This window comes from Barbatula barbatula (assembly GCF_947034865.1).
Source record: "Barbatula barbatula genome assembly, chromosome: 18".
In the NCBI taxonomy this organism is placed as follows: Eukaryota; Metazoa; Chordata; class Actinopteri; order Cypriniformes; family Nemacheilidae; genus Barbatula; species Barbatula barbatula.
The window spans coordinates 9,300,238-9,414,427 of NC_136781.1; the positions used below are offsets into that span (position 1 = coordinate 9,300,238).

General features: G+C 37.9%; 10 protein-coding genes across 16 annotated transcripts; 5 read left to right on the forward strand and 5 right to left on the reverse strand.

The window, feature by feature from the left end:
* Positions 1-2,221: 2,221 nt before the first annotated feature.
* On the forward strand, positions 2,222-46,479 carry pdgfc (platelet derived growth factor c; the record flags this gene model as incomplete). 2 transcript variants are annotated; one of them, XM_079480016.1, is made up of 8 exons in its annotated part: positions 2,222-2,423; positions 2,571-2,864; positions 2,968-3,034; positions 24,849-25,044; positions 35,681-35,861; positions 41,672-41,879; positions 42,230-42,450; positions 42,568-46,479. In XM_079480016.1, the coding sequence occupies 7 exons, from the start codon at positions 2,862-2,864 to the stop codon at positions 42,679-42,681; spliced, it is 990 nt and encodes a 329-aa protein (XP_079336142.1). In that variant the 3' UTR covers positions 42,682-46,479. The 2 variants fall into 2 exon arrangements, with proteins under 2 accessions (XP_079336142.1, XP_079336141.1); XM_079480015.1 differs by lacking the exons at positions 2,222-2,423; positions 2,571-2,864 and having other exon boundaries at positions 2,923-3,034.
* A 14,613-nt stretch (positions 46,480-61,092) lies between these two features.
* mrpl18 (mitochondrial ribosomal protein L18) lies at positions 61,093-64,221 on the forward strand. The gene is made up of 4 exons (XM_079480352.1): positions 61,093-61,497; positions 62,080-62,248; positions 62,354-62,588; positions 62,683-64,221. Exons 1-4 carry the CDS (start codon positions 61,404-61,406, stop codon positions 62,752-62,754), a joined length of 570 nt encoding a protein of 189 aa, XP_079336478.1. The 5' UTR covers positions 61,093-61,403; the 3' UTR covers positions 62,755-64,221.
* Positions 64,148-74,415, reverse strand: LOC306907867 (protein phosphatase Slingshot homolog 3). 4 transcript variants are annotated; one of them, XM_079480348.1, is made up of 16 exons: positions 74,201-74,415; positions 73,460-73,586; positions 72,507-72,544; positions 72,242-72,425; positions 71,458-71,573; positions 71,047-71,115; positions 70,516-70,581; positions 69,965-70,241; positions 69,336-69,464; positions 69,202-69,248; positions 68,962-69,108; positions 68,125-68,325; positions 67,800-67,959; positions 66,787-66,882; positions 66,452-66,547; positions 64,148-66,317 (listed from the first exon to the last, which is right to left on the reverse strand). In XM_079480348.1, exons 2-16 carry the CDS (start codon positions 73,505-73,507, stop codon positions 66,168-66,170), a joined length of 1,824 nt encoding a protein of 607 aa, XP_079336474.1. In that variant the 5' UTR covers positions 73,508-73,586; positions 74,201-74,415; the 3' UTR covers positions 64,148-66,167. The 4 variants fall into 4 exon arrangements, with proteins under 4 accessions (XP_079336474.1, XP_079336477.1, XP_079336476.1 ...); XM_079480351.1 differs by having other exon boundaries at positions 73,460-73,583; positions 74,201-74,386; XM_079480350.1 differs by having other exon boundaries at positions 74,036-74,217.
* A 1,078-nt stretch (positions 74,416-75,493) lies between these two features.
* On the forward strand, positions 75,494-80,852 carry srpx2 (sushi-repeat containing protein X-linked 2). Its single transcript, XM_079479985.1, has 10 exons — positions 75,494-76,001; positions 77,793-77,870; positions 77,952-78,143; positions 78,299-78,475; positions 78,627-78,750; positions 78,835-78,956; positions 79,199-79,378; positions 79,531-79,664; positions 79,761-79,882; positions 80,121-80,852. The coding sequence occupies exons 1-10, from the start codon at positions 75,932-75,934 to the stop codon at positions 80,299-80,301; spliced, it is 1,380 nt and encodes a 459-aa protein (XP_079336111.1). The 5' UTR covers positions 75,494-75,931; the 3' UTR covers positions 80,302-80,852.
* sytl4 (synaptotagmin-like 4) lies at positions 80,574-88,463 on the reverse strand. Its single transcript, XM_079479984.1, has 18 exons — positions 88,285-88,463; positions 86,692-86,756; positions 86,184-86,321; positions 85,508-85,723; positions 85,243-85,352; positions 84,870-84,978; positions 84,187-84,321; positions 84,003-84,111; positions 83,801-83,897; positions 83,262-83,362; positions 83,093-83,185; positions 82,845-83,023; positions 82,559-82,652; positions 82,057-82,218; positions 81,856-81,961; positions 81,662-81,773; positions 81,371-81,582; positions 80,574-81,196 (listed from the first exon to the last, which is right to left on the reverse strand). Exons 3-18 carry the CDS (start codon positions 86,297-86,299, stop codon positions 81,054-81,056), a joined length of 2,094 nt encoding a protein of 697 aa, XP_079336110.1. The 5' UTR covers positions 86,300-86,321; positions 86,692-86,756; positions 88,285-88,463; the 3' UTR covers positions 80,574-81,053.
* Positions 88,464-88,674: 211 nt separating this feature from the next.
* On the reverse strand, positions 88,675-91,294 carry trmt12 (tRNA methyltransferase 12 homolog). 2 transcript variants are annotated; one of them, XM_079479718.1, is made up of 8 exons: positions 91,046-91,294; positions 90,882-90,937; positions 90,617-90,788; positions 90,344-90,542; positions 90,045-90,195; positions 89,854-89,963; positions 89,609-89,766; positions 88,675-89,357 (listed from the first exon to the last, which is right to left on the reverse strand). In XM_079479718.1, the coding sequence occupies exons 2-8, from the start codon at positions 90,932-90,934 to the stop codon at positions 88,977-88,979; spliced, it is 1,224 nt and encodes a 407-aa protein (XP_079335844.1). In that variant the 5' UTR covers positions 90,935-90,937; positions 91,046-91,294; the 3' UTR covers positions 88,675-88,976. The 2 variants fall into 2 exon arrangements, with proteins under 2 accessions (XP_079335844.1, XP_079335843.1); XM_079479717.1 differs by lacking the exon at positions 91,046-91,294 and having other exon boundaries at positions 88,909-89,357; positions 90,882-91,038.
* A 10-nt stretch (positions 91,295-91,304) lies between these two features.
* On the forward strand, positions 91,305-92,779 carry rnaseh2c (ribonuclease H2, subunit C). The gene is made up of 5 exons (XM_079479721.1): positions 91,305-91,393; positions 91,570-91,723; positions 91,799-91,911; positions 92,012-92,131; positions 92,243-92,779. The coding sequence occupies exons 2-5, from the start codon at positions 91,570-91,572 to the stop codon at positions 92,264-92,266; spliced, it is 411 nt and encodes a 136-aa protein (XP_079335847.1). The 5' UTR covers positions 91,305-91,393; the 3' UTR covers positions 92,267-92,779.
* zbtb3 (zinc finger and BTB domain containing 3) lies at positions 92,490-95,465 on the reverse strand. Of its 2 annotated transcripts, XM_079479720.1 has the most exons (3): positions 95,250-95,402; positions 94,971-95,026; positions 92,643-94,842 (listed from the first exon to the last, which is right to left on the reverse strand). In XM_079479720.1, the coding sequence occupies exon 3, from the start codon at positions 94,821-94,823 to the stop codon at positions 93,042-93,044; it is 1,782 nt and encodes a 593-aa protein (XP_079335846.1). In that variant the 5' UTR covers positions 94,824-94,842; positions 94,971-95,026; positions 95,250-95,402; the 3' UTR covers positions 92,643-93,041. The 2 variants fall into 2 exon arrangements, with proteins under 2 accessions (XP_079335845.1, XP_079335846.1); XM_079479719.1 differs by having other exon boundaries at positions 92,490-94,842; positions 94,971-95,465.
* A 450-nt stretch (positions 95,466-95,915) lies between these two features.
* Positions 95,916-99,057, forward strand: lsm11 (LSM11, U7 small nuclear RNA associated). The gene is made up of 4 exons (XM_079480077.1): positions 95,916-96,456; positions 96,603-96,742; positions 96,841-96,924; positions 97,035-99,057. The coding sequence occupies exons 1-4, from the start codon at positions 95,964-95,966 to the stop codon at positions 97,353-97,355; spliced, it is 1,038 nt and encodes a 345-aa protein (XP_079336203.1). The 5' UTR covers positions 95,916-95,963; the 3' UTR covers positions 97,356-99,057.
* clint1a (clathrin interactor 1a) lies at positions 98,285-110,485 on the reverse strand. Its single transcript, XM_079480076.1, has 12 exons — positions 110,254-110,485; positions 106,849-106,953; positions 106,646-106,742; positions 106,441-106,549; positions 106,184-106,348; positions 104,117-104,294; positions 103,679-103,904; positions 103,425-103,509; positions 102,895-102,975; positions 101,484-101,761; positions 100,101-100,281; positions 98,285-99,984 (listed from the first exon to the last, which is right to left on the reverse strand). Exons 1-12 carry the CDS (start codon positions 110,292-110,294, stop codon positions 99,641-99,643), a joined length of 1,890 nt encoding a protein of 629 aa, XP_079336202.1. The 5' UTR covers positions 110,295-110,485; the 3' UTR covers positions 98,285-99,640.
* Positions 110,486-114,190: the final 3,705 nt, after the last annotated feature.

Consider the following 114,190-nt stretch of genomic DNA (forward strand, 5'->3'; position numbering starts at 1 on the left):
TGTCACAGTGTTTTCTTTTTTTGTCAGGAAGTAAGGAAGTTACTTAGTGTAAAATACCTAAATCTAAATTATGAAAGGAGCTTTTTTCAAGATTTAATGCATAGAAAAGCACAGGACATGGTTGGAAGTTTCTTAATAAATCTTTGATGCACAAATAAGTATACCTGTGATACACAGATTTATCCGTCTCACTTGCCTATCTCAAAGATTCACGTTGCAGTCTTTGCCAAGAAAGCTGTGCTCAGAGTGTGACTCATCCCATATACTTCAACTCCTTATCTTTAAAACATCGTTATCATAAAAATCAATCTAATCTCCCTACAGAAGTATGGAGTAAAAATAAATCATATATTGCATCTTACTATTTGGATTTTCTTTTTCGGAATAGATCCAAATGAAACGAAGTAAGGTCAATTGCCAGTTTTACACATTGGAAAAACGCCAAATCACAAACTAGAAGCAAAAAGGATTTACTTACCTGACAAACTGTGAAAATTACAATCGTTTATTAAATCATAACTAATCTTTGCATGACAACCAATCGTAACATGTCTTTATATCATAATTTAATGAATCTTTCAATCCACTCTGCAAACTAAAGTATAGGTTACACAGATTATCTGATGATGTATGTCATATCCTGCATGATGTATGCTGCACTGTATAGTAGGTGACACAATGTTTGTTTAGTTTCCTCTATGACCTCATTGCAAACAAACACAGATTGTGTTCATGTCGGATGCTAACTTAGTGTTTACAGACCAGACAGACAGTGATCGCTTCCTCCAATCCTCCAATATCCGGCTTGTTTGTATTGTCACTGTTTATATAGATTCTACATCAAAGTGATTCACAGGACCACCATGGAAGCATAAAACACTGTAGTGTCTTGAACAAGACAAAATACCAGACTACTGAAACCCCTCCCCCTAATACCCAAAGGGGAGAGAAAGAAAGAGAGATTCTTTCTGGCAGAGGTGCTGACATCTGCTGTAGGTTTTGGGATGGAATATGATACTCTCCCATAGTCTGCACATGACCTCCAGTCTGGCTGCGCTGCATACTATACCTTTCCACATTATTTCTGAAGAATCCAAGTTTTTCTGTATTGCACATTTTTGCCAAAATACCTGGAATTTTTAAAACAATGTATTAAATATTTATGAAAATAGATTCTGACTCCATCAATTGCTGTCTATTAAGGCTAGAATTATTCTGCCTAGAATCTTTTTTTAAACATAGGGATAGCGTTTCACTTCTGTTTTTCTTACACAATGTTAAATTTGAGTATATTTTATCCGTACAAAAAATGTCTAGAAATCTGATAGTGTCAACTCGATAAAGATCCTCTCTCCTCTCTCTGTTGTGGTCAGAGGCTGAAAGTGAATTGCTTTGGCATTGCATCACTTTTCTGGTAGAATCATTCCAATGTGTGCCTTTCTCTGATTATTTAGTCTGCCATAGGAACCTACACGGGTAACAGGCACGTAAGGAACCCATTGGCAACAGGGAGATGAGATTTACCACATGAAAAGACTTATGAGTTGATGCACTGAGCAGGGAGAAGGAAATTACTTACACCGGGGGAGTGAACGCATCTGCTGCTTTGATATGACAAATTGACAGAGTCTTTAACATTTCCTTTAAGAAACATCAGGCATTGTTCTGACTTCATAATGATGAAATGCCAAACAGAATGATGAAAAGATTAAGACGTAAGGCCAAAAGTGTGATAATAATAGGGCCGAGCGACTTTCCAAATGGTCACACCCGTTCAGGAAGCCTTTCCATAAACACGTACAGCAGTCATGAACTAATGATTAAAGTTTCCCTGTGGCCATTTGTCAGGCATTATACTACTAAGCCAATTTTAAATAATAAAAAAATACAGCTTGTTAACTTTCTCTTTTTGTTCATAGCACAAATTGTTACACTTAAAACAATGTTTACTGTCACTAGTTTATACACATTTCAAATGAGATCCTAAATTAATCTACCATGATTTTTCAGAGGCATTAACAACAACAAAAGGTAATCTGGTAGAAAAGTGAGTGAAAGGAAAGGGGCTTTGAAATCATTTGAACGAACTCAGACGCACCCAACACACATGCTCCCTCTATTCCCCCCTCCCCAAACACACACACACACACACACACATGCACACACTTGTGTGGTGGTGGAAATGGGAGAAATATAATCTTTCACTCTTTGCGACCGCAGCGGCAGCAACAGCATCGAGCGCGGAATGGTCCCCGCCTCTCCGGGGAGTTTCCTCCACGGGGAAGTTTGACTTTATGTGTAGCACCTGTTGTGTCGCCAGTCAGCCGTCTGCACTCGCCAAACAATACCGTCGCGGACACCTAAAGCAAGACATTCTTCAGAAAGTTGTTGGACGGACACCGGCACCGGCAGCCTTTTACCTAGTCAGTCGCAAGTTACATCATTTGAACATTTTAAAGGGAACTGTTTCAACAACTGTGTGTCGCGTACGCGTTACGCATTTAATGGACTGTGTTTGCAGGGGACAGTCGAACTTTCTGCCTATTTACGTGTGTTTCTCGTTTCAACAGATCTTAGTTTTAAGACCGAAGACGTGCGCACTTTTGGCAGTGCCTTCAACTGTTATTTTTCTAGAATATCTGGGGCATTTAACTGACAGGTGCGCGCTCAGTTACACCAATAAGCGTCCGGCAGCGTTCAACTGTGAGCAGATGCATCTCGGGTAACTTTCCACCAATAACTTTTTGCTGTCAGAAAGCAAGAAACAACTGGCCGATCGGGATTATGTGGACTTTACCTTGCGCATACTTCTTACAGATGTGTCCAAAGTTGGATACCCATCTCACAAGCAGTATACCTGCATGGTGATTGAAACAACACATACAAAGTGCCTATAAGCACCGAAAGACACCATTTATCCAAATGATTCCATTGCTCCTCTTGATTCTTATATCGTCTCTTCATCAGCATGAGTCGGTGGCGGAATCGAGTCACATCAGTAAGATTCAGCACCCCGCTACGAAAGAGCAAAATGGTAAGTTTAAAGTGCCGTTGCTTGACTTTCTTTTCTATATTGTGGTTGTGTTATACCTGCAAACTTCATAGAGCGTCTTTAAACTGTTACGCACTCGTAGACGGCTGCGCAATCTCAAGGGACGCATTTCGTTTACCTTGAAATGAATGGCCACGTTTTATTAGGTTCGAGCAGCATTATGCTTAGTAGGACGTTGAAGTTACCTTTGGCTTTCATGTGCATGAAACACATCTGTATGTATATTTAGGGGGGGGGGGACTCCGTGTAACAGGGTCCCCTGAGGAGAGATTTCTCTGATCGCAGAAAGACTCCATTCATGAAGCGTGGGGAGCCCCAGGGTCATGTAATTTGCTTTCCCCTGAATCCCAATAATACTCACACAGGTGAACTGTAAAAATAATAGTAATAAAATTGACTCAAAGTTTCCATTTAACTGTGTCTCTGCTTTGAACGCTCGAAAGTTAGAGGGGACGAGCAAACTGTCGCCCATTGAGCACCATTAACAAAATGTAAACTACTCCTTATGTTGACTTAGGCGAGGGAGCGCCCCTAACTGTGTCAGAGGGTGAACCAAAGTGGAACCATCCTGCATTCATAAAGCTTAGAATCAGAGATTTCATTGCAAGACTATTTCTTTACTCTAGCAAATGTAGAACACGTGATGCAGTGTGAAATGTTTTATGTTACTTTTTGTTAGAAAGGCTGTAGAACAACTGTCTTGTCCAAAATGAACACTTCTTCTCGTCTTAGTTTCCAGTAAATCCACCCATGTTTTCCCAATAATGCTGTTGTTCCCTTCTGTCTCACAAATTGACCCTAAAATTGTTCAATCTTAACATTTTTGTCCTAAAAAAAGCAGATGTAATTGAGTTGGCACATCCAGCGCATATTTAGCCCGCTTGGGTCCGAGTTGCTTGCCAGGGAAGACCCTTGTGATTGCCATTTGATAGGGGTCCTTGGCTTTAACTGCACCTTTATTCCCCAATGGCTTAAGAATAGAGGTGAATTGGTAGTGTGCTCTGCCAAGGGTCTCTGAAGGGAGAGGTTTGTTCTTGAGCTCTCTTTAATTGCCATAACAGTAGATGCTCTGTCACAGTCATCTTTGTTGGTGTTGATGGAGGCAGTTCTTCAGCGCTGATCTGGGGGCCGGTTTTATTTCACAGCTGCAATGTGAGGTTGAGGTCAGGTTGAAAAGCTACTCAACTTTTTTAAGGTTAACCTCAAATGAGGGTTTGCCACCTCTTTTGAAGACATCAGAGTTTTTTACAGGGATTGTTCTTATACAAAACCTTGCTGTTTTGTTTAAAAGGCAGAGACAGATACAGAGATTATTTTCTTATGAAAAGCATTAAAGGAATAGTGCACATAAGAATTGAGAGCGGTCATTTATGTTGTTCCAACCTTTTTTTTCCCTAAAATTAAGTTGAATTTAGAATGTACCGATGAACATTTAGCAATTACAAAGAATTTGGGACATGATCTTCACAAGGAGTCATAAGAAGCGCCCTCTGGGCAAGTTTAATTTTGACTATTTTTAAGTTTGCATGAACTGTTCCATTTATATACTGACCTGACTTTCAAAAGCTGTTTCATTTAATCATTTCAACTGACCATGCTGAAGTTTAGACTTTACAGCACAGGCGTGTCCAACCAAGTTCTCACAGCCGTGCAAGCAACAAAGCTCTGAATAGAAGAGCAAACACAAATTAGCTATTTGCTTTCCTTAAAACCCCATTTTATATACATGTTAAATGGAGTTTATACAAGATATGTAACCATCTGAGCTAATTGGACCATTGTTTGAAATTATTAATATCTAGTGATATTGAAATGGGAAGTAACTGTTGCTGGCACTTAATACTACAAAAATATTACCATAGGTGGCATGTAAGCAAAAAAATAGTCTTAACTCAGATGACTGACTGGTGAGAAGTTGCTCATTAACCCTGGGTGCAACAGTGTTCTTTACTCTGTGACCTGCCCTGTTAATGAAGGAACTACAAATAGTTGCACCAAACTCGGTTAGCAAATCACAACTTTGGCTGTGTTCATAAATCAGTCTGCGTATGTTCAGCAGGCAGCTGCAGTGTTCTCTTGGTGCCAGATTATCCTCCATTAATCTGCTCTTTAACCTTTCTGACATCCGAAGCGGAGACGTGTGAGAATTAGGCTCTGTAACAACTGAGGGCCCCGCGAGGTGGTGGGTTACTCTGTTTGGAATGGGGTTAATGTGGTGAAGCCACATGCATGGTCCCTTACATAAGAGACAGATAATTGGTGGAGGAATCACAGAAATATGTGTGTATAATGATTCAAGCAGAGATCTGCTTCAATGCTTACAAACAATAGTTATTGAGGATAAAGGATAGATAAGAACCTACATTGAGAATCAATTTAACAATTTAACTTATCTTAATAAGACTTGTGGATTTGAATCCTACTTGGATCTACATGGTAACATAGTGTTGGTATTACCTTTGTTGCGAAGGCTTCTAATGCAAGTGGTTCCCAGCACTTGGAGACTGTGTGTCAGCTGGCAGTGTTCTTGCTTGGCAGATCCCTTTTACATTACCAGCCTGTTGTGATAAATAGTTTCCATAGCACTTTAGGTTTATACTGCAATTGTGAATTGTGCGCATACTGTGGGCAAACGTAAACCAAAGGATTTTAAATACCCAGTAGTCTAGTAAAAGGAAGAAAGGTCTCTGGTAACTCAAAGACAGAGGCACACACACACACACACACACCTGAGACAAATGACTCCCTGTTAAAGTCCACATTTAACCCAGCCTTTTTTCACCAAGTCCTTCTGGCTGTAATACTGTAGGCATTGAGGTTTGCTGTCAATCGACACACTGTACCCTGCCAATGCCCGAGTTTCAAAAGCTCAGTGGGACCAAGCTTTTTTTATTGAGACCCTACTGACTTAAAAAGAAAAGCTCCGGGAGGTTTCACACATAAGAGATGCAACATAACTCAGTCAGGGAACTATCTATTCAGTAACGCATAATAAAAGATTGCATGGTTGTAATGTTTGTGTTTGCATGCTTGAAAAGCAACGAGACAGAATTGGCGAGGAAGCAAGTCAGTGCCTGTCTGATGTTTGTTGTGACGGACAGTGAGTGTACATTCCTATCCTGAACAGGACTCCAATTTAAAGAAGTAGGGCTGTCGAGTTTGAGAAATGATCATGGATATTTTAAAGACCTCCTGTTTACCTCGATGAGGTTATTTCAGAAAACTGAAAATTGTGCTACATATCTGCTTCCTACTTTCTGCTACTTTCTGGTTTATCATGATAAATGCAGTGATAAGAAATGCGTCTAAGAGTTCTTAATGCCTTCTTGGCCCCAGGCAGGTACACTTGTAATGTCGATCCGACAGTTGACTTTCAAAGGCAGTAAATCTCATATTCCACTGACAACAAAAATAATATGATAGAGTTTTGGCTGCAGTCATACGTGCATAACCACAAATAAGTTTTTCTTTCTTTTTCTAGTCCTAATGTGCTCGGTTGTATCCAGGCAGGAAATTTACACCTCATTAAACATCCAAAACTCATATATTTATCTGACAGTGCATTGAAAGCGTTTCCTAGCACTGGAACCACAACCTTGGCACAACACTGTACTCTTTAAACTGCTTTAAGGAGCAGATGTATAAAAAACAATGCTTTAACTTCATTTCAGCGATGATACTGACCATGAGATCTTTAGATATCTGCTGTCGTCTAGACTGGAGTGGCACGACATCTACGCCTCAGGTTCAGCTATACCTTGTGCCATCAATTCCTGTCAGTCACTCCCCGACAACAGCACTTCCTCAAGCTTTAACTCATCCTTCACCTTGACTTTCTTTCTTCATCCCATCTGTAGTCCCGGGACAGTTTAAAGACAGATGACATTGTTTTTATTAAGCAGTCATGAACTAAGCCAGCCTACAACCTGTTCAGTTTCAGAGAATAGCCACATAGCATTTATGTAGGAAATGTTGCAATGAAAACGTTGATTTGCTAATATTATAATACAATATTCTGAAGATTAAGGAGTGATTTGCAAATAATGCAGAGAGGTGCTGGCACAGTTGAAGTGGGCTTAGTAAACCCCACAAAAGCACAGTCTACCGCATTTTATCCTCCGTGCTGGAACCAAGGGCGTAAATTTGATTTTGGCATTGGTGGGGACATTAAATTGGTCTGCAGAACCGTTTGCCGTTTACTTGACTTATTTATACAATAGAATAATTTAATAATGCTTAAAATAGTTTTATTTGAAATGGTTTTCTACACTGTTTTTCATTGTCGTCACTCTCTTTGTTACACGGTATATTGCTGTCAACAGCAGGATCAGTTTCATTAGAAATGCACCAGAATATACAACCAGCTACTTTTTATATACATGCGTATTAATGCTTAAATTCTTTAAACTACTATATGCATGACTGAGTGCTTAATCGACCTCTATAACAGTGCAATCTTAATATAACGCACAACTAATAACTTAATCATGATTTAAAAGCCTTTCCACCTGGGCAACGCTGTTTCTGACACCTATTAAAATGACACAATTGGTGGTGCTTGGCACCAAAGCTCACCTTTACTAATCACTAACAGTTTGAGAAAAATGCTTATTGAAAATAATAAATGTAGCTAATAAAGCCATATGAAACAGTCGATTGTCATGATATTCAACTACATTTAGTTATCCCTATAGATGTATATAAGGACAGACACACACTTAACGTTTAAATTTGCAACTCATCCGATTAATAGCGGATTGTCATGCAATGGGAAAAACAGTGTTCCTGAATCAATATGTGACTCAACTTGCTGTATTTTTGTCAATACGCACTTGAAAATGTTTCGTGACTTGACAGAGCTTTGGAGCTTATAACCGAACTGAATCAGCTGCAGCCTACGTCACACGTTAGCGAGAGAAGGCAAAACCCATCACAAAGCGACGTGGGTACGAGAGGTGGGACTCATTGTAGAGAACTTAACCATTTGTTTATCACAAAACTGTGCTAACGCGGTTGTAAAAGATATTTTTAATTTCAATTAAATGATTACTGGATACATAAATGTTGAATAAAATAAGTAATAAGTACAAAATACAAGGCACAGACGGACATCAGTGGTTTGGTCGAAATTATTGGTAGGGACATTTAAGGGGCGGTTTCACGGAGGGGGCTTAAACCTAGTCCCAGACTAATTAAAATCTAAGTACCGTCTTGATCAAAATATTTTAATCAAATCTTAAAATATATCCGTGGGATTGTTTTGTCTCAAGAAGCACACAGAAATGTTTGTTTGTAAAGTATTTTTTTTAAATGCTTTAAATATCCTCATTAAGCTAAAGCCTAGTCCTGGTTTAGGCTAATCCCTGTCCGGGGAAACCGCCCCTTAGTGTTCCCCCAAATCGACGCCCTTGGCTGAAACATGCGGATAACCTGTAACTATTTGTGAGGACTAGTGCTCTGTTGGAACAGATAATACTGTGCTCTTAGGTGTAAGCTGTCCGTAGATATTGCCTATTTACAGAGCACACCAAATTCCAAAGGCCTTAGAATTTTGGCAGCAGGTAAATGCGATGACTTGACCTTGGTTCCTATCTCTTCAAGGCATGTCTACATACCTTGGCAGATGTCAGAGAGGTATTTTAAGGTGCCCCCACCCTTTTGGAGTCTCATTCTACAGTATCTTGCTTGGTCTCTCTCTTTCTCTGTTGTGATACTATATTTTGCTCTTTAAATTTTGTGTAAAATGTTTTACCTATTCTGACCCAGTAGGATATACGTTATAACAAATAATTTTACTCTATTTTTTATTTTATTTTAGTAAATATTATCCCATATTTTGCGTCAAGTATTTTAGTTTTGAGTACACAGGGTTTACCTAGTTTCTGTACCAAGTTAATTTATTTTGCTGACCCTCTGGAGTGATATATTTTAAGGGCCCAGGGACTACACACATGGACTAACTCACTTATTTAAACCTTTTTTGCTTTTAGGTGCAGTCAGACGTCATAAGAAATCTGTAATCTTTCTCAAAAGCAACGAGTGAAGCTTATTTGGACATCATCAATGAAAAACCTGCTCGTAACCGAAAGCTAAAACTGACCCTTAATGTCAGTAATATCCTGGCATTGTTGCAGACAACATACGTAGCCTGCATCTGGAGAATTAATTACTGTATACTGGGCGATTTCTTGGCTTTGATGGTGAACGCTTCTGAATCGGTAGGCTTTCAGTTCAAAAACGTTTTGAAAGTTTACCAATATTTAGGCGTTGTTAGGTTGGCAATATGTTTGGGTGTTTTGAGACATTCATTTTCAATATGCTTAGCACTCAATACAGCATGTCTTCTCAGAAAGTGGGAGGATTACCAAATGAGTGTATTAACCCACACAGAAACATTCGCTATTAGCAAAATAAAAAAAGATGTGTCTGTGCTATGCTTCTGAAATGAGGAAATATTTCGCTGTGTATCACCTTCAGCCGTCTGAGAAGTTCTGCTTTTGTGCAGCAGAAATTTACCAAAATGTTTGTTCTTGCTTTTTATATGTCCACTAGCTACTGGGAATTTTCTAAAGCCCCATCATTGTTCAAATGACTATTCCCATGTTACTATATGATCTGTTGTAGAGGAACGAGACAATGAATGGCATAAATTGTGGAGAACTGACAGGATCTTCACCTTTCAAAACAATACTGTAGTGATTGAAATGTGGCCTGGTGGGTAGTGCAGTTGTGTGCAGGGGACCAAAGTTCAAATCTAGCTTTAGTCATTTCCCGGTCCCACCCTTCCTCTTATCGTAACTCAGGTGGTCAAGCTCCAAAAAGTCACCCCGCTCTTCATTTCACTTGACTTTATTTGTGCAGAAAATGAAGTTTTGTGTTCCATGGATAAAAACAGCACAGCATATTTGATTAGTAATTGTTCATGCAGAACTTTAGATTTCTACAAAACTGTAACTGAATGCCAAGATGTTTTGGAATGCGGCACCCAACAGCTTCATCATTATTCTGTCAGCAGTACAATGTTAGCTGGTGAAATATGGTTACGTTATTTAAAAAACGTGGTGGCACACCTGTCGTTGGACTCACTAGCCGAGCACCACTGTACCCATGCCAGGCAGATTGCATTATCGCACATGACGCAATTTGATCTACGACAGCGTGCCAGTCGCACACCCAGCGTGTGTAACTCAATCACACGCGGTATTCAAAGAACGCCTGGCTTTTTGCCTGAGCGCAAATAGGTTTTCCGCACACACCACACAGATGCTGGTGTCAGGCGTGGCACTTGGGATCTCCCTGGAGACCGGAGATTCATTTCTCAGCCTGCAGATGGAGGTGCAGCTGCAGCAGCCTTGCTGTCAGCTAAGATGGACACCGGTTGTGATTTATAGCCGCATGCAGGCCAGGCCAGATTTGAGATGATTAACTTGGACTGCCACCGAATTATGACTTCTAATGTATTGACACTGAAGTGCAGTGTTGTAAGGATTTTTCACTCATGGATGAGGGAATCTTCTTGCTGTCATGTAGTCGTAGAGCTCCTGCTGTATTCGCTGTCTCCTAGTTTGATTTTGGATAAGGGATGAAGATTATGCATTTGGAAGGCCATTCAATTTAGTGTCCGATATATGTATATATTTTTATATTTACAGGTAGGTGGAATAGTTACGTTTTGTGCATTGGTTAATTAATTGGAATGCATTTCACTTTTAAGTTGCGATGAGCCATTGATGTAATGGCTCATCCCAACTTAAAAGTGAAATGCATTCCAATTAATTAACCAATGCACAAAACGTAACTATTCCACCTACCTGTAAATAAAACGAAAGGGTTAATAAATTTAGATCATACTGTGCTTTCTCCACCTGTCTATCTTGTCATAGCATATTTTATGACTAACAGGGTGATGGGTGATCAGCAAAGTGCATCACGTGTTAGAACAACTGGGGTGAGAGAAGGTGAGATAAATCAGGCTTAAAGCACTGAAGGTGAAATTGTTCACCCCCCCACATCGGACATCTGTTCAGAAGCCTCCCATTAGCTCTATAAAATGACAGCACTAATTCAGGCCGGAAGCCCTACTGGCTAATGAGATGCCAGGAACAGCACTCATTTATTTCTTTGGGACTACTGAGTGTGTGTGCAGTTTTCACATTGCATTACTCAACAATTTAAGGGACCATCTCAGTCCAAATACCTGTGACAGTAATGATGGAGTTTAACTAGATCAACTATATAAAGTGACTTATTTTTAAAGTTTTTCCACTTTTCTGTGTTGAAATCAGGGCCCATGGAGTCTAGTGTTCGGGGAAAAAGTTTATAGACATGAGGGGGGGTTTAAATGTACAGTGTATGAAATGTAGTGGCATCTAGTGGTGAGGTTATGAAATGCAACCAACGGCTGACTCCACCCATCCCATTCGAAGCGCTACGGTGTCTGACACAAGACTAAGATGTCTTCACGTTTTCAATTCTTCTCCGAAAGAGATAATGTATTTTTATGAAACATGCTCCGTAAAGCAGTCTGTCCTTTTAGGGCTACTGTAAAAAAAGCATGGTGAATTCCAAGTAAGGGGACCCGTGGTGTATGTTAATAGAAATAGCTCATTCTACACCATTCTACAGAATAGCTTCTTTATACACCTTTAGAAGACATAATTATGTTGCATTGCATTTCTGCCAATAGATCCTCAACAAGTAACACAATTGGCCTTTAAATGCAAATTATATATGAAAGGTTTAACTCATTATGAGATTAATTTCAGACATACAAATAGCTCGGAAGTAAAAAATCTGCTTTGTTTCAACATCGGATGGAGTGCATGCCGCCTCAGTTTGAACAGGCATGACTCTTTTACTTCTGCCAAAAACTCTTGTGCTCACCTCATAGCTAAACCACCTGGTTTATATGCCCATACTTGCAGAAACCAGGTGCAGTTATGTTTATTTAATCATGAATAGTTTAGTATTTATGTTTTGCATATTAAAAAATGCTTTCTGGTAATCTGGTTTTCATTTTGAAGAGTTTAACATTTTGAGTGTGTCTTAAACATGAACACAGATGAAGTCAAATCATCCACCATCAAAATTTGGTGGATTTAGTTATTTTATGCATAAGTGTTATGAAAAGTCCGGTGTTTTGAGATCTTTGAGAGCGTGATGGATTGTAGTGTGATCGAAGCTCTGTTATGTAGGTTGGTGCTAAACCGTTTAATGCTTTAGAAGTAATAAAAATAACTTTAAAGTCAATATGATACTTGATGGGTAGCCAGTAGGGCTGCTCGATTATGACAAACATCACGGTCATTTAACACGATTACTCACAGACATTTGAAACAACATAGAAAAATAAAAAAGCTTTTAAATTGAGTCAGCTGAAAAATGTATGTAAAGGAAAGGGGTGCTTAAAGCACAGCTGTAAAGGAAAGGGGTGCTTTCTAACCCAGAGAAAGCAAAGGATAGAGTTGTCTGAGGAGCTCAGACAGATGATAATAGACAAGCATGGTAAAGGTAAAGGCTACAAGACCATCTCCAAGCTTTTTTTAGTTTAAGGTCCATGGAATTGTTGCCAACTCCTTGGGCGTGGCCGTGAGAGGAAAATCGACCCCAGATTGAACAGAAGGATGGTGCGAATGGTAGAAAAAGAACCAAGGATAACTGCCAAACAGATACAAGCTGAATTCTAAGGTGTAGGTAAGTCAGTGTGTGATCACACCATCCGTCACTTTTTGAGCAAAAGTGGGCTCCATGGAAGAAGACACAGGAGGACTCCACAATCCTTCCGGGAGAATGTCCTTTGAACAGATGAGTAAAAACTGGAGCTTTTTGGCAAGTCACATCAGCTCTATGTTCACAGGGGGAAAGAAGCTTTTCAAAGAAATGAACACCATACCTACAGTGAAACATGGAGGAGGCTCGGTCATGCTTTGGGGCTGCTTTGCAGCATCTGGCAAAGGGTGCCTTGAATCTGTGCATGGCACAATGAAATCTCAAGACTATCAAGGCGTTCTGGAGCGAAACGTACTGCCCAGTGTCAGAAAGCTCTGTCTCAGTCGCAGGTCACGGATCCTCCAACAGGATAATGACCCAAAACACACAGCTAAAATCACCCAACAATGGATGAGAGCAAAACATTGGGCAATTCTGAAGTGGCCTTCAATGCGTCCTTATCTGATTCCTATCGAACATCTATGGAAAGAACTGAAACTTGCAGTCTGGAGAAGTTTCAAGTTATTTCAGAGAAAATTGCACTTTCTTCGTTTTTTGTGGTGGAGTACCAACCAATTTGAGCACGTCTGTATAAGCAGGTCGTTTGTAATTTTAACAAGTGCAGTTTCAGAGCTATGATGTGGTCTAAAGCCTAAATTCTTCGTGCATGTCATTTTGAAAGAAAGAGCACAACTGAGTGGACACTACTTTTCCCAGTATTTTAGAGAGATTTGTAATCGATCTAAGGCTTCCTAGTTCATTGGGGTCTAAATTTTGTTTCTTGATAGGAGGTTTAATGATGGCCAGTTTAAAGGGTCCTGGGAGATGGCCTAGATGAATTGACGAGTTGATAATGTTATAAATGGGCTCAGTTACAACAGGTAGTAACTCATTTAATAATTTAGTTGGTATGGGGTCTAAAAAGCATGTTGTAGGTTTAGATGTTGCAATAAATGTAATTAAATCTTCCTGTTTTATTGGTAAGAAACACTGTAGCTTTTCCTTTGGGATGATGGTTGATACTAATTCATAGGACTGACTTGGAGGTTGGGTTTTTACTATTCTGTCTCGTATGTTTTCGATTTTCTCTGTAAAAATCGAATGGATGAAGATAAACAAAATCAAAGACCTAATGCAAAAGATTAGAAAGAGATTAAAACCAATCACTGATAATCTGAAGCTCTTCTTAGTACCCAAACAATTCCAAGGGTTATTCTAAGCAGCTATCATTACAGTATGAGATTATATGAGGTCAGCAGGACTATGTTCTTGTAAAAAAAGGGCTATTTAAAAGATGGTTTTATTGCAATACTTAGAGCTGATTGCAACTAATGTTGTGGTCTTGTTTTCCCAGGGAGAACACATCCTGTACTAATGAAAAAACTTTTTTATGAGAACATACACAAAGTTTCCATCAATAGTCAGAAACCAATTTAGTTTTTCATTTGTTTAATGTTTCCTATTATTCTGTTGTTTTATGCTGTGATTGGGTGTTTTTGGAACCTATTAGTCACGCGTGGTTGTGCAGTTGTTTTGTTATTAGTCAACGCTAACAAAAAGCGTCTGACAGATGAAATCTCTCTGATGCTTAATGATGTGTGTAGGCTGTTAAAAGGCAATCAGAGACAACGTGATCCGACTTTTTATTTTAAGATTTAAACAGCTTTCTTATTCTGAATAAGCACTTTACAATTCCTAAAATTCTTAATTCTAAAATTCTGTACAATTCTTTGTTATAAATAATTTATCATGAGCTGCATTTCATTCATTTGTTTATGCTGCAGGTTAGAAATTCACATTCAAGTTGTATTGCAACAGTTCAGTTTTATTTAAAAAGCTGTAGTTCTTCTTGACACAAATACAATTACCTGTTCTTGGAACTAAAACCACAGCCTTTGATTTAGCCATAAAGAGACACTTCACCCAAAAATGAAAATGTTTATTATTTACTCTGCCTCCATTTCAAAGTTATTTCTTCTGCACAACACAAGATATTTGAAGAATGTTGGTAGCCAAACAACTTTGGCGCCCTTTAGACTTCCATTATATGGAGAGAAATGTACTGGTTCGTTGTAAATGTCTGGACCATATTCCAATGGTATGTGTGCATGCTTGAGCAAGCAGCAGTCGGTAAATGCAAATTCTATAGACTACCTGTATGTGTTTGTGTGTATGTTTAGGTTGAGTTAGTCTTTGGGTCAGACTGTTAAATTATATTGTCCGTCCTGATCCTCTTTCATGACCGGAGGTGAACATTAGTAAAAGACTTGAGTACTGTAGCGCTATTACATATTTGCACCAGTTTATTTGCTTACCAATTTTTGGCTTGGCATTTGACATGTTAACGTGTTAGTAGCTTACCAGTAACAGCTGGTCATTGCATGTCTCAACGTGTGGCAATATTGAGTGCGGTTTAAAAATACTCAGTCTGTATCTGGGCATTTAGCTGTTAAATCTCCTCTGCTGCTTAGACCAAGTGTTGTTCCGTTACTGTTACAATTTTTGCAAGATTTCTTATATAAGAGCTGCTGAATAAATGCAGTCAATTCTTAACCACTAGCTGTCCATAAAAATAAATCTGGACTCTTTACAAAAGTGATGTATGATGTTTAATGATCGTATGCATACAAAATAAACCGCATGATGTTTAAATATCTTTTCTTGTCGCAACTTTTTATTGATATAAATGTTTTTAGGAAAAGTTGCATTAGATGCTGGAAAGCTCAAGCAAGCATGTTAATAGGGCTGGGACGATATACTGTATATCGCTATTCACACTAATAATTATACCTTTCTTAGGCGATTCTTAAATTAGCAAAGGCTTCGATTCTGTGTTCTATGCACAGCTCTTCTGTGAATCACAGCTCTTTGATCAGTAGGAAGTACTGCTCAATCTAAAATCACTACGACATTGAGTTGTTTATAACGTGCATTTGAAAAAGCAACAGTCGTCAAACATCGCCATTATAAATATACTTTATTATCATGAAAATACCTGAAATGGTTTGAAAAACAGCTATAGAATACGACCATTAGCATTTCCTGGAACTACGTGTATAAATCGTTCTTCTGTGCCCCATGTTCAGAGTTTCTTTGCGAGAGTGCCATCTGGTTTCGGATGTGGTGGCATTTAACCGTAATTCATCGAGAAACTGAGCATACGAATTAAACCATATATCGTCCCAGCCCTGGTTAGTACACACGTGTGCATAGACAAATGCATCACACATAGTCACAGATGGGATTACAAAGAACCCCGCAGCCATTCCCCAGGAGGACCAGCACAGCTGTGCTACAAAACAAGCTTTAAGAGATGATGTCTTCTGTGTCAATCTGGTGTTGGGTCTGATACAGATGTGCATCTGTGTGTTTCTGGACGGACCGCATCAAAGATTTAAAATGATCATATGCTCTTAGTACATGCAAACATTAAAAGTGTTATTTCTGAAGGCTGGTGTGTCTCTGCCAGCCAGCGATTCTGCCGTATTTTTTGCAAGGTTATCCTCAGTCAAGATTTTTTTGGGGCAGGTTAATGAGATTGGAGGGTTTGAGTAAGGGCCACCCACCCTGATGAGACTGAAATCTAGTCTTCTTTTTTCTGAGGTTAAAATTGAAAAAGGCTCTTATTTAGTGTAGTCTCTTATGTTGATTTTAATATTAATATCAACCACGGCGTGTGAGACTTAATGGTTGGAGGTCATTAAAAGGGTTATTTGTCTGATTGCTGCTCATTTTGTGGTATTTCAAAGATGATGTCATGTCAAATTCATGTGTCTGGTCATAGGTATGTTAAAGGGAACCAAAGCTATGTGTAACTGTGTAAACATTGCTCTGCGGTGAAAGTACTGTAAGCATCAGGCAGGCAGGATAGCAGACATCCATTAGAGGATAAAACACACACACACATTTGTTTTACTTAATTGAAGACCTCCAGATTGTTAAAGGATGTGGTCTACATGCAACATGAGTAAGACGTGTGTGTGTGGCCAGAACCACGAACACAAGAATGCAAGCAGCTTACGTGTCGGAAGAGTTTATTTTAATTCAGTTTCACACTGAGTAACAGACACATGCTTTTTGTATGGGAAAAGCCACAAAGACGCTTTATTCCCAATATTTGTAGCTAGATGAATGGTTTGGACTGGTGTGGTATCCAAATTAGCGATGAGGAGACCACATTGTAGCCTGCCTCTCACTGAATTGAATGTGTGTCAATTCATTTCCGTGTTTAAATTCCCTGTTACAGTGTGCAGTTATATGAAGTGACAGCTATTTGAGCAAGCTTTAAATTAGACTATTTTTAAGTGTAAAGATATTGTGGCTCTTTGGTGACTGACTGAGCAGCCCAACTGGTCAACTTTTGTCTCAAACAAACACATAAACAATAGAGTGCAGAAGAAATGTCACTAATGTGTCCAAACAAACAGAATAGTTAAAATGTATGACTAGTGGTGCATAATTCGACATCTATAACAAATGTGCGTTTTTTATAGTTGTTGACAAAATGGAAATATCTGTGTTCTATTCTACAAGCTGATTTTATATTACCCCATCAGAAATAATTGGTCTTTGCTTTCCCTACAAAAACGAATCTTTAAAGAATAAACAGTGAATGTAACACTAGATCATCATAATGGCTATGGGGATCTGCAAGACTTTCAAAATCGTCCCGGCTCCACATGCTTTTGTTTTTCCAGTTGTCGCTGTTAACTTTAGAACCGGCCTAGAGCCTAATTTAAGTCGACTCTGAGAAATAATGTACTGCCCAGATGATACTTGAGCTGATGATCAGTTTAACAGTTATGAGCTCAAGTTTATAAATTTAGTGGCATGAACCACAGAAAGTGCGATGTTAGAAAATGCAGACAGAGAGTGATCAGTCGTGGTAACTTCAGAATCAAATTTCCTGTTGGACAAGTGTCTTCAATGCATTTATACGCACACACACTCTTACATCAACTCACCGACAGAGTGGGTTAGGGCACTGTCGCTCTGGCCATACGATAGCGTACACGGATGTTGTGGAGCTCTCTGAGAGGATGTGTTAATGGACAAGCCTCATTCTGTGAGCTGTGAAGAGAATGTTTTGGTGGCCTGTTAGGATCTTAATCAACTCTTGGTGAAGTGCCTGCAGGATTTCATTACACTGCATGTGATGACATAACAGCAACCTTATGGTCACACAGCTTCGCTTGAACTTGCACTTGGTTTATTTTGTGTTGTAACATGATTAGGATGAATGGGTAGGGTTAGTTGTGTTGTACAGTATTGAGTCCTGGAGTAACATCTGATTTTAGCATTATTTATATTATATACGGTATATATTTGTTAAAGTTCACCCAAAATTAACATTGAGTCGTTCTTTGCCTGCCTTCTTTGTCATTACAAACCTATATGTCCTTCTGATACTTTGAAAAATGTGGGGAACCGAACAACTGTGGTTCCCATGGACTTGAATTGGTTTTATGTCTATACAATTGAAGTAAATTGGTGCCCTCGTTTGTTTTGTTACCAACAATAGTCAAAATCTCTTTTGTGTTCTGCATAAGAAAGTAAGTCACAAGTTTGAGATGAAAAGAGGGCAAGTAAATGATGACAACAATTTCATTTTTGGAGGAACTGTCCCTTTAATTTTCTTGGTAATTTTCTTAGTTTGCTCATCATTCCCTTCAGTGTGATCTATGATGATAATACAATGTGCACAATTTGCATTCAAAAACACATTAAATGAGACAAAAAGAAGACCTTATCAGTACATGTTTCCCAGACATTCAGATCTTTCTGTAAGAGTGTGACCTTCAGTGACATTGGGTTAAGTCATGCGATAAATCAGTTGTTTATTTATTTTGGTCTTGACCTTAACCTTTGTATTCTGCTGTTGGTTGTTGGAGGTCTGTAAAGCGGCAACACTGTAGAATAAGACATGATAAAATTAGAGTATGGGTGCCCAAAATTAAATTGAAGACCTGATAGATGTCAATCCACAGCGTAACCTTTACTTACATGCACACAAAACCTTCCTCAGTCTATTGAAGAAAAGGTTTGCCAGTTAAGTGACGTTAAATGGCCAATAAGAACTGAGCATTTCTAGGCATCAAACTCCTGTGGTGAGTCTCCATACGGACCATCTGCGCAGCAGATTGTTACATTCCAAATAAGTCAATGCTTTTGAAGCCAAATTATTTTTTAATGGTATGATAAATTCCCATGCTGAGTTACCCCCACTTATCCTCTCAGCCCTAGTCTCATTCCCATACTCTCTGGCTCTTCCATCTCCGTGCTGCCCAACTGTAAACCTTAAAGCAATATATATGAGAAGGCCAGAAGTGGAATTTACAGCACCTGTAGTTACCGCTACAAACCCTTAATCATAAGCAGATGTAAAGGAGCAACTTAAAAGCGGGGGTGGGGAATATAAGGATGTACGGGAGGGAAACGGTAAGCATGGGGTACAGTTTCACCAGCCGGCTGCAGTCTACTTCTAGCATATGGTGGATTAAAACACAGACAGCCTCTGAATAAGTCCCCTGGAATCAGAAACATTAGCACATTATGCTGTTAAATGCTGTTACGGGTGGTAATATACATCTCCTCAGGAATGAACCTTCTTGAGCGAAATAAATAGGGACATCAAGGCCTTCTGCCGGACGACTGGGAAATGTGGTATTATTACGCCAAATTTCCAATGGGAGGGCTAGAATGGAGGTGATTCTGTGTTAATGTTTGTTCCTTTGCTTGGAGTTTATTGCAGTCATCCAACCCCAGTCTTATTAAAACCTGATCAAAATGGACTTTGACGAATAGTTAGCCTTGATATTTGTATGAATACAGTGGGATTAATGCAGTAAAAACCATGCTGTGTTTAACAAAATAAGTGCATTAATAAAGTCCCAAATCCCTTAATGGTTAGTATTTTTTTATAAAGTATATTTATGCCGATATGTTTCATGTTAAGCATCCGTCACTTAGCGTTGACTTTTTATAAAGAGTGACGTGTTCCTGTTTTTCCCACTGTGTGTTTTTGTTTATATTTGCACCATCGCCCACATCCCGACACGTTCGCTTACGTGTGTGCCGTCTTTGTTTCCGCTGCCTCCAGGTTAATATTTAAACTCCAGACTCAGTCGGAGGTCTAACATGCGAACAAGGCACAATGGTAGCACTGTGAGCCCTTATTTATTCATGCTCAGCTTCCTACCTTAATCAGTGTAGCATTCTCCTCAGGAGAGAGGGAAAAAAGAGAGGTGGGTCAAGGAAAAGTCATGTTTGAGGTAATGTGCCCAGGAGGCCAGCCTCTGATCATTATATGACATTATTTAACCCAGTGAGATGAGGTCATCTCACAATACAGACACAGAGAACCTCTCTCAATCCTGACCAAACCGAAGTTTTAAAAATCAAACAAGGACGTTTGCTAGCTAACTTTGTTAGTTATACAGCTTGCAGTTAACTATCGGCCAGAAACTAAACATAAAGGAAACATGTTTGCCACTGTTAGTAGTACACGCAAGCATTTACAGATGTATAAACACTCTGTTTATCTTCACTATACACGCTTTGTTTCTCTGTCTGGTAGGTGTACTGTAGAAGTCAGGCCACTTAACTGGAGGTAATCCTGTCAGTTCGTCCCTGGATCCATTGAGTGAGCATGTACAGGTCGGCCAGGTTCCTTGCGTTAAAGTTAACTTATTAAAAAAAAAACTGCGGTCCTAGACCCTGAGTGACTTTACATGTTAACATTTTTATCAGATTTTTCTCTAGTCATTGTCAAAAAGCAAACAAAACAGAACGTGCAGGATCTTTCTGCCTCCCACAAAAATGCATCACAATGTTTACTAACAGTAAAGGCATCTATAATTGCCCTGTTTCGTTTTAAGAGCTCATTTATTTCAGGTTTAAAACTGTGTGTAAAACTCACTGTTCCTTGGCTAAGTACATCACTCATAATAATGTGTGCTACAAGTAATGTTGTCTATGCTTTCTATGTAAATGTAAATGAATAACAGGCTTTTGTTATTCTTTGTTCATTAGGTCCAACAGCTTTACTAAAATTGTGCTGAAGAGATTAGGGATTAAGATTTAAAGGTCCAGTCAGTAATATCTAGTGCCAAGGTTGCGAATTGCAACCCAACCGCTCATAAAACCCCTCCCTCCTTTCGGAACACTAGGACGGCTGACAGAACATGGCAAACTATCAATGGGAACTGTAGTGTATGTATGTAGATGTATATATATATATATTATATTGCATTTCTATCAATAGATCTTCCCAAAAATTACACACTGGACCTTTAAATAAGAGCAATTTCAATTGAATTGCTCACAGGAAGTTGAACTGAAGATGCTCAAATTATAAAAGGGATTTACTGGATTTACAGTGATTGTACCATCAAAACAACTTCCAAAATATTTGTTTTGTATTACAATATCACCAAATGTCCAAAATATTGTTTTCGCGTCATTTTATTTGCCATCAGAATTTGAACTGTCTGAGTAAGGGCCACAAAGTCACATTTCGTGTCCAAAACTGTGCGGAAATCTCGAGCCGCACTGTTTTCTCGTGCACGTACGCCATTCTGATCTATGGATCGGGCTTATTGGTGTTATTTTATAAAAGTATATTTTGTAAATATACGTCCTTAAAGGGATACTCCACCCAAACATGAACATTGTCATGTATTACTCACCCTCAAAGTTGTTCCAAAGCTTTTTGTTTTGTTGAACACAAAGATTGTTCCTACCATAGTAGGGGGGAAAAAGGTTGTCACAGGTGTCCCAGAACTGTTTGCTTTTCTAAATTCTTCAGAATATCTTTTGTGTTCAACAGAACAAATACATTTATACAGGCTTGGAACATCTTGAGGGTGAAAATGATGACAGCATTTTCATTTTTGGGTGTTGTATCCCTTTACACAATTTTTTGTTGCATTTCTGATATTACAGTTTTTCATCAATTTGGGATATAAATCCCTATAAATTGTCAACCTGACTGAACAACCTGCTTTTTTAATAACATACCCACTTCACCATCTCCTCCATGGTATTGAGAACCAGAATGCACCATAACCCTTCCAAAAACTATGAACGACTTTTGCAGTCATTGGCGTCAAAAAGAAAAGGCTTGTCTTAACACTCAGACATCTCAACATTAATCCAGAGCTTGACAAGAAGCTGCCAGCCAGCTCGGTAAATGCTGTAACATGCTGGGGAAATGCTGAAAAAGGCTGGCTCGCTCTTGTTTCATGAAACATCAAAGACTGCCAGCTGCCGCCAACTCCTGATTTGTTTATATAACGTCCATAAAGGGTTTAGGGATTGTGCTGCAAACAGATCTGAGGTGTTCGACACTTCTCCGCAGGCTCTCTTGTTTGGATTTGACACAAAATGCTCTAGAAAGCAAGAGCCGTCTTGTTTAAGGTTGCTAGCACTGACAAGGAGTCTGTTCTTAAAGCAGGCTATAGTTTGCAGGGCATGTTAGGTTTCTGCATGTCAAGCACCATTATTATTTTATTAGTATTTTTGGATGTGTAAAAGGTTTGTATTTCAAAAGTGGTTCATGTATTGTCTTTCACATCTCTTTCCATGAGTTCAATTAATAATAAAACAGAAAGGCACATCAAAGTAGCCGCTGTCATATTTATACTGGGAAATTTTATCAGGCTTTGTTTGTTTCCTTCCTTCTGTTATAAACAAGTCATACGGAGTCTTAGTCAAACATATTGAGTTTTGATGATCTAATTGGTTCCCTTTTTATCATTTTTTAAGGATGTCAGAGATCCGATTTCTGTTTCTTGTGGAGGTCAAGGTCGAAGCTGTTCCCCCAAAAAACGGGTTCACTTCACAATCCTTTCTCTTCCACTGACTCACTGAAACGTCACTAAGCATTAAATGAAAAGTTCTCCTAAAATGAATTTGTCAACATTTAGTCACACACAAGTTCCAAATCTGTGACTGGCTATTTTAAAGAACAGTCACAGTCACGCTCTCCTTGACAGAATGGTGCACAGATGACATATTTTTGAAGCTCGGAAATTAGCACGGCACTGGTTCTCTCGACTGAAAGAATCTTTCCCACAGACTGCTGGAAAATCGCACAAATAAGCGCTGTGATTTAACAAGGGTAAACGATAGACATTTTGCCTATCAAGATAATATTTACAAATTAACAAAATATTTGCTATTTTTGAAGCCTAAATACAATCGCCAGAAGTATAAGCTAACATAATGTTATAAACAGATGGTCTCTCGACATCAACATCACCACCACCAAGCCTCTGTTAACTTTATGAAAAACGTGTTCCCTGGTAAGTCATTAATATTCATCCACGTTTTTAGAGGTCTGTGGCCATGTTACTTTTGTGAGACTTCTATTCGTGACGACGTTTAACCGATATGACAGATTTAATTTTTTTAATTTATCGTTTGGAATAACAAAAACTAAATGTCGCTGGTACATGTTTACCAACACAAGGATAAAAAAGTTTGCCAATCCTAACCTGACGATAAGCAAACACAGCATTTGTAGTGAATGTTTACATTGCTATCTTTCAAGTCTGAAACGGCAAACAAGTCAATTATCTTTTGCTCTGGATAAGAAGCAATGGCTGTCATTTGTTGATAGCTTATCATCCTCTGGGCGTTGATGCCTACTAAAAATCTTGTAAAACGTTTTAAGGTGAATAAGGTCTGGCATTATTTAATTCAGGTAGACGGGGAAGGGCATTAGAGATTTTGGATCACTGTGACGGATGCGAATATCTATTGACACTGCCTTTGCCACACAGCTTGACAGATCCGTGCGCGTGTTCGGGGAGAGGAGCGTGAAAGAAAATTTGTGTGTGCGTCCCCCGGGTGGGCTCTGAATGTGACAGGCCTGTAAAAATCAGCACTGGTGTTGCATTTCAACAGCTGTCTGTTTACATCCGACATGTTTTCTGAGCGTTAGACAAGAGGATAGGTGGAACCCAATCCCTTTTGGAATTCAATAACAGTTTTATTGAACAGGAAAGAAGCATCCGTTTCTGCGAATTGTATCTTCCTTTTCAAAGCAAGTATTTTCAGGCTGGTTTTTATTAGATCTTTTGTATTGCTGTGAGGTAACTATTGTGAAATGTTGGCCGAGGTGCATATGAGCATGAAAAGAGACTTGGAAATGGAAACGGTTAAGGGGCTAATTTTGTTTTCTCTCTGGCAGAGCTGCAGGTACAGGTGTGCCGCTATTCAGAAAGTCATTACTAATTCTTCCCTTAGGGAGCAACAAGTCTTTATGCTTGTCATAACGGAGTACAGAGTAAATCAGTGTGTAATCATTTCTAATGTTTTAACACGGCCTTGCTAAATCAGAAGCACAGGGCTTAAAATGCCATTGACGGTACTCAGACCCTTCCCTAACTGTTAAACTATCAGACCTCGAAAAAGTGAAATCAATTGTTCCAGAAGCCTTCACGGGTTTTCACCAGCCAAACAATGATTTAGTTGCAGTTAGAAATGTCAATGGCGCTTGTGGTGTCCCTGTAAATAACGCTTTATGGCTACTTGTTGCCAATCTTTTTTATGACGGCAAACTATTATGGTGAAGCAACATCAAAGCAAAATATTGAGTCTAATCAACTTTTGTGTATGAAAGTTTGCTGTGTTGGCAAACTGTAGAACAACACTCTGTCAATTTTATGGTATTGACATTACAAAATCAATCAGATATTTCTATATCTTTTGTCTCTACTTTAATGAGATTGTCAGGTTTTCAGTTGATTCATGCTCCATTAAAAGCAGGGACCTTTTGGTTCATCCTCACTTTTGCGTGGTCAATTATTTTGCATCGTTCAATCAAATCACATTGTGCTATGCTTGTGTAATCCATTTTATTTGCATCTGATGTGATACTGTTATGCTGCGTCCACACCAAGTGCGAATTAAGCCAATTAGATACAAAGTCGATGCACAAACTCTCGGCAGGTGGCGCGATTGCTGCGTCTCTGCGCAGGTTCAACACGAGCGAGAAAATACATTCATTTTGATAATGCAGACCTGCTTTTTGCTCACCTCTGGTGCTTTAGAAACAATTAACTTTTTATTTTCTCTTCCGTAGGTGTTCAAGAGTCTCAACATGAGAAGGTTCTCACAGTCTCTGGGGATGGAGTTATTCACAGTCCTGACTTCCCCAACACATATCCTCGCAATACAGTTATAGTCTGGAGGCTGGTGGCAGTCACAGAGGGTTCCAGGATTCAGCTGACCTTTGATCAGCGCTTTGGCCTGGAGGACCCAGAGGATGGCATTTGCAAGTAAGATGCACTGACCCTTCGGTCACTGGACTGACCTTACGTGCACTGCTTAAAGCTGCAATCCACAATCTCTTTTTGAAACACAAATTTGCATACTTATCTTTATGTGGGTTGAACTCAAATAATATCAAACTGACATTTCCTGCAAAATTACGTCAGACAGTTCAGCCTTTAAATCATTATAACAATATTAGCTTACTGTTGTGAATTGAATGTTTTGAATTTTACTTATTGCAGCTTTGCCATAGTTTCATTAATAATTCCATAATAATTGAATCCATGAAAATAACGTCTGGTATTTAATCAAAGCAATCCACTTTCACTACATTGTTCCTCCCTTATTTCACACATACTGAATTTTACATTTTTTACATTCACATTTGAGATATCAAATTCTTTAGGTACCTGACAAAATTAAGCAGATGCTAAAAATGTTTTCAGCAGTTCCAAACCATGACCATCTGGTAGAAGCTGTAAATGGCAGTTGATTTATACAGACGTTTTTTTCAATATAGCACCAAGGCTGGAGCATAACTGTAAAAAAGAGGGGATCTCAAAGATTTGAGAGCTTGAGAAATGTTTCCTTTCAGGCGCTCGGATATTTGCACGGTGTTATGCGACAAATCAGCACTGCTAAACAACTTGCATCAGGCGGCAATTGGGCTCTCTTGACAGGGTCATAAGGCACATGATGAAGCACCCATGAAGCGGTATAGTATATGTGGGTAGGGAGGGGGATTACAGTAGAGATGTATGTGCTTGTTGTGACCGTATCCATTTTTAAAGATTGAGAGTCGAGGGCAGGCCATTTGGGAGATTGGCTCTGGTGCATGAAGGATGATGAATAATGAAAAGCCCACCCTTAAAGTCATTACGTTCGCTTATATATTTATTTTTTACATGACTGATATGGTGACACGGAGAACGGGCCTTGCTGCTTTATCTTGAGTCTCCAGTGTAACTTCATAGCATCTGTTTGAGATTCCAGGGAGATCTTTTACACATACGCAGACGTGCACTCGCGCACACATTCCACGTCACACACAATCCACATTAAAGACCCTTTCAATTACAGGCTAGCTTTTCCTTCCAGGCTACTATCTGTGCCATGCTTTGCTGTCTGGGACAATCGATTGTAGCACATCTGCTCTTTTCACGTCGCAAGAATCTAAATCATGACCTTGCCTTACATATCAGTGTCATATGGAAAAAGGTTTCCAGGCCAATTATTGATAGATAATATGTTAATAATGCCATATTCTGTCTTCCTTCATTTCTTATTGACTTGCGGACATCACCTGTGAAGCATTCCTTATGAGGATTCAGTTAAACGAGGTTTGGGTTGATTTCTCTCGTGATGAATGTGACACGCTGTGTTCTTGTGCTTAACAAGTAAATCAATATGGTGTATAAATTCTTAAGTGTCAATAATTAATTAGATAATACACTTAAGTCACATGCATATTAGTCCTTGAAGTCTTGCCAGTGACATATTGGGCGCCTTCTAGTGGCTACATGTTAACCAACACTAATTTTTGACATATTAAAGATTTGAAAGGTTTACACACAGTATGTACATTATAGAAGCTTATACAGTGAGGAAAATAATTATTTAATCCCCTCCTGATTTTGTAAGTTTGCCTTCTTACAATTAAAATTAAGGGTCTATAATTTTGATGGTAGGTTTATTTTAACTGAGAGAGAGAAGGAATATAAAAACAAAATCAGGGGGAAATTTGTTATATAAAGTTTATAAATTGATTTGCATTCAAATAAGTATTTGATCCAAGAGCAAAACATAATTTTGTACTTACTGGAGAAACCCTTGTTGGCAAGCACAGAGGTCAGACATTTCTGATAGTTGGTCAACAGGTTTGCACATGGGTCAGGATACATTTTAGTCCAGTCCTCTGTAAATTTTTAAGGTTTCTTGGCTGTCGCTCCGCAAATTAGTTTTAGCCTCCTTCACTATAGGATTAAGGGTTAGAGACTGGCTAGGACGTTTCACAGACACGGTTTAGCTTAAGCCAGGACTATGCTTATGTTAAATTAAGATATTTATGTTGCTTTTATAAAAATGCCTTAGAATAATACATTACTGGTGTGTATCTTGAGACAAAACAATGGCACTGGTATATGTTAAGATATTTCAGGGCAAGTTATATTCAGTTAGGACAGGTCAAACATTAATTTTAGTCTGGGACTAGTCTTAAACCTTATTTGTGAAACCGGGCCTTAATGTGCTTCTCCTTAAGGCACTAGTCTTGGCAATATGTTTTGGATCTTTGTCATGTTAAAGGCACATCCATGACCCATCCTCAATGATCTAGTTAAGGTGAAGTAATACTGTACCCGTAGCAGAGGAAATGCCCTAAAGCATAATGTTTCCAACACTGTGCTCCTCTGTAGGGATGGTGGTGTTAGGGTCATAGTCAGCATTTCTCTCCCTCTAAAAACAGGATTTAATTTTGGTCTCTCAGCACTTTCTCCAAAGCCTTTTCTGAATCATTTTTATGTTCATTGTCAAACTCCAGACGAGCCAGACGGGCCTTCTTGGACAGGAGGACCTTGCGGGTGCTTCAGAAATGTAAATCCATTGTCACCAATGGTTTGCTTGCTAACTGTGGTACGACTGTCTTGAAATCATTAACAAGCTTCTTCCGTGAAGTTCTGGGCTGATCTTTAACCTATCTCATAATCATATTTACCCCATTGGGAAAATCTTGCAGGGAGCTCCAGACCCTGGGCAATTGATAGTTATTTTGTATTTATTCTATATCAAAATAATCTGTCATGAACATGTCCTTCCTGTCAGTAGCTTTATATTTCTGTGGACAGGGTCATGACATTACCATGTCTTTTGTGCTTGTTATATTATATGTGGAGATATGTGGCCTTTGTTGTGACTTTGCCATGTATCTTCCTGTCGCGTCTCTTGGCCCCGCCCCCTTGTTTTTCATAATCTTGCCTTTTGTGTTTGATTCCCCTCACCTGCCCATTGTTAACAGCCCTCGTGTTCTCTGTCCCTTGCTAGTTTGTTATTGTTTGTCCTCAGTCCGTGTTATGGATTCCCCTTGAGACCTTGTTTCCAGTCTTGCCTTGACGTGATTTTGTGGACTTATTATTTTGTTACATGGACATTCTTTTGTTTTGCCCCCTCGTGGGAAGTGTTTCTTTTAAATCCTGTTTGAGTTGCTGTTTGCCCCATCGAGGGTTTATTATTTATTATTGTCTCTTTTCCCTACCTTACTGTCTGCGAGTGGGTTCTCTGTCTCAAAATGCATGACATAATCGCACCAACAGTTGTCTCCTTCTTACCAAGCTTCTGTCTTTATCGTATTCAAGGTTTGTGCAGGTCTACAATCTGGTCCCTGACATCCTTTGAAACCTATTTGGTCTTGGACCATGGTGGTGGAGAGGTTGAAATGGAAGATACAGATTCCGTTGGCAGGCATATTTTATATACAATACAATCTGTGATTGCTGGTCTTGCTAGGGGATCAAATACTTCATTTCAATGACTGAAATGCAAATTATTTTAGAACCTTTATATACATTTTTACCAGATTTCTTGGTTGATATTCGGTTACTATCAGTTAAAATAAACTTACCATAAACATTTTAGACCCTTAATTTCTTTGTAAGCAGACAAACTTACAAAATCAGCAGGGGATCAAACTATCATTTCCCTCACTGTATGTGTAGGGAGGCCAACCAGTTGGAGTGGAAAAGGGAAATGACGTGCTGTACAAAAAGTTGATGCAAAATCCAGAAATGGTGTTTTATTGGAAGGTGATAAATATTTACAGTGCAGGAGAAAACAAAATATAAATAACAACTGTACAAAAGGAAAAGAAAACCGCAACAAAGTGCTAATTTTGGCTAAACCAAATGGCCCAAGTTTGCAACACTGCTCAGTCTTAGAGTCCACCATTAGAACTGCCAGCCTTTCGGCCAACAAGCCTATTTATAGGCTGAAGCCCCTCCTATAGAGCAAACCAAATCAATCTACAAACAATTAAGTTTGAAATCATCAAATTAAATAATATAGATACTCAAAACAACACTTAAACCTTTCAAACAAGTTAAACAGCAACCATTAACAGAGGAAGAGTTTAACAATAAATGAAATAGCAAAAGCAACTGTTTCTAAATCCCCTCCCCCTCTGACATCACACCAAAATGGTATCCTCCACAGGAAGTGATGTGGCGGTTTCTATAAAAAACTGATTAACCTGGATTATGAGTTTGGTTGTACAGAGTGTGAACCGGGAAGTTAAACTGCAATAAGGTTTGTGGAAATTATGTGGAGAAATAAAGGTAATTCCCATACGAGTTAATATGTGTTCTGGCATTGTTATTTTTAGAAAAATAATTACATGTTTAAAGAAAATGTATTAAGACTTGAAAACTATAACAAAACACAGCAGCAACAAACTTTAGACTAAATAAAACTAAAACCCCATAACACTTTCCTTATGTGTACACAGATGTAACTATTGCCGGCAATGCGAAGTATTCGTGAAATGGGTGTGTTTGTAAGTCCAAGTCTATAGTCACCAGGTTAACCTGTGACAGTATGTATGTTACTTGCTTCTACACATCCACTTAGTTTAGATCAAATTATGCAGCCCTGGGGAAGGAGTGTAAAGTTGGTGGAAAATGTTGCAATGAGGATATATTTGACATGTACGGATGATAGTCACTTCAGTGGCCATCTTGGAATTGTTAATGGGCAACTGTTTTCTATGTGTGCTATAGGCATAACATCACAACTTCTATCTGCTTAAAGTCAACATCTGTCAAGGATGTAGAAGTAAAATCTCACGATTATATAGATGTACAGACTTTGGCTAATGATCTGACAACGTAATCTCTTTCACATTTTTTCTTGGCTGTTATAATTTCTTATACGTTATAAGTGATTTTATTTTCCTTAGTTGATACAGTATCTGGTTTGTGTGTTTGTCATTATAACAGTTTAACACAGCACAATGTAGACAGTACAAAGTCAGGAACATCCACACAGTTCTTCTTACTTTTTAGTGCTTCCAAACTGTCATCCCTTTTATTAAATATTCATAACTACCATACACTAAAAACACATTCTGTGCTTGATTAAAAGTATTAATACACTTTGCTTTGATGATCTTATGGCTGTTAAAAAATACCTTTTTGTTTGTATGTTATCAAAGAGGTTGCACTGTAGAGATTAAAGCCGCACGCTAAAACCTAACACACTGCCACCAGCAAAGCTGAGCCTGAGAACAGTCGGGCCACTACAGACAAGTGTTCTCATCATCCTTTCTGTTTGTTCAGACCGATTAGAAAGCTGGGCTGGATTTTCTGTATGTCTTGGGAAATGTTAACAAGTTGTAACTGATAAATCTGCAGTTTGAGAAGTTTATAAAGGGAAAACAAGAAAAATATGATTAGGGGTAATTACTAGGAACTATGATCAAATTTTGTTTATGGAAAGGTAATATTTAATCAGGCCTATTGACCACTATAAACCTATTTCTTTTATTTCTACAGATACAGTTGCAATAGAATAAAGAAAAGGTTTCAAATTTATTATTGACCTTATAAAGGTTGTTGCTTGATACATCTGCATATACAAAAATTATGATGATCCATCTGCCTGAAGTGTAAATGTAATCAAAACAAAACCCTGACTGTGAAAGAGTAGTTTGTTTATCATAAATATTCTTGAATTACAGTAGAATCACAATAGCCTTTTCCGCTATGTTTTGGGGAAGTGAAAATCAAAGGTATGTGTGTCAAAAAGTCAGAGCTTCAGCATCAGTTTAACACACCAGTAAGTTAGTGTGGTGCGTGTTGTTTTCATTGAATGTGGTTTAAAGCGTGTTAGTGTCAGTCTGGGCAGAAAAGAAACAGTGTCTTTAGAAAGTTAAAGGACTTTGTTTTGCGAACGGGAATGTATGCTTGTCCGATCACATGATTCGTAACCGGCATCTGCCACTAAAACCAGACTTTATTGAACACTGCAGGACCATTGAGGCCATTCTGGCAGGAATAACCCAACCACAACTAGGCTGTTCTTTTTCTCTCCTTAAAATAAGACACTCGACTTGGTTTAGACCAAGTTACATCAAAAGGCAGTAATTTAGAATTTAGATAATTAAAAAGAAGGTCATGTGATAGATATAGAAGGACTGTTGAGTGAATTTGCGCGCAGAACTTCGAAGCAAAACCCTGCATTATATTTGCATGCCACCTGCAAACCAGTTAATCTGCATGCAAAGTGGAGTATAGAAATTTGAAATAGCCTTTTTATCAAAAAAGATGTCCTTTTTTACAAAATTGTGTTTGTTAGAATGTATCATTGTTTTGCTTGGTAGTGATAATGCGGTAAAATTACTAATACTAAACACAAATAATATGGCGTTAATGGAACATTTATTTTGTTGTATATATTTGTTAATTCATGTATTATTTTTTATTTATTCAGTACTTTTGTCAACTATTATGTTTAATTAATTTTGCTTGTGTAACAACAAATGTGCATTTATTTTAACAAGCATGCTCATGAAACTCAAATGTTGGAAATCAATTAGACAAGCAAACATTGTCAAATTACAGCATGAAGAAATTCAAGTTGCATGTTTTCAAATTGAAAGTCAAATTAAGCTGCATCACATATTTTTGCTCATTGGAGACGTGTAAAAGAAGCGAATAAAATGCTGTAAAGCGGAATCCTCTCTGGATATATCATGGGGCTGATGAAAGTGTACTTTAGAAGGTGTAATCATTTGATTAGTTGTGATTTCCCTGAAGTAAATATAGTATAAAAGAGTCCTTCATTGCTGACGTGTGATTTGGGATACCTGAAATGTGCAGCAACAGATCCATTAAGCTTCATGATTTCCTCTCTGTGGTCTGAAGCGCCATTGGGATGATTGAGATAATACATTTAGCTGTGCTGCGGTTCATAGCTCATTCGGTTCATTAAACGCTTGTGAGAATGTATTTCTAGGCCAAAGCTATTGTAGCTTATGAAAAGCCTAATGGGTTACCATATTAGCTTGAGATCAAATAAAGATAAATAACATTGCCCTCTTTTAATCTCATTTGTTCCTCACCAAGCTTGTTTCTGCTTGGGTTTCCTAATAGTTACCTCTCTACACGCTAGGAAGTAAAGATTCAAAAATGAACCTTTTGAGATTGCTGGAGATTGCAACTGTGGAGGAACCGTAAAGGTTCATTTATGAACCCTCTCTTAAAGATTTAAAACTATAACATCCTTTTGGAACCCTTGTCTAGTCACCATTTCAGTAGTATTATATTACTATTGTTATTATTATTATATAACACATTATATACAATTTCATAACACAGACACAAACACAATGATTCTCCATTAAACATTTATTGCGTACATGCAAAGATTTCAGACAAAACACAAAATTACAACTGTAAAAATGTTGTGTTATGTCTGAAATCTTTGCATGTACGCAATAAATATTTAATAGAGAATCATTGTGTTTGTGTCTGTGTTATGTAATTTTGTGTTTTAACATCTGATTGTAAACAAAGAAAATAGTATGAAATGAAGCATCCCCACCTCACTGCACATAGGCCTATACATTTATTTAAACAAACAAAGTGTCTATTTTAATCTGTTATATGTGATAATTTACTCACCATCATATTCCAAACCCTCCTGACTTTCTTTCTTTAGCAGAGCACAAAAGAGAAAATGTTGCTTTTTGACTAGTGTTTTTGTGTGTAAGTGAATTGTGACTTTGTCAGTCGGCCTGCTAAATAAAAAAATGTTCATTTAAATATACCTTTATACTAATACAGAATAGCAAACCACTTTACTCACACTTTAGGTAAACAATGGAAGCAATTGGAACAACATAAGGACAACAAAAAGCATAAGTGCAATCAAAAACAGCTCTCCTTTAGCCTACCACAGTATACAGAGCTAAGATATAAAACATTTTATAAAGAGTAGAAAAGAGATCAGAAGTCAGAACTGATCGGTCCGGAAGACATGTGTTGTCAGCCGATTCTTAAAGAATCTGCTGATCATGTAGCAGCGGTCAGATCATTCCACAAATGTGGAAATGATACAGAGAAGGTGCGTGAGAGAGATTTTTTACCTTTTTGGGATGGCACCACAAGACGTCGTTCTTTTGCAGAGTGTAGGGATATGGTGGGTACATAAATCTGTATTAGCGAGTGATCTCTACATAAGGTCACTATTGTGGACATGATGTTTACATACCATACAGTGGGCTTTAAAAGTGCAGAGCAGGAAAAGGCACACATGCATAACGTGTGGACACAGCTCTGGAAACAGAACACCACAGATCAGTGAAACTCATTTGTGTTATGTCCTCTGCAGTACTCCTTCAGGCCATGAAACTGTCTATCATGTAATCAAATGTATTATTCACAGATTATGGATTTATCAATTACCTGTAAAACATTACCTGTAGCATGTTCCTTCCTTGTGGTAAATGGAGATCAAGGATTTTTCTATCATTAAAATTATGTAGGCTTTTGACTCACTTTCTTTGTACAGGTTGTGGGTTCCACATTAATGGCAACCTGACAGTGGAGAGACACATCTGGAAAACGCTATATATATAAAAGCTATACAGTAATATACCAAAGTCAATTTGAACAGGAAATCAATAGATTGGTTTCAGTTAAATATTCAGTCTTCATGTAAATAATCTTAATTAAGATAAAACAAACTTTCACACTTAAAGGGATACAGTACCGCACCCAACATTTTCAATTCTGTCATAATTTCCTGTTCCAAACCTGTATGAATGTATAAAAAATGTGTTATGCTGGAAGGTATTTGGATGAATGTCAAATCTCATCTCCTACTGACTTCCATAATATTTATTCTCCCTACTATGGCACTAAATTTGGAATGAGATCTTACATTCTTCCAAATATCTTCCTGTGTGTTCAGCAAAACAAAGAAATGTATACATATTTGGAACAATCTAAGGGGAATTAAATGATGACAGAATTTTCAGTCAAGTATCCCTTTAAGACAATAGACTGCAGCTGACAGACACAGAATGTATTAACATGTTAATATGTTATGAAGTTTAGTAAAATATAGAATAAGTACAGAATAAATTATAATAGTCACTAAATCAGCATAAAGTTTACCTAAATAAACAGACTGCTTTTATGAGCTTGAACAGAAGTATGTTTGTTGTGCCTTTGAAAGCGATATAGTTCAATAAGAAAGTACAATGTGTTTAAGGTTAAACACGTATATCTTCATTTAAATTCAGTACTTACTATTTGATTGTTGTCCATAAATGCAGTTCATCCATTTTACAGGTGCGTTGTCACTTGCGTCTTTTAGCATATTTCAGTGATATATGTTTATTGTTGTCTCTACTTAAACGAAAGTGAGGGGTGAAATAATTAACACAAAGGTTGCCTTTGTAGCCCTGTACATCTCTCTTAATAACTATTCCATAATAGAAAAACGTTACCTTGACGTCGGTAACAGAGGTTTTTAATTAACAGTAACTTTTAACCTTACATGTCATTTGTTTCATTTTCATAATTTCATAAAGGTCTTAGTAGTTGTTTTAAGTCTTACCTCAGATATTCAAGCATTTTCCCTCAGTTCCTGTGCTCGCACAGCAGAGTTTGTTATGGTTTTGAGCTGCAACATGGGCACGCTTTCCTAGCTGCCTTTATTTAGGAATGTTTTGTCTAATGCTGTTTCTGTAAGTGACCCCATTGCCTCAAAGCGTTAGACTTGTCATTAAATGTCTCATAGCTATTAGACAGAGTCTTTTTACACTGAATAATGGTGGGCAGAGATGAATATACAGCATAGTTATACCAGAAGATAAACCTCCCCTGAAATCATCATCACACCATCTTAATGCTCATGACGGGAGATAGTAGCCCTCAGGAAGGACATGGCACTGAAATTTATGGCAGCGGTGATGATGCACAGCAAGCATCAGGTGCATCATCACACACTGCGAGCAGGACTTCATTATCATGTCCCAACAATCGACCACCTGCCCCGTCATGAGGCTGTGATGGAGCTGATAAGTGGGAAGGTCTTCTGGTTAAAAAGTAATTATTGTGCCAGTTTCTACAAACGGTTGTACTAAAAGAATTAAAACATTGCATATAGAACAATTGATTTGACTTTTTAAGGGGCAGAAATTCTAATCACCAACGTCTGATTTGTAGAGACAGACCTGACAACAAAATAAACTGCTTGTGGGTTTGACTTTTGACCTTTTTTGCACATTGAATCATCCTTGTTTATCTTTGTTTTATATAAATTGTAAATTGTATCTACAGTAGGCCTACATTTAATCAATTCAATAACAGTTTAATTACAATTCTGGACAATAAGACCAATTTCACAATTAGTATAACTTGTAAAAACATAACAAATTTGCATATTCTTTTTTCATACTAATTTTCCCTATGTCTCTACTGTCTGCACTAATGCTGTATATACAATATTTTTGTAAAGCTGCTTTGCAATAATACAAAACTGTGAAAAGCGCTGTAGAAAAGAAGGGAAATGAGCTGATTCGAATTTTACTTAATTGAACTCTTTTGAACTAATTCATGAACCTCTTGTACCCTGTTATTTTAGGTATGATTATGTGGAAGTGGAGGAGGCTGTTGGAGGGATGGTGCTGGGTCGGTGGTGTGGTTCACAGGTGGTCCCAGGGCCCCAGGTATCCAAAGGTAACCAGATCCTGATCCGCTTCGTCTCTGATGAATACTTTCCAGCAGACCCAGGGTTCTGCATCCATTATTCTTTGCTTCAACAGGTTAGTAGCAACTTACTCACCACTGTGTGTAATTAAATGGAAGCTTATGTAATGTTTACTGAGTGGGTTGACTGTTTTAAATGTTTTATTAGTAATAGCCCTCTGCTGAATTCAATTACGTCTAAATGTAATCTCCAAATTATCCCTGAAGTGAAATACACAGAGAAGAGGTCAACAATTGCTGTATCAGTTTACTTAAGAATGTGCTGAAGATAAGAGATTTTTAATAATAATAATAATAATACATTTTATTTATAGGCGCCTTTCTCAACACTCAAGGTCACCTTACAAAAGCAACAATAACACACTCAATCCATTAAACATTGAATCAATAATAATAATCATAATAATAATAACTCGCGAAAGAGTAGGGTCCTTACAATCAAAACAAATAAAAAATTAAAGCGAGTGAATATTATGCCATTATGAGAAAATGGCTCATGGTGTGTTTGAAATAAAACAAATTCCACTAACAAAAAGAGTTGAGGACGGACGTTATCTGAAAGAACATTGTGCTTTCCAGATCAGATTGATAGGACATACTCTGGGTTACAGCGAACGGTGCACTTATTTGCCCTTTATAAACTTGTATAAAATGTGATAAATGCATTTAACAGTGAACTTTGTTGTAGAAAGATAAGCTTTAAAAATGAATAAATGGAAATTTATTGAGAGATCGAAAGAAAGCTGGTGTTGTAATCACTGTTACTTTACTGAGATGACCTGGCAACCTCAAATGACACAGAAAATGTAAGGTTACAATCATATTCAACCTTTCTTCTCAATGTTTCACTTCATGTGGCGGTAAAAACCACAAAGGGGCGGGTGACAGTGTTTTCCACCTTGGCTATGGTTCAGTTTCCTCCCATTAATTTATTCCCTGACAGGCGTCACATGGCACATTTGAAAAGGATTATTCCCCTGAAATGATTTAATAGTCATGCTTGGCTTTGATGTGTGATGCCTGTCAAACTTTTATGACTCCACTTTCCCCTGCGTTTGTTTATTGAGCCCCCGGAGCGTGTCTGAACACTTTGCTACGGTGTTGAAAATTGGTCTCATTGTTTTCCATTGAACAAAGGTTGCTTTATCTGTCTCTGTAAGATCAAGCCTGCATGTGCACCGCTCCCAATTTATTTAAGAGATGATTGTGGTTAGATATAGTATCAAGATTACACAGGACAAGTATGACCAGAGATTACTAAAAAAACGCATTAGACACTTCCATGTACAGTTTCCATTTGACTATGGTACAACCTTACAAATTATCACATTATCTTTAAAGAAATAATAATAATTTAAAAGTAATTATTATAAATAATAATAATAAACAAATTGTAAAAAGAGAACGTAAAAAGAGAGAATAATATGAAAATAAATCGAGATGAACTGATAGCTGATTATTCATAGTGATCTCTGCTGATGCGATACTGATTCTGAAGATTACATTAATATTTCTTAACTTTCTCAATGTAAATAATTCATATAATGACGAATATTAAACTGGTGATATTTGTCTATATACATAGCACAAATTCATTCCATTTCACTGTCCTCTTTTGAATCAGAGCATATAGCCGATAGTATACATTTGTTCTTATTATTGGCCGATATATCGGTGCACATCTAAAAATAAATGTTTTTTCCGCTTTATATAACGTTAATGTCAAAGAGAATTTTCGGTGATCATGGTGTCCATAAACTGAACGATAGCCCATTGCCTGTATAAGCAACTTTATTGTAGTGTTAGTGGTCTAGTTTTATATCGGTTTTTCTTTTGTATTGTTCCAGTTGTGTCATCACAGAATCACCTTTGTGAAAATCGAAGGGTTCCACAATCATCACCAACACCTTCGGTGTCTTAAGTACCTAAACACTGGCATTAAATATAGGACTGGTATAGAGGGTAAGCACGTGTCGTCACTTCCCCACGTGAAGACAAACGCAATTGCATGCAACATTTGAGTGTTGCCTGATTCCTTTGTAAGTCGTAAGGTAGTCGCAAGGATCACCATCGAGTCCAGCTGCTTGTAATTTCAGCAAATAAGCATGCAGCCATTTTGTGTTTTACCACTCAGGGGAACGTTTCCTGGGGCGTGTCCCGCCGCGTTCTTCCAACATTTCACGTTTGATTTGCAATATAAAATTAATAATGCTAATATGTGGGATGATGTGTACATGAGGGCATTCGGAGTTGTGTTATTGCAAGAGTAGGTGTGTTTTGGCTGGCTCTGGGCACAGCTCACATCAGAGAAGGTGTGGCTGAATGGAGCTCTATTTATAGTGTTTGTGGAGGAGGATGTTGAGCTGGAACCTACAATTGCAGCACTGCTGCCCTAGCCTCCTCCAGTCCTGACTCATAGAGAGAGCTTGGGCTTTATTTTCTTGCACACCAGGCATCCGAATTAAGAAGGCTAATTATGGCTTCAGTGGACATGAACAACACAAACTAAATCACCACCTTTGTTATCAACAGTGCTGCATGCTCGCAATGCTGTCAGCATTGGTTTTAAATGAAAGCGGTACCGTTTTGTTGTGCAGACTGGATTCTAGGCACCAGGTATCACATTTTGCAATGATATAAACAAGTTTCCTCCTGACTGGGTAGGCAGCGGTGGAAACTATTACCTTTCGATATATCATCCGTCATGCTTGTACAAACAACTTAACAGCTCTGCTTTGTTTGCTTGTTTATAGATAATAATTCAGTCTTGTTCATTTTGATGTAACCAACAGAACATATTTCGTAAAGCTTAAACCTGCATGAAATATTTATCAAGAACAACACAAACCGATTAAGTTGATTGGATTGTGTAACATTACTGAGGGAGTCTTCATTCTCTTCACTTTTAACAAATCCAGTAAAACCCTTGAAGCTTTAAGGTTACTGGTATTACACCCAAGTTTATAGTCAACCTTTTTTATCATCATCTTTGTGCTCTGTTGATGCCAAGCAAAATGTTGTGTGCTTCAGATCCTCTGGTTGAAGGTTTACCATCTATTCCATCTGATGATGAAACATTGGGAAATTAGTGGCCTGGCCCTTTAAGCTTTGGCTGACTCTTGGCTTCGCATTCCATGGCGATGGACCATGTTGAAAGAGCAGAATTCAGTTCCTCTGTGGTCAACCTCAGCTACTGGAAACCCAGGAGCACAGGGGCAGCCCTGCTCTTTCTGTTTAAACAAGCAATCACTCCCCTTCACCACTTCCACCAAAAGAAGGGGAAAATAAGCCCCAGCTGCGAATTTCAGGAAGAGATTTTGGAAACCAGTAAGAGTTTGAGGCAAAAGGTCATTAAAACAGCACCCAGCTCTGGAAATAAGAAAGCTTGATTTGTGAGAGATTCAAAGGAACCCGACTGCTTCTTTTAGCTCCCGGGAGGATTTCCTAGACATTTTCCAACCTGAAAGGACTCGAAGGTGCTTCTTTCCATCGGCTTACCGTTTTTGACCGGCCATTTAGAATGACACTGAACATGCGCAAATGATGATGCTTGCCAGATTTGACACGTTTCGTAGGAACCAAGAGCGAGGCCAAACGAAGTTCATGTTTTTCTTAAACCATCTGAAGTCGCTTTCCCTCTTCAAAAGAAAGCGGTTTACATGCAGTGTGAACACAGTGTGCACATGCCTCTACATTCTTCTCAGTGTGAAAAGCTTTTGTAGCGTAGTTGCACTTGTTTTTAAAGTAATTGTAGATGGCAGTTTTGTTAGACAGAAATGATATACTCTGAACGAATGCGGTTCTTTTCATTCACACAGAGTACCACAAAGATAATTGAATTACACAAGACGTCTTTTCAAACACAATGTCTATTCAAGATTCGGAGAAAAATGTTTGGAAATCACTTAATTTCTCTCCTGCTCCTTTTACAACCGCCGTGTATGAATGGCATGCCACTAGGCTTGGCCTAAACCAAGTTCACAGTGAATCACACATTTTTGAGCAAGATCTCTGCACTTTTATTTGGCTTTACAGAACTGACAGGCTACTGGCAGACTTCGAGTCTGAGAGCTCATGTCCATCTGATTAGCTATTTTTCTTGTTTAACTGAAACATAGAGCCTGCAAACCATTTAAATCACCCTGTTATCAGGGATAAGAACACAAAGGAGGCCATTCTTTTTCAGAGATCATTTCATATTACAACATCTGGAAGATGCAGAAAAAATGAAGAAGTTTCATTTTCTGAATGCAAACCTTCCGAAACCTCGTTTTAGAAAATATATGGATCGGCTGTGCTCATAAAAACCGCAAGGGTGGCGGTTTCAGATTAATCCACTCTGTGACCCGCTTTCAAAAAAAAAGCGGTTTCAGGCTCCCAAATGCAAGATCTGTGTGGACGAAATGCCTATACGATACAAAATCTTTACGTATACAGCTAAACGAGTCTCCGTCTGGATGGTCTTTTAGGCATTGTGAGCAAAATGTACAAGTGCTATTGTCTCCACTACAGTTGCTGTACTTGGCTGTGGTTTCATAGACCAGGACTCTGAGGATTTTTAATTGACAGATTGAAAGAGTGCCTCACATTCACAAGCTGCTAATGGTTTCCATTCCACACTGCTGGTCAAAGCCAAAACTGGAAGCCAGGTTTTTTGCAATGTAGGACAGCTGAATGTACAGGTTTTTCAGAAGCAGTTGTAATGGTGTTTGTTTTTAATTGGATTTTATTGGATTCTCAAAATTTAAAAATGTAAACTGAAAACAAAAGCAAAATATAAACACTCAGACCCTTGGACCCCACTGTGTATTGTTTTACATGCAGACAGGTTGCCCCTGCCTTTTGTCCGAGGCTTCGCACAAATGGCCTCATTCATAGTGACCTCATTTTCAGCTTTCCTCACGGAGCAAATACATTTTTATCATTGCAAAAATCTCAGACCTTCCTTTGACACCATGTCCTTTACACAGAGGTTGCCATACCAACTCACTCCCCACCTGTTACCTGGTTTGTAGTGCAGCATTAGACATGTCACTCATAGGGGGATTATGTTAGTGTTCCTGCGTTAAGCTGCTGGAAAAAGGACATGTTGACAGATCCCACAGGACCCGAGGCATTGGAGCGGAGTTGAACCTAGTGTAGATTTTGCTTTCCTGCATATTGCCCAACACCACGGGTATCACTGTTGCTGTCCCGGAACACGAGTTCACATGGGGTTTTTTGGGGGGCTGGTAAATTGATCCTGGGGAGAAAGGATGTATCAGAGATAACATTTCCCAAACTTTGTTACTACCTGTTAATTTAATATAATTTTTAATTTGGCAATTCCGTACTTTGAGAAAAATAGTGGTCGTGGCTTTCGTCTTCTGCAATTTGATTGGATGTTTAAAAACAGCCGTTGCATTTTGATATGGAACAGGCAGCAGAATTACAGTTGAAGGGGAGGAGTTAACGGAAGCTCCACCCAAGCCGTCTAACATGCATCATTTAAGATGGATAATCATTACAGGAAGGAAGTACATTTTCCGATTTTAACTGAAGGTTATTAGGGCACACTCAGTCAGTCTGCTGCCAGTTCCATTTCTAAATGCAATTTAAACATCCAATCAAATTGCAGACGAAAGTTGAAAGATTTGTTGGCCCTGATCTGGCAACATGCTAAAAACCTGTGCACACTGAGTGCCCGAACTAAAACCAGCCAATCAGAGTAGATCTTGAAGTTTGCAGAAAGTGAGTCAGTTGGTCAGTAAAGGGACTGTGCAGTCTGCAGTCATCCCAGAGGCAGACACTTGTTATCTTAAAAATAAACCCCTCCTGTGGTGGTGTCTTATCCCTGATTTCTTGCTTTGTTTGTGTGTGTGTTCAGAGGCAGCAGGAGCCTGAGGCCCCTGCGGTGGTGCCGTCATGGATGCAGAGTGTGGATGCTCTAAATGAGGCTGTAACTGCTTTCAGCACAATGGAGCAAGTGATGAAATACCTGGAGCCAGACCGCTGGCAGGTGGACATGGAGGACCTTTACAAGCCTTCCTGGCAGGTGGTGGGCAAGTCTTTTTTCCCCCAGAAGAAATCCAGAGGTAAAGATCATGTATGCTGAATCAGGCTCCCTTTTCCTTAGTTTTAGTTCTTTTTCAAAATTATACATTTATTCAATATTTATTTCAGATTAATTAATTAAATTTAATGGGAATAATTATAATATACCTTCTTAATACTAGAAGTTTAATGATAATCTCAGTTTACAATTCAATACATACAATCGTAATTGAGAACCCAGTATATTGTGTATATAATACTTCACTTTCAGCCATACATTTGATAAAAAAATCTTATTTAAAAAAAAATCCTTATTTGTTTTAAAATGATGAGATTATCACTGTTTTTGGAATGCTTTTCAAAAAGTCACGCTATATTTGTGCTTGTGTAGGAGTGGTAGATCTGAACCTGCTTCGAGAGGAAGTACAGATGTACAGTTGCACTCCACGGAATTTTTCTGTCTCACTGCGCGAGGAACTGAAAAGGACAGACGCAATCTTCTGGCCGAGCTGCCTGCTGGTAAAGCGCTGTGGGGGAAACTGCGCCTGCTGCTCTCATCGCTGTTATGATTGCCAGTGCTCGCCCACCAAGGTGGCCAAAAAATACCATGAGGTATAACTTGAACCAGTTCCAAGCCTTCCATTCCATTTTACATTTCAGATATTTGCTGTATGTGCCGAATGTATGATGTGTTTGAGAGCTTTAATAATCTCCTCTCTTCTTATGCAGGTTTTGATGCTGAAACACAGAGCAGGGGTCCGTGGGCTGCAGAAATCTCTGACAGATGTCCCCCTGGAACACCATGAGGAGTGTAGCTGTGTGTGTAAAAATGACTCGGACTAAACCAGTCCCATGAAAAACACTACCCCCCCCATAGACATCGCTTCACCCAGGGAAATATTTCACGCTTGGTGCAGACTGAGCTGAAGACTTTTTTTACCCTGATGTTGCAAACTAATGAAACCCAGGTTTGGATGTCTTATTATCTTGACTCATCTAAGCCTATGGTTCCATTCTCTTTGGCCTCCAAATCCTTAAAGAATTAACCCATGAAGAAGTTTCCATTGGCCACATATAGCATGGAATGTTTGGAGTATAATTGGACACAGTCTGTGTCTGGAGGTTTTCGTATAATGTGCGTATGTACTGTAGGGGTTCTGTGTGTGTGTTCACGAGCACATGTACAGAGTTCTGCAGGTTCAGGAAATGAGAATGCTTAAAAGATGTGCTTAAAATTAGATCTTGGATTCCAGGGTAACAAGATGGCCTGAAGTGAGCCAGGCATTCTGGTGAGTATGAGTAAGTAACCAGCTAAGAAAAAAGCTGAAAAGTGCTATGAATTATTGTCACTCCGATGAGACTCCTGTGCTTCTTCATGATAGAAGCTGTTACTTGGGAAACAAGCAGGTTTGGCAACAGGCTTTCTGTCCCATAATATTTTTATCGTAACTTTTTCACAACTTAAAATATTAAAGGACCATAGCTGCAAGATTGACAATCGAGGTTGTATGGACACTGCCTTCTGAATAACCCAGAGACATGAATTACATTATTCCCACAATCCAGCGCTCCAATTTCTTCTCATCGCTGCATTGCAATACCCATTAATAATTCATCAAGATAAAGATTTTTCTACTGTTCAAAAGAAGAGCTGAGCTGAACTGGAAAATCTTTTGCTCATTGGCCATGGATTTACTGTTTAAAATGAACAATAGACTCATTTAAACTGTAACACGAAAAAGGCAAAGGTGACTTTTTTATAAATACATTTAAAGTTCTGTTTTGTGGACTTTCCTTCATTTTTACATTCTTTTTGTACCAACATTTTGGACATGTTTATTCTTTTTCCACTTTCCTAACTATGATATTATATTGTGCAGTATTAGTCACTGTTGTAGAGACATTTATCTTTTTTTCTAATTCTGTTTGATATATGTAAGAAGTGCATCATTTTGGATTAGGGCTAAATATTCTGGAAACAAAGTTAGATGTTAATGTAAATATACTTTTTTTAGAAGTTAAAGGGACAGAGAACTGCCAGTACCCTGTTGCTCTTACCATTAAACGATTATCAAAATTGTTGTGTTTTTTCCAAGCGGCACTTAAAGCATTAGTTTGCTTGAGTAAGCTGCAATTGTCAAAGAATCACTTAGGACTGCCAGAGGGAACTCTAACCAGGAATTATAAACTGCAACCTGACATCAGCCTTTAAGATTGCAATTAGATAAGAAAAAGTATCCCGGCATTTAAAAAAAATAAGACTGCTGCACTATAAATTTCACAAACTTATGTTAACCTTCTATAATCTCTTCATCATTTAAAGTGGTTCATCTCTTTTGTATTAGTTTACCGGTTAGTAAAATGATGTCTTATATTGTTGCTCAGGTTAAGGTAGTACCCCTGTTTTGTTGCTGTACAAACTTGTAGTGTTCCTTGGACAAAGACATGCATAATACATTTTCTTTTTATTTGTTCCTGTGAAGAACTTAATCCTTCAGATTTTAATTTATTCCTGCAAGGCATATGTTGTCCTCAATTGGCAAATGTCCTCAACTGGCAAAGGTTACACATATTAGTGTGTTAGTAATATTGTGTGTAAAAAATTAAAAAACATCACATATGACAAAACTTTCTTTTTATGCACGGCAGGTATAGGAGTTATTCTGTGGTAGATTATGGACATCATTTTGCATAATGACAACGTCCTGTAACAGAACAAAACAAATTTCACACGTAATCCCAATAATGCTTCGAGAGATCAGCCGATAAGGCTCATTTCGTGAAGTTTGATAGGGATGGGGATCTGAATTGATTTGCTTTGTTGAAATGTCTTGATGTTGTGAATTGGCGATTCCTTTGAGTCTCGAAATGTCTCAGATTGGATCATCATCAGAATCGTGTTAAATTTTACATAAACAGGTTACAAAATAGACCAATTTTTCAAGAAAGGGCCAATATAAATATACAAAGTATGGGCTAGCTACTCTAATCATTTTCATCATAAAACAAAACGTTTCATCCTTTCTTCATCCAATAACTTGAATAGAGTGCAATGATTGAGCCTAATGAATGCTGTAAATACAGTTTGGGTAAAAAAAAGAAATAGATCGATATTATTTGCTCATCTTTCGTCGAAAGGGTCTAATTTGTGTCATTTCTCCAGAAAAAGGATGTTGCATTTCATGTTTTCTAGCTACTTTGGACCTTTCATGATTTTTTGTTGGATAGGTTTTCGGGAGTAAAATGTGATGTGTTCTTTTAATAATAAAAAAAAAGATACCCAAGTGTGCCCTGTTCATGGAAATGGATATTTAATAGAGAATCTTAAAAGGCTGTGCAAGGTCGCCATTAGAAAAAGTGTAAAATCGATGTCATTTATTAGCATAATGACAAGAGGTTCACAATTTTAAAATGCCTTTTATGTTTCACGGAGGCTATCACAAAGTATTTTAATAAAATCATGTCTGCATCTGAGATCACATGCACTATAATGCAAGTGGTTTGAAGCGGTTGTGCGTATGAATGTTGGACTGGGCTTGGTCTCATTTAGTTAATTACAGGCCTCTGTGCTTTGTGCTTTTCCAGGGACTGGCTGTGGTTCCTGGCTAAAGTAATGATCTGACATCTGAGTGGCATTAATCATGAGGATGTGGACAGTTTGCCTTTCCACTAAAGACGTCATGTGATATCTTTTGCAAACCTTCTATTTCCAATGACTTTGCAAACCTTTGTTAGAACAGTAAATATTGCAGTCAGATATAGTGCTCCTTTTGTACTGCACAGGTCACTAGTTTTTGAATGATGTGTATGTGCTTTAGAAGCATATTCTGTGTATTTATAAAGAGCTAGAGAACTTGAAGGTTAACATTTTAAGGTTTACATTTGACAAGGTGTTGCCACATACAAGGTCGCAGCCATAATCTACAATCCATTTCTACACGACTTAATTGCTGCAAAGCATCTTCTTTCCGGTCGCCTGTGTATGAAAATCAGTATACGGTGTGCATCATTTTTGTAGTTTAACAGTAAACAGATGCAAGGAAGACAAGACCAGTCCAAATTTCATATTAAACAAATTTTACTCTGATATTCTCAATTTCAGTTCCATTAAAAATGTATATAATGTCAGTAGAAGTGAATGTTTAAAACACAACACACATACAATATGGCTGTTTAGATGGACAGGGGGTTCATTATAAATCACAAACCGTATCCCCTATAGCATCTTGCTTTGTGTTAGCTGTTGTAAATCAATCAGGTGAGCTTGAGGTGATTATAACCTGGTGTTGATGGATCTGGGCCCGTAATGTAATGGTCTAATGTGAAGTACAAATGAAATTTTCTCTACAATCTGTTATGGACAGCTAAAAGGGAAAAGTCTCATTTCATAGCAATTACAACTGATAAAGTAACTGAACAGAACTTTACATGCATTCCAGGGTTGTTAGGATTGCATCGTTACGAAATAGCCGCTATAATACTGTGAACTCAGTTGCACTGTGGCCTGAATCAATACACAAATAAAACCTGTTGAAATGAAATCAATAAACCTTAGAGCAAGTAATGTGTCACTACTGATGTTGTATAGGTGTTTGTAAATGCATGCATATTTTAATAAAAGTCATGCACATCTTAAAATTGTCCATTTGTAGTTTTAATTTTTTTGTATTAAAGGAAAACTCCTGTTGCAGCTGCACATTAGATTACATTTATACTTTACAATTTTACTTTCTGCACCCAAATGCTGATAAGGCATCTGTTTCATGGCTGGTGGTTTGTTTTCACATCTGACTTCTGCACAGACCTTCAATACTCTTTTGCAATCTGCTGATGCAGGTTCAATCTCATCCACGCTCATAAAAACCGACCTATGTAGTGTATAGAGGACCGTGAGAGACCCATTGGGAATATCCGTGCCCAATACTAGGTGTGAACATTCAGCATTCTCCTTGACCTCTAACAGGATCATTCTCAGGACACATGGACATTTGTGTCCAATTTATGTCCACGTGTCTGACCACTGATACATCACTGTCATTTCAATTGAGAATTATAGGTGTATATATATAAATATACAGTCGATGCGCTATACCTACATTTAGAATTTTGAATTGATTTTAAATAGCTTCATTTCTTTCTTCTATCCTGTTATTATTTGACATTTCACTTTTACAATATAGTTTTTTATATACTATTACTGAAGTCTGAAGGTGAAGATCAGTCTAGGGGAAATAACTGTTGATCTGAGCCTACCTCGACGCTTCAGCCCTTTGACAGTGACAGATGCACACACACAATGTACATATTGCTGACCAGAACGCTTACCTTGCTACTCTCAAATAAAAGTAACTTTCGCAAATGAAGTGAAGGACAGCTGCAGCACTGCAAAAAATTATGTTTAGGCCCCAAATAGACTTTGGGCTCAAATATTGAATAGCAGTGTATCTTAAAGGTGCTTTGTGTCATTTTTGGGAGGATCAATTGACAGAAATGGAATATAATATACATAACTATGTCTTGACAGGTGTATTAAGACCTTACATAGTGAAGCGTTATGTTTTTATTACCTTAGAATGAGCTATTTCTTTCCACATACCAGGGGCGGCGCTAGGGGTGGGCTGCAGCCACGGAAGTCTTCAGAAAAGCCCAGAATGTTTTATTAGAATGCCATGTACAAATCACTTAGAGGCTGTTTGTGTCTTTTGCATGTCTACCCCTGGAAAAATGTGAACTGGGCCTTGATTCGCCGTAAAATCAATTTGACCTTCAAAACAACACCACTTCCAAAGCAATTCCTGTGGCGTAGTGAGTAAGACGCATGAGTAGTACTGACACTACATATGAGTGCAAGATCGACTCCAACTTTGCCGAACTACATTCACATCACATATCGGATCATACAGGCATTCATTTTCAACAAAATTAGGAAAATTGATTTACGCACCTCAACATTTATATGACAAACCTGAGTAAACAACCGATGTCCAGTTATGCGCAACACATTCGCAACCACACCATTAGATGCCACTAAATTATATACACTGTACTTTTAATTGATATACTGTGTGTCCTTTGTTGAAAATTTCTCTATTGATGGATTAAAATGTAATAATAGACTACATCCAATTCTGTGACTAAGAGGCTATTAGACTTCAGATAAAACACAATTCAATGAAAACACAGGGGTTCTATGTAAATGTATTAGCCTGAGATGAATGAGATCTAATTCCTAAGAGGAACCTCCACTTACTGTACCCACAAACTACACTTAATGACTTTTTCCCGTGAAACTCCTTTCACTGACAGGATTGGCAAGGATTTGATATTTTTTTCAGTTCGTAACTATTTTACACGGTGGCTGATTCGTATTAAATTGTTGGATCTAAGTTGTACGTTTTAGTTCAACCTGCTTTCATGGCAGTGATGCTTAGGGTTAGGCACGCTTTTATCCAAAGCAACTTACAAAGAGTTCGGGGAGCAATAAGCGATGTGTCATAAAAGAGCAATAGTACAATAGGTGCTAACACAAAGTTACTAGTTTCAACAAAAGCTAGACCACTACCTGTTGAGAGAGTTTTTATTTTTTTCATTTGTCTGTCAAGTATTCATCGCAGATATGGTTTTTCAGTAGTTTTTTAAAGGTTGTGAGAGATGTGGTTGACCGGACTGTGTTAGGAAGAATGTTCCACAAGGAAGGAGTTGTGAAGGAGAATGAGCGAGAAAGGGACTTAATTGTGAAGTTGTGAAGGAGCAGCAATTCAAATCAGAATTTTGCCCAGGAAAGAATAAAAACACGTGTCCAAGTTAGAAAATATAATGGCAATGCCATTGTTGGTGTAAAGACAAATGTAAAATGGAAAAATTTGCTAAATGTTCCTGTTTCTCAATTGGTTGAACATTGTGCTAGCATTTAAATGCATAATACGTCGCTTTGGTCATTAAATATGTAAGATGAAATTTCTATCAAATCTTGCAGGGAATGGGTTAAGAAGATTCAGGGGCAGGTTTCCCGGACAGGATTTAAAACTAGTCCCAGATTAACTCAAATGTTAGAGGTGACTTGATCGAAAACAACTCTGTCTCTGAATATTTTAGTGCGTTTGTTTTGTCTCAAGATGCGCACCAGTAATGTTATAAGGTATGTTCTTAAAAAACAATTTAAATATCCTAATTTAACTAAAGCCTAATCCTGGTTTAAACTAATCCCTGGGCGGGAAACCTCCCCATGAAGTCCAATTGACCTTTTTTCATAATATTAAGTCTAAATGGGGCAATGATGTGAGATCTTTTATTGATCTTGCACTGTGCTGTGAATTAGGTCTTTGTAACAGCTGAGAAGCATAGACACAGTGTATCTTAAGTAATCATGAGAAGGTGGAGCTGTAATGGTACGTGCATGGAAAATGTTCACTTCTTCATTAAAAAGAAAATGCTGCACATATTTGAAGATCACTCCCAACATATGAGTCACTTCTGCAATTACTAATGCTTTTATATGAACAATGTTTTCGACAGACCACCCAAATCCACAGCGGTCATTTCAGAAACAGCCCAAGTAATGACTTCATCATACTAGCCTTTCAGTTCTCGTTCACCTCAATAGCCAGGGGAAAACCGATCCTGAATGAAGAACACCTGAGAAAATCACCTTGAATTTTAACATTTGACCTTAACTGTCACACTTTCATGTTTTATCCTGCCCAGTGCAGCAGTGCCCAGCATAACAAACAGACCATATCTTTGTTACTCATTCAGACCTAATGGCGCTGCAGAACGGTACAAGCCTTCTTCCATTTTCCCCTCCTTGTTGACCTTACCGATGAGAGGGTCACAAACCACATGTAAAGACCTCCATATTACAAGTCAGCAGTCCACAAGATGGCCATTCACATCTAAACACCACTTTCCAGACCCTCTAATCCAGATCAGTGATGTGGTTGTTGGGAGAAGCGAGAAAAAAGGGGGAGAGAGGAGAAGAAAAAATAACAGCTGGGGTCAGTTTGCTCTTTAATGGTTGAAGGTTTACAAATTTAGGAAACCGCCGTTGCCTAACACAGTGGAAGGATCTCATTTTGAAAAGGAGGCGTTTCCGCCCTTTTCCAAGTCAGCTCCTGGAAACTTTTAATAAGATGTCCCTCTTCATTAGGAGAATTCACCATGTGTATTAAACACCAAGAGAGCCAGCAGGAGATAAATTTGAGGAAAACATCTGTTTGTCTTGGCATGGGCCATGACTCGGGGCATGGCACACAGAAAGTGTTAACCATTGCTCTTAGTACTTTGCTAAAAGGATGGAAGGCTCTGAGTAAATCCATTAATTATTTAGTTTAGAATAACAAAATATTTCTTCCTCTTTCATATTTTCTATATGTTGTCACATATTTGTGAATCTCAAATAATTACATTTTAATTGATGACAAGCACTTTTTTATACTTTTCATTGGTAAGATTTTTGCAAAACCCAGTGACAAACATGACTAATAATTCAAAATTTTAATTCACGAAATATGAAGATATAAGGCTTTAGAAGGACAGCAACGATATCATTAAAAATCATGTAAAACACTATATAGATTTTCCACATAAGTAGAGATTTCCACATAAGTAGAGAGATCTGTCCGACAAGAAACAAATATGTCTGGGCTGTCCTGGCTTTGTAATCCCAGGCATGGTTGAAGGTCACTTTACACCCAGCCCTCTCCCGTCTCTCGCTCTGTGGGAGTCTGAACAGGGTGGAACTTGCTTGACTTCACTTAAATGGCCTCTGTCCAAGGCAAACGGTCTAAAGTCTCTAAGGCAGGGTGCTGCTCTGGGATGCCATTGACCTAAATCACTGGTCTGCTTCATGGTTACAAAGCTCACAATGCTCCTTTCAATTACTTTTGAACACTGGACTCTTTAGCTGATGTATACCTCAAAGCATCTGACAGACTTGCCTTCATATACTGTATATCAATGTTGTGATTACATTTTCTGTGAACAAAATTGATCTACATATTAGCACAGTGTCTCTGAATTTCAAAGCGTCTATTCAGAGTATTTCTGATCTCTTTGATGATAAATTGTAACGCTTTGTAGAAATAACGTTGAGGGTTTCTACAGAATATTTGGAATAGTTGTTTTAAAGTTCTTTGTTACATCAGATGCCATTTTTCTCTGTGGTGTCTCATATAATACATCCCAGCACAGTTGATTCCACGGTCTTTTACTGCAAATCAAACGTCTTAGTCGACTCTCATAGGGGCTTTGATGTCTGTCTTCCATTTGCAAGATCAAACAGCCCAATGTGAAAGCATCACTAAATTACCATGTGGTGATGTTCAAAGGTTATCAATGCATTGCCTTACTAACAGCATTACATTCTAGTGTTATACTGTAATGGTCACGGATATTGTTTCTGCTGGTTTAGTCTATGTTTAGCGGTACAGAACAAAGGTTTCGATGATGGGTTTGGATGAACAGTTGTCATGAAATATCATGTTTTACTTTATATAGTTGTGGTACAAGATTCTAACCTCTAACTGAAAAAGTCTGGGATAGTTCACACAAAAACTAAAATTCTTTCATCATTTATTACCCTGATGTTGTTCAAAAACTGTATCTGACTCTTTCTGTGGAACACAAAAGAAGATATTTTGAGAAATGTTATAGTGGTTTGTGTCCATACAATGGAAGGCAATACGGGCCAATGTTGTTTGTTTATCATTTGTTTTAAGTAATTCATCCAGGTTTGGAATGACATGACGTGGAGAGTAAATAATCTAAGATTTTCCTTTCTGGGTAAGAAATCCCTTTAAATGTGCTGATGATCTTTTGCATCACAAAAAAATATTTTATCCCAAATCTACCAAAAACTGCCCTTCTTTGTCATTACTCATCCAATTCATGCTTATAAGATTGAGGTTCCTGTTGATATTCTCTTTTGTCTGCATTATGAGACAGGTCATAACCAAACAGTAATGAAGTTTGATAGTCCATAAAAAGAAAGTATAACATAAAATGTCCCTTTTCTTGTATAATGGTTGTGATCTGAGATCCAATAAGAGCCCTTTAAAAAAAGATAGCAAACAGTCCTCCAAAGAGACCGTCTCTCCATAATGAACTTTCTTAGGGTTCTGAGAGTCACGTGGCTAACAAAGTCCCAGAAGTCTTGAAAAAGGTAATATCTCACGTCAGCTGCAGCCGGTCAGTCAGCCTAATGGTAGACATTAATTCTGGGTGGGAAAATGGCCTCATTTCTACAGGATTTATGTTAACTGCTGGCTGCAAGACAAACTGTGCTGCTTGAATGCAGAGTCATACTGTCTCAAGCATATATACGACATTGATTGATGTGCACAACACACAACTTGGGGTCATTAAACTTTCAATTAAATAATGTTAAAATGCAAGCAAAAAAGATGACTGAAGATCAATTCAATTATAATTTGAACATTAGAAAAACAAAACATTCATTTAAAAATAATAAAGATAATATTAAAAATGCTTTCCAGTAGCTAAGTGGTTAGAGTATGTATGGCACTAGCAATGCCAAGGTTGTGGGTTTGATCCCGGGGGATTGCACATACAAATTTAGATAAAGCGTCTGCCAAATGCATAAATGTAAAGAAGTTAAATTAAAGGACAGTTCTTCATTTACTTACCCTCGAGTTGTTCAAAATTCTCGCGGGTGAAACAATAAAGTTGTAATGTTAATTTTTGGGTGAACTGTTCCTTTAAACATGACATTCTATAAAATCTTAAAATGTCTTACTCAACATTTTGACAAGCAAATGGATAAAAATAGATGGTTTCTTTTTATCCTGAATAATCAGCCAGAACCTACTCTGACCGCCCACCAATCTAACATTCCTCCAAGGAGAAGAAGGAGGATATACCAAAGATAGTGTTTCAGTCTATCACAGCGAGACAAACATGTCATTCCGGATTGTATTTATTTGAAATGGAGGCTTGGTGATAGAACTGATGGAGAAACTCTCTGAGGATGCTGGTTTCCACCTAAAACAAGATTATAAAGCCAGATTAGATTCACACACGACACTTTGCTTCACTTCACATGACAAAGCAGTAAACAGTGTGCAGGTCAGTATGTTGTCTGTTGCCTCTGCTGTGAAATGAAGAAAAGGTTTTTCATTAAAAGCTTTTAGCAACCGCAAAACATCAACAACATTTCATAATTATCAACATTTTAGCTTCAGGGTGAATATAGAAGATTATTCTTTCAAAACACATTTGTAATTAACACAACACAACATGCCTGTGCCCTTTTCTTACAGCTATTAAAAAACATATCACACCCATTATCACGTATTGATGGAATGTGTTAGTGTTTCACTTTTTTGCTTAAGGCACCTCTCTTGGAAAAAGCATGACAATGACACTTGGTTGTTCCATATAAGGAAGAAAAAAAGAGAAAGAAAAATAAGTAGCACTTGCAATATGCTGATGCTGTTCTTTTTTTTACTATAAAATGAAATTGCAGTAAAAGCAGCACCGTAGATACCATAACAAGTCCAGGGTAGACCCCTTGAGAAGAGTAAAAAAGGAATGTATTAAAATATAGATAATGTCTCATCTCATTCTCTTTCCTCGCATGCAGTGGGCTGTATTCTCTCACTAAATCTTTGGTGTTTCGAGTCAGATCTGTGAGCGGGGCTTGATGGTTTTGACTAAATCCTTGGTGTTTCGAGTCTAACGAAACCCTACACACCTAATCCAAACTATCTAAACTACCTATGATTCTTTAACTTGCCAAAAAACACGGCTACGTGTACCTGATGACGTCAGACTCGAAACACCAAGGATTTAGTGAGAGCTGTATTCTGACAATCGTTTTTTGCATCTTTCCTGTTTTTTACCCAGCTGCTGAAGTTGACCTCTGGCTAACCATAATAGGCCATAAGATCACTTCAGTTCTTCAGCCGTTCAAATGCACAGCATCTGTGGCCAGTTTTTGATTTTCATTCTTTTATTCTGAGACCTCCCAGACACCCACAGCTGGCATGATTTCCATCTGAGGTGCCAGCCAGTCCTGAACAATGCCAGGGCTGAGGAGGATCAAAGTGATGGTTCTTCAAGAGCAGGGGTCACCAGAGGAACAGACTGCTGTTCCGAGCGTGTCTGCGTATGTATGTGTGCGTTTTCGTTCTCTTTGAATTTGATACAATAAACCAGTAAAAACTGTTCCCTGGTGAATTTCATTTAGATCAAAAGAGCCTAACCCAAATACAACATCTGCTACAAAATACCAAAACAAGTCTTTCCCGCCTCTCAAGCTGGACATCCGCGCGTATCCACACACCCAGCTCCCCATGAAAGACACACCTTTAAACTAAACAGAGAACAATGTGTGCAATACTGTGTTCCAAAATGCAATGTTCATGATTTGCACTTAATTTCCAGTCTGATAAGTGCCAATGTTGTTTCTTAAGGGAGTAGTTCATGTTAAAATAAGCCCCATTGACCTTCCATAGAAGGAATAGAAATTATAATGGAAAGTCAATGGGGGATATTTTGAAGTGAACTACTCACATCATTTATGCATTTGAGATTTTTTTTCGTATATGCATGATTTTGGCATGGCCATCTTACATTGTGCTTTCCCGTTTGATCTACACAAATGCTCTCCACATATGATTATAAAACCATTGACACACTTTAGATCAAGACAGTTGAGTTGCATGTTGTGCATGACAGCAGGAAACTCTTGACCACCCACTCATCACATTGTCTGGACAGAAAATTTGATCAAAGCTGTCATAATATGTAAGCTATGCAGGCGTGGCTGCCAAAACAGAGCAACGTAAAACGGGAATGAAATAAAAGAAAAGAATAAATCATGGAATCAATTAGATCAGCAATGAATTGCCAATATTACTGCAGTCTCATGTGTTAGCCATTCAATGTTTAAGCTGTGGTTACAGATATTATGTAGAGCTCTATTTCAGTGCTCTTTAAAATGTTAAACAAATGAATATGTGACGCTCGGTATGTCAAATTAAAATTCTGTCTGTCTTTTTTCTCAGAGGAGCTCAGATAGGCAAACCCACCTTCGTTCTTTTTAAGCCAACCGTCTACACTGTTCCAAGATAGTGTTGCTATGGAAATAAGGCATCCCTTGCAGCACAGAGCCAGACATTTGCCATAAAAGGAGAAAGTTATGCAAAACTACCGCTCGCAATAATATAGTACATAGGATCCAGAAAATAGCAGCCATGCGTGGAACAAATAATATTGTGCACTTTTAATATGTTAAATCATGCTGTGATTTCTCTTATTTATTTTTAGCCAAGTTAAATTATATCACACACAATATCTATGACCACAGCCAATTTAAAGCTGATTGTATAAAGTAGCTTGGGGTAAGAGAAAACATAATGTCGATTCTACATCACATAATTTGCTGTTACATTAATCACATAATCTGAATACACATTCCTTTAATAATTTCTGAGGCGGTTATTAAAATTTCACAGGATTGTTTTGTTCAGTTTACAATGCCACAGAGAGAAAAATAACTCAGCTGTTAAATCTTGATTACCCATAATTACCGTCGCTGTATCATTAAAATCCTTCTAATTATTTACTTTGCTGCTAAAAGAACGTCCAAGGTATGATTAGAGTTTTTAGAGTGAGCTGCCTGTGGCTCTTGGCTCCCTTTATATTCTTCAGCCGGAGATGAATGATTTGGCTTCAAAGACGACAGAGAAACCAGTTTAAGCGATGAGATAGTCCTCAAAACAATACATCTAGAGATCTACTACAGCCAACTCATTTTTAATGGTGACATCACCATAGTTTAGATATCACCATATATACATTACCATGGCTTTAGACTGGGGCTGTAATACTCGCTCTACAATAAAGTTTACATGCAGGTCACTTCTGGGTTTTTTGTAACATCCGTAGGCATGGTCATACACAGTGGTAAATATTTTAAAAATTACCCCGAAAAGTGTTGGCCAAGACAGAACTTCTCTAGTTCACGGCACACCCCACGGTCCAACACGATCTCACCATCCAGCTTGGCAATTCCACTATCACTCCCTCCGAATCAGCCAGGAACCTCAGAGTCATATTTGATGAACAGCTGTCCTTCAATGATCACATTGCTAAGAAATGAAATGACATGAGGGTGAGTACATTATTACGTTTTTATTTTTGGGTGAACTGTCACTTTAAGATGATTTGTCTGTAGTATGGATATGCTCCATCATTTTGATGGATTGACTGCTAAAAGTAAAAAAAATGTTTTCACAGACACAGCATGAGTACATTAATTTTACAAATACAATTAGTTTGCAATTAGCAAATAATGAGACTTGATGATGGAAGCGTTATTCTCATTTAGTCAGCTTTATAGTTCCCTCTCTAGACTATATGACCTCTCATTGGATCAACATTAGGAACTTAATCTTTGCTATTTAATCAGGTCTGGGCAGTTTGTCAAGTATGCGCAGCCAAATTAATCTTTGTGATAAAAAAATCTGTCGTCTTATTTACGGAGCTGGTCAATTTATGAGCGTCTTTGGTCACAGATAATAGTCATGGTGATTGGAAAAACTTTAAAAAATACACTTGCACATATTACTTTTTAAAAGCCATTAAAAAGACTATAAACAAACCACAGGTTTCGAAAGATGCAGCTGTAATTTATCCGGGTGGTGGTCAAAAATATTCTTTCAAACTATTCATTCCCAGTTTAACCTTAAAAAAGGTATTTATTAATTTACATGTTTAGCAATCCCTTGCACACCCCTGATACACATACATTCAGATTAGGGAAAGAATACTATTATATGAGTGCTCGACCATGTTGTGATGCAATGCTTTCATCTCAGAAATCCTATTTAAATGCAAGTGCTTCTCTCACACATTAATCAATCCGTGTTTAGTAACTCGAAAAGGATTTCAAAATGCATTGAGTATTTCTTTTGTTTGCCTGTGCCACTTTTGAATGGAGTGACACTCCTGTCTATATGGCCCTGCCCAAGAGAGATCGATTGGGCAGTCTGGATAATTGAGTTCTAAAATGAAAGGCTTTATTTCACTCTTCCTGCCAAAGGCATTTTTCATTCTGGCAGGGCATCAGTTGTGCTTTACAGCCACTGGCTAATTCGGTGACAGTTTTGTGACACAACCTAAACAGAGATGCACTTACCTTTTTTATTTGAGGGAATGTAAAAGTAATTTACCAGGTAATTCACTGTTGTTGGAAGATAAACTTTTGCTTTAATCATGTTTGTCAGACTTCTGCATTTTTTTCTTTGTGCATCTCATGTAGATCCAACCTCATTCAAAAAGCTGGTGAATCATGTCTTTGTGCTTCAGTGCTAAATTTATCAGTATGTTTGTGCCTTGTTAAGGTTATGTAGCGTATTTGTAGGAAACAGCAAAAAACAGTGACAGCATTTACTATATTATTTGTTGATTTGTTGACTTTTTTATTTATCTTTCGTACTCTGTTCTGTATCTTTCTTACTCTGCACTTTGGTCAGCCTATGCGCTGTTTTTTAAATGTGCTTTATAAATAAATGATTATTAGCGTTATTATTATGCATCATTCACTCCTCATCGAGTCACATTCAGTGTGTGCAATGTGTGTAATAATGTTTCACGTGTTTCAGCCACTTCACATGCCGTGTATGAAAATAATAAAAGTGTGGTAATAGTGGTTATTGGGGTAAATGTATTCTCTGTTCACAGGCATGACAGTGATGAAGTACTCCTCTTCTCCCAGCTGGCTTGGCATCATAGCTCACACCTGGTTGATCAAACTCTTAACTGGGTCAACTCTATGGGGATGTGGCCACTTACCTCATTAAACCTCCCTCTCATGCTTAAGCCATTGGTGTTCTACTCTTTGTTTTGCCCCACAACAGCAGGTTGTAAAATTAAAAATTAAAATAATTGAGCTAATTAAACATTCGTCTATTCGACGAAGGCAGTACGATAGCCAATAAAGTCAGAATTTGTCATTTTAATGTTTATGTGGGGCTGTACTTATTTGGTTGGAGTCTCAGTAACTTTAAAGGGGAAATTAATGAATATAGGATCGGTTGAACAGAGAGAAAAATATTTGGAAGAATGCTTGTAACCAAAATGTTTTTGGCCACCATTGACTACCATAGTCAAAAGTACACCAAAACTGTTTGGTTTCCTATAAATATCTTCTTCTGTGTTCAACAAAACAAAGACATTTAAACAGAAGAACTGTTTGGTTACAAGTATTTCTCAGTGTTCACCGAAACAAAGAAATGCATACAGATCTGGAACAACTTGAGTGTGAGTAAATGAAGACAGCATTTTCATTTAAGGGTGAACTGTTCCTTTAAATCCACATTTGAGGTTTGTTATACTGTTTGCCATTATGTGACATCCAGCACATGTACCCAGTGAATTGTGAAGACAATCTTGTGATGATTTGCTTAAACTGTTGGTAATAATTTAAATATTTTCTATACTGTTGACTGGCAGCATTACATCACCCAAACATATGAAACACCTTGTTTGGTATTATTTCATGTTCTGTGATTCTGCGATTATCACTTAACTCAGTAGAATTATATCTGACCTATGTTTGCCAGAAACATGCAACAATAGACAAGAATCAAAATTGTTCTCTTTAAAAGATTCTTTAGGGGATGGATCAAAGACACAGATATGAGGAGCGTTGTGGAGCCTTTTATTCTTCTTTGCCTGCTTCTCTCTCTCTCTTTCTCTCATGTGCATTTGACGGTGGATGATAAATAATGGAGGTCATGTGTAGCCTAGGGCTACGTAGCACAAAGCATCTCAGTAAAATCAACACCCTCAGATCAAAAGATTCAAATGTGGAAAACACACACACAAAACAATTACACTCACAAACACCTTCTTCACAAACTTATTGCAATCCTGTATATTTTTGATGATTAAGTTTGCATTTACCATTGAAACAAGACTATATTGAGTACCAACACATATTTGAAGATGCTTTCAGGTAGTGAACAGGAAGTCAAACGTTGACATGCTGAAGTCCTTTAGTGAGACAACTGCTATTCGGAGGACATAAGCAAAACTGCTTTGCTGTTTGTTCAAAAGATTTAGTTAAATTGAGTCTTATTGATTATTAAACATATTTAATAATCAACTCCTTGGCCATACTTTAAAATAGTGTCCGCTACTGAACAATCTTGTTTTACATTGAATGGTTTCAAAAGTGTATTTGTATGTATGCTGACTATGTGGACATCCAGGAGTTAACCTCCATTTTGTCCATTTTGTTTCCAGTAAGGTGAACATGAAACACATTTTTACTTAAGTGACGCTGTGTTTTGTGTGTGTAGGTGTGTACTCTGACATTTCAGATAGAGCTGAGGTGTGCGTGGTGATGTGGGAAGCTGTGTCACTTTTTCCCTCACCCACACCATCATCTACACAGTCAAACCATGTCTGGGTACCATTCTGGAATCCCTGTTGCATAGCAACACATTTCCAACAGATTCCGAGACAAGTGTTACTTCTGTTTCACAGCCAGTCTCATTCACATCCCTCTTCCTTATTGCTCTTTTCTTTACTGTTAACATGACATGACGCATGTATCAGAGATATAGCTATAGACAATAAAATTTAACAAATAGGACAAATAACAAATTAAAACCTTGGTTAACAACAAAGTTACAGGTATCGTGTGTAATGAATTGCTTGTGGTTGTCATAAATATTTACTTTATTTGTGTTTTATCGTGCTGGCAGAACCAAGGCACATGGCTTGCACATCTCTCTTTTGTACTTTTACAGACCAATCCTGAAATTTATGAATACATTTTTTATCTTGTGTCCTTCATTTATCCTAAAATGTTAAATATAAATGGTTTTGTGTTGTACTGCTTTCCCTTTGAATCCAAAGAATTAGAATAAATGTTGTATTCCACAATCTTATTTTAGTCCTGCACCAGCTCTGACATTTTTGTATCTAATGAGTCCATTGATATACAGTTTGAGCTCTGTCAATATGAAGCAGTGGAGCAGGTAGCCGACAATATTTGTGCTTGTGTGAGTAAGCAGCCTTCTGGATATGGATACATACAGACACCTGGTCTGGTTGTTGACATTGAAACGATTCATTGTGATCTTTTATTTCCACTTGAGGCTCTAAACATTATCGCGTTACTGAGAGTTGTATTTTATTCAACTGTACAGAGTTTACAGTGAGTAGTTTGATTCGATAACCTTCTCACGCTATCCTCTAAAATAGCTTTAGCCTACTATACTTTGATTTACAATTTCTACTGGTGTTCTAATATTAACTTGATTTGCACACACACAATCCTCCCCAAATTATGTTTTTGGGTAAACTGCTTAACATTAGTAGACTGTAGTTCTGTAGGTTTGACTAACAGAAGCATACTTGTTCATTTGGCTGGAGAGCCATTTATTTTATCATCTTCACAGCATGCTAAAAATGCAGCACAAACAAATTGGCCAAATTAAAATATCAAGCCATGCAGAAAATCCCTCAACATCCAAAGGTGAGCCCACCGCTTCCTGAAGATATAGGAGTGGGATGCTAAGAGCTGTTAAGAGAAAAATGTGTTTTAATTTAAACTATATTGAACTTCAACAGCAATGTGTTCCCATCACAATTATGGAGATAAATAAAAGTAATATTGAACAAATAGAAGTGTGCATGGGGTAAACCTTCATAAGACTGTAAGACTTGCTATTGTATTGTAAGACTAAAGGAATTGAAGGATAATGGCTTTGTTCATAGAGTACATTATGCATGTTATTGTACTAATAAATATCGTTTAAATAATCAGCCAATTATTCCGTGATATCCCATAGTATATTCCAACACATTACATATATTCCAACACTGTTCTGGTAGACCTACTACCATAATACGTCCACAAAACCACTGTTAACACTGATTCTGTGTGTGTGTGTGTGTGTGTGTGTGTGTGTGTGTGTGTATATATATATATATATATATATATATATATATATATATACAAATATATACGCGTAGTGGTTGCATGTTTTTCAGTTGTAGTGTAATAGTGCCCTCTTGTGGCCAGCATCGTTTAATAGCCGATGTAGTACCAATTGAACGAGTTGGAATTTTAAAACGTTTATAAACGTATTTAAATATTTTACTTATGTAAAAAATATTACACGAACATTATCATTTTAAAATGATCTTCACTACTATTCGGTGATTCCTAAACGGAACCCACGTGAAGACGTAATGCTTCCTCACCGGAGCACTTTTGTAGCAAACTACCAAAACGGAGAACAATCGTCTGATCTGAGAAAATTAATTTAAATGTTTTTTACTGTACTAAAATGTAATCATTAACTGTATATATAACTGTACTCTTATTTAAATGGTGTGGTCATAGAGTCTGTTACAGAATAGGCGGAACCCACGTGAAGATGTAATGCTTCCACACGGAGCACTTTAGCAGCAAACCACCAAAATGGCGGCGCACTAAGTGGTCAGATGTAATGTTATCGCCGTGGGCACATAATCTATAACTATAATTTGTTTCTTGGTTTTTGAGGAGTTTTTAGACCTATAAAATGGCTTTGTTCGCTGATGTATGTTGTAGTGTTCGCACTCTATTAAGTCAATGTCAGCGATCTACAGCAGCAGCATGGATTCACTGCCAGTCGTGTGAGTACAGATAACCTTCAAATATTAAATCACTTCCATATAATCGATTATTAAGGTAGCAAACATTTTGTGGCAGTTGAACCTGATTTTGCTGTCTTAAAATATTGTTTCTGCTCTGAACAATCAACACTATTAATGTTATGAGATAAACGCGTTTACTGTCATTTACAAGCAGGAAAAACGACGAGGCTAAAGGAGAAGGGATGCAATATAAAATAAAAAAATTTTTTAACACTTTCATGACAAATTAAAATAACGCGTCATTGCCTTTAGGGGATAAAAAAGACTTTACAACAAAAACTATTCAACTACATTTTGTGATGTCCCTTTAAGTGTTCATTTGAAGAGGTGACACATTGATGCACAAGTGTCCCCTGTAGTGTTTAATGTGCAACTATGCCATCTAAAATGGTTCTGTGTTAATGAGTTAACAACCTTAAACAATGTGAGTTAAGAATTATTTTGTTTCTTTATAACATAAATAAGACGTAATTTTGTTATTGTACTAAAAAATCCAACCCAACCCCACAGGGCTGAACCCCCTCAAACATGATGTTCTATTTGATTGTCTTTTCCCTCTAGATCGAAGGTTTAATCAGAGAGCACTTAAGCCAGAGCCAGTGGTCAGCGATAATGAAGCCATCAATAAAACATTTGTTAACCGAAACCCAAGAAACTTGGAACAGATGGCCCTTGCAGTAAAGGATCGAGGCTGGGCCACAGTCTGGCCCTCTAGACAGTATTATCACAGGTTTGTGTGCAATTCTTGAGCACCCATATGCAAATTGAATCTTGCATCTCTGTGGGCGCCAAAGACATAAGTTATAATGATAATCTTTTTCAACTTTTTCATCAGGTTGGTGTTCAGGCGCTCACAGCAACACGTCACAGCTGAGGTGTTCTCCAGTGACTCAATAGTTCCTGTGCTCTCTTGCTCCACTAAAGAGTGGGCAGTGAAGGGACAGCTGGGCTCCACACGCTCTGTAGCAGCTTGTCGTGCTGTAGGTGAGGTGCTTGCCCAGAGGTGTCTTGAAGCAGGCATCACACACGTCGTTTATAGAGAGGTCCCATGGAAGTTTCGGTCGGAGGCGGTAAGTCAGTACAATTCAGATTAGCATTTTTGGGATATATTTTACCTTAATAATGGTATAAATACTTTGTCAATTTTTTTCACTTCCATTGCAGAGTCAGACGTTCTGGACAGCCATGAAAGAGAGTGGCGTTATACTTAATGAACCAAGGCGAAAATTCATTTAAATGATTTTTCTTTCCAAAAATGTAATGATTCTCTGTAAATATAACTGTTCTCATATTAAAATGGTGTGGTCATTGAGTCTGTTACAGAATGGTGAAGCAAAATATTTACCACTTATTTGTGCAACTTTATCATTGCAGGTCAGTTAATTCATTCTATACAAAAGTGATTTTGTACATTGAGAACAATTCGATTTACTTTTTATAGTGAGTCAGTTCAGTTTTAAAACGGTTTTATAGGATTCTTAAAATTGTTCACTTGATTCATGTTAGGCAAGAAAACGCATTCTATTAAATTTGGTTTATTAAAATTAAAGTAATGAAAATATCCTGACCATATAGGATACTTTTATTACAAAATGAAAAATGCAATGTGTAGTTATTTATAGGGATACTTCACCAAAAATAAAAAATTCTGTCATCATGCAGGGCGGTTTCACATTAATACTTTTGGTGCGCACCTAGGTTCGATAAACGCCAGAGTTCGGTTCATTTGGATGATGTGAACGCTGTTCTGAACCCGGCTGTGCACCCTTGAACTGTACCCGAGTCCGCTTAAAAAGGGAGGTCTGGGTTGCGGTTCATGTGATCTCCAGTCCGGTTTGCTGCTAATATGAACGCAATCGTACCAAATCGCCGAAGTGAGTCGCTATTACTACTGTATTTTTTGGTAAAAATGTGTCCTTGTGTGTGTGTTTCATTCACTTTCACGCTCCAAGCAGAGAGTTGTAGCCTATATCCCATTTCTGTTTGCCTGCAGCGTTCTTAAAACATTTCCAGTACATTCCTAAGACATACGAAAGTGCCGTTATCCACTGAAGCTTTGGAAACAAAACTGACGGTTCAAAAACATAAATGTATAAAAAATGAAGTGAGCAATGTTATGTATTTTGTTGTCTTCTGCCTCATTGTTACAAGCAACAGGGCAAACAGCTGCAGTCTTGATGACGCAAACGACCCGAGGTTCAGACCCAAATAAAATAACATGAACACACTCCAGCAGGGAGAGCAATTAAACTAGGATTTGGACCAGGCAATCGAACCCTTACTCACCTCAGTTATTCCAAATGTGTATACATTTCTCTGTTCTGAGAAACACAGAGAAAGATATTTGGAATAATGCTTATAACAGTTTTCAACACCCATTGACTAGGAAAAAGCAACGGTAGTCAAAAGTGCCCCAAAACTGTTCGCTGACCTACATTCTTCAAAATGTCTTCGCGTTCAACAGAACAAATTAAAAGAAAATATTTCCTACTATTGGAGTCAAAGGGTGTGGAGATCTGTTTGGATATAAGCATTATTCCATTATCTTTCTCTGCGTTCATCAGAACAAAGGTGTTTATACACATTTGGAACAACTCGCAGGTTAAATAATGACAGAATTTTCATTTTTGGGTGAAGTATCACTTTATTGCAAATTATTTGTTGCTTAGAAATTGTAATTGGTTGTAAGTGTTTGATATGCTCCAAAAGCTACTCTGATATCCCAAAAAAGGGATTCATTTTCGCGGAGTTGTGTATGAAACGGACAAGACAGTCAAGCTGGAATGAGTGACGGAGACATGAAAGAGATGCACCACATACCACTCTTGAGAACTTTAAAGTACATGTTTAATTTTTTTTCTCCATAAAATGAGATCTAAACTAAAACACTGTATACTTTGAATGCATGGTATGTTCTTTTGGACGAAAGTGTCATTCAGATGTAAAATCCCTGTGCATTTATCCATATAATTAAAAATCTGTATAGGCAAGGTGCTATAGCTGAATCCCAGTAGACATATTTCGCAAACCCTCATAGAATCACTTTTAATTTTTATAGTACAGACAACCTTGTATATCAAATAAAAATGATACATTTTAAGAACAGTCATAAATAGAAAAAGAAACAGTAACCTTGACATATATATTATATTTAACACCACCCGATACCAATAATGGAATCTGAATAACATATAGCATGGTTACTGAAGCTGGTAAAGCATGGCACATCAGGAAAATCAGCTCTGCGCTAAGTAGATTGATTATCTATCATTAATACACATTATTCTTTGTTCTCATGTGGAAAAAAACTCCAAACCAGTGTGGCCTTAATATAATCATTACACAACATGACTTTGGTTTCACAAAAATGGCACTTCGTGCAAGAACAGTACACACATTTCAACAAATATGTTTTACAGCAGGTATTGTATATACTTTTTATACATATACTCAGGACACATGCTTAACAAAGACAGGTTTACATACAGTACGTAGAGCATGCATACAGTCTGGTACTTAAATGAGACATCATGCGTTGGTGCTTACAAGGAAACAAATCTATCACTTATAAAGCAAAAGACACCTATGTGTAGAATTTGTGTTATGTTAACAACAAAAACATTAAAACCAACAAATGTAGTTATTTTGGTTTTAAAACCGAAGGCACTGAACCAATACAAGTGTTGCATGCAAGATGAATGAATATGATACAGCAAAGACAGCTTACACAGTAAATCACAAAACAACGTGGCACGTTTTTAAGAAAATACTTTTCTCAGGTTTCGTATCCTGTATATCGTAAAGTTTAAATATGTAGAATAAATGTCACTAAACATCTGCCAAATTGAACGAGTTGTGTAAATAGCTTCATGTTTTTTAAAATATGGTATTTGATGTATTAAAGCATTAGTAGCTAATTTAAATGTAATACTCAAGTGTGTCCTTAAACAAACAAAGTTTCATCCTCATTATCTCCAAGAAGGCAGCACTAAGCTTCACATTCAGAGAGGGAACAGCTATAAAGATAAGTTTGCATAGTTTAAAAATGAGGGAGATCACCAGTGATGGGGAAATCACATGCGTTATTCATTTATTTATTGTGAATACATAATAAAAGAAAAATCTTTCACGAAGAATGACATGTGAGATCACAGCCAAGGTACTACTTCCTCATTTAACCATAATAAAATGAATAAGTAAACTGAATATGGCTCAGTGTGAAAGTGCGAAGGATAAGGAAATTCCTAAAGGCACATTCCGATGGAAACAACAAATTCCTGCTCTTAAAAAATAGTTTTTATCAACACCTACTTGACAAGAAAGAAACCAGCCGTTGTGGTTCATTTTTCAAACAATTGATCAGAAACTGAGCACAGTTAATGTGTTTTGGGCTAAAAAGTAGTGGGATGTTTGTTGCTTATTGCACTAAAATGTCACCATGTGCGCTGTGTTGCTGGTAGACCTAATATTAGAAAAGCAAGTTTCATCTTATTCTGTTATGATTCTCCAAAGAACTTGAAATAACACAATCAGAGGAATAAGGTCTGTACGCTAGAGTGTCCTATAATTTAATATCTCCATCTGTGTTTCCTTTTCTCACCTTTCTCCGTCTCTTATATATTTCTTAGCTGGAGTATTTCTAAAGAGCTTCAGATACCCGCTTCATCCTGGTTTTTGATCTGTGACTGTCTGCTGCTTGGCCCAGGTGAACTATCTACATGAGCTTTTTGATGGGTCAAACCCCTCCGTCCATGACTCCGCCTTCGCTGTGCAGGGGAATTCCTCAAACCAACAGGTAACTAAACCAAGGAAACATCTTTAGATATTTATTTTGCAACAGCAATGTTGTTCCAGTGAACCAAAGAATTGCAATTTGCATATGCAACCACCCTTCAAAAATGAACTGGACTGGTTTTTGCCCTCAAGTTCTTACCTCTTTATCGACCCCTCTGTCCTCATCATCGAGCTGAATAGACTGCATAAGAGAAAACAGATCCATCCTTCCACTTCGGCTAGGGCTTGAAGACACCTTGAATAAAAAGTGATACAGAAGCCATTATTTATGTCAATATCTTTCAGCCCTTTGACTGTATTGTCTATTCTTTCTGTATTATCTTTCATGATATTTATGTATTTGTTCGGTTTCAATAAGAGCCAGCATTTCAAAAGAAAATCCACTTCAGCCAAGTAGTTAATAATGTTTGAAATAAAATGTATAAAAAAACTAGATACAATTAAAAAAAAAATTAACAAATCTGACGGTCTAACCTTTTCGCTTTCCTGTATAGTAATGAGTGGGTTGGATGTGGCTGTCTCTGGCTCAGAAGTGTCAGGAAAACTCTCATCCGTTTGTTCATCAAAGACCTGAAAAAGAAGAATTCAATATAAAGCAACTGGCATATGTCATATAAAAAGTTTTTAAAAATGTTCCTAACTGCGATTCTCAAACATTTCTTAAGCTCTCAAATCTTTTCTTAAGAAATCTTTTTTTCGTAAGAATAAATGACAATTTGTCAATGATCACACTCGCCTGTTCGTTTGGTAACTGTATATATTCGTCTATACAATAAATGTGTTTTGTATTTGTGTAACAAGCGCCTTGCTTTAGTTCGTATAACTGTTTATTAGCATGTGATGTGTTAAACGGCATTTACGATCGTATGTTAGCCAAAATTATATTTATTATGATACTTTTTGTGTGTTTCCCAGCCATAATATCTGCGACTCTCTCAGTTTCGAGTTGCTTTGTCCTATAAAAAAATTAAAAAGCATTCCGTTTTTAATAATGATAGCTAAAGTAATAAAATATACTGTAATCCTAATCCAAAAAAACTAATCCAAGTATTACACATTTTACCTTTTGAGATTTAAAACTACCGTGAGACAATCTAAATTTTAAGATTAAATTTACAGAATTTGGATTCTTCTTCATTTTTAGAACTGTCTTGATTTTTAAGTCCTATCTTTTTTATTAAATTAGATTTTAAGAAAAAATATGGCAGTTGAAAAATTATTTTCTTAGGAATGTTTTGTGATTCAGGCCCCAGGTTTAAAAAAGATAGAGGGAGCGCAATGTAATGTAACAAAGTAGATAGATGAAATGGCACATTTTGGGTAATCTGGGACATTGGTTCTTGTTTGTAATGTATACTGTTATAAGAGTTGTAATGTAATAGTCTCATTTGTTGGTTTAAAATATTGGGCTGACAATCAAAGATATTTACAAATGTAGAAAAATGTCCCAGATGACCAGTTTTAGACTATATGACATATCTCCTTACATCTGTTTCCTCCTCTTCACTGCTTTCTTCTTCTTCTGGACTCTCAAGTTCCTCTTCTTCCTCTTTCTGTTCTTGTCCCGTGTCTGGTTCATTGTTGACAGATGGCTGACGGACTTCTGGTTTGGACTTCCTCCTCCAGAGTGTACTGTGGCGCTGCTTACTAAAGGACATAGAAGCGTCAGCATGGCTCACACTCTTGTTTGAAATGTAATACTAACATTCTGCTTTCTGTATTATACAGCATAAGATTGTGCTATTGTGGTCACACAATTCAACATAAATACATTTGACAATTTTAAGATACAGTTTTGAGAGCACAAGTCACCTTGCACTGAGGATGCCACTATAGGTTTGCAGCTGTTTGAGAAAACCTTCATTGGGCTGCACTATAGGCCGTCGTTCTCTGACGTGGTTGAGCGCTTGTTCTAAAGTCCAGCCCTGATGCTTCATGAGGAAAGCTATTACTGTGGAGGCAGAGCGAGAGACGCCCATCTTACAATGCACCAGTACAGCTTGTCCATTTTTCCTATATCATCATCAGCAGAAGAAAACAGTAACACGTAAAACAACATTGTGAGTTAAGGAAAAAAACTTTAGGGCCCGGTTTCACAGACAGGGCTTAAGGCTAGTCTCAGACTAAAAGGAAGTGTGACCTGCCTTAACTGAATATAACTTGCCCAAAAATATCTTAAAATATATCCGTGCCATTGTTTTATCTCAAGATCCACTAATGTATTCTTCTAAGACATATTCATAAAAGCGACATAAATATCTTAATTCAACTAAGGCATAGTCCTTGCTTAAACTAAGCCGTGTCTGTGAAACCGGGCCTAGGTGTTTAGGCTCACAGCAAACAGTAAGTAACATTTGCATTAGTGCTGCAGAATAAATAAAACTGATCACAATATGTTTATATATATTGTTTATATATATATATTGTGTGTATGGCAAATGTGGGTGCTCTTACAGGATGGTAAGCGTAAACCATGTATGTTGGTTGTAATTTTTCCGTTTTTACATTTACATCACATTTTAGTATAATAAAAATGGGTTACGTTTGTAAAATCAAGTTAACTATTCAAAACAATTGTTAGGGTAGGCAGTCTGCAACCAGAAAAACAGAATGCATGCCCTCTTCACAACAAAATGAGCATGTGTTCACCTTGCTTCACTGATAAACATGTATGTGTTCTTCCAGTGTGAGAGCAGGTCGCTTGACTCCACATCGTAAACTCTAACATTCAAATAGGTGAAGGATTCTGGGAAAAAGTTGTCAATCTCCATGGTGACATTTAGGATGTAGCCCACACTGTGAACAATAACATCAGACATGATTTTAGAACATTTTGCTTCTTTACTTCTTGCAAGTCTTAAATAGAATAACAAACATTCATCTGTATACTTGTTCTTGTGTAGTTCTTCAAAGTTGGCAGCATTCCATTCTGAACCCTTTGACAAAAAGACAAATAAATGAAGATATACAACATTTGTCCAATAATGCAGCAGATTAAACATAACACAAACATACCCACTCACCAAGTAAAGATAATCCAAGATTCTTGAAGGTTTGTCCATCTGTGCCATTGTGACCATCATCTCATTGTCAATGTTCTCCTTGTAGTCTTTCATGTCAATGCCCATTCTAGCCTCCAGAGCTGATCGCACCTACACACACACATACACAGGTTTCTATAGTCCAAACCGTTTTGTTTAATCAACATAGAGTCACATAAAAACCTTTCAAACTAAACTTGTATCTTTTATATACGTTATGTTTATGAGTGCCTAATAACTAAAAACAGCATCAAAATCAATTGCAAGAACAGGAAAATCAAGGTTTACTGAATTACATAAACCCCACTATATACACAGGTATATTAATAGCATGAAGATTCTCAACATATGACAACAAGCCCAGACACATTACTCATAGCTCTCCTGCAGGTGAATCTTGTGAATAACTTTAAATGGGCTACCAAAGATAACCAGATTTATCTCACTGCTTTTAAATAAAACCTATTCATATTCCAGTGTGTGCACCCCCCAAAACTTCCCTCCGCATCATTTACTCAGACATCATGAAGACATTTTTCTCTTTAAAATACCATGCCCCAACCATAAGACAACAATGAGGCAAGGAACATATTTTCTTTTATACCCTTTACCTGTTTTGAGGTAATGTTTTCCAGGTCCTCAGTCCTCATAATATCTCTCAGCTGAGCTTTGATCGCCCTCTCCACTGACTCCCGGTTAGATGAGGATCTTCCTACATTGTCCTTCCTGACTGACTCCAGGCCAGTCATCGCCCTCCATTCATTAAGGCTGTGCTGGTCTGATTCCACATACCGTCTGTAATGTTGTGCCCACTCCAGTCCACAGCCAGGGATGACAGCCCCTCTTACAGCTCGCTCACAGCAGCCATGCAGCGCTTGCAACACGTACCTCAAGTAAAGTGTGACATAGAACAGCAAGTTGTGAACAAGTAAACCACAAACACAGCTAGTTCTAAGGCTTTTCACAAATGTCTCAAACAGTGTTAGATGACTAACTTAAGCCCACCATGACATTATTAATGGAAACAATTAAATAGCGAAATGATCAGATGAGAGAATAATGCGGTTATGTGTATGCAGACTGCAAGGCAAAGCCATCTCGCATTGTGTTGTTGGTTCGAGAAATAAGGATGTTCTTCAACATTTCCTTCTTCAAAACTTACCACATGGTCTGAATGGACACAGGCTTGAAGATTCGTGTCACTTCTGCAGATGTCACACTGAAACCTCTGCAAGACAACAAGCTGAACTGTTAAAAAAGCAGAACTTTGACGGTTGACAAAGTCAATGGTTCTGGTAAACTGTGCAGACTAAATCCTACGTGGACGTTTTTCATTTCTGTTTTTTTTATATATATAATGCAATCGACGAAAATGAGCTAACAATGTAACTGTGCTACACATAGAATGTTCTATTTCCCCCTCAAGACAAGAGCACTCAACACTAACTGTTGCTATGTCCCAGTAGCTGTGGATTTAAGTCTGGTTCCTAATTTAACATTAAAGCCTTCTTCACGTTACAAGCTTCTCACAACATAAAAATCCTCACAATATGTGAAATTAAACTTTGACAATGACAATTTATCTTTATATCTTTTATGGCCACATACACTTAACATAACAGTACCTGTTAATATCATATGTTTGTCTTTTTTTATTCTGGTCATATTCATATGTATATTCTCACGTTCTTACCCATCTCCATCCAGATAAACCTGCGTGTCACTCCATAAGGGCAAAACAAGGCCAATGGTGCACTCATCACTGAGCAAGAGAAAATACAAAGAAACAGTAAGCTACAGAACTACACTTGGAAAACAGAATACAGAATGCAAAAAATAATTATTGCTATCAAATGCAACATTTAGGCTGACTGATTAATAACTGGTAAAGCTGGACATGATGTATACAATTTTCTAAAATCGGCATTCATGTAAATAATTCCCTAAACTAATATGCAATGCAATTGATCAGTTAGTCACGAAATACGTTTGCAGCTGGTTCTATCTATCCATCAATATAATGAAGATGCTAAACATGTATAACTAGTAGAACTAGCATGTCTGTTTATTAAGTAATATTATTTATTTTTCAAAGACTTCCTACCTGTTTGATTCAGGAAAGTCCATGCCAAGAAGCAGACTCTCCTGTCTTTTGTTAAGGGTGCCGACTATGAGCAAATATCTCACTCTGACTTGGCTCATAGACTCTAAACGCACGGCCTGAGGGAGAGAAAGACATCTTTAACTCAGAATAAAAATGAACAGACACAGTAGAAAATAGCACGATTATATTTTTCCTACCATTTTAATTCAAGCAAAGTATATGATACTCGGATTGTGACAATATGACACACACACTGCCATTTAGTCGCACAATTGGGAGAATATAAACACTGAAATGTCAGCACAGTAGGTACGAACATTTCTATAGACTAGTAGACAATACAGTGTGAGCGTCGTATGCTGTTGTAGTCTAACTGAGACCAGTTTTACTGCACCTATGCATTGTTGTTCTTTTGTTGCACAAATTGCTTCTATTGCATTCCTCTACTTTTTAAGTCGCTTTGGATAAAAGCGTCTGCTAAATGACTAAATGTAAATGTATTCATTGTTGACCGTGTAGGAGCATTATACAGGGCTCCCATGTCTTTTGACTAGTATATTTTACAGTGTGACTGTACATGTAAGTTTACTAATGTGTATTAACTATAGATATTCATAGTTCCAAATATTTTTGTAATTTCAATGATTCGTCCTCATGAAATTGTGAAAATCACAACTTCAAAACACTGATATTTCCAAACTTTTCATGACGCTCGGGAACTCTCAATATAAGAAAGAAGCACAATGTATAGAGGTTTAAAGAGAGAGAGTTGAGGAATCCTAACCAGTTTAACCGTGTCCTCTGGTCGAAGTAATGAAACCATTGCATGCAAATGTCTGTGCTGCGTGTCAGAGCCCTGGCCATCTTGTCTTGGACCTAGTAAAGGGGGTGTGGTTTCTTCATGTAATCCTTCTCTCTCCCTCTCTTCCACCAGAAGCACTGCCCCCTTTACCAGGGCGAAACTTTCTCTGGTGTGTGGAAATGAAAGATTAATCAGCTACGCATTTCTGCAGGAAACACTATACACGCTGCAATACACAATCATTAACCTTTTCTGAAGAGGTCCTCGTCTTGGGATGAGTTCATCCTTGAAAACAAAATGAGGAAGATGACATAAGTACATTCATATTAAGGTTGAACTTCAAGAGCTGCCTGGATAGTGATGCTAAAATGAGTGATGCGTGGATGATTTATAGTGAAGAAATGATGCGATGCAGTGTGCGTTCTTCAACAAACACCAGTAGATGCTGTTTAGTTCTGGCGGATCACCTGTCAGGTCAGGGACAAGTGTTCTATATTAATATGCTCTAAAACGGGCATAGCTGGAAAAAAGGAATCCCAGAAACAGAATGACGAGGCGTTCTGACAAGCACATTGAATTGTAATGCGGTGGCAGTATGATAAGACACTGAGGAAGTCCATAGTGAAGATGATAAAGGGTAACAGAAAAGAAACAAACAAGGAGAGAAGCAACAGCGAAGGAACACAGAGAGAAGGACACCAAAGAGCCTGTTATCAGCGATTCTCATGGAATGAAACAGGAGACAGTAACATTACCTGTTATGTGACTGACGTGTCCAGACAAAGACAGGTAGAAAGAGAAGAGAGAGGGTGGAGAGGAGGGCCAATGAGGTTTTTCATAAAGCTCTGCTTCTTAAAAGAAGATACTAGCCAGCTACAACGTATGCCAAATTTATGGGTGGAAAGGAATTTTGTGAGACCATAACACAGCCTAAAAAAAGATACGCAATGATTGACGGGCATCATCAAGTACCTCTCAAGAACAGCTATTCTGGCTCTTTAACAGATTCTAAACACTTAAAGTTTGAGGAACTTTTGGTCTGCTACCAACAGACATTCCTACAAATTAAACAAACACTTTGGACGTAAACAATATGACAGAAGATTAAAGAGACACAAAGAGGGAGTGCGAGTATGGTGAAAATATGCGTGGAGAACTGCAACAAACGTGCTGAAGTTCTTTATATTTGTATGTACTCACCGGTGTTGTGCAAATAGACGGTGCTCTGTGCAAGGTCAACAAAGCCATCCCACAGCCGGTTATCCTGCATATACACCGGCAGACGGGTCAGAGCAGAGCACCTCAAGAGTCTCTGCGAGTTAAACTGCTGCGAGGGAAGAACAATGAATTGCAATGACACATTGTTACAACGTCCAAAGAAGAACGGCAGATTTCCATTACAATGCTGCTGTCGATTCGTATCTACATTCCTATGGTAGGCCTATTTAGTAAGCCATATAACCGCATCTGATGTGGACATCCCCGCTCGATATTCAAGATGGAGACGTGCTGTTGATTTATTGGCCATAAATGACAATACAGTAATGAGATCACCCGATCAAACGCAATGCGTCGGCATTTCTGCTCGATGTTTTAATGCGGACGAAACTGTAATAATACCGTAATAACGTCGCGGTGCACGTCATCGTAGTACATTCTGCACATCTCATGCCTTTGCTTTTTCACCGCATATCAGAATAACAAACATCTGTGCATGTTAGACAGCTCAGTTAAACCGCTGTATTTAAAAAGATGCTGATAAAGTATGCCACATACCTAATCTCGTTATGACGACGGTAGGTCGGTGTTTAAAATGCCGATGTAACGTTAGCTCCAAAAAGCACAGCCGCGTTTCAACACAAAACACGACTCGAGGATTTGCGTTGCCAGTTCCTCAAGAAAAGCAAAGAAGGGCGGACTACAAATGGAGAGTTCGCTTACCTGCTACGCACGCGGAAACCCTGCGAACGGATAAGGATTCCCTCTTTAGGCAAATTTCCTCGAGAAATCAAAGTTATTTTAATCCTCGGGTCACAACTTATGAACTGGTTCCGATGCATTTAAAGGGGAAAGCAGTACTACACCACGAAACCAGGAAGACTTTTCTCGGCCGAGAAAAGTAAATGTGCCCTTAAATGGAAGAGGCGGATTGGGGTAATTTCTCTATTAAAGAGACAGGGACATCATTATTTATTCAGTTATTGGTTCGGACGTTACGAAGCATTTTATGGAAAGTCAAATTATATATATGTTTAACACTGTTTGTAATTCAAGCTACGTGAAACAGTAAGGATGGGCGTCTTCGTTTCAAGTGGTGTTTGCCTCACTAAAGTATTACGTAACATTGCACAATACTACACAACTTATTTTACCCCAAATCAACCATTTTCAATTATTACCTTTAAAAATACGTTTTGTAAATATGCAATCACAATGTATATGGCAAAATGTCACAAAGGAAGGGGATTTTTCATCGCATTGGCAGCACATGCACGTGCAGTTTTAGTGTTTTCAGTGTGGAGTCGTGGACACAGGCCTACAACAGGCAGGTGATTCCAACATTTACAATCGGCATTAACAGAAATGTTCTTTATATATTTAAGGACATTATTTTAAAAATCCATTATAATTTCTTCTTCTTGGCTCTAAGTAATGCTTAGTAATGATTGCTTAATTCTGTAAGAAAATTACCTAACATGTCAATTTGACTGAATGGTCAAGGGAAAAAAACATTGCGCTCTTGAATGCACTGGTTTGAATTCCATCTCTGTTGTTGTGACTTTGTCTTGAAATTACAGTTTTAGCAGATTACCATTTGAACAGCAGTGTATCATATATCATTATCAAGTCAATTACTAGTAATAGTTAGGCACCATCAAACAGTCCATATAAGTGGCAGAGTGGTCAAGGATGGACTACTCACAACGTTCCAGGAGGGGGAAGGTGCGTATTTCTGGATGAATTTGTTGTGCTAAAATGAGCATAATAAATACAATTCCTACATGATTTCGATAAAGTGGCATTTAAAATCTGTTCGGACTTTACGTTACGACATTTAGATATATAAGAGCAAAGAATCAGAATAAAAGTATCCGACATGGGAAAACTGGGCTCCCTCCCACTTCGTATCCGCCCACTTCATGATCCCGCGTGAAAACAGATGATTAACGTGTTTTTATAGTGTTGAGTGTCCTTTGATTTAGTTCATTTGACCCGACAAACAGACAGATTTCCAGTGCAGTGTTCACACACTGCAAGTAGCCCTATATCCAAAACGCGCGTGTCTGAACTTTAGCGCGTCAGCTTTGTACATTGCTCGAGTTTTACTCGGTCTAAATGTAACATGATGTCGACCTTGTCTGCTATGTCACATTGGCTTTTGAAAATATGAAGCTATCATAAGCTGTATTTAAATATCTTTTGTGCGCAATCACAACCGCAGGGTATCAGCAACGCCACCGTTCCTCCTCCCTGCCTCTGTCTCTGTCTCTCTTAGGGATTTAAAGTTCGACAAGCGGAAGATATTTGCGCTCAGACTTTGTAGAGACGCCAGTCGCTTTATCACTGCGTACTCTGCTGGCAGGAGTTATCAGACCTATAGACTTATATTCGTAGACTTATAGTTGCTATCAAGATACATTTATAGTCACACTTCCGTCTGAGACCTATGCAATGATACAAATGTATATTTTCCTTTTAAAGCTGTCCATCATATATCAGACCTTGGGAGAATTCACCGAAGGTAAGATCCTATACTTTATAAGACAATACGATATTTGACAATAATATATTTTGTGCTGTTTTTTGTTTATTATACAAAGCCATTTTCCTGAGCATAACGGGGAACATCGTTTTTATAGCCGTGATTTTGTTTATCTTTGCCATGCAATGAGCTTTTCCCCCAGAGCGGCTATAAGAAACGATTTGAATGTGTAGGCTGTTAAAGCTTTTCTCGTTTTGTGCGCTATCGATCAGTTCTTTTATGCGTTTGAGTTGCAAAACCTCGTTGCCTTTGGAAAGGTTTAATGTACTGGCAAATGAGCATAGAGTCCAAATACTTAGTTACTCAATGGTTTACTCAGCGAAGTAGCTCGTTTACTATCAAAGTTGTTCACTGTTCATCATGCCCTTTAAGCCTTTGAAGCAGTAGCCCAGTAATCTTAACAGAAGCCCAGTGACCCAGATTACTGAGTGCAAGCTCTCCAGCTGTGACGGTGCCCTAATGTGACCTTTTAACACAAGGCAATTACCTTTGGGTCGATTGTTCCACTCTGGAGGCAATACAGATGATGGAAGATAACATAAATCTTGTACTGCTGAAGCTATGTCAGTAAAGGTAATGGCTTGATTATAAATATGTATTCACATATTTTATAAAAGCAGTTCAGACCTGAACACATTTTGGCTGTCCAGCGGAGACTTGACAAGACTTGCATTTGGTACTCCGCAAAGCATTTACAATGTTTTCCACACACAAATTGGAACACGGTTGCTTCAAGAACAGCTACATAATGCTTTCCATGGCATAGGAGTGCAGACTGTATTGATGACTGTTGAGTCACAGTCTGGGTATGTTACAACGTTTGAGATTATAACCAAGTACACATTTTGAACGTTTAAATCTGTTTAAAGTAAGATTCTCCTCAGCCTCACACATATGAATATTTTCCATAATCATATGCATGGCTTGGGATCAGTTTCTTATTTGCGTAGACATGTCTCAGTCTGTCAAAGTCTAATGGACACCCAGTCTCACAGCAGTTTGTGGAATAGACACGAAATTTGGAATCTGTTAATGCGTGCTCATGGACACTAATATCCCAATCTTTTCGTGTCAGTGAGCACGATCTTTTTTTAATGTCACTCAGCACGACTTTCTTTTCGTGTCACTCAGCACGACTATCAATACACAGACTGCGTGTGTATTTGCACCTATAACTTTATATAGTTTTAACCTGATATCAAAACAAGTCGTACATAAATTAGGATGTGGCTGACTAACACCTTAAAAAAGGGGGAAATTGGTGTCAGTAAACACGAATAAATCGATTACAGCTTGTGACACAAATTCCTACGAGACGGTGTTGCATGTAAATGAACTCAGCTTTATATTGGCTTACATTATATTGTGTGCAGTATATCATATCTATATAGTGGTTAAAGGCCTCAAATATATTAAACATGCTGACATCATACGTAGTTGTCCTATTGATCTTTTGACATTCTAAGTTAAAGAAAAAGTTTTATTTCAAGAGACCTATCTTTAAAGATTTCGCAGTTATAGATTGAAACATTCCCAGAAAAGCTTTAAAGAGGTTTATGTGTGTGAAACTGGAAAACGTGTGTGAGAGGAAAAAATGATGGCGGTTGTGCTGCATGGAAAATAAAACTTCGCTCTAGTTCTGAGGCCACAGGATACTGATGATGCAGCTCATTTGCTGCTGTGATATGCCTGCCAATGTTTTGATTCTTCGGAATGCTTTGAATCTCTTGGAACTATAAGGTTACTTTTTTAATGTTTTCTCTCTCTCAGGCTCCGCCTCCAGTTACAATGACAATAATGAAGTGCACGAGGAGGAGACTTACTATACCCCGGAGTTAGATTACAAACGTAAGTATTGAAATTGGCTGCATAAAAGGTAGTTAGGAAATATAAGTTTAAAAAATATACAACTTTTTTCTTTACCAATAGATCCACAGTGGTGTCACATTCTTAAGCTGTCTCATGGGGAGGTATCTTGCTCTTCCCCCCGAGGTGGACGCCACCATAGCACACTTGGAACTCGCTGTTCGCTCTCCTGTGATCGAGGATATAAACGGTTAGGACGGTCATCTGTCCAATGCATGCCCAACCGCCGCTGGTCTGGAACCGCTGTCTGCCGGAGTAAGTGCACTTAAATCAAATAAAAGGTGGCACAGACGCCAGCCCATTCATTTATAAAAGCCATGTAATTTACCAGGTGCTGCAGAGTACTAAACAAAATCTATCCTTACATGAACCATGTGTTTCATTGCGTATATTATGTCTGAATCTCTCAGGGGTGCGTTGCCACGTTTTGCCTCTGGTGGACCATGGTATGTTCAGTTGTAGCCGTGGCTTTGTGGTAGACTCCAGGTGCGACTACACCTGCTTTGAAGGCTACCAGATTGAGGGAGATCAGTATCGTATATGCCAAGATGAGGGAAAATGGAGTGGCACAGAACCCACCTGTACAGGTGCAGTAAATAAAAAAGCAAATCTAGTCAGAAGTTAATTTAGCAACAGGGTCAAATTTAATGTGATCATTGTTCAGATTAGTTTCTTCTGGTTCTCACATAAACCACAGAGGAAACATTGTAAAATGTCCTAAAAATTGCATTGTTTCAGATCATGACCCACCCAAACTGAAATGTCCTTTGTCCAGAGTGAAGATAGCAGAACCTGGAAAGCTAACTGCCACAGTGTCTTGGGAACGCCCTGTTGCTAAGGATACTGCTGACAGATCGCCGCAGTATGTTCGGCATATTTTTCCAAAACCCATTCTGGTTTGTTTATGTCTAAACAGCAACTTACAATTTTTATCATTTGTCATTAGGGTCTTGAGAAATGGACTAGAATCTGGATCAGACTTTCCTGAAGGACTCCATGTTATTCGATTTAAAGCCTACGACCAGGCGCGCAACACAGCAACCTGCAAGTTTACAGTACATGTTGAAGGTATAGCTTAAATAAACAATGACAAATGCATATACAGCCCCCAAAAAATAGGAGATCATTTCAAATTTTCGGTAGAAATATTGTTAGTAATTACACAAAAATGATAATTTTACATAAAAACACAGAGCTATAAATAGTAGTAATTTATTTTGAAATAGTCTCTTAATCTTTGTTGTTTCACAGAATTTAACATCCTTTATACTGTGCCACAGATTCTTAAACTAACCTTTTCTTGCCTTCAGTGAGACGATGTCCAAAGTTAAAACCTCCTCTGCATGGCTATCTGACGTGCTCATCTGATGGCAATAATTTTGGGGCTATATGTGAATATCACTGTGAACCCGGATATGAGAGGATGGGGTTTGAAACTCGCGTCTGTCAGCTCAACCGTAGCTGGTCTGATGAAGCAGCCGAGTGTGTTTGTGAGTATCAGTTGTGTATTATTTAACTGAAATTATTTATATAAATATCAGCGTTAAAATGCATGGCTTTTTTATACAGTTATGGCCATTATATTATTGCTTTTAATTGCGTTTTCTTCTTTTCTAAATGTTGCATGATTTTTTTGTTAAAGTAATGAACATAAAAACAGATGTCAGGTCTGCTGGTGCTCTGCTTGACCAGTTTTATGAAAAAAGACGGCTACTGGTTGTGTCTACTCCAGATAATGCTAACCAACGCTACAAGCTTCAAAACGTTATGCTGCAGGTACATCAGATTAATCCTAACCACCTAAAACAAAAATATCACAAGGAAAAGTGTTGGTAGTTGTAACAATGTACACATGTACGTTGTTTTGCACAGAATGCTGAGTGTGGTCTTGATCTGCGACATGTGACTGTGATTGAGCTGTTAGGAACTCCTCCTCGAGCAGTGGGTCGCATCAAAGAAAAACGTCTAGAGTCTGAGGTCGTAGAGGGTCTTAGGTAACTTCCTTTATTGTGTTTACTTGTTAAATACTTTGCAGTTGTGATACTGGCAGATGACAACTGCAATGTTTTATACACACAGTCAAGTTCCAGCATATTGACTAATTTCTAATCATGACCAGGCCTTATTTTGATAAATCCCATATGAGGATCTTCAGAAACAAGATGTACGACTCTGCTGTTTATGTGCGTTGCTAATTTAAATGTAAAAAATAAACAATTGTTTTTTTTACAGACAGGCACTTTATATCTCTACAGCATACTTCACTATGGTGCTGCTTGACGAATATGGTGTGGATCGGGAGCGCTTTGTTAACCCCACCACCTCAGATGAGCTGTATACGTACATAGAGGAGTATCTCCTTACAGAAGAGGAACGGGATAGACTGGAGATGAACAGAGATTTCTGTGACTAATCTCAGATCAACTCCAGATAATTTCCCGGCTCTTCGGGCATGGTGATGTGGTGGGTGGGTGGGTGCTTGGGGGGGCTTTCCTCTATGTGAGACTTACTTCCGCTTACTGGAGCAAAAGACATCTCAACTGTCCTATGCTTTTAAAACTACACTTTAGAACTGTAGTGAAGGCAGAATGTGAATTAGTCTGGTTTTAATCTGCAGGCGGATGGCAAATCTTTAAATAAATATAATTCTAAAACATCTGTAATCCAGTAACAGCACACAGTATGGATTGTTTAAAATATTGAATATTTATTGTATGCTGGTAATTTTGTGTAGCGCCAACAAGAAAGTGCTCACAATGTTACACTAAACTACAGCATAATGACAAAATTAACTTTAAAATGAAAATCAAGATGTTATATGGACATACAAGTGCTCATTTAAAGTTAGTGTTATGAGTTAAACTAAAGCATTTACTGTGGCCATACATTTCAAATTATGTTGTATTTAAAAACATCCATCTAGCTGCAACAGTTAAAATAAATAAATACAATTAATGGATCTATACTGCCATTTTCCATTTCAGTTTGTTTGAATGTTTGTTAAAATACAAAATATGCATAACCCTTTAAAAACTTTCTTAAGTTTTGCCTATAGGAGTAGGAAACTTTCTTTCTTAAAAACTTGAGCGTGTTGTAGAGCAACACATAAACAGAGTTAATCAACCTGGTCTTTGATCCCTGGCTGGGTGTTATTAGACCAAGTTCTTACTTGCCCCTTCCCATGGATGAGCGCAGTGGAAGAGTGCCCTCTGCCCATGAATCTGGGTATTGCATCATCTTCTGCCAAAGCGAGAGCTCCTCCCCTGTTGAATCTGTCACCCATTCTGAATTTCCTTCATTCACAGTCACTGCAAACAACAGTTTCAGGTTATTTAGTATGCAAAATTTACTGAAGTACACTTAAATTGAATAAACTAATACATCTTGTGCAGACTCCCAAAAAGCTGATTTTATCAGGAAACCATTAAAATTATTATTAACTTAAAATAAACATTTATTATACAAAGAAAATGTGCTTGAACCTGCTCCCAAGCTGAGACGAACTCCTCCCAGGAAGTCATTGCTGGAGAGAGCCTCTCTGTCCCAGACGGTGAGCTCTAGACACATGTCCTTCAGCTGCTCCAGGCTCAGATCCTTAATCACAAATGTGTGGTCGTAATGTGGGTTTAATGTCTTCTTCACTACCTGAGTCTTCCTCTTTGAATGATTTTTGTTTTTGGATGGCAGCAGATACCTAAGGGATAGAATTATTATCATGAATAAAAAAAGAAAACTGTCAAAATAAAAGGAGAGGAAATGAACTTTTTGCAAACCCTTTCACGAAGGAATCACACGTGCGTCCAGATTTCATGGCGCTTAGATTTTTGGCCTCTTTGATCAACACGTGCAGTGCAGAACCCTCCTCCGATTTATTCTTTTTACCTTCTGTTTGGTGAAGAGACAATATTTTGATTTGTAAAACTGGAGCTGGGATCTTTCCAATAGTTTGACAAACGGGTTTTCTTACTTTTCTTCTTAGGACTCTCTGCATGTGTTGTATTTGCTGTGACATACTTCAGTGAAACCACCAGTTCTCCTCTGTATTGATCGAAGGGAGATGCTGCTGTGGATGCCTATGAAGACAAACAGCGGTTACCTTTTAAAGGTTATACTCAATAAAAAAACTTCAGTAACAGTAACCTAAACAGTTATTCCATAGAAGCGTTACCTTTCCGCTGAGAGCCATACATTCTTCATGCCCTGATTCAATGTCATGGTTGTACATTGGCACCTCCACCTCCCCCAGGAAGACATTGTGGCCAAAACGGTCATAGTGCCAAACTGATAGCTGTAGTCTGCGAGTCAGCAGCTGGGTACGAGTGATAGAATACTAAAACAAAAGAGAACAAAAGAGACATACAAAATGAGGTAGGAACATAACATGGCAAGCAGGGGATTGTTATGCAAGTGCTTTGTGCAGTTTGTACAGTGTTATAGCGTGCAGTGCAGAGTGTTTACTCTTGTTTAAACAGGGCAAACATTAAAACCAATATTTGACATTGTCACTTGGTGATACAGTAACCTATTACAGGCGTCAATGTTATGAAACGAGGAGTTCAGTGTTTTTATTAACTGTTACGAAAGCAGGGAATATACAGAAGCTATGGAAATGCATGGAGTGTCATGTAAATATTAACTCTAAAATACTTCCAGAGGACATTGATCCATACATTTAGTGTTTCCTTAAAATTGGGGTTGATGGTGTTACGCTTGATAGAGGTTTTCTTCTTTCCCTTGTCTGGGAGGAGGTAAGCCTTCACATACCTGTAGGATGTAACAATACAAGAAAAATGAACATGTGGGTTGATTTCAACAACTGTCTCGGAGTGATCTTCACTCTGAACCCAATGGTATGAACAAGGGATAGAAAACAACTACAACAGTCTCCTACATAGACTCTCTCAGGAAATCACATGGAAATCTGTTTTTGGCTCAAACTGTGTGGAGGCCACTTACGGGTTGCATTTCTTTTTTGCTGCATCAGCATAAGCCAGTCCTCTGCATTCATGAACCAGAATAGACAGACTCTGACTGGAATCATTGTAGCAGAGAGAGAAGCTAATATCCCCACTCACGTCCACACTGTCATAGTCTCCTGCTTCACTGTATACAGTCATCGTACTGCCCAATGTCATCTATAAAACCCAGCATATAAGTAAAATATTCAATTTTCCGCAATTTATTTATTTGTATTAAGGGATTACCGTTGAGCTTCGCAGACTTCCGTAACCATCACTGTATTTCTGTCTATGTATATTCACCAAAGTGTCAATGTCTTCCTCCTCTTCCTCATCATCCTGATGAAACATGTATGTATATCAGTATAGTCACTATACATTCAAATGTTTAACAACATTAAGGAAATCAACTTACAGCATTAAGGCCAGGAACCGACTTGCTCCTGTCTCCCATTGAGGATGCAGCGGTTTTTGTTCCATCTTCACGCAAATCAAGGGTGGACGCTGGTTTAATTTCTATAAGGAAGCACACTCATTTAAAACAAAGAATGAAATGTGATTAGATTCAATGTACGTTGGGTTGAACCATTGGGACTCCAATGGTGTTATTCCAATGTCCAATGAGATAATTTTCCATAGCATCTTGCTTTAAGGGATAGTTTACACAACCCGTTCACATCATTTACTCACTTTTATGTCACCTGTGTGACTATTTTCTAAAGAACACAAAAAGAGGTTTTGAGAAACGTTGGTAACCAAACAACATTGGTCCCCTTTGACTTCCCTTATATGGCCACAAAACCACTGAGACATTTCTCAAAATATCGTCTTTTGTGTTCTACAGAAGAAAAGGTCATATACAGGTTTTGAACGACATGTGGGTGTATACATACACAACATAATTATCTCTTTAATGGAGTCAAGTCAATCTGGCATATATTTCTAAGAATTTACCTGATAGTTTGTGCACTCTTCTGACACTTTTCTTAAAAAGCCCATCCACATCTTGCAGAGAGTCGGGGCAGGCTTTCATGTGATGAATTAAAGATGCCTTATTTTGGATTGAGAATGGTTAAATATGTAAGAGAACAGACACAGATAAACTGGGAAAGGGAAAAAAAATGTATATACATGATGAAAGAACATAAAAACAAACCGTCTCATTGGTCGGGGTGGAGGTTGCAGGGCTGTCATTGTTAGCAGTGGCGGCCAAGCTGGAAACTGTGGAGCCGGTTGGACTAATCTTAGCTGTCACTTCCTCTTTTCTATGCAAATCAGATGTTTGCATTACATTTTACATCACTAGTCATGGATTTCTGCATCTCTGACTAAGGTCTTACCTCTGCATCTGGGGGGTATTGTGTGATGATTCAGTCTCTGTGTTGTTGCTGCCCAGACTGGCTTTCTCTGCTGATTCTGTTTCACTACGTTGTTGCTCTTGAACATCAAGTCCATCGATAGGCTCAAGAGGCGAGCTGAGGGAAAAACAGAGGAAACCACTGTATGAAAGGGTTTCTACTGTATGAAATCGATCTATCTGTCTGCCCTGTAATGGGCCATTGTGTAATTTTTGGTGGCATCTAATGGCGAGGTTGCGAATTGCAACCAACAGCTTGCTCCACCCTCCCTTTCAAAGCACTACAGCAGATCTCACAGCACTAAGATGTCCGCTTCTTTGCCGCATGAGATAACAGATTTACAAAACTCGATTTGTATAGCTGTTTGTCCGTTTAGAGCTACAGTAAAAACAGCTTGGGGCCCGCGATCTATGTAGACAGAAATAGCTCATTCTTAGGTAATCAAAACATAACACTACACTATGTAAGGTCTTTATACACATTGGAAGACATAGTTACGTATATTTTAGAGCATTTCTGTCAATAGATCCTTAAAAAAAAGAACACACTGGACCTGTAAATGACAATTTATTAAAGAAGAAAAATAAAACATTGTAAAGAAAAGCATTTTATTGTTTGATCAGTTGAAACATGTGATTATATTATTAGTGCCCATGATGACACACCTCTTGTGTGCCAGCGCAACGTCTTTTAATCGAGGTTTGGGTACAGGCACAGCCTTGCAAGAATTCAAGTCACTGTATAGTAATTCCCCAGCTGTCTCACGCTTGTTACCTGGAACAGAGATTCAAAACAGGGAAGTGGCAACAAAGCAGTGCATAATGATTAAACCCACAAGACCGACAGCTTTTTGTTAGACTATGAAATCAATTAAATTGATTAAGAAATAACATTTAGAAATTCAATTAAACACAACTAACAAGACTAATGCAGGTTTTTACATCCCCCCACTCTATCTCGCTTTCCTTAACATAAAAAGAACAAATCTACTTCCCACCCACTGCACTCTCTGGCATCTGTCAGGCTTCCTCTACTTACATCCAGGCCTCTTCCTGAGGGAAACTCGGACTAAAACGTGTCCAGGAGCTGCACAGAAGCGGTTAACTTTCTCGTCAAAGAACCAGTCTCCAGTGCTCATCTTCAGATCGCTGCATTAAAAAAAACATGCAAGTCAAAGTTCTGTTAAACATTAACCTTTACCATTAAGCAAGGTCCTCATTTTCCAGTTCAATGTGCCTCTTAATAGTAGTGTTTTACATGGCCTGAGGCCCAACAGAGGAAGCTAGAAGGGGTACACACTCACATCTCCTTGGAACACACTGTGCACACCCAAGATCCATTGGGTCGAACAGATTGACATTTTTTGCAGACGTAATGTTTACATGCCCTGCACTGGCTACTGTTGCGGGACAGAAGGCTCATGGACTCCTGGCAGCGGCCACAGCTGTGTTCACTGTATTTCCCACTGCTACGCTTGGCCCCCTTTCTTCTGATTTCCAAAAATTCAACTTTCAGCCTCCTAAGAGAAGACAAATTATTTTATGGATTAGATTCTCCAGATTTTATATTTTAACATCCATTCATATATGATAAATGACAAGGTTTTAAAAAACATACTGAATACTTTTCTTATGTTCAGAAATGATGGATAATGCTTAAAAAATTTTAAATTAACTCTAGATCATACAAATACAAAAGTTTGAATGTTTTTTTATTATATGTGAAACTATTGAAATGGTTGCATTGGACCAGCATATACTGAAACTCCTTTAAGACTGCTGAATAAAATAATCTAAGAAATATTCGATTGGTTTAAAATTCTCTGGGCACTGCTTAGCTAAAATACCTTTATTTGTAAACTTTCCTATTTTTCTAAATTGTAAAAAATATAAGTAGTAAATTGTTAGAATAAGAATCTGTTTTTCTAGTATTTATTTATTTCTAGTATAAATGCTTGGTGGGAGTGACCCTTCACTCACTTCACACGGAGCTCCTCCAAGCGTCTAAGGTCCTCGTCGCGCTGTAGGACTGCCAGTATCAGATCTTGCTCAGAGTTTGTCAGGGTGGACACATTGATCTCCATGTTCTGTACCATCCTCAGGTGTCAAATCCTGCTTCTATGGAACGATAAAACAAACAACTATAGTAACTTGGTCTGCTGCATTAAATCAACATATTCTTTCTTATGTCAACATACAGATTATAGAAATTTGCTGACGACAATACTTAATCTGGACCCACCAAATGCGCATGCGAGATGTGAACGCGCACCATAGTGGTTTGTTTTTCAACTGAGCCACCATGATCAAATGGACCAATGTAACAATGTCTTTAGTACTTTTTTGGACCTTGACAACAACTATAACCATTATGTCTATGAGGAGGCCTGAAAATCTCTCGGATGTCACCTAAATATCGAAAACGCCAGGAGGTCTCAAAACATGTTAAATGCATGTGGGTGAGTAAAAAAAAGAAATCACAACTTACCCTTTAAGAAGATATTAAAGCACTGTGGTATAAATCTTCATTCAAAAGCAAGAATGTGTCCTTTTCTTCTCAGAGTGAGGGAAAGAAAGGACAAATATATGAGTTACACAAATAAGGGAGTCCCTGCTGTTTGTAAAAAGGGTAGAGACTTGGATACAGGGCAGAACTGACAAAAAGAAGGCGTGACCTTTCTTGATGCCTTCGTGCAGCGTGGATGTCAGAGATGCTCACACATCCCTGCAGGAGGTGAGTAATTAATGTAGACACAAGAACCCCCGAGACATACAGATCAACATGCAAATCTGTTAGCTAGCAATGCCAATATGACAGATATTCCCATTTAAGTATCTACCACACAGAGCTTAGACTGGACATAATGCAAAGTTCGAAGTCGATCACAACCTTGTGTGCTTATTAAGCATCAAAATACTATAAAATGAATTTAACTTATTGTGAAGTATTGTTATCATAAAAACCAGGCGCCATATAACAAAAACATCTCACGTCTGAAATAAAGATCTGCCAAATGCAATGTTCGAAATTATTTAGAAATTTAAATCAGGATATTTTATAATACAACCTGGAATTAAAATTAAATAATAATAAATGACAAAACAACCACCTTGAATTTACGAGCATGAGAAAACCATGTTGTCTAGATTTGCTCATGGGCAGATGGGGCACAAAAGTAAAAAACGAAGTGAATGGCCAGAAATAAAGAAACAAAAACAAAATGTTTTGGTGGGAGGATAGGGAAGGAGAGCATGAGAACCCTGTTTGGATTTGATTGACTGCACATTAATGAAATGTATGTTTTTGGGATTAAATAGCTAAAGGGCAACAGGGTAAAGAGTCAGAGCCATGGAATGCCTTTAGGAAAAATAACATGCAGTCACCTTATCACAAAGAGTTACCGCCCTTAAAGGACACACGGCCATGGGTGGAGATCTTTAGCAAACCTAGTTTGTTTTAAATGATGCACTTTTAATGATTCGGACAAAATTTTATTTGAATCGAACTGGTGACAAAAGTGTGAGAAAGGACATAATATAACATAATAATCAAGCAACCTTCAATTAAAACTGGTTTAGTACATATCCAACGAAACATGACCCTCCGTGGCAAACTTTTCCTCATTCTATAAATGTTTTTAGAGGATTAAAATGAGTGCTGTGAATTGACCTTCCTACAGCAGCTACTGATATATGATTTGTTAGAGACAGTGTGCAACACGCAATAATACTTTGTATTATTAACTAAATAGAAAGTTGTCTGTTTTAATATAAAAACAACTATACAAACTGACGTAGGCAAAAAAAGGCTAATATTGCTCTTGTTTGAGAAGGCAACAGATTGAGGAAAATAAAACACAAAATGTTACCGTTATTTCTTTATGATAAACGAACACACAGAGTAAATGTTAATGAATAGTGAAATAATAGAGAAACATAGTAGCTCACAGGGAAGGAAGCCTTGTGCTTAAGCGCAATACAAACAAACAGCGCATACAAGTAAAAATAACGCGTCTCTGTAAAACACAGCTCAAACGATACAATTCTACTCAAATTCACGAGTACGAACTTTAAGACTTACCGGTGGAGCAGGATTTCCCACAACTTTTCACTTGTTCCCAGCGTGCAGACTCCCTGACTTTTGAGGCTTTGCCAAGTAAAGCTCCTCTAGGAACGTAAGCAAACTTTGCAGCCCTGCGCGTCACAGACGCGACCACACCGTGGAACAGGTGCGCGTTCGCGATGCGCGCAAACAACAGCGTTTCCTCTTGTGTCGATGTGTTCTTTAGAAAAGTAAAACCATGCTTCTTTGCCCTACAAACCCAGAAAATTAACTTAATGTTGAGAATAACCAATTTAATATCGATTCAATGTTAAATTAATTATCTTTTCAATGCGGCTCATGTAAAAATCATTAAAACATATGCACATTAACCCTTTATCTATGTCAACTATTGCACATCTGTTTTTTGATATTTAAACCCTTGGGATTTGTTTGATTTCAGCCTTATAGAACTGTTTATTTTGTCTGTCCTTTAGGAAAAATTACCAGTTTTAGGAGCTGGGTAAAATGAAATGAAATGCTCTATAATATACATAAAATAACACATTTGATTTAAACGATATTCAAATCATTTAATGGTGAATTATTATATCATAAAAACAAAGTTTTGTGACCAGATGGTAAAAAAAGACCAAAGGAATTACAGACTGAGGGTTTTATTAAAATAATTATATATACAGTATATTATTATAAATGTTTGCATGTGTTGATTAGAGAGGTCTACACTCCAAATCCAGTACCACATGACTGATATGTGGTGCGTATGTTTTAACATGTTCTATATGCCTGATGTCTGTCGTCCATTTGTCCCCAGCGACGTCGGACAACAGTGTACAGATGCGGCTTCCAGTCTCTCTAGCCCAGGCTGTCCACACTTCCATATCTCTCTGGCTCTTCAGAGGTGATTGCTCAACATCCATAGCAGATGCATTTTCAGGTGTTTCATGGTGCAAGGGTGTTGTGACGTTTTGGTGGATATGCAGTATTCCTCCAGTGCGTTTCTTAAGCAGACGGCATGCCATGGGCCAACCTTCCTCCGAACTCGGAATGAGGCCCAAATTCACACGATCAGCAAAATCACTTAGAGGAAGCTACGAATGATGTGCAATGGGTAAATTAATTAAACAGATTTATTGTACTGCATTAATTTCAGATGTACATTTGGACATTTTTTACACTGTATGTTTTGTATGGTAGCATTCTCATAATTACATTGCTTTATTAGTTACTATATTAACTTTTATGTGGTATAAATTCGCATGATGGAAAAAATTATAAGAGTCAGAAATGAAACAATACAAATGTTTCTTTTATTTTTTATTGTACAGAGTATAATCTTCACCTGTCTGTTGTCTCCCTGATGGACGGTGCAGCGGTCTGACACACCATTGATCTGCAAGTTTCTGTGAAGAGCCTTTACTGCATCTGGATTCCATTCACAAGCATGCACATGTGAAGCATTGGCATGTACCAGAAATGGAAGAGTGAAGTAGCCAATCCCTGAAGTAGAGCAAAGATGATGCATTTAAGTTTTCAACTAAAAACCAAAAAAAGTCTCAAATGGTAAATACACAGCATTGCTTTTACCTGCATATAGGTCAACCACAGTCTCGCCACTGCAGTCCAAAGAGGCTATTCTGAGCTTCTCTGTAATATTCCCAGAAGAGAACATGCACTTGGTGATATCGAACTCATACCTAAAATTTCACGCAGACAAATAAGTTTAAATTTCCTATTTTAAAAACACTTTTGTCATAAAATGACATCCTACGAGTTACCTGATGTGGTTATCGATGTGTGTTACATAGCTGCTGTCTCCTAAAAGCATTGTCACTATGGGTGTGCGGTACCCATCCTGTGAAATCTTTTTAATTTGTGCTAGACGTTTCACTCCCAGGATCTGGGCAACCAAGTTCCAGAATTCAGGTCCTAAAGTAAATCACAAGTTAGCATATATTTAAGAAACATGTTTTATGTATGCAATGCTTCTTGTTGCAAAATATATTTGCACCAATAACTATTATAATACAATATTGGAAATAAATAGAGAAACCAGAAAACAACATTTTAAACTCACCAATTTCTCTCCATATTGTATTGGAAAAGCAACTGTCGCCAAAGAGGACCAGATCTCCATGGCACTGCCATCGACTAGGAATATCTTTCTCAAGATCCACACTCCATGTCTCCCCTTTGGAAACTAACAAGGACTTTGCAGTCTCTATCAGCCTCTCATTGAAAGACTTAACTTTTCCCTTCTTTGATAGTGGGGGAGCCTTAAAAAACATGTATTTTACATGTACCTATTAACAATTTCTTACCTGCTCAATGTTAACAAAAATATGCATACCTGTATATCAACAATTTCACAAAAGCTGTCCTCCTCTGCTATATATTCCTTTAGTGCCACCAGATCAAGGCGTTTCAGAGCTGATGCCACCACTGGAAAGGTTACAGTCCCGTCTGCGTGTTTTTGAGTACAGTATCTTAGCTCCAGAACACCTTGCGACTGCAGGTATTTCCTGGTAAACAGGTCGATTAATATTAATACCAAATATTACAAACATTTTAATAAATAAAACACACAAATACAAACCGACTTAGTTTTAACTCACTTGTACAGTTGTGCATGGCGCTGCGGCACTTTCAAACACGGAATTACAACCATTGTCTGCAAGGCGTGAGAAAACGCATCAAAATATTTCCTTGATCTAACCAAACATCCAACTTGCATTAAAAGCTTTCAGACAAGCATCAACGTTTTACGAAACACACTCGCCTTCGACTGAGATCGTTCTTTGACGGTTGCTTGCTTCTGGTCGGAATTATTTAGTGTTGCACGCGTTTGCAAACAGTAGCAAAATAAAATAGTTTAGCTGAGGCTTTATTGATTAAGTGCATCTCCATATGGTTTACCTGCGTTTTATATACTAATAATAATAACTACAACAACAATAATATATAAGCTTAATAAACAATGAAACTCCCTCTGATTACATCCCTGAATCGATAGATGGCAGCATACTTCAACTTTTACCGCGAAAAACGTGCGCATGTTGCCGAAGGAATTTTATCTGTCCAATCACAGCACACTTAGATCGCTGTAAACAGCATTGGAATCCATAAGGTAAGGAGAAGTGTCGTTTTTTTTGTTAAATGACTAATAAACATGGTTCTACTGCATACATTAAAGTATTAGATGTCATACTAACTAACTATGTATGTATATAAGTTACTTGTATTCATTCAAATCACATTCGTAACAGTTACGACTTTTAAACACTGTGCCCATTGTTTCACTAGATGTCTGCAAACAGCTGTGTTACATCTGTCCGGCTTGACTCCATCAAACAAGCGGTCAAACCAGAGGTTCACTTGTTACCTTGTGAAATAGAGCATGACGGACCTGCTGAAGTCTCTAAATTTTTCACTCCTACAATGAAGGAACGCAAACACGGTTAGCCCTACACCACTACAGTGTTTTAAACAATATGTCTTACCAGATTCAGACATTTGATATTATGTTCTGCAGAAGTGTCCGTGTCATTCAGAGGTCGGGGGATGAAGGGACAAGAATTAAACTGCCCACAAGGATACACAGGACTGGTGCTGAAGGAGGTTCAGAGGCCCGCATCAGATCAAGAGGTTTCCAACTGTCCTTTACTTTTTCATTTACTGAGAACTTGGAGCTATCAAAATAATGCTTAAGTGATCGTTATAAATGTGTATTTTGCTGACTTCTCAGGACAGAATAGTCAAAGTGTCTTCAGTGTTCCATAATTTCACATACTGGAATTTGGAGACACCACCAACAGCTGATGATGGAGTTGTGATGGCAATGGAATGGCCTCTGCTAGCACAGGCAGTGAGTAACACTTCATAAAATGCTTTTTTTAAAGTAACTACAGTTTTAAAGTGATGTAAATTACGTGCATTATTGATTATTTAGTTAATTAATGTATATGTCTTTTTGTAGATACATGGACCAGTGGACAACTGACATTCTTTGTTTTGTAAGGAAGACACCCACCTACTTTTCAAGTACACTGCTACAAATAATAAATGTGAAATGTCCTTTTTTGCAAGACCGAACCGCACACACTGACCTACTGGCTTATGGTTTTGACAAACATTTTAACTGAACTGATGTTGGAGTAAGATTGTAATATGATAATCAAATTATTAAAATGTCTTGTTTTATTATTTTCCCAGGTGATGACTTTAACTTATTTGGCTTTTATTTATAAGTAAATGATAAAATAGTTTTTAGCTCCCCATTTTAAAGGAAAATAAAGAGCAATGGCACTAAAGACTATTTTAATTCAATAAATATCAAAACTTTTTACCATGTAAGAAACAAAATGCACAAAAAACATGCACAGCAAAACTCTTTATAATAATGATACAATCTGCTGCCATGAATCTTGATGCTTTAAAGTACCTTATAAGAGAAAAAATTACAAATAGAACAATAAAGAATACTTTGATCAATAAAGAAACTGTATAATTCAGCAAAACACCACTATAAAAACTTATTTGACATAAGTTTGTGTTCTGAAACCACTCTTAAAAATGTCATATTCACTTGAACTTATATTTCCATTCTCGAGGAAATATTCAGATCAAAGAAACAAAGATATAAAAAGGACACTTGTAAATAAGAAAATATAATGCGATTGTCCACACTAAATAAGTCACAATGATGTATAATCAGAACAGTAATGCAAAAAATATCCATTGGTTATTAAAAGCAATTGACTTCTGAGACCAAGGGTCTACGTCTGGGGAGCATGAGGAGGGGGCGGCGACGGAGGAGGATCAGACTCAAATCTGGTGCGTTTTATTGGCAGGCCCTGATCGTGTGCCTTTCTGATGTGTCTGTACAAATCTCCAGACTGTGTGTAACTACGATAACAGTAGCTGCACTCATATGGGCGCTCCCTAGTATGTACAATGGCATGTCTTCGCAGGGTGTAGGCACAGGAAAATGTCTTTCCGCACGTGTTGCAAGTAGGTACATCCTCTACGTAGTTCCCTAGAGAGTCCTGAAGTTCCTCAAGATACATGACCTGCTGCTCAGACTGTGAATTGGTTGGAAAAAGGGATGATGGGAAACCGGAATTATCTGTTGCAGAGGAATTAGGACCTTGTGGTGAAGAAGGTAAAGAGAGGGGTTCTTGATGGGGTAGGTGAATTAAAGTGTGTGCAGGTATGAGTTGCATGGCAGTGAGCTCCTCAACGTCGTGGCTGTTATCATCATAATCATCCACGTGATCTGAACCTGTATTTCTGTTCTGACTGTTATCAGTGACCATAGTATCGTCCGTTTCATCAGATTCTTCATCAGAAATCACAATGGCCTCCACTTTCACCTTCACATTATCCTCAAGTTTCTCGCCTGTTTCAAGTCTATCAACTTCTGATGGGTCTTTTGAGGTCTGGGAAAAAAGCTTTTTACCTTTATTACTACTTTTAGTAGTGTCCCCCTTTCTTTCAGTTCGGCTCTGCATGTGTGGTGATGGCCCTGGATTTTCAGTACACGGTCCTTTATTCTGAAATCGATTCGATTTTGCTGTTGGACTCTGCTGACAGTTTGCTTGAGCAAACATGTTAGGCGCATTAGACACAGCGTGATCTTGGGCAGTGGTGCTGTTGTCTACAATGCTCAGTGTCGTTGCTCCGTTTACAACAGTTTGAGTCTCTGTGCTCGTCTGAATAATTTCTGTTGAACTGCACAGACTTGAAAGTGCAGACTCAAGGCTGGCTGATCTTGCGGGTACTCGTGTCGTGTCAGTCCTAGATGAGGAACTATATGCAGGCAAACTTGGACAAGTATTGCCAATGGGTGGCTGGGAGTCCATTCCTAGCTGGGTACTGTCAGCCATCTCTGAACTTTCCACACCACTTTGTGTGAGAAGACCAGCCACCCCTGTTTGTGTCTCCATCTTGGTATCAGCATAAAATGACATCTGTTGGCTGTACTGCGGACAGTGTGTTACAGAGGATGAAAACGCCGGATTTCCAACGGTTAGCGCTCCATCTCTTCCTGATCTCCTTCCTGTCTCAGCAGCAGGTACATCATCTGGACCATCAAGCCCTCCTATGATCTTAGCTAACTCATTTGATCCAACGTCAACCCTTGTGCTGTCTGCTTCGGCCAGTCCACGACCCTGTAGTCTTTTCTTACAAACTCGAACCACATCATTCATATGTAAGAAGCTGGCAGCAGCGAGCACGTCCTCTGGAGGGGGGTGGGCTTCTAGTCGCAGCACTCCCTCATACATAAAATCGAGAAGCAACCCAAAGGCTTGAGGTGTCACTATATCACCATTTATAGACACTGTGTCTCTCTGTGGTCCTCCGTTGACTGTGCTGGTATTACCTATAGACTGATCCGAGTAGAACATGTGGAAGAACGGGGAAAAAGATGCCAACACAGCCCGATGAGCTACAAAGCGAGTTGAGCCGACCTGCACAGTAGAGTCACAAAGGAAACCTTGCAGACGCTGGGAGCGCAGGGTAGTTAAGAGCTGCTGACTGTGTTCTGGAAAATCCATTTCTACTGACAACCTATAACTGAAATAAAAGCAGAATTATGTTTATTAATGTTGTACTTTAACTTGCTCATTAATAAATTAAATCAGTTTACACTAAATATAACTACAATGAAACGTAGAATAGAGGAAAAAATGGTTTTGACTCACAGAATTGTCAATGAACAGACAGTCTCCACACCCACTTTAAGATCAGGTCCTATTCACTGTCATATGACCGCATTAAAACTATTAAAAATATCGACTCTCAAAACACTTTATCGATCAAACACACCGAGTTAAAATGATCATAGGATTGTAACGAATGTATTACACGTCTATTCATGTTCTAAATACATACATACATTAGTTAAAACCATTTTGTGAAAGCTGCTTTATTCGTATTATTTGTAAAGAGCGTCGTGTTATGGTTGGATAACTAAACCATACCTTTACCAGAACACCGCATGCCAAACTCTAAAACAACGAAGCGTGTCATTAAAATATGAGCTACATCACGGTTTAAAAAAGTAACAATTTGTTTTTCAAGATAAACAGATACGATCAGAAATGTTTTTCATCAGAACAATACATCACGAACACACACACTTCGACGTGTAATGTGTTAAAGTAATGCGAAGACTCTGCTCTGCCATCTACTGGCGTGGAGGAGAGGCGAGAAACGCAAGCAAGGCAACACAACTACAACAACGCAATATAATTTATTTATCGCCTTTTTCATGTGATAAGAAGTACACAAACCACATTGTTGACACAACTCTACCAACACAAAAAATAAATACTAATTATGATAATTCCTTTGTAAACTTGAATCCACACAATTCTGGCTAAATTAAATATGTAAGAATTTTGTAATTATTCATAATTTCATTAAATTGTTACACAAATGACACTGCAAAATATAATAACGAATAAAGGTACTACGGTAGAGTAAACAAGGGGAAAACCTAAAAACAAAAAAGAACAAATACTTAAAAATAAGATACTTATAGTGTGCTTTCATTTAAACAGGGGCAGTGAAGTATCATAAAACGGCCTGCGTTCACGTAAAAGCTTTCCTATTTAAAATGCACGTATTATGCTTTCAGTTCACTAAATTTGACGTGGAACTTTTATGTGATCAGCGTGGCTACAAGTTTACCCATGATCCTCCGCGCGTGGGAATCCGCTGCTCATTCAAAAATGGCGGAAGATGTGAGAAAGTCAGAAAGTGAGCGCTGTCAGTCGGTTCTTCCAGGGACGTCTGACCAGCAAACCACAAGGGAAACCAGCGGTCAAAACACAGAAGCTGACGAAGGTGATATCCAAACTAAACTGGACATCAGTTCGGATAAGTTTGACCCTCTTCTCGCACTGTATTCCCCACAAGTGCCACTGCCATTCCCCCAAATCAAGTGCTTTAACAACATAGCAGAATATGAGAGCTTCATGAAAGGCGGTCGAGGTAGAGCCAAGCCCGAAAATGTGGAGAAACGGCTCAGGAAAGCACAGAAAGGCAAAGTAGACCCGGAGAGGATAGAAAGACTGAAGAAACTGATGGTGAACAACCCGGTGGAGGAGGAGGGAGAAGGAAGCGGAGTGAAGCGACCTTCACGACAGCGAAAGACTGCAAAAAATGTGCTCACGAGAATGCCACGTACGTTTACTTGTTTATATACATTTTACAACGGAGTACACCGTTCAAAACTGTTCTGGACAAACATTAGATTGTTCTGTAAAGTGACAGGTGGTCAAAGAATGCTGTAGATAAACCCGTTAGCACTGTCTTGTCTTTATTTACAGTGCACGAAGGCAGTCCATTAGGAGTACTCAACAGATGTGTCCAAGAGAAAAGCAGAGTCAAAGTTCACATACGAACCTTTAAAGGGCTCAGAGGAGTGTGTTCTGGATTTGTGGTGGCATTTGATAAGTTCTGGAACCTGGTAAATATTAAAATATAATTACTGTTGTCATTTTTATTAGTTCTGTTAAATCTGAACGTTTGTTTCACATTTTTTCCTGCTCCTTTTGTTGGTGCTAGGCAATGGTAGATGTGGATGAAACATACAGGGACCCTCTGCTGGGAGAGGCACTTTACCATGAGAAAGCACTGACTATCACAAGGGTAACACTTCCCTTTAAATGAATGTTTGATTAATTAGCACCAAAATCTTGAATTATATAAAATGTTTGGTGACTATGCTTGACTTTAATTCCCTTACTGCTTTTTCACAGCTGTTTGAAAAGCTAAAAGTGCAAGAGACTGCGGCTCTGGCTGCGGTGGAGAAAAAGGGAGCAGAGACCCCGTCAGGCTCAGATCCGCACAGTAGTTTACCCCAATGTTACAAAGATGCTAACAAAAGGCTTACTGACCCTCAACAAACCCAGAAAAGCTCCACAGTCTTGGAAAAGCATCAGTTAGGTAAAAGAACCTCAAAAGTGATGCAACATGAAATAAAACGTAAGGTGGAGTATGGAAGAGTTCACACACGTCATATCAATCAACTATTTATACGAGGAGAAAATGTTGTTCTCGTAAACATACAGCAGGACTGAAATATTGGTTGCCTTTCTAGTGACCACCTCTAAAGGATTTGCTGTGAGGTTATAAGTGTATCACATTGATATGTACGTGAGACATTGAAAATAATACATTTGAATAAAATGAACTCTGATAGTTTTTTAGGTTGGCACCGACTTTTTAAATAAAATGACCACTAGGGGGAAGCAGGACACCAAAGCTTAGTGAGCATACACATTCCACGCCATTAAAACATCCTGGGGAATTATTGCACCCTCTACTCAAAAATGGCATAAATCTTTGTCTTGTTGAAACTCTTATGGCACTTATCAATACTTAAAAGACCAACTCTGTTTATGTCTGTATGTGAATAAAATGACAGCAGGGTCTCTATAGATTTCTTTAAACACTGTAAATGGGCTTTTAAGGTAAGAAATTGCGTTTGGCACTTAAGGCTGTCGACATTTTTTATTACTGTTTGTACTTGCTGCATGTATTTAGTGTTCACACAATACTAACCTCATGAATTGTCTATTTTACTTTTTGATGTTTCTTTTATATACCAAATCTATACTTGATGCAAAGGTCTTTCATTCATCACAAATTTATAAAATCACCAACTGGGGAAATAAAGATAAAAGTTATGTTTACAATCTAAACAATAGCACACACAGCACAAATGTATGTTAGGGTATGGAATTTTTTGCAAAATTAAAGAATGTTACAACATAAACTTGGAAAAGCACATAAGAGTGTCTCTTACTAGCCATGTGATGTTTATGCCAATTACAAGTTTTTACTGGGAAGGAATCCAATAAAAATGGGTCATACTGTAGCGCTTTCATCCTATTAACGGATTCAAAGTTAATGTTTGGAGTCGAGTCCTTGGAGGATCTATAAGAACAGACCATTCTGAACACATGAGATTCATTAGTGAGATAAAAAGCAAGCGTTACAGTGAAAATGGAAATCAACTCTTTATTGTCATTCATAAAAGATCATAAGTACAATCAAGTCATTGTAAGAAATGGAAAACATATTAAACATTCTCAATGGAAGATTTTTTGTTGCTTGCCATAGATTTGTATTTACGTATAGTGTTTCCAATAATATTCCCTAACCCATAACCAACTGAATTGTTGAGATCCTACAGACCTGACTACAATCATAAACCATCTCTTCAAAAGGAAAAAAGGAAGAATATGTTCATTCTGTGTGTAAAAAGCCACAGAATGGGTGAAGGCATCAGTGACAATATAGTGATGGTCCTCTAGATACAGCATCAAACAGTGCTACCTGCGCAAAATTCACTGGTTACACAGACATACCCTACACTCAGCATGAGCAGACGTGCATAAAATCCGAACCCAAATCAGGTTCAAATATATATAAAAATCCTCTTAGTCACCCAACTCATCCTTATAAGTTAATCATGCAAAACCATAAAAAAGTGTGCGCATATATGGTATATATGTCACTAGATGTGTATCTATAACAGTACCTTTAGGAAATACTGTTCTTTTCATATTGTCTGATGAAATTTTCAGAAAAATAGAGGCAACAGAGGGACAGGCACCATGTGTTCTTATGACTTAGACTTTGCACTTTCATAAAGATGAAAAGTAGATCTGATTTCTATTCAACAGAGACAAACCATTTAAAAAGGCCACAATGGTTTTCATTTGTAATTGTCATTGTATGTAATGTTTCTTCATTTTACTTCAGAAAATGTTTTTTAATAAAAATCAAATACAAAATGGCAAGTGATTAGAGGCTTTACTCCATGCAAAAATCCTCACCAGCATAATTTGTTAATAATCTCAATAACTTATTGTCTGTGTGCAAATATATTTACATATTGTAAATTTAAGGCATAGAGGGAAGGCATACTATAAACTCTTCATTAGGACATTTATATAGCATTGGAACCCATGTACATTCTGGGTTTACTCAATAAGTTGTTAAGTGGGTTGAAGTCTACAGTCCACCAAAGCAATTCATTATTGTTACATTTCTTTAACCAAGTCTTGTTTTTACTTAAGCGGAATCCCAATGTCATAGAAGCATGGGATGTGAATGTGCAATGACCGACATGAATCTCAGAACAAACCAGCCGCCCTCAACCTGGGCTCCTTGGTACAGCTGAACAGAAGAACATAGAAAATAACAAAATTATCCAGTTGTACATAATTACCATTTAAACAAACATTTCCTGCGTGGTTTTATTTGACATCTTCAGGTAGTCTTTGTATTCTAGCTCTTCATTGCTTCTTCATGGTCGTATCTCAGAAGGGAGTGTTCACCTAATACTCTCACCCATTCATTTCCCAAAGTTGGCAAAATCTGCAAAGGCATCTTGCTTAGGTTGTCCCACGGCCCCACTCATCCCCAGGACTGGCATTCCTGTACCCATGTTTCCTGTCATTCCCATGGCAGCTGTAGACATGCCCATGTTCATATTCATTCCCATCATGCCCTGATTGAGTGGCATTCCTCCCATGGCTGGCATGCACATAGCACCACCTGCCATACCAGGCTGCATACCCATGTTCATTCCTCCCATCATGGTGTTGGCAGGTGGCCTGACCATTGTCGGGGTGGCCTGCATGCCCAGGTTCATTCCAGCGAAACCCTGAGTCATCATGTTGACTGGAGTCTGAACTCCTATAGTACAATAATTTATTTAAAAATAAATTAAATGGAAAAAAGGGTTTTTGGAATCAAATGAAACGGACAATCACTTGCAATACATGTTCTAGAAAAATATAAACCATGCTTACCTTGCTGCATCATGCTGAGTGTAGGCTGAGAAGGTTTGGGTGCCTGCATGCCGGGGCCGAGGTAGTCTAGGCTTATGTCTACAATAGAATTGGACCAAGTTGAAGGCATAGAGGCTTTGGGACCGGGCTGCTGGGGTACTGGTTGTTGGGGCACCAGTGGGTCACCCATAGTCTGCAGTTGCTGCAAAAACAAAAAAAGTCAGTTTCAAGAACAAACAACACAAGATCCGATACATCTGATCAAAAACAGATTAACCTCAGATTCTGTAACTGTGATTCTGTTCTGCTGCTGTTCAAGCATGGCAATTAAAATTCCAAAATGGAAATAAAGATTGCCAGACAAATCAGAGGAAGATAGAGCGTACTTAATACTCCACAACATTACAGAGTGGTATTTCAGAGCTATTGGTTTATAAAAGAAAGAAATGTTGGCTGGGAGGCATGGTCTTCTACTAAAATTATTTCAGCATGTTAAAAAATGCATCTCAAGTCCCTCTAATTATACCATCGGAGGGCTGCTTTTGTCTTAAGCCAAACAAAACTTGCCATTTTAAAGTAGGTCAGGCTTTTAGCATGCAAATATTATCTTTGTGCAAGGCTTTTGTTTCAATTTAATGGTTTTCTGACTTAAACTTGTTCCTCCTCATTCTGCCACTCTCTGTGATGGGCGTCCCCAGGGAACTGGGGTTGATGGGTAATGCGGAGGGGGTGGGTGGAAAATTGTGCCGATGCTTCGTGTGATCCCTCGCACGTTTTACTTTCATGTTGCCTGCTATCTAAACCTTGGCCAGAATTGTCTTTTCTAGTGTTGCTTGGTTTAATCCTTATATTTATATTTATGCATTTGGCTGATGCTTTATTCAAAGCCAATAACAGCATGAACACATTTTTTACTTTATCAGTATACGCAATGCTCAGCAACAATAACATATTTATTTCTTGTGTTTAAAATGTAATGTTAAAGCACTTTAAATATGAAGTGCATAGAATTCCATAGACATGACTTCATAAATTAACCATGAAGAAAAACTATGTATAGTTAATGACTGCAAATGAATGCATAATGTATGCATAATATTCATACTATAGTTTAACTTATCAAAAGTCTATAAAGTCAAATCATTGCACTGAGAAACATACTGACGGCCAAAAAATTTATGTTCCACAGCTGAAAGAAAAAACTTAATGTGAAATATCTAGAAAAATAATTAAAATCAATGTTTTGCGTTTAGTCCATATCTTAAGGCCATTTACAGTATATGAGATTTGACAAAATAAACTTAGAGATAAAAACAACGAAGACATGTATGTTTCATCTTCCAGGAAAATGAATCAAAAATATTACAGAAGGAGACTAAGGGAAATAATGAAAGCAGCAGACACCTGAAAGTTGGACATTGGTAGGCCCATGGTCTGAGAGCTGGTCATGGAGAAGTTCATGCTTTGGGATGTGCTAAAGCTAGCACTCTGAGAGGAGCCCATTAGGTCAAAGAGGTCAGCGGAGTGTGCTGTGGAGACAGGAGTTGGAGCAGGGGCAGCCTGTAGACCTGAGAAAAGATCTATTCCTGCAGGGTTAACAGGCTGAGCTGCAGGCGCTGCTGGCTGGGCAGAAGAAAAGGTGTTCCAATCCCCAAAGTCTCCGTTTCCACTAGATGCCGGGGCTGAGAAAAGACAAAGGTTTCCTATAAAATGTCATAGTGCAAATATAGTGTATAAATTCTTTAAAAACTTTGCACAAACTGGTCTTATGTCAGGCTTTTTAAGAATAAAAAAGCAATACACGAGAGGAAAAAGAAAAAAAGCAATCAGGGTTTTGAAGGCATGGCGCATAAACATCAAAGAATCTCAGACTCTCAGTCATTTTAACTCAGTCCCAGAAATGAAGAGAATGACATGTCACAACCAACAAGAGTTGAAATGTGTCTGTGCTCATTAGTTTTTAGCACAGCACCCCACCATATGTCTGCCCTCTCTCTCACTATTTAAAAGCTTTTGGCATGGAGTTTTTTTATAAACAGCCAGCTGAAGATTGCAAACTCTGGTCCGCCAGAAAATATGCAGCCTTCTTTAATACTCCCAAAATATTAAAATAAATGAAACGGCACGTATGATGACCCCAAGTCTTTAGGGTTGAATTAGGGCAGGACGATTAATTGCATTTGCCATTAAATCGCGATTTGGTGAAACGCTGCGATTAATTATGGGGATGCACAGTGTGATGCGACCCTGCTCGGAGCTGACCAGTACCATCTCAAAAGCATTAAAAATGCATGGCATTTTCTCCTTTTCCGAAAAATGCATTATTATATATTCAATTACTGAGTGTGGTAAAGCCACAGTTTTGTTTTATATTTAGGTAATCTGCACTTTTGTTTCTGTGATTAATGACTTTCACGTTACGCCAAGTTTATTGGTCTGTGCTTTTATCATGATAATTATTATATGATTACATGGCTAGAAATGTAAGACATCATTCAATATATTAGTATTATTGGGGTAGTTCTTTAAGAATATGTCAATCAATTCATGCATCAACTGATATCATGTTTACCCTGCCCTATAGTTTATAGGTAAATCTGTCTAATATTGCATTGGTTACCATGATTTATTGATTTTCTTTATTAAATAATACGTGAAGATAAGGTGCTTAAAAAATTCAATCGCAATTGCAATCGCAAAATTGATTAAAAAAAAGCCCTAGGTTGAATTGACACAAGTTGTAAAAAACAGATTTCCGTCTGTTGGTTTTGCAACGTTTTAAAGTAAAAAATAAATAGAGGTTACATAAACATACCAGTGGATGATGAAAGACTAGCAGCAGCAGCTGCAGGAGACGAAAAATCTGCAAACCCTCCAATCAGATCGGAGCTTAAATCTAGAAAAAGAGATTGATTCACAAATCAAAGAAAACATTCTGAATTTAAAAACAAGGAACATCTTTTATTCTTTGTAAGGGACACACACTCTCAGGTCATTCCCGTTCAATTCCAGTAGCCTGTAGCTGCAGTTATGTGAAGGAGGATATATGCAGATGTTTGGATAGTGGAGGAGAGAGCAGGTCAATGCGGAAGAGCAGCTACGCATCTGCTCAGACACCACACACCCACAAGGGACAGTTTTAAAATCTGGCCTCGGTGACTAAATGCTCCAGAAGGCAGTAAGAACACCGGAAAGCACATATGATACCTATACCCATCGACCTTTGTGGTGTTTAGAGAGAAGTGAAATACAAAAAAGACATGACTCTCCCAAAATTGTAGATGTTCTATAGTTGGAGTTTGAAATGTTTAGAGACACTCAACAATGATATGTTACTATGTTTACCTTTGGAGGCTGGCTTAGCAGGTGCAGGATCAACAGAGAACAAGTCCACCAGACCAGAACTTGGCAGGCTAACTGCCGATGTTGTCTACAAAGAAAGGAGATGTTGAAACAGTCAACTGCCACAAGAAGGCAGTAAAGTGTTCACATTTCAGCTCACAGGTCTAATCGATGTACTATCCAAAATACTAGAGACAATTTACATAACATGTCAATATGTAAGCATGAAAACAACGGGGTCTTTATAGCTTTGCTACCTTGTTGGGGTTTGCCTGGGTGGAGGGTTTATCGCCAGTGTAACATGCAGCTGCTCCCAGATCTATTGTTTTGGAGGGGACGCCTCCTCTTTTTCGAGTGGCAGTGGTTTCTGTGGCCTGGACGATCTGAACGCTTTTGGTTGTCACGGTCTCTTCATTATCTTTGAATTGTGTTTTCCTCGACTCCCCGTTTCGTGCTCCCCGACCTCTGTCCTCGTCTCCCTCACTATACAGAAAAGAACAAGCATACTAAAGTGGTTTAATGAAATGTTTTGTGAAAATGTTAAATGAAACTTGATTTGTGAAATGTAAAAAAACCTCATCTAACAAAATCATTTTTGTCTGTATTATTTGATATACAATTAATTTCTTTTTCAAGAAGAAAATGAGGTATGAGGTGATCTGAAAGGGGAAGATAGAAAGGCCTGGGGTGCTGACCCGAATCTGTCAGGTGAATCGTCCCTATCTTTTTTGCGGAACATGTTGATGGTGTCATCAATGGTGCTTCCAATCTTATCGCTGATCTCTCCCAGTTTCTCAGTGAAAGGCCCCTTGCTCTTGTCCCAGTCTTCATCCCATTTAGAGCTAGGTTCTTTGAAATTAAACCTATCCTCCGCTGTAGAACAAATAGAGAAATAAGATGTAGCTTTTAACATATACACTTTACAATATAAAGACAAGTTAAAAAACTTAGATACAGGACTAAATTGGGTGAACCATTAAAATAAATCACATTGCAATGCAAAATTTATGATAAGGGATAATTCGGTGGCTAATTTCTTATTTCTGTAATGAAGTGGGATTTTTTTACTTTCAAGCTTGTTTGTAATTCTCATTATTCTCAATGGTGTTTTTCATCAGATTTTAATGTCTGTAAGTAACAGTAGAAGGCAGTGTTTTTTAATTAAAATCAGAATATATGCAATACAACTAATTTTTCATGCTGCACAGTTAATTGTATTACTATTCTTCTTCACAAAATTGAAAATGAGAAGAAAAATGTGTTTAATGTGTTTGTCATTGCATCTTGATAAATGACCCAGAGATACTGTACCCTTGACAGGTTTATTAATAAGCCACTACTTCGAAATTATTTTCAGTTTTTCAGAATGTATATTTACTAATAGTAAACAAATTACTAATTTACTATATTAAAGCAACACTATGTAGTTTTTGAAACTTAACATAATGTGTCTTAAAATATTTCAGTGAACTCTTAAATAAAAAACAACAGCAACAACGCGAAACAAAAGAACAAGCAGGTATTTGTTTTGTACTATTTTTTGTACTAGTCTTATTTAGTTTTGCCAAATTATGCAAATACAGATTTACAAATTCAGTATTTATCCACTGGCATGGAGTTGGTTTGACATTGGACGTTCGATAGTCTGAATTTAGGGGCCGTCTCCAAAGTTACATAGGCTACATATTAATAAAGGCAACACATTTCTAACATTTCAATAGTATTTAAAGGGAATGACTTGCAGTCATCAGCTGTACAGTGTTCATGTGGGTGTCAGCTACACCTTTTTGATATTTATTACAATAAACTGTCAAATAATATGTGAATATGGCTTTATATTTAACAACTGTCTAGGTTCATACACAAAATATACCATTATTTAAAGCTCAATAGCATTTTTTTACAGATACAAAACTAATTGTACAGTGTTCATGTGAGTCTCAGCTATAATACACACCACTTCAATCCACTGGATTTCGTTCGCACATGATAATATGTCATTTTTGTATTATGTCATCACATGTAGAGAATTATGCATATGAGTAAACTATATTTATCATGTTTTACTTTTTGTTAATCACTCGTTTTTTTAGTAAAAACACACAGCATTTGCATGTTTAAGTTTTTTTGACAGCTAGTTGGTTTCAGAGCCAGGTGTTAATTTCTATAAATAATGATTTAGATGTGAATCAAAATGTGAATTTAATGGTCTATTCAATTGTTCTAACTGTCAGTTTAATAATTTTTGCCTCTGAGCTTTTATTAATTTAAGTGTGTTAGTGGATTTATTGTTTTTTTTTCTTATAGTTATGTGTATCTAAAAGTAACTATGACAAGGGCCCCCACAAAGGTTTGCTTGGGGCCCACAGACGTCTAGGATCGGCACTGTAAACAAGACAGCAATTAAATCTAAAAGAGCCTTTATAAGTCATGCAATTCAAAAATATCAAATCTGTCAAGTTGCTGTCAAGTGGCAAGAACAAAAACATCCATATTAAGTAACAGAAAAACCCTACAGTTCACTCAACTGGAAACGCAAACTCTCCAGGGATAATGACAGTAAAGTAGAAACCAAGGGCCTCTTTTATATTACACATAACATTTAGTCAGAGACCTTTTTAGATCTCTTTAATTTGTGTAGTGAAAAAACATCTCCTATAACATCACATTATAAATATGAAAATGTCACCTGTCTGCTGCAGCATATCAAGTTCAAAACAAAAGATGTGTAGTGAGTCTATAGGAGGAAGCTCGAGACTTACAGTATCTATAACCTGACATACTGTCAGAAGACACTCCGATGTATTTGTCCCTATTTTTCTTCGCCTTCTTCCTCTCCTCCCTCAATCTGTCATCATCCTGGATAAGCTCCATCATTTCCTTCACCTTCTGACGCACATTGATGCCCTGATCCTTCCCATTTTCGTCTGGAACACAAACCACATGCAAACATCACTGACCATCGTCTGAGACTCCAAACTCCAGCCATGTGGAAGCACAAGCGTCACATCTCACTTACCTACACAATGATAGCTCTCGATAGAACGCAGGTCATAGAGATGCTCTCTTGAGCTGGTGACCACCCGCTCAGATCCGTTTCTGACCAGGTATGCCAACAGCAATAAAGACTGAGGTGAAAAGGACAGTAAAGATCAAAGCATGTTATAGCTGAACTTTGAAGAAGAGTAAAAGTCTCTGAAGACCATCCATATGTACTTTCATACCTTGTAAACTCTTCTCCAATTCTTCTTGTTGTCTTTCAGCATTCTGGTCCACAGCATGTTCATGACCTCTGGAAACTGTTCGTACATGAACGTGGCTCTGAAAGGAAACAAAATGGAAACCAAATCTTATTTAAGCAGACAGATACGATGAAGTTCACCGAAAGAATCCTGAGAAGCTGCAAATTAAAATACTCTCCATGTACCTGGCAATTTCCCCCATTAACTGTCCAGAAGGCCCCCATGGGTCGTCGTTCGTGGCTTCTCGAACTTTAGACTCTATTTCTGTGTAGTTCATCACAACATTGGTTCTGTGAGAAAAAGATTTAAACACATCCTACATCATTCAAAGCCTTTCAATAATACCAAACATCACTGTTATCAGTCACAACATCATCTTTTACTACTTATAAAAAAGGAAGTCCTTAGAACAGTTATTCAAATGATTACACTAACTGAAATATCAGACTCCACCTTCGTTCACATACCGAATGAAGGTAATCAGTAAGGCAGGGCACCAAAAGCTACAATTTTGTGAAACCAGTTTAGCACCAGAGGGACATAACTAGAGCGACAAAGAGAGTGGTTATACAAGCCCTGCAAGTGCTCAGGAGGTGGGTGGGGTAGGATGAGCTCGCTCTAAATAGAGGGTGGATCAAATGCAAGATCCCTGGTAGGTCCCCAGTGTTTCTTTCTTTGCTTTATACAATATCCCTTGTCTTGTCATTTAAAAGTGAGAAAAGTGAACTTGTTAAGCAAGCTGAAATAAGCGTAGTAATTGCCAACCACACACATTCACAAGCCCTCTACATCTTGATACGTCGTTAGAATGTTGTATTTCACAATTGTTTACAGACAAACATATGCAAAAGACCGCAAGAGACAAACATAAACATGTAGGGGTGTGAAGAGATCTCGTGGCGCGAGATCTGAAATATTTCTTTCGCATCCGCAGCGCCTGGCGCATACAGCACTAGTGTTAACAGCGGTTCGCGCTGATGAACAGCAGCGGACTGTTCCGCAAGTAGAGTATAGCAATTGCAAGTTCACATTACGTTATTTTAAATACATTCACAGGCAAACCTCTTTCGGAAAAAAAATCATCTGTGCAATGTTAGCATAAAACATGATGCGTTTATGTAGTTTTAACTGTTTCTCTAAAGGCCATGAGGGTTCAGTCAGTGGAGGAAGGAGGACTGACAGTGTGATATGATCGCCACCTTTGCTAACACGATCACTATGCAAAAGGCATACAAAGAAAACAATCACAGCTCTTTACTAAAAGCGGCACCTGTTAAGAAAACAAAGCATAATTTTTGTGCAATGTCAGTTGAGTTTGTGACAAAACATTCTGCAGTGTTTACATATTTTAACTGCATACTATAATTCATTAAAATAGCAGTTTAAGTTGTTTCAAAAAATACCAGTTGATATTACAATGCCTACATTTTTAGCATTTCGTGTTTTTAAGGCGAATAAGATACTTTTTTCGCCAATATATTTAATGTTTGAAGATTTCTTGAAGTCAAAAAATCTCATCTCCTTCTCGTGGGAAAATTGTCTCGTCACACACCTATAAACCAGGCATAGTTTGATGAGACACAAAAGGTTGGCACATATGTTTGTTTGTATGCTCACTTCCCTTTTAAATGATCTGGTATGAATACACTTTAATGACACAGCATGAGCTGGACTGATGGTTTACTTTTGTCCCCAAAATGTATAGCTGTAATTCTTTACAACTGAAAGGGATAGTTCACACAAAAATTAAAATTCTTTTTTTGTCATTTACTGTACATGTTTAAAACGATGAGGGAGAATAAATGATGAGTGTTTTTTTTGTGCGGGGTGAACTGTACATTTATTTTTATTGGATGTTTTTTGCTACTAAATACTGAAATCCTGTGATATCAGAGGTCTGTTTTACTCCACTTTGGAACAGTCTGTTTTTCACTTTACCAGCATGAAGCTAAATTCCTTTCCTTGTTAAGCTCACCCCCGCTAAGGCTCGCATCCAGCTGTTAAAAGGTCAGAGATACTGATTATGGACAAATACAGGAAATGACAATGAAGTTAAAATTGTTAACTGGACATGACAAAATATTTTTCAATAGAGCTGTGGTGAATGACTCAAAAAAACGATCAATTCGATCAACGAATGACTATTGACCGAAGCGTAGAGCAGCACAGGCTCACGGATAGCTAAAGCAAAATCCACTCCATGGTTTGTGCAAATTATTGAACTGAAACCTTCATCAATACACTAGGTGCACTGCAAGTTTCTTATATCATGCTTTATTCAAATCATCAGCAGAGAGCTACAGATGGAGATGGATCCTTCAGAAATATCTGTTAGACATTTACAAAGTGCAGTGTGGGGGTCACCTGGATCAAACTGAGAAACATTGAAGTAAGAACCAATTGTCAAAAACAACATTATTGAGGAATTTAGATGTAGAGGGCTTGTGAATGCGTGTGGTTTGAAGTAAAAGTAGCTTGACTGATAGAGCATGCTGCTAACAACACCAATGTCACGGTTTTATCACCCTCAGAACACTCGCTGGCATATTGAATGCACTGCTAAATATTTATGTAAAAAAAACCATCTTATTCAAGGAAAACACAAATGTTGTCAAGTTGAACATTACAAACTAATTTCAACTTTTGAAGTTAGAAATCACAAAGGTAGTAACGTAGTAAGAAAACAAGAAACGTTCTTGTAATAAGTTAACAAATAAGGCACGTCCATAACAATACACGTTAATTAAAATAGTAGTAATAATATTCACTCTGTAACCAACAGTTCGTTTAAAAAAACTTGGCTGTTTTCAGATTAAGCATAACACCCAACTGACCTTAACAAGCCTTTAAAGACTAAACAATCCTTAAAGTGTACATAACAATTAGCCGGAAGTGAGTAAGAAACATGTTTCTATTTTAACAGCAACACCGATGCCAACAGTTTCCACGAAACCAAATAGGCTTTGGTCAACCTTTTTTTATATAGTTACAGCATTAATAGTAATTAGCTGATAGCCATTTGTTTTGCACATAACACAGATAAACATGGATCTTTTGTCATAACTGCTAGCTGGTTAGCTTGAAAACAGTCCCCGACATTACCTGTCACACATTAAAAAGTTTATGCCGCACTTCTAAAGTGTGTTCTTATTGCATTTGACTAAATGACATAAACCATCCAGAAATGTTACTGTAGACGCGTATACTTGTCTGCAGATACTTTAAAACACTTTTAAATACACAGGCACAGTGTTTTGACAGCAAGCACAAGTTTAGCAACTGTCATTAAATTAGCCACAGTAACTAGGAAGGCAGGGAAGTTTGACGATGTACTTTTATTTTCGAAACTTCTTTACCCGTATTATACATATTTGAAAACGCCTTAAAAGTACCACGACCGACTGAAATGAAAGATTCTACAAAAACTGGCGAAACTAAAGATTTTTTATGGGTCACCGCGGCTAAAGTTAGCTAGCGTGCTAGCTCCTCGAGAGTGTGGTGTGACGTCAGCGAGTGCGTACGTGTCTCTTTTTCAACAGGTACGAGACATGATGACACAGAAATCCCGTAAAAACGTGTATAATACTCACGCTTTATCAACCAGATCCCTCACTTTCCACATGTTCAACATCTTGGCTCTGTTGTCGTGGCTTTCGGTCGCGAAAACAGGTGTTCCAGCCCTGGAAGTCCGCTGGTCGTGCCAGTCGAGCTGTCACGAAACCCACAGCATGAACTCTGAAGTTACGCCGCTTCTGGAGCTCCGGGCCAGACAGGTTACTACGGAAGTGCGCTGTCATCTACGGAAATTTCGTAGGCTGCTTCAGCAGAACACCACCACATCCTTTAATAAGGATGTGACAAAGGCAGATTAGAGAACCCCTTAATTTACATGTAAAATATGTGAGAATAAATCTAACACGTGGGTCTAAAATATAAGGTTATTTCAGGTAAATGGAGGCAGTGTGAATTACATTTCTCACTTGAATTACATTCCAACATTTATCCTCAAAACTTAAAATTAAAGAATAAATACCATTGAGAAACATATGCAAAAGTATCATGTTTGATCATTTTTCACGTTTTAGCCTAATTGTATGATAAATAGCTTTTTCTAGCCAAGACTTTGATTTAAGCTCTGTGTGGCTATACAGATTGACTTTCAAAAATAAAACTGTCAAATATAGGGAACATCGCTAGCAGAGTTCAGCAAATGCCACTGCCAAACTGTATCAATCACATCTGCCTGAGAAAAGAGTTAGACAAAGAAAGTGTAAGTTTCTGGTTGTCAGCTCCAATAGGCAGTCCATTTATCAGTAGCTGAAATGCCAAGTCTCAGTGTGTTCTGGTAGATGGGCCATCTGATGGGTGAAAATGGAGGCCCTTCCAACAGACAGCCCCTTGGGATGGGGAGAGCCTGTCATGGAAAACAAGCATTAGGGGCTTCTTACACACTTTAACAAAATAAATAAATAAATGAAGAAAAACACAATGAAGAACAACACAGGAAACTGACAAAAAGAACCAATTTTACAAAAACACAGCATGACAAGAGACAGCACTTAACGTTCCCAAATGCTCTACACCCATGGGAGCCACTTCAATTACGGCTGCAAGTTCTATGATAAAAGCCATAGACAGCAAGACTGCACAGATCAAGCCTATGAAGAAAACACTGGGATGTCTTTGAGGGAAAAATCCCTATTACTAACAATTGTAGTGACTAAAAAACATTATAAAGGGCCAATGGATGGATTTCTGCTATAAACGAAAATGATTATTTATTTTGAGCTGCGATTTACGTAATAATCACAGTGAGACTTTTTAAGTATACCCAACTTTAATAGATTGTAATAAGTAAATTAAATAAATGTAGAATATATTTGGTGGTAAGTAGTAAAAAATGTAGGGTATGTTACTGTGAAAATTCATTTAAAAAAGTAATTATAAAGTCATATTTTTGGGTGGATGTTATACTAATGAAGTAATCAAAATAATATAGTTTATAACGTATACATCATACAGCTTATACAGTGGAAACTGCATGAACTTCAAAAGAAAATCTGCCAGGGAGATCGTTCAGCTGTAAATGTGTAATGCCTTTTTGTTTAGAATGATCAATTAAACAAAGTATGATTCTTAAAATCTTAAAATACTGTGACATTTGATCCAACATTCAAAATTTAAATAGTCGATGCCATAAGGTTGTCCAAAAAAACTAATTTTATTTGCAGGATGTGACCCAAACTGTCAGTAGAGGGCACTGTTACACCACATAAAGAGCATTCTCTCCTTTCGTCAACATACAAAATCACATTTCATTTTGTATTGTCATATGAACTATGGCAGTTAAACAAGTTTTGGTGGAAATATAATTATAGTACAAAATATATAAAATATGTACACAGTTTTGGAACAGTTTGTCAAGAAACCCTATTGATCTTTAGAGGTTTAAAAGCACTATTTGAACTTAACAGGATTTAACATCTATATTATGAGCTCTGTCTCAACTTTATATTACAGTTACTGTCCCTGCAATATAACACACACACACAAACATGATGCATCCTGGTGGAAAAGCAGAAGTGACCTGTCATGCAGAGAGGGGTCAGATGATGGATGACGTGTGGGTGGTTCTATCGCTTGGGAAAAAGACCCTGGGGTTGACTGTGGCCTGTGCAGGGGCCAACAATAACATCCTTAAATAAAACAGTATGAAAGAGTCCCCATATCCCATAGTCAGTACATGGATTAAGAAGCTGAGGACAGAGCGTATGGGTACAAAATAGTGCAAGAGCTGTAAAATTAGAACAAATGCCACAAACAAAGAACATTGTTTTGTAATGGCATTGTAAAGAGGGGAAAAACCCGGCTATTCTGTGTTTCTGCAAATTGGAAACATGTGTGATGGATAAAATAAATACTGTTACAGTTCCCACTCCCACTCTGAAAAGATGTTCTGACCACATTTTCATGGGAAACGCTACAACATAAACTGTGCGTTTTCACAAACCGTTGTGGAAATGAACTAGTCATCATTGTCCCATGGTCATCTTTTATTAAAGACAGTGTTCACTGGCCTCTTGGGGCTTAAGTATTGATGATCAACAACCAAAGTTGTTTATTAAACAATGCTATGATGACTAACAGACATATAAATTACTGTATGTAAATAATATTGAACTGTTAGTGTACAAGCACTTATGAAAACTTCGTACTTAATTTGTAAGCTTGTGCAAAAGTCATGCGTATTATTATGTTCTTGGAAGGTACTGTAAACAATTTTCTTGCGTCATTCCAAAAAAAGTTTTACCATGCACAAACAATCTAGTATACAATCTCCCACACATACAGAATGATACATAGTCTGGCAAGGAGATAGTTAACAGCCACTCGGTGCTTCAGTTCAATTCCAAACATGTTCCTGTCATTTTGTGCCCCTGACACATTTTGTTCTGAAGCTGAAAGCATCTGCTCTTTTATGGGCAAATTCAATTAGTAATTAAGCTGAATAGAAAAGAGGAGTCAACATCTGGAGTCGTTACATGTTAATGTGATAAACTGAAAAAAGGTAAGATAAGAGAAAACTGCGATGTAAAATGTTCAAGGGCATTGGTCTCAGAGAAACTACTTTACATTTTAAGTTTTGGGTTAAATTGGAGATTTCATGATTACAGACTGCACTTTGAAAGATCAGTTATTTTGTGTATAGGAACTTGCAGCTGAACGTCTTTAATGAAAACTCTCCCATATCATTAATGATGTCCAAACACTCTTTTTATGGAACTGCCAAAAAGTGTATAGGATATAGAGAGAAAAATCACTTTCATTTTCACACCCCCTAAAACCCCTATTGACTTAAAGAAAAAGAAAAAAGACTGTGGTATTGCTGGTTTGAAAAAAGGAATGATTCCATAGTAGAAAATCTGAAGGGAATTGAGATAAGACAAGCAAACAAGACCCAGCTGTGTTGGCAAGCCTCCAGTGAGGTTGGGAAGTGTTGCATCTTCACCCACAACCATTACCTAATTAGTCCATATGGTGATATTACACCTTTACAACGATGAATACATAATCACTTTAAGCAATAATCGAAAACAAATGATAAGCAAACCAAAGGGAAGCACACACACCTTGTCAGTTATATGAAATGTTTCATAACCTGTTTTGAGGTTTATGTGGAATAGTAAACAGCAGTGAAAAATGAGCAGTACACGTATGAAAAGCGTGAATGATGTCACGCAAATCTTGTTGGTTTCACATAAACGGCAGAATTTTATTGAGCCAGAGAAATAAAGTTAGTTGCAGTTTAGGAAGCCGGGGTTCATTGAGTAAGGTTTACTGGAGATGCTGTGCCAGGCGACAATTAGAAATGTTCTCTACATGGAAAATATTTTAAAAGCGAGTGTGAAGTACATGGGGGGCTTTATTCATGAATAGATTATGTTTATTTACCTGCATTCGCATATAAAATGTGTAGTTGGAAGGCTTTGTCGAATCTAAATGCGTGTGCATTTTCCTCATTATTGG

Coding starts and splice junctions, on each gene's coding strand:
- mrpl18 (XM_079480352.1), top strand. CDS start 61,404: ATGGCTTTGTTCGCTGATGTATGTTGTAGTGTTCGCACTCTATTAAGT. Junction 61,498..62,079: donor ATGGATTCACTGCCAGTCGT/GTGAGTACAGAT, acceptor TTTTCCCTCTAG/ATCGAAGGTTTAATCAGAGA. Junction 62,249..62,353: donor TCTAGACAGTATTATCACAG/GTTTGTGTGCAA, acceptor CTTTTTCATCAG/GTTGGTGTTCAGGCGCTCAC.
- LOC306907867 (XM_079480348.1), bottom strand. CDS start 73,507: ATGGCTTTGTTGACCTTGCACAGAGCACCGTCTATTTGCACAACACCG. Junction 71,574..72,241: donor CAGAGGACACGGTTAAACTG/GTTAGGATTCCT, acceptor TCTCTCCCTCAG/GCCGTGCGTTTAGAGTCTAT. Junction 69,249..69,335: donor TCTTGGATTATCTTTACTTG/GTGAGTGGGTAT, acceptor TTTTTGTCAAAG/GGTTCAGAATGGAATGCTGC.
- srpx2 (XM_079479985.1), top strand. CDS start 75,932: ATGATACAAATGTATATTTTCCTTTTAAAGCTGTCCATCATATATCAG. Junction 76,002..77,792: donor CTTGGGAGAATTCACCGAAG/GTAAGATCCTAT, acceptor TCTCTCTCTCAG/GCTCCGCCTCCAGTTACAAT. Junction 78,957..79,198: donor GTTTACAGTACATGTTGAAG/GTATAGCTTAAA, acceptor TCTTGCCTTCAG/TGAGACGATGTCCAAAGTTA.
- sytl4 (XM_079479984.1), bottom strand. CDS start 86,299: ATGGTACAGAACATGGAGATCAATGTGTCCACCCTGACAAACTCTGAG. Junction 83,186..83,261: donor CGGTTCCTGGCCTTAATGCT/GTAAGTTGATTT, acceptor ATGTTTCATCAG/GATGATGAGGAAGAGGAGGA. Junction 82,219..82,558: donor ATTTTAAGGAAACACTAAAT/GTATGGATCAAT, acceptor CTTTTGTTTTAG/TATTCTATCACTCGTACCCA.
- trmt12 (XM_079479717.1), bottom strand. CDS start 91,000: ATGCAAGTTGGATGTTTGGTTAGATCAAGGAAATATTTTGATGCGTTT. Junction 90,543..90,616: donor GTGAAATTGTTGATATACAG/GTATGCATATTT, acceptor ATGTTTTTTAAG/GCTCCCCCACTATCAAAGAA. Junction 90,196..90,343: donor TACAATATGGAGAGAAATTG/GTGAGTTTAAAA, acceptor GATTTACTTTAG/GACCTGAATTCTGGAACTTG.
- rnaseh2c (XM_079479721.1), top strand. CDS start 91,570: ATGTCTGCAAACAGCTGTGTTACATCTGTCCGGCTTGACTCCATCAAA. Junction 91,724..91,798: donor AATGAAGGAACGCAAACACG/GTTAGCCCTACA, acceptor TATGTTCTGCAG/AAGTGTCCGTGTCATTCAGA. Junction 92,132..92,242: donor GGCCTCTGCTAGCACAGGCA/GTGAGTAACACT, acceptor GTCTTTTTGTAG/ATACATGGACCAGTGGACAA.
- zbtb3 (XM_079479719.1), bottom strand. CDS start 94,823: ATGGATTTTCCAGAACACAGTCAGCAGCTCTTAACTACCCTGCGCTCC.
- lsm11 (XM_079480077.1), top strand. CDS start 95,964: ATGATCCTCCGCGCGTGGGAATCCGCTGCTCATTCAAAAATGGCGGAA. Junction 96,457..96,602: donor TGTGCTCACGAGAATGCCAC/GTACGTTTACTT, acceptor CTTTATTTACAG/TGCACGAAGGCAGTCCATTA. Junction 96,743..96,840: donor TTGATAAGTTCTGGAACCTG/GTAAATATTAAA, acceptor TGTTGGTGCTAG/GCAATGGTAGATGTGGATGA.
- clint1a (XM_079480076.1), bottom strand. CDS start 110,294: ATGTTGAACATGTGGAAAGTGAGGGATCTGGTTGATAAAGC. Junction 103,905..104,116: donor GATTCACCTGACAGATTCGG/GTCAGCACCCCA, acceptor TTTTCTGTATAG/TGAGGGAGACGAGGACAGAG. Junction 100,282..101,483: donor TACCAATGTCCAACTTTCAG/GTGTCTGCTGCT, acceptor TTGTTTTTGCAG/CAACTGCAGACTATGGGTGA.